Source organism: Cavia porcellus, unplaced genomic scaffold (genome assembly GCF_034190915.1).
Source record: "Cavia porcellus strain 051 isolate PalLab524CR breed Dunkin Hartley unplaced genomic scaffold, mCavPor4.1 scaffold_26, whole genome shotgun sequence".
NCBI classification, from domain to species: Eukaryota; Metazoa; Chordata; class Mammalia; order Rodentia; family Caviidae; genus Cavia; species Cavia porcellus.
In genome coordinates this window covers 25770182-25899542 of record NW_026947509.1, presented here as the reverse complement: position 1 = coordinate 25899542, position 129361 = coordinate 25770182, and the positions used below count along the sequence as shown (strand labels likewise).

At 67.3% G+C, this 129361-nt stretch overlaps 42 non-coding genes across 42 annotated transcripts; all 42 read right to left on the bottom strand.

Annotated features, from left to right (window-relative positions):
* Nucleotides 1-815: 815 nt before the first annotated feature.
* On the bottom strand, nt 816-909 carry Trnay-gua (transfer RNA tyrosine (anticodon GUA)). Its single transcript has 2 exons — nt 873-909; nt 816-851 (listed from the first exon to the last, which is right to left on the bottom strand). It is a non-coding gene; the product is annotated as a tRNA-Tyr (tRNA).
* Nucleotides 910-3907: 2998 nt separating this feature from the next.
* On the bottom strand, nt 3908-4001 carry Trnay-gua (transfer RNA tyrosine (anticodon GUA)). The gene is made up of 2 exons: nt 3965-4001; nt 3908-3943 (listed from the first exon to the last, which is right to left on the bottom strand). It is a non-coding gene; the product is annotated as a tRNA-Tyr (tRNA).
* Nucleotides 4002-7010: 3009 nt separating this feature from the next.
* On the bottom strand, nt 7011-7104 carry Trnay-gua (transfer RNA tyrosine (anticodon GUA)). Its single transcript has 2 exons — nt 7068-7104; nt 7011-7046 (listed from the first exon to the last, which is right to left on the bottom strand). It is a non-coding gene; the product is annotated as a tRNA-Tyr (tRNA).
* A 3012-nt stretch (nt 7105-10116) lies between these two features.
* Nucleotides 10117-10210, bottom strand: Trnay-gua (transfer RNA tyrosine (anticodon GUA)). The gene is made up of 2 exons: nt 10174-10210; nt 10117-10152 (listed from the first exon to the last, which is right to left on the bottom strand). It is a non-coding gene; the product is annotated as a tRNA-Tyr (tRNA).
* A 3020-nt stretch (nt 10211-13230) lies between these two features.
* Nucleotides 13231-13324, bottom strand: Trnay-gua (transfer RNA tyrosine (anticodon GUA)). The gene is made up of 2 exons: nt 13288-13324; nt 13231-13266 (listed from the first exon to the last, which is right to left on the bottom strand). It is a non-coding gene; the product is annotated as a tRNA-Tyr (tRNA).
* A 3010-nt stretch (nt 13325-16334) lies between these two features.
* On the bottom strand, nt 16335-16428 carry Trnay-gua (transfer RNA tyrosine (anticodon GUA)). The gene is made up of 2 exons: nt 16392-16428; nt 16335-16370 (listed from the first exon to the last, which is right to left on the bottom strand). It is a non-coding gene; the product is annotated as a tRNA-Tyr (tRNA).
* A 3048-nt stretch (nt 16429-19476) lies between these two features.
* On the bottom strand, nt 19477-19570 carry Trnay-gua (transfer RNA tyrosine (anticodon GUA)). The gene is made up of 2 exons: nt 19534-19570; nt 19477-19512 (listed from the first exon to the last, which is right to left on the bottom strand). It is a non-coding gene; the product is annotated as a tRNA-Tyr (tRNA).
* A 3054-nt stretch (nt 19571-22624) lies between these two features.
* Nucleotides 22625-22718, bottom strand: Trnay-gua (transfer RNA tyrosine (anticodon GUA)). The gene is made up of 2 exons: nt 22682-22718; nt 22625-22660 (listed from the first exon to the last, which is right to left on the bottom strand). It is a non-coding gene; the product is annotated as a tRNA-Tyr (tRNA).
* Nucleotides 22719-25777: 3059 nt separating this feature from the next.
* On the bottom strand, nt 25778-25871 carry Trnay-gua (transfer RNA tyrosine (anticodon GUA)). The gene is made up of 2 exons: nt 25835-25871; nt 25778-25813 (listed from the first exon to the last, which is right to left on the bottom strand). It is a non-coding gene; the product is annotated as a tRNA-Tyr (tRNA).
* Nucleotides 25872-28941: 3070 nt separating this feature from the next.
* Trnay-gua (transfer RNA tyrosine (anticodon GUA)) lies at nt 28942-29035 on the bottom strand. The gene is made up of 2 exons: nt 28999-29035; nt 28942-28977 (listed from the first exon to the last, which is right to left on the bottom strand). It is a non-coding gene; the product is annotated as a tRNA-Tyr (tRNA).
* Nucleotides 29036-32105: 3070 nt separating this feature from the next.
* On the bottom strand, nt 32106-32199 carry Trnay-gua (transfer RNA tyrosine (anticodon GUA)). The gene is made up of 2 exons: nt 32163-32199; nt 32106-32141 (listed from the first exon to the last, which is right to left on the bottom strand). It is a non-coding gene; the product is annotated as a tRNA-Tyr (tRNA).
* Nucleotides 32200-35269: 3070 nt separating this feature from the next.
* Nucleotides 35270-35363, bottom strand: Trnay-gua (transfer RNA tyrosine (anticodon GUA)). The gene is made up of 2 exons: nt 35327-35363; nt 35270-35305 (listed from the first exon to the last, which is right to left on the bottom strand). It is a non-coding gene; the product is annotated as a tRNA-Tyr (tRNA).
* Nucleotides 35364-38403: 3040 nt separating this feature from the next.
* On the bottom strand, nt 38404-38497 carry Trnay-gua (transfer RNA tyrosine (anticodon GUA)). The gene is made up of 2 exons: nt 38461-38497; nt 38404-38439 (listed from the first exon to the last, which is right to left on the bottom strand). It is a non-coding gene; the product is annotated as a tRNA-Tyr (tRNA).
* A 3056-nt stretch (nt 38498-41553) lies between these two features.
* On the bottom strand, nt 41554-41647 carry Trnay-gua (transfer RNA tyrosine (anticodon GUA)). The gene is made up of 2 exons: nt 41611-41647; nt 41554-41589 (listed from the first exon to the last, which is right to left on the bottom strand). It is a non-coding gene; the product is annotated as a tRNA-Tyr (tRNA).
* Nucleotides 41648-44677: 3030 nt separating this feature from the next.
* Nucleotides 44678-44771, bottom strand: Trnay-gua (transfer RNA tyrosine (anticodon GUA)). Its single transcript has 2 exons — nt 44735-44771; nt 44678-44713 (listed from the first exon to the last, which is right to left on the bottom strand). It is a non-coding gene; the product is annotated as a tRNA-Tyr (tRNA).
* A 3032-nt stretch (nt 44772-47803) lies between these two features.
* On the bottom strand, nt 47804-47897 carry Trnay-gua (transfer RNA tyrosine (anticodon GUA)). The gene is made up of 2 exons: nt 47861-47897; nt 47804-47839 (listed from the first exon to the last, which is right to left on the bottom strand). It is a non-coding gene; the product is annotated as a tRNA-Tyr (tRNA).
* Nucleotides 47898-50961: 3064 nt separating this feature from the next.
* Nucleotides 50962-51055, bottom strand: Trnay-gua (transfer RNA tyrosine (anticodon GUA)). Its single transcript has 2 exons — nt 51019-51055; nt 50962-50997 (listed from the first exon to the last, which is right to left on the bottom strand). It is a non-coding gene; the product is annotated as a tRNA-Tyr (tRNA).
* Nucleotides 51056-54109: 3054 nt separating this feature from the next.
* Trnay-gua (transfer RNA tyrosine (anticodon GUA)) lies at nt 54110-54203 on the bottom strand. The gene is made up of 2 exons: nt 54167-54203; nt 54110-54145 (listed from the first exon to the last, which is right to left on the bottom strand). It is a non-coding gene; the product is annotated as a tRNA-Tyr (tRNA).
* Nucleotides 54204-57234: 3031 nt separating this feature from the next.
* Nucleotides 57235-57328, bottom strand: Trnay-gua (transfer RNA tyrosine (anticodon GUA)). Its single transcript has 2 exons — nt 57292-57328; nt 57235-57270 (listed from the first exon to the last, which is right to left on the bottom strand). It is a non-coding gene; the product is annotated as a tRNA-Tyr (tRNA).
* A 3064-nt stretch (nt 57329-60392) lies between these two features.
* Trnay-gua (transfer RNA tyrosine (anticodon GUA)) lies at nt 60393-60486 on the bottom strand. Its single transcript has 2 exons — nt 60450-60486; nt 60393-60428 (listed from the first exon to the last, which is right to left on the bottom strand). It is a non-coding gene; the product is annotated as a tRNA-Tyr (tRNA).
* Nucleotides 60487-63546: 3060 nt separating this feature from the next.
* Trnay-gua (transfer RNA tyrosine (anticodon GUA)) lies at nt 63547-63640 on the bottom strand. The gene is made up of 2 exons: nt 63604-63640; nt 63547-63582 (listed from the first exon to the last, which is right to left on the bottom strand). It is a non-coding gene; the product is annotated as a tRNA-Tyr (tRNA).
* Nucleotides 63641-66680: 3040 nt separating this feature from the next.
* Nucleotides 66681-66774, bottom strand: Trnay-gua (transfer RNA tyrosine (anticodon GUA)). The gene is made up of 2 exons: nt 66738-66774; nt 66681-66716 (listed from the first exon to the last, which is right to left on the bottom strand). It is a non-coding gene; the product is annotated as a tRNA-Tyr (tRNA).
* Nucleotides 66775-69816: 3042 nt separating this feature from the next.
* On the bottom strand, nt 69817-69910 carry Trnay-gua (transfer RNA tyrosine (anticodon GUA)). Its single transcript has 2 exons — nt 69874-69910; nt 69817-69852 (listed from the first exon to the last, which is right to left on the bottom strand). It is a non-coding gene; the product is annotated as a tRNA-Tyr (tRNA).
* Nucleotides 69911-72967: 3057 nt separating this feature from the next.
* Nucleotides 72968-73061, bottom strand: Trnay-gua (transfer RNA tyrosine (anticodon GUA)). Its single transcript has 2 exons — nt 73025-73061; nt 72968-73003 (listed from the first exon to the last, which is right to left on the bottom strand). It is a non-coding gene; the product is annotated as a tRNA-Tyr (tRNA).
* Nucleotides 73062-76101: 3040 nt separating this feature from the next.
* On the bottom strand, nt 76102-76195 carry Trnay-gua (transfer RNA tyrosine (anticodon GUA)). Its single transcript has 2 exons — nt 76159-76195; nt 76102-76137 (listed from the first exon to the last, which is right to left on the bottom strand). It is a non-coding gene; the product is annotated as a tRNA-Tyr (tRNA).
* Nucleotides 76196-79258: 3063 nt separating this feature from the next.
* Trnay-gua (transfer RNA tyrosine (anticodon GUA)) lies at nt 79259-79352 on the bottom strand. The gene is made up of 2 exons: nt 79316-79352; nt 79259-79294 (listed from the first exon to the last, which is right to left on the bottom strand). It is a non-coding gene; the product is annotated as a tRNA-Tyr (tRNA).
* Nucleotides 79353-82382: 3030 nt separating this feature from the next.
* Trnay-gua (transfer RNA tyrosine (anticodon GUA)) lies at nt 82383-82476 on the bottom strand. The gene is made up of 2 exons: nt 82440-82476; nt 82383-82418 (listed from the first exon to the last, which is right to left on the bottom strand). It is a non-coding gene; the product is annotated as a tRNA-Tyr (tRNA).
* Nucleotides 82477-85541: 3065 nt separating this feature from the next.
* Nucleotides 85542-85635, bottom strand: Trnay-gua (transfer RNA tyrosine (anticodon GUA)). The gene is made up of 2 exons: nt 85599-85635; nt 85542-85577 (listed from the first exon to the last, which is right to left on the bottom strand). It is a non-coding gene; the product is annotated as a tRNA-Tyr (tRNA).
* Nucleotides 85636-88687: 3052 nt separating this feature from the next.
* Nucleotides 88688-88781, bottom strand: Trnay-gua (transfer RNA tyrosine (anticodon GUA)). The gene is made up of 2 exons: nt 88745-88781; nt 88688-88723 (listed from the first exon to the last, which is right to left on the bottom strand). It is a non-coding gene; the product is annotated as a tRNA-Tyr (tRNA).
* A 3063-nt stretch (nt 88782-91844) lies between these two features.
* Nucleotides 91845-91938, bottom strand: Trnay-gua (transfer RNA tyrosine (anticodon GUA)). Its single transcript has 2 exons — nt 91902-91938; nt 91845-91880 (listed from the first exon to the last, which is right to left on the bottom strand). It is a non-coding gene; the product is annotated as a tRNA-Tyr (tRNA).
* Nucleotides 91939-94994: 3056 nt separating this feature from the next.
* Nucleotides 94995-95088, bottom strand: Trnay-gua (transfer RNA tyrosine (anticodon GUA)). Its single transcript has 2 exons — nt 95052-95088; nt 94995-95030 (listed from the first exon to the last, which is right to left on the bottom strand). It is a non-coding gene; the product is annotated as a tRNA-Tyr (tRNA).
* A 3047-nt stretch (nt 95089-98135) lies between these two features.
* Nucleotides 98136-98229, bottom strand: Trnay-gua (transfer RNA tyrosine (anticodon GUA)). The gene is made up of 2 exons: nt 98193-98229; nt 98136-98171 (listed from the first exon to the last, which is right to left on the bottom strand). It is a non-coding gene; the product is annotated as a tRNA-Tyr (tRNA).
* Nucleotides 98230-101270: 3041 nt separating this feature from the next.
* Nucleotides 101271-101364, bottom strand: Trnay-gua (transfer RNA tyrosine (anticodon GUA)). The gene is made up of 2 exons: nt 101328-101364; nt 101271-101306 (listed from the first exon to the last, which is right to left on the bottom strand). It is a non-coding gene; the product is annotated as a tRNA-Tyr (tRNA).
* Nucleotides 101365-104388: 3024 nt separating this feature from the next.
* On the bottom strand, nt 104389-104482 carry Trnay-gua (transfer RNA tyrosine (anticodon GUA)). The gene is made up of 2 exons: nt 104446-104482; nt 104389-104424 (listed from the first exon to the last, which is right to left on the bottom strand). It is a non-coding gene; the product is annotated as a tRNA-Tyr (tRNA).
* Nucleotides 104483-107494: 3012 nt separating this feature from the next.
* Nucleotides 107495-107588, bottom strand: Trnay-gua (transfer RNA tyrosine (anticodon GUA)). The gene is made up of 2 exons: nt 107552-107588; nt 107495-107530 (listed from the first exon to the last, which is right to left on the bottom strand). It is a non-coding gene; the product is annotated as a tRNA-Tyr (tRNA).
* Nucleotides 107589-110600: 3012 nt separating this feature from the next.
* Nucleotides 110601-110694, bottom strand: Trnay-gua (transfer RNA tyrosine (anticodon GUA)). The gene is made up of 2 exons: nt 110658-110694; nt 110601-110636 (listed from the first exon to the last, which is right to left on the bottom strand). It is a non-coding gene; the product is annotated as a tRNA-Tyr (tRNA).
* Nucleotides 110695-113710: 3016 nt separating this feature from the next.
* Nucleotides 113711-113804, bottom strand: Trnay-gua (transfer RNA tyrosine (anticodon GUA)). Its single transcript has 2 exons — nt 113768-113804; nt 113711-113746 (listed from the first exon to the last, which is right to left on the bottom strand). It is a non-coding gene; the product is annotated as a tRNA-Tyr (tRNA).
* Nucleotides 113805-116704: 2900 nt separating this feature from the next.
* On the bottom strand, nt 116705-116798 carry Trnay-gua (transfer RNA tyrosine (anticodon GUA)). Its single transcript has 2 exons — nt 116762-116798; nt 116705-116740 (listed from the first exon to the last, which is right to left on the bottom strand). It is a non-coding gene; the product is annotated as a tRNA-Tyr (tRNA).
* A 3008-nt stretch (nt 116799-119806) lies between these two features.
* Nucleotides 119807-119900, bottom strand: Trnay-gua (transfer RNA tyrosine (anticodon GUA)). The gene is made up of 2 exons: nt 119864-119900; nt 119807-119842 (listed from the first exon to the last, which is right to left on the bottom strand). It is a non-coding gene; the product is annotated as a tRNA-Tyr (tRNA).
* Nucleotides 119901-122934: 3034 nt separating this feature from the next.
* On the bottom strand, nt 122935-123028 carry Trnay-gua (transfer RNA tyrosine (anticodon GUA)). The gene is made up of 2 exons: nt 122992-123028; nt 122935-122970 (listed from the first exon to the last, which is right to left on the bottom strand). It is a non-coding gene; the product is annotated as a tRNA-Tyr (tRNA).
* A 3034-nt stretch (nt 123029-126062) lies between these two features.
* On the bottom strand, nt 126063-126156 carry Trnay-gua (transfer RNA tyrosine (anticodon GUA)). Its single transcript has 2 exons — nt 126120-126156; nt 126063-126098 (listed from the first exon to the last, which is right to left on the bottom strand). It is a non-coding gene; the product is annotated as a tRNA-Tyr (tRNA).
* Nucleotides 126157-129186: 3030 nt separating this feature from the next.
* Trnay-gua (transfer RNA tyrosine (anticodon GUA)) lies at nt 129187-129280 on the bottom strand. Its single transcript has 2 exons — nt 129244-129280; nt 129187-129222 (listed from the first exon to the last, which is right to left on the bottom strand). It is a non-coding gene; the product is annotated as a tRNA-Tyr (tRNA).
* Between the last annotated feature and the right edge of the window lie 81 nt (nt 129281-129361).

Here is a 129361-nt window from a genome sequence, read left to right as displayed (position 1 = left end):
GAGAGAGACACACGCAGAGAGAGAAAGAGACAGAGAGAGAGAGAAAGAGACAGACAGACAGACAGACAGACAGACAGAGAGACCCAGAGACAGAGAGACAGGGAAACAGAGAATGAAAGAGAGTGAGAGTGAGAACGAAAACTAGCCCGAGAGCTGGACAGAGATCCACACAGGAAGGCAGCAAGACCCAAACCCAGGGTGAGGGCCAGAGGGAGACAGATAGGGTGTGTGGAGCAGCGCAGCCTGGGCAATTGGAAGCAGTGGGAGACAGAGGCAGCAAGAGATGGCTCCTTGGTGTGTGGAAGGAGGGAGGCGGGAGGCAGGGGTGTGGAGTGGAGCAGGCAGGGTGAGGGGCGTGCCAGGTGGGTCCACCCCTGGGCTGTGTGGCGCAGGTGGGCGCGCGGTGTGCAGGGCCAGTTGGCGTGTCCGGAGAGCTGGAGGGTCTGAGGTGGCAGAAGGCTGCAGCGTAGAGCAAAGTGGCGGAGCCGGAGGGCATGTGGAGGGTGCAAGGGGAGGCGGCCTCCCCTCGGGCTAAAATGAAAAGAGCGGGTCTGGAGCTTGTGTGTGTGTGTGTGTGTGTGTGTGTTTGCGCTCTGGTGGTGGCTGGCCTGGCCCAGCGAGTGTGCCTCCGGATGGGGCAAAGGCGCAGATGCCTCAGCAGGGGAGGAGGCGACAGGCGGCTTCCCCAGGGGTCCGTGGGTGCAGCTCGCGCCAGGAAGCCGGGGTGGCGGTGTCCGGAGCGCTGGGTGAGAGTGGGCAGGCAGGGCGCCGCGCCGCGCCGCGCCGCGGGTGTGCGCGCAAAAGCGTCAGGCACGTCCTTCGAGCCGGAATCGAACCAGCGACCTAAGGATGTCCACAGATGGCTGTTGGGGCTACAGTCCTCCGCTCTACCAGCTGAGCTATCGAAGGGTGCACGTCTCCGGGGCCTGGGCGCGCGGTTTTCCGGAGCCCAGGGAGGCCGAGGCCCCGGAAGGCCAGAGGTCCGCGGGCCTGGGACTGGGAGTGGGAGTGGGCAGCCAGCCGGGAGACTGGAGCCCGGGTGTGGCTCTGCTTTGCGGGCGGAGCCCAGCCCGGGGGCGAAGCGGTTGCGGCAGCCGGGGCGGGCACCGGGGCGGGCACCGGGGCGGGCGGGCAGTGCGTCTGTGATTGAGTGGGTGGCATCCGCGCCCACGGCCTCGGCCCTCTTGCCCGTCGTGGCCTCTCGCTGTGGCCCGGCGTGCGGGATGCCCGCGCCGCCCGGGTGGTCTGAAAGCTGCGGTGGAGCCCCGAGTGCACGGCTCGGGTCGGTGCACCGGGGTGTGCCGGGGTGGGCCGGGGTGGGCTGGAGGAGGGCGGCGACAGGGGAGGGCAGCGGGAGATCCGGCCTGGGCGGCCGGCAGGCGACCTCCAAGGGCAGAGGCGCAGCAGCCAGGCCACGCCACGGGGTCCGGCTGAGGTCCCTGTCGGGGCGCCAGCCGGAAGCACCTGGATTCCCCCACCCTCCGCGCCACGGCTGCGCCCCCGGTGGCGGGAGACGGTGGCCCTGGGGCTTGGCCCGGACTCTCAGAGGCCCCCGCAGACAGGACGGCGACAGGGGTCCACAGGCAGGCCAGCCCAGGAGGGGTGGGGTGCGGGCATGGCTGCAGCCTCTGCCACGCCCGCCCCGGCGGGACTCCCCTGGCAGAGGGGCGGGAGGGCGCAACTCCATGGCTTCCCGAGGGGCCCAGGCCGCAAGAGAACATGCCCACTGCGGGGTCCGGTTCGGATCCCCGCCCAGGCGCCCACCGAGGCCTTGCCACAGGTTTCTGTGTGCTGCGTGCCCAGCGCCCCCGAACGTTGGCTCTGCTGGCCGCCCAGACGGAGACCCACAGTCGGGGTCGGGAGTCGGGTGGGCAGCTGCCAGCGGCTCGCACCGAGGCCAGGCATCCTCCACTGGGGTGGCGGCCACCCTCAGGCACCGCTGGCCGCCTGCGTCCTCCACCCAGCTAGCTCATCCCCCAGTCCCCTTGCCCGCCCCAAAGGCCCGGGAGCCCGTCCAGCCAAGGCCCAGGCTTGCGCCTCGGGCCAGTGCTCACCGGGCTCCCGCGTGGCAGGCACGCAGAGCTGGCCGTGGCCTCTCCCCCACTGCTGAGCGGTGACATCCGCCTCAAGCAAAGGACGCTCCACAGCGCGTCCCCGGGCACCCCTGTCTACTCAAGGTGAACTGTCATGCCCTGTGCCTTGGTGAGCCTGAGGTGGGGGCGGTGGGGACAGCGGCCGGCCGGGGCCTCTGCAGACGAGGAGGCCAAGAGGCCTGCAGCCCCACGTGTCGCAGTCTCCTCTGCACAGAGCCCTTTGCACGAGCGGGACTGGGCACCGCCAGAGAGCAGTGAGGCCCCCACCTCCCTCCATTCCCCCAAGGAGCCCAAGCACGCCCAGACACGCCAGCACAAACTCGCACACAGACACACGGGCACACACACACACATACCCATAAGCGTGGGCACGCACACGTACGTACACACACACACACACACACACACACACACCCCGAGAAGAGAAACGTGGAGGGCCTTTCCGGGCTCCTCAGACATCTGGGCACCAAAGGCAGGAAGCCGCTCACACCCTCCAGGCAGGTTGTGCCACGCTTAAGGCTTACACTCTCTCCGGCTCAGCCCACGCTTTTTCCCCCTCTGCCACAGGCACACAGACACCTTCCTCATCTGGGGTCCCTGGAGCTCTTGCCAAATCTCTGCATTTGCTGTCTGCCCCCTCAGCTCATCTGCTTAGCCCTCAGCTCGGGGGCAGGCCGATGGGACTAGGGGATTGTATCCCCTTCCCACCGAGCTCTCAGGGAGCCTTGCTCTTCCAGAGACTTCCCCTAACAGTATGGTGGCGGCCTCCGGAAGTGGTGGGAAGACTGGAACGAGGTGAGGCACGAGAGGCTGGGGACCTTAGGCAGGGCAAGCCAACTGCCATCTCCAGCCAGGAGGCCACCGGAAACACATGTCAGCCCTCCGTCCATCTCTGCCACCATCATCCGGAATGAAGCAAGCATGGGCCTCCTGGCCCAGCACCCGGAGACTTCATACCAAATGCAGCTAGATCCATAGGCACACTTCAGAAGAATCACAAGGAGAGAGAGACACACGCAGAGAGAGAAAGAGACAGAGAGAGAGAGAAAGAGACAGACAGACAGACAGAGAGACCCAGAGACAGAGAGACAGGGAAACAGAGAATGAAAGAGAGTGAGAGTGAGAACAAAAACTAGCCCGAGAGCTGGACAGAGATCCACACAGGAAGGCAGCAAGACCCAAACCCAGGGTGAGGGCCAGAGGGAGACAGATAGGGTGTGTGGAGCAGCGCAGCCTGGGCAATTGGAAGCAGTGGGAGACAGAGGCAGCAAGAGATGGCTCCTTGGTGTGTGGAAGGAGGGAGGCGGGAGGCAGGGGTGTGGAGTGGAGCAGGCAGGGTGAGGGGCGTGCCAGGTGGGTCCACCCCTGGGCTGTGTGGCGCAGGTGGGCGCGCGGTGTGCAGGGCCAGTTGGCGTGTCCGGAGAGCTGGAGGGTCTGAGGTGGCAGAAGGCTGCAGCGTAGAGCAAAGTGGCGGAGCCGGAGGGCATGTGGAGGGTGCAAGGGGAGGCGGCCTCCCCTCGGGCTAAAATGAAAAGAGCGGGTCTGGAGCTTGTGTGTGTGTGTGTGTGTGTTTGCGTGTGTGTGTTTGCGCTCTGGTGGTGGCTGGCCTGGCCCAGCGAGTGTGCCTCCGGATGGGGCAAAGGCGCAGATGCCTCAGCAGGGGAGGAGGCGACAGGCGGCTTCCCCAGGGGTCCGTGGGTGCAGCTCGAGCCAGGAAGCCGGGGTGGCGGGGTCCGGAGCGCTGGGTGAGAGTGGGCAGGCAGGGCGCCGCGCCGCGCCGCGCCGCGGGTGTGCGCGCAAAAGCGTCAGGCACGTCCTTCGAGCCGGAATCGAACCAGCGACCTAAGGATGTCCACAGATGGCTGTTGGGGCTACAGTCCTCCGCTCTACCAGCTGAGCTATCGAAGGGTGCACGTCTCCGGGGCCTGGGCGCGCGGTTTTCCGGAGCCCAGGGAGGCCGAGGCCCCGGAAGGCCAGAGGTCCGCGGGCCTGGGACTGGGAGTGGGAGTGGGCAGCCAGCCGGGAGACTGGAGCCCGGGTGTGGCTCTGCTTTGCGGGCGGAGCCCAGCCCAGGGGCGAAGCGGTTGCGGCAGCCGGGGCGGGCACCGGGGCGGGCACCGGGGCGGGCACCGGGGCGGGCGGGCAGTGCGTCTGTGATTGAGTGGGTGGCATCCGCGCCCACGGCCTCGGCCCTCTTGCCCGTCGTGGCCTCTCGCTGTGGCCCGGCGTGCGGGATGCCCGCGCCGCCCGGGTGGTCTGAAAGCTGCGGGGGAGCCCCGAGTGCACGGCCCGGGTCGGTGCGCCGGGGTGGGCCGGGGTGGGCCGGGGTGGGCTGGAGGAGGGCGGCGACAGGGGAGGGCAGCGGGAGATCCGGCCTGGGCGGCCAGCAGGCGACCTCCAAGGGCAGAGGCGCAGCAGCCAGGCCACGCCACGGGGTCCGGCTGAGGTCCCTGTCGGGGCGCCAGCCGGAAGCACCTGGATTCCCCCACCCTCCGCGCCACGGCTGCGCCCCCGGTGGCGGGAGACGGTGGCCCTGGGGCTTGGCCCGGACTCTCAGAGGCCCCCGCAGACAGGACGGCGACAGGGGTCCACAGGCAGGCCAGCCCAGGAGGGGTGGGGTGCGGGCATGGCTGCAGCCTCTGCCACGCCCGCCCCGGCGGGACTCCCCTGGCAGAGGGGCGGGAGGGCGCAACTCCATGGCTTCCCGAGGGGCCCAGGCCGCAAGAGAACATGCCCACTGCGGGGTCCGGTTCGGATCCCCGCCCAGGCGCCCACCGAGGCCTTGCCACAGGTTTCTGTGTGCTGCGTGCCCAGCGCCCCCGAACGTTGGCTCTGCTGGCCGCCCAGACGGAGACCCACAGTCGGGGTCGGGGGTCGGGTGGGCAGCTGCCAGCGGCTCGCACCGAGGCCAGGCATCCTCCACTGGGGTGGCGGCCACCCTCAGGCACCGCTGGCCGCCTGCGTCCTCCACCCAGCTAGCTCATCCCCCAGTCCCCTTGCCCGCCCCAAAGGCACGGGAGCCCGTCCAGCCAAGGCCCAGGCTTGCGCCTCGGGCCAGTGCTCACCGGGCTCCCGCGTGGCAGGCACGCAGAGCTGGCCGTGGCCTCTCCCCCACTGCTGAGCGGTGACATCCGCCTCAAGCAAAGGACGCTCCACAGCGCGTCCCCGGGCACCCCTGTCTACTCAAGGTGAACTGTCATGCCCTGTGCCTTGGTGAGCCTGAGGTGGGGGCGGTGGGGACAGCGGCCGGCCGGGGCCTCTGCAGACGAGGAGGCCAAGAGGCCTGCAGCCCCACGTGTCGCAGTCTCCTCTGCACAGAGCCCTTTGCACGAGCGGGACTGGGCACCGCCAGAGAGCAGTGAGGCCCCCACCTCCCTCCATTCCCCCAAGGAGCCCAAGCACGCCCAGACACGCCAGCACAAACTCGCACACAGACACACGGGCACACACACACACATACCCATAAGCGTGGGCACGCACACGTACGTACACACACACACACACACCCCGAGAAGAGAAACGTGGAGGGCCTTTCCGGGCTCCTCAGACATCTGGGCACCAAAGGCAGGAAGCCGCTCACACCCTCCAGGCAGGTTGTGCCACGCTTAAGGCTTACACTCTCTCCGGCTCAGCCCACGCTTTTTCCCCCTCTGCCACAGGCACACAGACACCTTCCTCATCTGGGGTCCCTGGAGCTCTTGCCAAATCTCTGCATTTGCTCTCTGCCCCCTCAGCGCATCTGCTTAGCCCTCAGCTCGGGGGCAGGCCGATGGGACTAGGGGATTGTATCCCCTTCCCACCGAGCTCTCAGGGAGCCTTGCTCTTCCAGAGACTTCCCCTAACAGTATGGTGGCGGCCTCCGGAAGTGGTGGGAAGACTGGAACGAGGTGAGGCACGAGAGGCTGCGGACCTTAGGCAGGGCAAGCCAACTGCCATCTCCAGCCAGGAGGCCACCGGAAACACATGTCAGCCCTCCGTCCATCTCTGCCACCATCATCCGGAATGAAGCAAGCATGGGCCTCCTGGCCCAGCACCCGGAGACTTCATACCAAATGCAGCTAGATCCATAGGCACACTTCAGAAGAATCACAAGGAGAGAGAGACACACGCAGAGAGAGAAAGAGACAGAGAGAGAGAGAAAGAGACAGACAGACAGACAGACAGACAGACAGACAGAGAGACCCAGAGACAGAGAGACAGGGAAACAGAGAATGAAAGAGAGTGAGAGTGAGAACAAAAACTAGCCCGAGAGCTGGACAGAGATCCACACAGGAAGGCAGCAAGACCCAAACCCAGGGTGAGGGCCAGAGGGAGACAGATAGGGTGTGTGGAGCAGCGCAGCCTGGGCAATTGGAAGCAGTGGGAGACAGAGGCAGCAAGAGATGGCTCCTTGGTGTGTGGAAGGAGGGAGGCGGGAGGCAGGGGTGTGGAGTGGAGCAGGCAGGGTGAGGGGCGTGCCAGGTGGGTCCACCCCTGGGCTGTGTGGCGCAGGTGGGCGCGCGGTGTGCAGGGCCAGTTGGCGTGTCCGGAGAGCTGGAGGGTCTGAGGTGGCAGAAGGCTGCAGCGTAGAGCAAAGTGGCGGAGCCGGAGGGCATGTGGAGGGTGCAAGGGGAGGCGGCCTCCCCTCGGGCTAAAATGAAAAGAGCGGGTCTGGAGCTTGTGTGTGTGTGTGTGTGTGTTTGCGTGTGTGTGTTTGCGCTCTGGTGTTGGCTGGCCTGGCCCAGCGAGTGTGCCTCCGGATGGGGCAAAGGCGCAGATGCCTCAGCAGGGGAGGAGGCGACAGGCGGCTTCCCCAGGGGTCCGTGGGTGCAGCTCGAGCCAGGAAGACGGGGTGGCGGGGTCCGGAGCGCTGGGTGAGAGTGGGCAGGCAGGGCGCCGCGCCGCGCCGCGGGTGTGCGCGCAAAAGCGTCAGGCACGTCCTTCGAGCCGGAATCGAACCAGCGACCTAAGGATGTCCACAGATGGCTGTTGGGGCTACAGTCCTCCGCTCTACCAGCTGAGCTATCGAAGGGTGCACGTCTCCGGGGCCTGGGCGCGCGGTTTTCCGGAGCCCAGGGAGGCCGAGGCCCCGGAAGGCCAGAGGTCCGCGGGCCTGGGACTGGGAGTGGGAGTGGGCAGCCAGCCGGGAGACTGGAGCCCGGGTGTGGCTCTGCTTTGCGGGCGGAGCCCAGCCCAGGGGCGAAGCGGTTGCGGCAGCCGGGGCGGGCACCGGGGCGGGCACCGGGGCGGGCGGGCAGTGCGTCTGTGATTGAGTGGGTGGCATCCGCGCCCACGGCCTCGGCCCTCTTGCCCGTCGTGGCCTCTCGCTGTGGCCCGGCGTGCGGGATGCCCGCGCCGCCCGGGTGGTCTGAAAGCTGCGGGGGAGCCCCGAGTGCACGGCCCGGGTCGGTGCGCCGGGGTGGGCCGGGGTGGGCCGGGGTGGGCTGGAGGAGGGCGGCGACAGGGGAGGGCAGCGGGAGATCCGGCCTGGGCGGCCAGCAGGCGACCTCCAAGGGCAGAGGCGCAGCAGCCAGGCCACGCCACGGGGTCCGGCTGAGGTCCCTGTCGGGGCGCCAGCCGGAAGCACCTGGATTCCCCCACCCTCCGCGCCACGGCTGCGCCCCCGGTGGCGGGAGACGGTGGCCCTGGGGCTTGGCCCGGACTCTCAGAGGCCCCCGCAGACAGGACGGCGACAGGGGTCCACAGGCAGGCCAGCCCAGGAGGGGTGGGGTGCGGGCATGGCTGCAGCCTCTGCCACGCCCGCCCCGGCGGGACTCCCCTGGCAGAGGGGCGGGAGGGCGCAACTCCATGGCTTCCCGAGGGGCCCAGGCCGCAAGAGAACATGCCCACTGCGGGGTCCGGTTCGGATCCCCGCCCAGGCGCCCACCGAGGCCTTGCCACAGGTTTCTGTGTGCTGCGTGCCCAGCGCCCCAGAACGTTGGCTCTGCTGGCCGCCCAGACGGAGACCCACAGTCGGGGTCGGGGGTCGGGTGGGCAGCTGCCAGCGGCTCGCACCGAGGCCAGGCATCCTCCACTGGGGTGGCGGCCACCCTCAGGCACCGCTGGCCGCCTGCGTCCTCCACCCAGCTAGCTCATCCCCCAGTCCCCTTGCCCGCCCCAAAGGCACGGGAGCCCGTCCAGCCAAGGCCCAGGCTTGCGCCTCGGGCCAGTGCTCACCGGGCTCCCGCGTGGCAGGCACGCAGAGCTGGCCGTGGCCTCTCCCCCACTGCTGAGCGGTGACATCCGCCTCAAGCAAAGGACGCTCCACAGCGCGTCCCCGGGCACCCCTGTCTACTCAAGGTGAACTGTCATGCCCTGTGCCTTGGTGAGCCTGAGGTGGGGGCGGTGGGGACAGCGGCCGGCCGGGGCCTCTGCAGACGAGGAGGCCAAGAGGCCTGCAGCCCCACGTGTCGCAGTCTCCTCTGCACAGAGCCCTTTGCACGAGCGGGACTGGGCACCGCCAGAGAGCAGTGAGGCCCCCACCTCCCTCCATTCCCCCAAGGAGCCCAAGCACGCCCAGACACGCCAGCACAAACTCGCACACAGACACACGGGCACACACACACACATACCCATAAGCGTGGGCACGCACACGTACGTACACACACACACACACACACACACACACACACACCCCGAGAAGAGAAACGTGGAGGGCCTTTCCGGGCTCCTCAGACATCTGGGCACCAAAGGCAGGAAGCCGCTCACACCCTCCAGGCAGGTTGTGCCACGCTTAAGGCTTACACTCTCTCCGGCTCAGCCCACGCTTTTTCCCCCTCTGCCACAGGCACACAGACACCTTCCTCATCTGGGGTCCCTGGAGCTCTTGCCAAATCTCTGCATTTGCTGTCTGCCCCCTCAGCGCATCTGCTTAGCCCTCAGCTCGGGGGCAGGCCGATGGGACTAGGGGATTGTATCCCCTTCCCACCGAGCTCTCAGGGAGCCTTGCTCTTCCAGAGACTTCCCCTAACAGTATGGTGGCGGCCTCCGGAAGTGGTGGGAAGACTGGAACGAGGTGAGGCACGAGAGGCTGCGGACCTTAGGCAGGGCAAGCCAACTGCCATCTCCAGCCAGGAGGCCACCGGAAACACATGTCAGCCCTCCGTCCATCTCTGCCACCATCATCCGGAATGAAGCAAGCATGGGCCTCCTGGCCCAGCACCCGGAGACTTCATACCAAATGCAGCTAGATCCATAGGCACACTTCAGAAGAATCACAAGGAGAGAGAGACACACGCAGAGAGAGAAAGAGACAGAGAGAGAGAGAAAGAGACAGACAGACAGACAGACAGACAGACAGAGAGACCCAGAGACAGAGAGACAGGGAAACAGAGAATGAAAGAGAGTGAGAGTGAGAACGAAAACTAGCCCGAGAGCTGGACAGAGATCCACACAGGAAGGCAGCAAGACCCAAACCCAGGGTGAGGGCCAGAGGGAGACAGATAGGGTGTGTGGAGCAGCGCAGCCTGGGCAATTGGAAGCAGTGGGAGACAGAGGCAGCAAGAGATGGCTCCTTGGTGTGTGGAAGGAGGGAGGCGGGAGGCAGGGGTGTGGAGTGGAGCAGGCAGGGTGAGGGGCGTGCCAGGTGGGTCCACCCCTGGGCTGTGTGGCGCAGGTGGGCGCGCGGTGTGCAGGGCCAGTTGGCGTGTCCGGAGAGCTGGAGGGTCTGAGGTGGCAGAAGGCTGCAGCGTAGAGCAAAGTGGCGGAGCCGGAGGGCATGTGGAGGGTGCAAGGGGAGGCGGCCTCCCCTCGGGCTAAAATGAAAAGAGCGGGTCTGGAGCTTGTGTGTGTGTGTGTGTGTTTGCGTGTGTGTGTTTGCGCTCTGGTGGTGGCTGGCCTGGCCCAGCGAGTGTGCCTCCGGATGGGGCAAAGGCGCAGATGCCTCAGCAGGGGAGGAGGCGACAGGCGGCTTCCCCAGGGGTCCGTGGGTGCAGCTCGCGCCAGGAAGCCGGGGTGGCGGTGTCCGGAGCGCTGGGTGAGAGTGGGCAGGCAGGGCGCCGCGCCGCGCCGCGCCGCGGGTGTGCGCGCAAAAGCGTCAGGCACGTCCTTCGAGCCGGAATCGAACCAGCGACCTAAGGATGTCCACAGATGGCTGTTGGGGCTACAGTCCTCCGCTCTACCAGCTGAGCTATCGAAGGGTGCACGTCTCCGGGGCCTGGGCGCGCGGTTTTCCGGAGCCCAGGGAGGCCGAGGCCCCGGAAGGCCAGAGGTCCGCGGGCCTGGGACTGGGAGTGGGAGTGGGCAGCCAGCCGGGAGACTGGAGCCCGGGTGTGGCTCTGCTTTGCGGGCGGAGCCCAGCCCGGGGGCGAAGCGGTTGCGGCAGCCGGGGCGGGCACCGGGGCGGGCACCGGGGCGGGCGGGCAGTGCGTCTGTGATTGAGTGGGTGGCATCCGCGCCCACGGCCTCGGCCCTCTTGCCCGTCGTGGCCTCTCGCTGTGGCCCGGCGTGCGGGATGCCCGCGCCGCCCGGGTGGTCTGAAAGCTGCGGGGGAGCCCCGAGTGCACGGCCCGGGTCGGTGCGCCGGGGTGGGCCGGGGTGGGCCGGGGTGGGCTGGAGGAGGGCGGCGACAGGGGAGGGCAGCGGGAGATCCGGCCTGGGCGGCCAGCAGGCGACCTCCAAGGGCAGAGGCGCAGCAGCCAGGCCACGCCACGGGGTCCGGCTGAGGTCCCTGTCGGGGCGCCAGCCGGAAGCACCTGGATTCCCCCACCCTCCGCGCCACGGCTGCGCCCCCGGTGGCGGGAGACGGTGGCCCTGGGGCTTGGCCCGGACTCTCAGAGGCCCCCGCAGACAGGACGGCGACAGGGGTCCACAGGCAGGCCAGCCCAGGAGGGGTGGGGTGCGGGCATGGCTGCAGCCTCTGCCACGCCCGCCCCGGCGGGACTCCCCTGGCAGAGGGGCGGGAGGGCGCAACTCCATGGCTTCCCGAGGGGCCCAGGCCGCAAGAGAACATGCCCACTGCGGGGTCCGGTTCGGATCCCCGCCCAGGCGCCCACCGAGGCCTTGCCACAGGTTTCTGTGTGCTGCGTGCCCAGCGCCCCCGAACGTTGGCTCTGCTGGCCGCCCAGACGGAGACCCACAGTCGGGGTCGGGGGTCGGGTGGGCAGCTGCCAGCGGCTCGCACCGAGGCCAGGCATCCTCCACTGGGGTGGCGGCCACCCTCAGGCACCGCTGGCCGCCTGCGTCCTCCACCCAGCTAGCTCATCCCCCAGTCCCCTTGCCCGCCCCAAAGGCACGGGAGCCCGTCCAGCCAAGGCCCAGGCTTGCGCCTCGGGCCAGTGCTCACCGGGCTCCCGCGTGGCAGGCATGCAGAGCTGGCCGTGGCCTCTCCCCCACTGCTGAGCGGTGACATCCGCCTCAAGCAAAGGACGCTCCACAGCGCGTCCCCGGGCACCCCTGTCTACTCAAGGTGAACTGTCATGCCCTGTGCCTTGGTGAGCCTGAGGTGGGGGCGGTGGGGACAGCGGCCGGCCGGGGCCTCTGCAGACGAGGAGGCCAAGAGGCCTGCAGCCCCACGTGTCGCAGTCTCCTCTGCACAGAGCCCTTTGCACGAGCGGGACTGGGCACCGCCAGAGAGCAGTGAGGCCCCCACCTCCCTCCATTCCCCCAAGGAGCCCAAGCACGCCCAGACACGCCAGCACAAACTCGCACACAGACACACGGGCACACACACACACATACCCATAAGCGTGGGCACGCACACGTACGTACACACACACACACACACACACACACACACACCCCGAGAAGAGAAACGTGGAGGGCCTTTCCGGGCTCCTCAGACATCTGGGCACCAAAGGCAGGAAGCCGCTCACACCCTCCAGGCAGGTTGTGCCACGCTTAAGGCTTACACTCTCTCCGGCTCAGCCCACGCTTTTTCCCCCTCTGCCACAGGCACACAGACACCTTCCTCATCTGGGGTCCCTGGAGCTCTTGCCAAATCTCTGCATTTGCTCTCTGCCCCCTCAGCGCATCTGCTTAGCCCTCAGCTCGGGGGCAGGCCGATGGGACTAGGGGATTGTATCCCCTTCCCACCGAGCTCTCAGGGAGCCTTGCTCTTCCAGAGACTTCCCCTAACAGTATGGTGGCGGCCTCCGGAAGTGGTGGGAAGACTGGAACGAGGTGAGGCACGAGAGGCTGGGGACCTTAGGCAGGGCAAGCCAACTGCCATCTCCAGCCAGGAGGCCACCGGAAACACATGTCAGCCCTCCGTCCATCTCTGCCACCATCATCCGGAATGAAGCAAGCATGGGCCTCCTGGCCCAGCACCCGGAGACTTCATACCAAATGCAGCTAGATCCATAGGCACACTTCAGAAGAATCACAAGGAGAGAGAGACACACGCAGAGAGAGAAAGAGACAGAGAGAGAGAGAAAGAGACAGACAGACAGACAGACAGACAGACAGACAGACAGAGAGACCCAGAGACAGAGAGACAGGGAAACAGAGAATGAAAGAGAGTGAGAGTGAGAACGAAAACTAGCCCGAGAGCTGGACAGAGATCCACACAGGAAGGCAGCAAGACCCAAACCCAGGGTGAGGGCCAGAGGGAGACAGATAGGGTGTGTGGAGCAGCGCAGCCTGGGCAATTGGAAGCAGTGGGAGACAGAGGCAGCAAGAGATGGCTCCTTGGTGTGTGGAAGGAGGGAGGCGGGAGGCAGGGGTGTGGAGTGGAGCAGGCAGGGTGAGGGGCGTGCCAGGTGGGTCCACCCCTGGGCTGTGTGGCGCAGGTGGGCGCGCGGTGTGCAGGGCCAGTTGGCGTGTCCGGAGAGCTGGAGGGTCTGAGGTGGCAGAAGGCTGCAGCGTAGAGCAAAGTGGCGGAGCCGGAGGGCATGTGGAGGGTGCAAGGGGAGGCGGCCTCCCCTCGGGCTAAAATGAAAAGAGCGGGTCTGGAGCTTGTGTGTGTGTGTGTGTGTGTTTGCGTGTGTGTGTTTGCGCTCTGGTGGTGGCTGGCCTGGCCCAGCGAGTGTGCCTCCGGATGGGGCAAAGGCGCAGATGCCTCAGCAGGGGAGGAGGCGACAGGCGGCTTCCCCAGGGGTCCGTGGGTGCAGCTCGAGCCAGGAAGCCGGGGTGGCGGTGTCCGGAGCGCTGGGTGAGAGTGGGCAGGCAGGGCGCCGCGCCGCGCCGCGCCGCGGGTGTGCGCGCAAAAGCGTCAGGCACGTCCTTCGAGCCGGAATCGAACCAGCGACCTAAGGATGTCCACAGATGGCTGTTGGGGCTACAGTCCTCCGCTCTACCAGCTGAGCTATCGAAGGGTGCACGTCTCCGGGGCCTGGGCGCGCGGTTTTCCGGAGCCCAGGGAGGCCGAGGCCCCGGAAGGCCAGAGGTCCGCGGGCCTGGGACTGGGAGTGGGAGTGGGCAGCCAGCCGGGAGACTGGAGCCCGGGTGTGGCTCTGCTTTGCGGGCGGAGCCCAGCCCGGGGGCGAAGCGGTTGCGGCAGCCGGGGCGGGCACCGGGGCGGGCACCGGGGCGGGCGGGCAGTGCGTCTGTGATTGAGTGGGTGGCATCCGCGCCCACGGCCTCGGCCCTCTTGCCCGTCGTGGCCTCTCGCTGTGGCCCGGCGTGCGGGATGCCCGCGCCGCCCGGGTGGTCTGAAAGCTGCGGGGGAGCCCCGAGTGCACGGCCCGGGTCGGTGCGCCGGGGTGGGCCGGGGTGGGCCGGGGTGGGCTGGAGGAGGGCGGCGACAGGGGAGGGCAGCGGGAGATCCGGCCTGGGCGGCCAGCAGGCGACCTCCAAGGGCAGAGGCGCAGCAGCCAGGCCACGCCACGGGGTCCGGCTGAGGTCCCTGTCGGGGCGCCAGCCGGAAGCACCTGGATTCCCCCACCCTCCGCGCCACGGCTGCGCCCCCGGTGGCGGGAGACGGTGGCCCTGGGGCTTGGCCTGGACTCTCAGAGGCCCCCGCAGACAGGACGGCGACAGGGGTCCACAGGCAGGCCAGCCCAGGAGGGGTGGGGTGCGGGCATGGCTGCAGCCTCTGCCACGCCCGCCCCGGCGGGACTCCCCTGGCAGAGGGGCGGGAGGGCGCAACTCCATGGCTTCCCGAGGGGCCCAGGCCGCAAGAGAACATGCCCACTGCGGGGTCCGGTTCGGATCCCCGCCCAGGCGCCCACCGAGGCCTTGCCACAGGTTTCTGTGTGCTGCGTGCCCAGCGCCCCCGAACGTTGGCTCTGCTGGCCGCCCAGACGGAGACCCACAGTCGGGGTCGGGGGTCGGGTGGGCAGCTGCCAGCGGCTCGCACCGAGGCCAGGCATCCTCCACTGGGGTGGCGGCCACCCTCAGGCACCGCTGGCCGCCTGCGTCCTCCACCCAGCTAGCTCATCCCCCAGTCCCCTTGCCCGCCCCAAAGGCACGGGAGCCCGTCCAGCCAAGGCCCAGGCTTGCGCCTCGGGCCAGTGCTCACCGGGCTCCCGCGTGGCAGGCACGCAGAGCTGGCCGTGGCCTCTCCCCCACTGCTGAGCGGTGACATCCGCCTCAAGCAAAGGACGCTCCACAGCGCGTCCCCGGGCACCCCTGTCTACTCAAGGTGAACTGTCATGCCCTGTGCCTTGGTGAGCCTGAGGTGGGGGCGGTGGGGACAGCGGCCGGCCGGGGCCTCTGCAGACGAGGAGGCCAAGAGGCCTGCAGCCCCACGTGTCGCAGTCTCCTCTGCACAGAGCCCTTTGCACGAGCGGGACTGGGCACCGCCAGAGAGCAGTGAGGCCCCCACCTCCCTCCATTCCCCCAAGGAGCCCAAGCACGCCCAGACACGCCAGCACAAACTCGCACACAGACACACGGGCACACACACACACACCCATAAGCGTGGGCACGCACACGTACGTACACACACACACACACACACACACACACACACACTCACACCCCGAGAAGAGAAACGTGGAGGGCCTTTCCGGGCTCCTCAGACATCTGGGCACCAAAGGCAGGAAGCCGCTCACACCCTCCAGGCAGGTTGTGCCACGCTTAAGGCTTACACTCTCTCCGGCTCAGCCCACGCTTTTTCCCCCTCTGCCACAGGCACACAGACACCTTCCTCATCTGGGGTCCCTGGAGCTCTTGCCAAATCTCTGCATTTGCTCTCTGTCCCCTCAGCTCATCTGCTTAGCCCTCAGCTCGGGGGCAGGCCGATGGGACTAGGGGATTGTATCCCCTTCCCACCGAGCTCTCAGGGAGCCTTGCTCTTCCAGAGACTTCCCCTAACAGTATCGTGGTGGCCTCCGGAAGTGGTGGGAAGACTGGAACGAGGTGAGGCACGAGAGGCTGGGGACCTTAGGCAGGGCAAGCCAACTGCCATCTCCAGCCAGGAGGCCACCGGAAACACATGTCAGCCCTCCGTCCATCTCTGCCACCATCATCCGGAATGAAGCAAGCATGGGCCTCCTGGCCCAGCACCCGGAGACTTCATACCAAATGCAGCTAGATCCATAGGCACACTTCAGAAGAATCACAAGGAGAGAGAGACACACGCAGAGAGAGAAAGAGACAGAGAGAGAGAGAAAGAGACAGACAGACAGACAGAGAGACTCAGAGACAGAGAGACAGGGAAACAGAGAATGAAAGAGAGTGAGAGTGAGAACGAAAACTAGCCCGAGAGCTGGACAGAGATCCACACAGGAAGGCAGCAAGACCCAAACCCAGGGTGAGGGCCAGAGGGAGACAGATAGGGTGTGTGGAGCAGCGCAGCCTGGGCAATTGGAAGCAGTGGGAGACAGAGGCAGCAAGAGATGGCTCCTTGGTGTGTGGAAGGAGGGAGGCGGGAGGCAGGGGTGTGGAGTGGAGCAGGCAGGGTGAGGGGCGTGCCAGGTGGGTCCACCCCTGGGCTGTGTGGCGCAGGTGGGCGCGCGGTGTGCAGGGCCAGTTGGCGTGTGCGGAGAGCTGGAGGGTCTGAGGTGGCAGAAGGCTGCAGCGTAGAGCAAAGTGGCGGAGCCGGAGGGCATGTGGAGGGTGCAAGGGGAGGCGGCCTCCCCTCGGGCTAAAATGAAAAGAGCGGGTCTGGAGCTTGTGTGTGTGTGTGTGTGTGTGTGCTTGCGTGTGTGTGTTTGCGCTCTGGTGGTGGCTGGCCTGGCCCAGCGAGTGTGCCTCCGGATGGGGCAAAGGCGCAGATGCCTCAGCAGGGGAGGAGGCGACAGGCGGCTTCCCCAGGGGTCCGTGGGTGCAGCTCGAGCCAGCAAGCCGGGGTGGCGGGGTCCGGAGCGCTGGGTGAGAGTGGGCAGGCAGGGCGCCGCGCCGCGCCGCGCCGCGGGTGTGCGCGCAAAAGCGTCAGGCACGTCCTTCGAGCCGGAATCGAACCAGCGACCTAAGGATGTCCACAGATGGCTGTTGGGGCTACAGTCCTCCGCTCTACCAGCTGAGCTATCGAAGGGTGCACGTCTCCGGGGCCTGGGCGCGCGGTTTTCCGGAGCCCAGGGAGGCCGAGGCCCCGGAAGGCCAGAGGTCCGCGGGCCTGGGACTGGGAGTGGGAGTGGGCAGCCAGCCGGGAGACTGGAGCCCGGGTGTGGCTCTGCTTTGCGGGCGGAGCCCAGCCCAGGGGCGAAGCGGTTGCGGCAGCCGGGGCGGGCACCGGGGCGGGCACCGGGGCGGGCACCGGGGCGGGCGGGCAGTGCGTCTGTGATTGAGTGGGTGGCATCCGCGCCCACGGCCTCGGCCCTCTTGCCCGTCGTGGCCTCTCGCTGTGGCCCGGCGTGCGGGATGCCCGCGCCGCCCGGGTGGTCTGAAAGCTGCGGGGGAGCCCCGAGTGCACGGCCCGGGTCGGTGCGCCGGGGTGGGCCGGGGTGGGCCGGGGTGGGCTGGAGGAGGGCGGCGACAGGGGAGGGCAGCGGGAGATCCGGCCTGGGCGGCCAGCAGGCGACCTCCAAGGGCAGAGGCGCAGCAGCCAGGCCACGCCACGGGGTCCGGCTGAGGTCCCTGTCGGGGCGCCAGCCGGAAGCACCTGGATTCCCCCACCCTCCGCGCCACGGCTGCGCCCCCGGTGGCGGGAGACGGTGGCCCTGGGGCTTGGCCCGGACTCTCAGAGGCCCCCGCAGACAGGACGGCGACAGGGGTCCACAGGCAGGCCAGCCCAGGAGGGGTGGGGTGCGGGCATGGCTGCAGCCTCTGCCACGCCCGCCCCGGCGGGACTCCCCTGGCAGAGGGGCGGGAGGGCGCAACTCCATGGCTTCCCGAGGGGCCCAGGCCGCAAGAGAGCATGCCCACTGCGGGGTCCGGTTCGGATCCCCGCCCAGGCGCCCACCGAGGCCTTGCCACAGGTTTCTGTGTGCTGCGTGCCCAGCGCCCCCGAACGTTGGCTCTGCTGGCCGCCCAGACGGAGACCCACAGTCGGGGTCGGGGGTCGGGTGGGCAGCTGCCAGCGGCTCGCACCGAGGCCAGGCATCCTCCACTGGGGTGGCGGCCACCCTCAGGCACCGCTGGCCGCCTGCGTCCTCCACCCAGCTAGCTCATCCCCCAGTCCCCTTGCCCGCCCCAAAGGCACGGGAGCCCGTCCAGCCAAGGCCCAGGCTTGCGCCTCGGGCCAGTGCTCACCGGGCTCCCGCGTGGCAGGCACGCAGAGCTGGCCGTGGCCTCTCCCCCACTGCTGAGCGGTGACATCCGCCTCAAGCAAAGGACGCTCCACAGCGCGTCCCCGGGCACCCCTGTCTACTCAAGGTGAACTGTCATGCCCTGTGCCTTGGTGAGCCTGAGGTGGGGGCGGTGGGGACAGCGGCCGGCCGGGGCCTCTGCAGACGAGGAGGCCAAGAGGCCTGCAGCCCCACGTGTCGCAGTCTCCTCTGCACAGAGCCCTTTGCACGAGCGGGACTGGGCACCGCCAGAGAGCAGTGAGGCCCCCACCTCCCTCCATTCCCCCAAGGAGCCCAAGCACGCCCAGACACGCCAGCACAAACTCGCACACAGACACACGGGCACACACACACACATACCCATAAGCGTGGGCACGCACACGTACGTACACACACACACACACACACACACACACACACACACACACACACACTCACACCCCGAGAAGAGAAACGTGGAGGGCCTTTCCGGGCTCCTCAGACATCTGGGCACCAAAGGCAGGAAGCCGCTCACACCCTCCAGGCAGGTTGTGCCACGCTTAAGGCTTACACTCTCTCCGGCTCAGCCCACGCTTTTTCCCCCTCTGCCACAGGCACACAGACACCTTCCTCATCTGGGGTCCCTGGAGCTCTTGCCAAATCTCTGCGTTTGCTCTCTGCCACCTCAGCTCATCTGCTTAGCCCTCAGCTCGGGGGCAGGCCGATGGGACTAGGGGATTGTATCCCCTTCCCACCGAGCTCTCAGGGAGCCTTGCTCTTCCAGAGACTTCCCCTAACAGTATGGTGGCGGCCTCCGGAAGTGGTGGGAAGACTGGAACGAGGTGAGGCACGAGAGGCTGGGGACCTTAGGCAGGGCAAGCCAACTGCCATCTCCAGCCAGGAGGCCACCGGAAACACATGTCAGCCCTCCGTCCATCTCTGCCACCATCATCCGGAATGAAGCAAGCATGGGCCTCCTGGCCCAGCACCCGGAGACTTCATACCAAATGCAGCTAGATCCATAGGCACACTTCAGAAGAATCACAAGGAGAGAGAGACACACGCAGAGAGAGAAAGAGACAGAGAGAGAGAGAAAGAGACAGACAGACAGACAGACAGACAGACAGACAGAGAGACCCAGAGACAGAGAGACAGGGAAACAGAGAATGAAAGAGAGTGAGAGTGAGAACAAAAACTAGCCCGAGAGCTGGACAGAGATCCACACAGGAAGGCAGCAAGACCCAAACCCAGGGTGAGGGCCAGAGGGAGACAGATAGGGTGTGTGGAGCAGCGCAGCCTGGGCAATTGGAAGCAGTGGGAGACAGAGGCAGCAAGAGATGGCTCCTTGGTGTGTGGAAGGAGGGAGGCGGGAGGCAGGGGTGTGGAGTGGAGCAGGCAGGGTGAGGGGCGTGCCAGGTGGGTCCACCCCTGGGCTGTGTGGCGCAGGTGGGCGCGCGGTGTGCAGGGCCAGTTGGCGTGTGCGGAGAGCTGGAGGGTCTGAGGTGGCAGAAGGCTGCAGCGTAGAGCAAAGTGGCGGAGCCGGAGGGCATGTGGAGGGTGCAAGGGGAGGCGGCCTCCCCTCGGGCTAAAATGAAAAGAGCGGGTCTGGAGCTTGTGTGTGTGTGTGTGTGTGTTTGCGTGTGTGTGTTTGCGCTCTGGTGGTGGCTGGCCTGGCCCAGCGAGTGTGCCTCCGGATGGGGCAAAGGCGCAGATGCCTCAGCAGGGGAGGAGGCGACAGGCGGCTTCCCCAGGGGTCCGTGGGTGCAGCTCGAGCCAGGAAGCCGGGGTGGCGGGGTCCGGAGCGCTGGGTGAGAGTGGGCAGGCAGGGCGCCGCGCCGCGCCGCGCCGCGGGTGTGCGCGCAAAAGCGTCAGGCACGTCCTTCGAGCCGGAATCGAACCAGCGACCTAAGGATGTCCACAGATGGCTGTTGGGGCTACAGTCCTCCGCTCTACCAGCTGAGCTATCGAAGGGTGCACGTCTCCGGGGCCTGGGCGCGCGGTTTTCCGGAGCCCAGGGAGGCCGAGGCCCCGGAAGGCCAGAGGTCCGCGGGCCTGGGACTGGGAGTGGGAGTGGGCAGCCAGCCGGGAGACTGGAGCCCGGGTGTGGCTCTGCTTTGCGGGCGGAGCCCAGCCCAGGGGCGAAGCGGTTGCGGCAGCCGGGGCGGGCACCGGGGCGGGCACCGGGGCGGGCACCGGGGCGGGCGGGCAGTGCGTCTGTGATTGAGTGGGTGGCATCCGCGCCCACGGCCTCGGCCCTCTTGCCCGTCGTGGCCTCTCGCTGTGGCCCGGCGTGCGGGATGCCCGCGCCGCCCGGGTGGTCTGAAAGCTGCGGGGGAGCCCCGAGTGCACGGCCCGGGTCGGTGCGCCGGGGTGGGCCGGGGTGGGCCGGGGTGGGCTGGAGGAGGGCGGCGACAGGGGAGGGCAGCGGGAGATCCGGCCTGGGCGGCCAGCAGGCGACCTCCAAGGGCAGAGGCGCAGCAGCCAGGCCACGCCACGGGGTCCGGCTGAGGTCCCTGTCGGGGCGCCAGCCGGAAGCACCTGGATTCCCCCACCCTCCGCGCCACGGCTGCGCCCCCGGTGGCGGGAGACGGTGGCCCTGGGGCTTGGCCCGGACTCTCAGAGGCCCCCGCAGACAGGACGGCGACAGGGGTCCACAGGCAGGCCAGCCCAGGAGGGGTGGGGTGCGGGCATGGCTGCAGCCTCTGCCACGCCCGCCCCGGCGGGACTCCCCTGGCAGAGGGGCGGGAGGGCGCAACTCCATGGCTTCCCGAGGGGCCCAGGCCGCAAGAGAGCATGCCCACTGCGGGGTCCGGTTCGGATCCCCGCCCAGGCGCCCACCGAGGCCTTGCCACAGGTTTCTGTGTGCTGCGTGCCCAGCGCCCCCGAACGTTGGCTCTGCTGGCCGCCCAGACGGAGACCCACAGTCGGGGTCGGGGGTCGGGTGGGCAGCTGCCAGCGGCTCGCACCGAGGCCAGGCATCCTCCACTGGGGTGGCGGCCACCCTCAGGCACCGCTGGCCGCCTGCGTCCTCCACCCAGCTAGCTCATCCCCCAGTCCCCTTGCCCGCCCCAAAGGCACGGGAGCCCGTCCAGCCAAGGCCCAGGCTTGCGCCTCGGGCCAGTGCTCACCGGGCTCCCGCGTGGCAGGCACGCAGAGCTGGCCGTGGCCTCTCCCCCACTGCTGAGCGGTGACATCCGCCTCAAGCAAAGGACGCTCCACAGCGCGTCCCCGGGCACCCCTGTCTACTCAAGGTGAACTGTCATGCCCTGTGCCTTGGTGAGCCTGAGGTGGGGGCGGTGGGGACAGCGGCCGGCCGGGGCCTCTGCAGACGAGGAGGCCAAGAGGCCTGCAGCCCCACGTGTCGCAGTCTCCTCTGCACAGAGCCCTTTGCACGAGCGGGACTGGGCACCGCCAGAGAGCAGTGAGGCCCCCACCTCCCTCCATTCCCCCAAGGAGCCCAAGCACGCCCAGACACGCCAGCACAAACTCGCACACAGACACACGGGCACACACACACACATACCCATAAGCGTGGGCACGCACACGTACGTACACACACACACACACACACACACACACACACCCCGAGAAGAGAAACGTGGAGGGCCTTTCCGGGCTCCTCAGACATCTGGGCACCAAAGGCAGGAAGCCGCTCACACCCTCCAGGCAGGTTGTGCCACGCTTAAGGCTTACACTCTCTCCGGCTCAGCCCACGCTTTTTCCCCCTCTGCCACAGGCACACAGACACCTTCCTCATCTGGGGTCCCTGGAGCTCTTGCCAAATCTCTGCATTTGCTCTCTGCCCCCTCAGCGCATCTGCTTAGCCCTCAGCTCGGGGGCAGGCCGATGGGACTAGGGGATTGTATCCCCTTCCCACCGAGCTCTCAGGGAGCCTTGCTCTTCCAGAGACTTCCCCTAACAGTATGGTGGCGGCCTCCGGAAGTGGTGGGAAGACTGGAACGAGGTGAGGCACGAGAGGCTGGGGACCTTAGGCAGGGCAAGCCAACTGCCATCTCCAGCCAGGAGGCCACCGGAAACACATGTCAGCCCTCCGTCCATCTCTGCCACCATCATCCGGAATGAAGCAAGCATGGGCCTCCTGGCCCAGCACCCGGAGACTTCATACCAAATGCAGCTAGATCCATAGGCACACTTCAGAAGAATCACAAGGAGAGAGAGACACACGCAGAGAGAGAAAGAGACAGAGAGAGAGAGAAAGAGACAGACAGACAGACAGACAGACAGACAGACAGAGAGACCCAGAGACAGAGAGACAGGGAAACAGAGAATGAAAGAGAGTGAGAGTGAGAACGAAAACTAGCCCGAGAGCTGGACAGAGATCCACACAGGAAGGCAGCAAGACCCAAACCCAGGGTGAGGGCCAGAGGGAGACAGATAGGGTGTGTGGAGCAGCGCAGCCTGGGCAATTGGAAGCAGTGGGAGACAGAGGCAGCAAGAGATGGCTCCTTGGTGTGTGGAAGGAGGGAGGCGGGAGGCAGGGGTGTGGAGTGGAGCAGGCAGGGTGAGGGGCGTGCCAGGTGGGTCCACCCCTGGGCTGTGTGGCGCAGGTGGGCGCGCGGTGTGCAGGGCCAGTTGGCGTGTCCGGAGAGCTGGAGGGTCTGAGGTGGCAGAAGGCTGCAGCGTAGAGCAAAGTGGCGGAGCCGGAGGGCATGTGGAGGGTGCAAGGGGAGGCGGCCTCCCCTCGGGCTAAAATGAAAAGAGCGGGTCTGGAGCTTGTGTGTGTGTGTGTGTGTGTGTGTGTGTGTGTGTGTGTGTGTGTGTTTGCGTGTGTGTGTTTGCGCTCTGGTGGTGGCTGGCCTGGCCCAGCGAGTGTGCCTCCGGATGGGGCAAAGGCGCAGATGCCTCAGCAGGGGAGGAGGCGACAGGCGGCTTCCCCAGGGGTCCGTGGGTGCAGCTCGAGCCAGGAAGCCGGGGTGGCGGTGTCCGGAGCGCTGGGTGAGAGTGGGCAGGCAGGGCGCCGCGCCGCGCCGCGCCGCGGGTGTGCGCGCAAAAGCGTCAGGCACGTCCTTCGAGCCGGAATCGAACCAGCGACCTAAGGATGTCCACAGATGGCTGTTGGGGCTACAGTCCTCCGCTCTACCAGCTGAGCTATCGAAGGGTGCACGTCTCCGGGGCCTGGGCGCGCGGTTTTCCGGAGCCCAGGGAGGCCGAGGCCCCGGAAGGCCAGAGGTCCGCGGGCCTGGGACTGGGAGTGGGAGTGGGCAGCCAGCCGGGAGACTGGAGCCCGGGTGTGGCTCTGCTTTGCGGGCGGAGCCCAGCCCGGGGGCGAAGCGGTTGCGGCAGCCGGGGCGGGCACCGGGGCGGGCACCGGGGCGGGCGGGCAGTGCGTCTGTGATTGAGTGGGTGGCATCCGCGCCCACGGCCTCGGCCCTCTTGCCCGTCGTGGCCTCTCGCTGTGGCCCGGCGTGCGGGATGCCCGCGCCGCCCGGGTGGTCTGAAAGCTGCGGGGGAGCCCCGAGTGCACGGCCCGGGTCGGTGCGCCGGGGTGGGCCGGGGTGGGCCGGGGTGGGCTGGAGGAGGGCGGCGACAGGGGAGGGCAGCGGGAGATCCGGCCTGGGCGGCCAGCAGGCGACCTCCAAGGGCAGAGGCGCAGCAGCCAGGCCACGCCACGTGGTCCGGCTGAGGTCCCTGTCGGGGCGCCAGCCGGAAGCACCTGGATTCCCCCACCCTCCGCGCCACGGCTGCGCCCCCGGTGGCGGGAGACGGTGGCCCTGGGGCTTGGCCCGGACTCTCAGAGGCCCCCGCAGACAGGACGGCGACAGGGGTCCACAGGCAGGCCAGCCCAGGAGGGGTGGGGTGCGGGCATGGCTGCAGCCTCTGCCACGCCCGCCCCGGCGGGACTCCCCTGGCAGAGGGGCGGGAGGGCGCAACTCCATGGCTTCCCGAGGGGCCCAGGCCGCAAGAGAGCATGCCCACTGCGGGGTCCGGTTCGGATCCCCGCCCAGGCGCCCACCGAGGCCTTGCCACAGGTTTCTGTGTGCTGCGTGCCCAGCGCCCCCGAACGTTGGCTCTGCTGGCCGCCCAGACGGAGACCCACAGTCGGGGTCGGGGGTCGGGTGGGCAGCTGCCAGCGGCTCGCACCGAGGCCAGGCATCCTCCACTGGGGTGGCGGCCACCCTCAGGCACCGCTGGCCGCCTGCGTCCTCCACCCAGCTAGCTCATCCCCCAGTCCCCTTGCCCGCCCCAAAGGCACGGGAGCCCGTCCAGCCAAGGCCCAGGCTTGCGCCTCGGGCCAGTGCTCACCGGGCTCCCGCGTGGCAGGCACGCAGAGCTGGCCGTGGCCTCTCCCCCACTGCTGAGCGGTGACATCCGCCTCAAGCAAAGGACGCTCCACAGCGCGTCCCCGGGCACCCCTGTCTACTCAAGGTGAACTGTCATGCCCTGTGCCTTGGTGAGCCTGAGGTGGGGGCGGTGGGGACAGCGGCCGGCCGGGGCCTCTGCAGACGAGGAGGCCAAGAGGCCTGCAGCCCCACGTGTCGCAGTCTCCTCTGCACAGAGCCCTTTGCACGAGCGGGACTGGGCACCGCCAGAGAGCAGTGAGGCCCCCACCTCCCTCCATTCCCCCAAGGAGCCCAAGCACGCCCAGACACGCCAGCACAAACTCGCACACAGACACACGGGCACACACACACACATACCCATAAGCGTGGGCACGCACACGTACGTACACACACACACACACACACACACACACACACACACACACTCACACCCCGAGAAGAGAAACGTGGAGGGCCTTTCCGGGCTCCTCAGACATCTGGGCACCAAAGGCAGGAAGCCGCTCACACCCTCCAGGCAGGTTGTGCCACGCTTAAGGCTTACACTCTCTCCGGCTCAGCCCACGCTTTTTCCCCCTCTGCCACAGGCACACAGACACCTTCCTCATCTGGGGTCCCTGGAGCTCTTGCCAAATCTCTGCGTTTGCTCTCTGCCACCTCAGCTCATCTGCTTAGCCCTCAGCTCGGGGGCAGGCCGATGGGACTAGGGGATTGTATCCCCTTCCCACCGAGCTCTCAGGGAGCCTTGCTCTTCCAGAGACTTCCCCTAACAGTATGGTGGCGGCCTCCGGAAGTGGTGGGAAGACTGGAACGAGGTGAGGCACGAGAGGCTGGGGACCTTAGGCAGGGCAAGCCAACTGCCATCTCCAGCCAGGAGGCCACCGGAAACACATGTCAGCCCTCCGTCCATCTCTGCCACCATCATCCGGAATGAAGCAAGCATGGGCCTCCTGGCCCAGCACCCGGAGACTTCATACCAAATGCAGCTAGATCCATAGGCACACTTCAGAAGAATCACAAGGAGAGAGAGACACACGCAGAGAGAGAAAGAGACAGAGAGAGAGAGAAAGAGACAGACAGACAGACAGACAGACAGACAGACAGAGAGACCCAGAGACAGAGAGACAGGGAAACAGAGAATGAAAGAGAGTGAGAGTGAGAACAAAAACTAGCCCGAGAGCTGGACAGAGATCCACACAGGAAGGCAGCAAGACCCAAACCCAGGGTGAGGGCCAGAGGGAGACAGATAGGGTGTGTGGAGCAGCGCAGCCTGGGCAATTGGAAGCAGTGGGAGACAGAGGCAGCAAGAGATGGCTCCTTGGTGTGTGGAAGGAGGGAGGCGGGAGGCAGGGGTGTGGAGTGGAGCAGGCAGGGTGAGGGGCGTGCCAGGTGGGTCCACCCCTGGGCTGTGTGGCGCAGGTGGGCGCGCGGTGTGCAGGGCCAGTTGGCGTGTCCGGAGAGCTGGAGGGTCTGAGGTGGCAGAAGGCTGCAGCGTAGAGCAAAGTGGCGGAGCCGGAGGGCATGTGGAGGGTGCAAGGGGAGGCGGCCTCCCCTCGGGCTAAAATGAAAAGAGCGGGTCTGGAGCTTGTGTGTGTGTGTGTGTGTGTGTGTGTGTGTGTGTGTGTGTGTGTGTGTGTTGCGTGTGTGTGTTTGCGCTCTGGTGGTGGCTGGCCTGGCCCAGCGAGTGTGCCTCCGGATGGGGCAAAGGCGCAGATGCCTCAGCAGGGGAGGAGGCGACAGGCGGCTTCCCCAGGGGTCCGTGGGTGCAGCTCGAGCCAGGAAGCCGGGGTGGCGGGGTCCGGAGCGCTGGGTGAGAGTGGGCAGGCAGGGCGCCGCGCCGCGCCGCGCCGCGGGTGTGCGCGCAAAAGCGTCAGGCACGTCCTTCGAACCGGAATCGAACCAGCGACCTAAGGATGTCCACAGATGGCTGTTGGGGCTACAGTCCTCCGCTCTACCAGCTGAGCTATCGAAGGGTGCACGTCTCCGGGGCCTGGGCGCGCGGTTTTCCGGAGCCCAGGGAGGCCGAGGCCCCGGAAGGCCAGAGGTCCGCGGGCCTGGGACTGGGAGTGGGAGTGGGCAGCCAGCCGGGAGACTGGAGCCCGGGTGTGGCTCTGCTTTGCGGGCGGAGCCCAGCCCAGGGGCGAAGCGGTTGCGGCAGCCGGGGCGGGCACCGGGGCGGGCACCGGGGCGGGCACCGGGGCGGGCGGGCAGTGCGTCTGTGATTGAGTGGGTGGCATCCGCGCCCACGGCCTCGGCCCTCTTGCCCGTCGTGGCCTCTCGCTGTGGCCCGGCGTGCGGGATGCCCGCGCCGCCCGGGTGGTCTGAAAGCTGCGGGGGAGCCCCGAGTGCACGGCCCGGGTCGGTGCGCCGGGGTGGGCCGGGGTGGGCCGGGGTGGGCTGGAGGAGGGCGGCGACAGGGGAGGGCAGCGGGAGATCCGGCCTGGGCGGCCAGCAGGCGACCTCCAAGGGCAGAGGCGCAGCAGCCAGGCCACGCCACGGGGTCCGGCTGAGGTCCCTGTCGGGGCGCCAGCCGGAAGCACCTGGATTCCCCCACCCTCCGCGCCACGGCTGCGCCCCCGGTGGCGGGAGACGGTGGCCCTGGGGCTTGGCCCGGACTCTCAGAGGCCCCCGCAGACAGGACGGCGACAGGGGTCCACAGGCAGGCCAGCCCAGGAGGGGTGGGGTGCGGGCATGGCTGCAGCCTCTGCCACGCCCGCCCCGGCGGGACTCCCCTGGCAGAGGGGCGGGAGGGCGCAACTCCATGGCTTCCCGAGGGGCCCAGGCCGCAAGAGAGCATGCCCACTGCGGGGTCCGGTTCGGATCCCCGCCCAGGCGCCCACCGAGGCCTTGCCACAGGTTTCTGTGTGCTGCGTGCCCAGCGCCCCCGAACGTTGGCTCTGCTGGCCGCCCAGACGGAGACCCACAGTCGGGGTCGGGGGTCGGGTGGGCAGCTGCCAGCGGCTCGCACCGAGGCCAGGCATCCTCCACTGGGGTGGCGGCCACCCTCAGGCACCGCTGGCCGCCTGCGTCCTCCACCCAGCTAGCTCATCCCCCAGTCCCCTTGCCCGCCCCAAAGGCACGGGAGCCCGTCCAGCCAAGGCCCAGGCTTGCGCCTCGGGCCAGTGCTCACCGGGCTCCCGCGTGGCAGGCACGCAGAGCTGGCCGTGGCCTCTCCCCCACTGCTGAGCGGTGACATCCGCCTCAAGCAAAGGACGCTCCACAGCGCGTCCCCGGGCACCCCTGTCTACTCAAGGTGAACTGTCATGCCCTGTGCCTTGGTGAGCCTGAGGTGGGGGCGGTGGGGACAGCGGCCGGCCGGGGCCTCTGCAGACGAGGAGGCCAAGAGGCCTGCAGCCCCACGTGTCGCAGTCTCCTCTGCACAGAGCCCTTTGCACGAGCGGGACTGGGCACCGCCAGAGAGCAGTGAGGCCCCCACCTCCCTCCATTCCCCCAAGGAGCCCAAGCACGCCCAGACACGCCAGCACAAACTCGCACACAGACACACGGGCACACACACACACATACCCATAAGCGTGGGCACGCACACGTACGTACACACACACACACACACACACACACACACACACACACACTCACACCCCGAGAAGAGAAACGTGGAGGGCCTTTCCGGGCTCCTCAGACATCTGGGCACCAAAGGCAGGAAGCCGCTCACACCCTCCAGGCAGGTTGTGCCACGCTTAAGGCTTACACTCTCTCCGGCTCAGCCCACGCTTTTTCCCCCTCTGCCACAGGCACACAGACACCTTCCTCATCTGGGGTCCCTGGAGCTCTTGCCAAATCTCTGCGTTTGCTCTCTGCCACCTCAGCTCATCTGCTTAGCCCTCAGCTCGGGGGCAGGCCGATGGGACTAGGGGATTGTATCCCCTTCCCACCGAGCTCTCAGGGAGCCTTGCTCTTCCAGAGACTTCCCCTAACAGTATGGTGGCGGCCTCCGGAAGTGGTGGGAAGACTGGAACGAGGTGAGGCACGAGAGGCTGGGGACCTTAGGCAGGGCAAGCCAACTGCCATCTCCAGCCAGGAGGCCACCGGAAACACATGTCAGCCCTCCGTCCATCTCTGCCACCATCATCCGGAATGAAGCAAGCATGGGCCTCCTGGCCCAGCACCCGGAGACTTCATACCAAATGCAGCTAGATCCATAGGCACACTTCAGAAGAATCACAAGGAGAGAGAGACACACGCAGAGAGAGAAAGAGACAGAGAGAGAGAGAAAGAGACAGACAGACAGACAGACAGACAGACAGACAGAGAGACCCAGAGACAGAGAGACAGGGAAACAGAGAATGAAAGAGAGTGAGAGTGAGAACAAAAACTAGCCCGAGAGCTGGACAGAGATCCACACAGGAAGGCAGCAAGACCCAAACCCAGGGTGAGGGCCAGAGGGAGACAGATAGGGTGTGTGGAGCAGCGCAGCCTGGGCAATTGGAAGCAGTGGGAGACAGAGGCAGCAAGAGATGGCTCCTTGGTGTGTGGAAGGAGGGAGGCGGGAGGCAGGGGTGTGGAGTGGAGCAGGCAGGGTGAGGGGCGTGCCAGGTGGGTCCACCCCTGGGCTGTGTGGCGCAGGTGGGCGCGCGGTGTGCAGGGCCAGTTGGCGTGTCCGGAGAGCTGGAGGGTCTGAGGTGGCAGAAGGCTGCAGCGTAGAGCAAAGTGGCGGAGCCGGAGGGCATGTGGAGGGTGCAAGGGGAGGCGGCCTCCCCTCGGGCTAAAATGAAAAGAGCGGGTCTGGAGCTTGTGTGTGTGTGTGTGTGTGTGTGTGTGTGTGTGTGTGTGTGTGTGTGTTTGCGTGTGTGTGTTTGCGCTCTGGTGGTGGCTGGCCTGGCCCAGCGAGTGTGCCTCCGGATGGGGCAAAGGCGCAGATGCCTCAGCAGGGGAGGAGGCGACAGGCGGCTTCCCCAGGGGTCCGTGGGTGCAGCTCGAGCCAGGAAGCCGGGGTGGCGGGGTCCGGAGCGCTGGGTGAGAGTGGGCAGGCAGGGCGCCGCGCCGCGCCGCGCCGCGGGTGTGCGCGCAAAAGCGTCAGGCACGTCCTTCGAGCCGGAATCGAACCAGCGACCTAAGGATGTCCACAGATGGCTGTTGGGGCTACAGTCCTCCGCTCTACCAGCTGAGCTATCGAAGGGTGCACGTCTCCGGGGCCTGGGCGCGCGGTTTTCCGGAGCCCAGGGAGGCCGAGGCCCCGGAAGGCCAGAGGTCCGCGGGCCTGGGACTGGGAGTGGGAGTGGGCAGCCAGCCGGGAGACTGGAGCCCGGGTGTGGCTCTGCTTTGCGGGCGGAGCCCAGCCCAGGGGCGAAGCGGTTGCGGCAGCCGGGGCGGGCACCGGGGCGGGCACCGGGGCGGGCACCGGGGCGGGCGGGCAGTGCGTCTGTGATTGAGTGGGTGGCATCCGCGCCCACGGCCTCGGCCCTCTTGCCCGTCGTGGCCTCTCGCTGTGGCCCGGCGTGCGGGATGCCCGCGCCGCCCGGGTGGTCTGAAAGCTGCGGGGGAGCCCCGAGTGCACGGCCCGGGTCGGTGCGCCGGGGTGGGCCGGGGTGGGCCGGGGTGGGCTGGAGGAGGGCGGCGACAGGGGAGGGCAGCGGGAGATCCGGCCTGGGCGGCCAGCAGGCGACCTCCAAGGGCAGAGGCGCAGCAGCCAGGCCACGCCACGGGGTCCGGCTGAGGTCCCTGTCGGGGCGCCAGCCGGAAGCACCTGGATTCCCCCACCCTCCGCGCCACGGCTGCGCCCCCGGTGGCGGGAGACGGTGGCCCTGGGGCTTGGCCCGGACTCTCAGAGGCCCCCGCAGACAGGACGGCGACAGGGGTCCACAGGCAGGCCAGCCCAGGAGGGGTGGGGTGCGGGCATGGCTGCAGCCTCTGCCACGCCCGCCCCGGCGGGACTCCCCTGGCAGAGGGGCGGGAGGGCGCAACTCCATGGCTTCCCGAGGGGCCCAGGCCGCAAGAGAGCATGCCCACTGCGGGGTCCGGTTCGGATCCCCGCCCAGGCGCCCACCGAGGCCTTGCCACAGGTTTCTGTGTGCTGCGTGCCCAGCGCCCCCGAACGTTGGCTCTGCTGGCCGCCCAGACGGAGACCCACAGTCGGGGTCGGGGGTCGGGTGGGCAGCTGCCAGCGGCTCGCACCGAGGCCAGGCATCCTCCACTGGGGTGGCGGCCACCCTCAGGCACCGCTGGCCGCCTGCGTCCTCCACCCAGCTAGCTCATCCCCCAGTCCCCTTGCCCGCCCCAAAGGCACGGGAGCCCGTCCAGCCAAGGCCCAGGCTTGCGCCTCGGGCCAGTGCTCACCGGGCTCCCGCGTGGCAGGCACGCAGAGCTGGCCGTGGCCTCTCCCCCACTGCTGAGCGGTGACATCCGCCTCAAGCAAAGGACGCTCCACAGCGCGTCCCCGGGCACCCCTGTCTACTCAAGGTGAACTGTCATGCCCTGTGCCTTGGTGAGCCTGAGGTGGGGGCGGTGGGGACAGCGGCCGGCCGGGGCCTCTGCAGACGAGGAGGCCAAGAGGCCTGCAGCCCCACGTGTCGCAGTCTCCTCTGCACAGAGCCCTTTGCACGAGCGGGACTGGGCACCGCCAGAGAGCAGTGAGGCCCCCACCTCCCTCCATTCCCCCAAGGAGCCCAAGCACGCCCAGACACGCCAGCACAAACTCGCACACAGACACACGGGCACACACACACACATACCCATAAGCGTGGGCACGCACACGTACGTACACACACACACACACACACACACACACACACACACACACTCACACCCCGAGAAGAGAAACGTGGAGGGCCTTTCCGGGCTCCTCAGACATCTGGGCACCAAAGGCAGGAAGCCGCTCACACCCTCCAGGCAGGTTGTGCCACGCTTAAGGCTTACACTCTCTCCGGCTCAGCCCACGCTTTTTCCCCCTCTGCCACAGGCACACAGACACCTTCCTCATCTGGGGTCCCTGGAGCTCTTGCCAAATCTCTGCGTTTGCTCTCTGCCACCTCAGCTCATCTGCTTAGCCCTCAGCTCGGGGGCAGGCCGATGGGACTAGGGGATTGTATCCCCTTCCCACCGAGCTCTCAGGGAGCCTTGCTCTTCCAGAGACTTCCCCTAACAGTATGGTGGCGGCCTCCGGAAGTGGTGGGAAGACTGGAACGAGGTGAGGCACGAGAGGCTGGGGACCTTAGGCAGGGCAAGCCAACTGCCATCTCCAGCCAGGAGGCCACCGGAAACACATGTCAGCCCTCCGTCCATCTCTGCCACCATCATCCGGAATGAAGCAAGCATGGGCCTCCTGGCCCAGCACCCGGAGACTTCATACCAAATGCAGCTAGATCCATAGGCACACTTCAGAAGAATCACAAGGAGAGAGAGACACACGCAGAGAGAGAAAGAGACAGAGAGAGAGAGAAAGAGACAGACAGACAGACAGACAGACAGACAGACAGAGAGACCCAGAGACAGAGAGACAGGGAAACAGAGAATGAAAGAGAGTGAGAGTGAGAACAAAAACTAGCCCGAGAGCTGGACAGAGATCCACACAGGAAGGCAGCAAGACCCAAACCCAGGGTGAGGGCCAGAGGGAGACAGATAGGGTGTGTGGAGCAGCGCAGCCTGGGCAATTGGAAGCAGTGGGAGACAGAGGCAGCAAGAGATGGCTCCTTGGTGTGTGGAAGGAGGGAGGCGGGAGGCAGGGGTGTGGAGTGGAGCAGGCAGGGTGAGGGGCGTGCCAGGTGGGTCCACCCCTGGGCTGTGTGGCGCAGGTGGGCGCGCGGTGTGCAGGGCCAGTTGGCGTGTCCGGAGAGCTGGAGGGTCTGAGGTGGCAGAAGGCTGCAGCGTAGAGCAAAGTGGCGGAGCCGGAGGGCATGTGGAGGGTGCAAGGGGAGGCGGCCTCCCCTCGGGCTAAAATGAAAAGAGCGGGTCTGGAGCTTGTGTGTGTGTGTGTGTGTGTGTGTGTGTGTGTGTGTGTGTGTGTGTGTTTGCGTGTGTGTGTTTGCGCTCTGGTGGTGGCTGGCCTGGCCCAGCGAGTGTGCCTCCGGATGGGGCAAAGGCGCAGATGCCTCAGCAGGGGAGGAGGCGACAGGCGGCTTCCCCAGGGGTCCGTGGGTGCAGCTCGAGCCAGGAAGCCGGGGTGGCGGGGTCCGGAGCGCTGGGTGAGAGTGGGCAGGCAGGGCGCCGCGCCGCGCCGCGCCGCGGGTGTGCGCGCAAAAGCGTCAGGCACGTCCTTCGAGCCGGAATCGAACCAGCGACCTAAGGATGTCCACAGATGGCTGTTGGGGCTACAGTCCTCCGCTCTACCAGCTGAGCTATCGAAGGGTGCACGTCTCCGGGGCCTGGGCGCGCGGTTTTCCGGAGCCCAGGGAGGCCGAGGCCCCGGAAGGCCAGAGGTCCGCGGGCCTGGGACTGGGAGTGGGAGTGGGCAGCCAGCCGGGAGACTGGAGCCCGGGTGTGGCTCTGCTTTGCGGGCGGAGCCCAGCCCAGGGGCGAAGCGGTTGCGGCAGCCGGGGCGGGCACCGGGGCGGGCACCGGGGCGGGCACCGGGGCGGGCGGGCAGTGCGTCTGTGATTGAGTGGGTGGCATCCGCGCCCACGGCCTCGGCCCTCTTGCCCGTCGTGGCCTCTCGCTGTGGCCCGGCGTGCGGGATGCCCGCGCCGCCCGGGTGGTCTGAAAGCTGCGGGGGAGCCCCGAGTGCACGGCCCGGGTCGGTGCGCCGGGGTGGGCCGGGGTGGGCCGGGGTGGGCTGGAGGAGGGCGGCGACAGGGGAGGGCAGCGGGAGATCCGGCCTGGGCGGCCAGCAGGCGACCTCCAAGGGCAGAGGCGCAGCAGCCAGGCCACGCCACGGGGTCCGGCTGAGGTCCCTGTCGGGGCGCCAGCCGGAAGCACCTGGATTCCCCCACCCTCCGCGCCACGGCTGCGCCCCCGGTGGCGGGAGACGGTGGCCCTGGGGCTTGGCCCGGACTCTCAGAGGCCCCCGCAGACAGGACGGCGACAGGGGTCCACAGGCAGGCCAGCCCAGGAGGGGTGGGGTGCGGGCATGGCTGCAGCCTCTGCCACGCCCGCCCCGGCGGGACTCCCCTGGCAGAGGGGCGGGAGGGCGCAACTCCATGGCTTCCCGAGGGGCCCAGGCCGCAAGAGAGCATGCCCACTGCGGGGTCCGGTTCGGATCCCCGCCCAGGCGCCCACCGAGGCCTTGCCACAGGTTTCTGTGTGCTGCGTGCCCAGCGCCCCCGAACGTTGGCTCTGCTGGCCGCCCAGACGGAGACCCACAGTCGGGGTCGGGGGTCGGGTGGGCAGCTGCCAGCGGCTCGCACCGAGGCCAGGCATCCTCCACTGGGGTGGCGGCCACCCTCAGGCACCGCTGGCCGCCTGCGTCCTCCACCCAGCTAGCTCATCCCCCAGTCCCCTTGCCCGCCCCAAAGGCACGGGAGCCCGTCCAGCCAAGGCCCAGGCTTGCGCCTCGGGCCAGTGCTCACCGGGCTCCCGCGTGGCAGGCACGCAGAGCTGGCCGTGGCCTCTCCCCCACTGCTGAGCGGTGACATCCGCCTCAAGCAAAGGACGCTCCACAGCGCGTCCCCGGGCACCCCTGTCTACTCAAGGTGAACTGTCATGCCCTGTGCCTTGGTGAGCCTGAGGTGGGGGCGGTGGGGACAGCGGCCGGCCGGGGCCTCTGCAGACGAGGAGGCCAAGAGGCCTGCAGCCCCACGTGTCGCAGTCTCCTCTGCACAGAGCCCTTTGCACGAGCGGGACTGGGCACCGCCAGAGAGCAGTGAGGCCCCCACCTCCCTCCATTCCCCCAAGGAGCCCAAGCACGCCCAGACACGCCAGCACAAACTCGCACACAGACACACGGGCACACACACACACATACCCATAAGCGTGGGCACGCACACGTACGTACACACACACACACACACACACACACACACACACACACACTCACACCCCGAGAAGAGAAACGTGGAGGGCCTTTCCGGGCTCCTCAGACATCTGGGCACCAAAGGCAGGAAGCCGCTCACACCCTCCAGGCAGGTTGTGCCACGCTTAAGGCTTACACTCTCTCCGGCTCAGCCCACGCTTTTTCCCCCTCTGCCACAGGCACACAGACACCTTCCTCATCTGGGGTCCCTGGAGCTCTTGCCAAATCTCTGCGTTTGCTCTCTGCCACCTCAGCTCATCTGCTTAGCCCTCAGCTCGGGGGCAGGCCGATGGGACTAGGGGATTGTATCCCCTTCCCACCGAGCTCTCAGGGAGCCTTGCTCTTCCAGAGACTTCCCCTAACAGTATGGTGGCGGCCTCCGGAAGTGGTGGGAAGACTGGAACGAGGTGAGGCACGAGAGGCTGGGGACCTTAGGCAGGGCAAGCCAACTGCCATCTCCAGCCAGGAGGCCACCGGAAACACATGTCAGCCCTCCGTCCATCTCTGCCACCATCATCCGGAATGAAGCAAGCATGGGCCTCCTGGCCCAGCACCCGGAGACTTCATACCAAATGCAGCTAGATCCATAGGCACACTTCAGAAGAATCACAAGGAGAGAGAGACACACGCAGAGAGAGAAAGAGACAGAGAGAGAGAGAAAGAGACAGACAGACAGACAGACAGACAGACAGACAGAGAGACCCAGAGACAGAGAGACAGGGAAACAGAGAATGAAAGAGAGTGAGAGTGAGAACAAAAACTAGCCCGAGAGCTGGACAGAGATCCACACAGGAAGGCAGCAAGACCCAAACCCAGGGTGAGGGCCAGAGGGAGACAGATAGGGTGTGTGGAGCAGCGCAGCCTGGGCAATTGGAAGCAGTGGGAGACAGAGGCAGCAAGAGATGGCTCCTTGGTGTGTGGAAGGAGGGAGGCGGGAGGCAGGGGTGTGGAGTGGAGCAGGCAGGGTGAGGGGCGTGCCAGGTGGGTCCACCCCTGGGCTGTGTGGCGCAGGTGGGCGCGCGGTGTGCAGGGCCAGTTGGCGTGTCCGGAGAGCTGGAGGGTCTGAGGTGGCAGAAGGCTGCAGCGTAGAGCAAAGTGGCGGAGCCGGAGGGCATGTGGAGGGTGCAAGGGGAGGCGGCCTCCCCTCGGGCTAAAATGAAAAGAGCGGGTCTGGAGCTTGTGTGTGTGTGTGTGTGTGTGTGTGTGTGTGTGTGTGTGTGTGTGTGTTTGCGTGTGTGTGTTTGCGCTCTGGTGGTGGCTGGCCTGGCCCAGCGAGTGTGCCTCCGGATGGGGCAAAGGCGCAGATGCCTCAGCAGGGGAGGAGGCGACAGGCGGCTTCCCCAGGGGTCCGTGGGTGCAGCTCGAGCCAGGAAGCCGGGGTGGCGGGGTCCGGAGCGCTGGGTGAGAGTGGGCAGGCAGGGCGCCGCGCCGCGCCGCGCCGCGGGTGTGCGCGCAAAAGCGTCAGGCACGTCCTTCGAGCCGGAATCGAACCAGCGACCTAAGGATGTCCACAGATGGCTGTTGGGGCTACAGTCCTCCGCTCTACCAGCTGAGCTATCGAAGGGTGCACGTCTCCGGGGCCTGGGCGCGCGGTTTTCCGGAGCCCAGGGAGGCCGAGGCCCCGGAAGGCCAGAGGTCCGCGGGCCTGGGACTGGGAGTGGGAGTGGGCAGCCAGCCGGGAGACTGGAGCCCGGGTGTGGCTCTGCTTTGCGGGCGGAGCCCAGCCCAGGGGCGAAGCGGTTGCGGCAGCCGGGGCGGGCACCGGGGCGGGCACCGGGGCGGGCACCGGGGCGGGCGGGCAGTGCGTCTGTGATTGAGTGGGTGGCATCCGCGCCCACGGCCTCGGCCCTCTTGCCCGTCGTGGCCTCTCGCTGTGGCCCGGCGTGCGGGATGCCCGCGCCGCCCGGGTGGTCTGAAAGCTGCGGGGGAGCCCCGAGTGCACGGCCCGGGTCGGTGCGCCGGGGTGGGCCGGGGTGGGCCGGGGTGGGCTGGAGGAGGGCGGCGACAGGGGAGGGCAGCGGGAGATCCGGCCTGGGCGGCCAGCAGGCGACCTCCAAGGGCAGAGGCGCAGCAGCCAGGCCACGCCACGGGGTCCGGCTGAGGTCCCTGTCGGGGCGCCAGCCGGAAGCACCTGGATTCCCCCACCCTCCGCGCCACGGCTGCGCCCCCGGTGGCGGGAGACGGTGGCCCTGGGGCTTGGCCCGGACTCTCAGAGGCCCCCGCAGACAGGACGGCGACAGGGGTCCACAGGCAGGCCAGCCCAGGAGGGGTGGGGTGCGGGCATGGCTGCAGCCTCTGCCACGCCCGCCCCGGCGGGACTCCCCTGGCAGAGGGGCGGGAGGGCGCAACTCCATGGCTTCCCGAGGGGCCCAGGCCGCAAGAGAGCATGCCCACTGCGGGGTCCGGTTCGGATCCCCGCCCAGGCGCCCACCGAGGCCTTGCCACAGGTTTCTGTGTGCTGCGTGCCCAGCGCCCCCGAACGTTGGCTCTGCTGGCCGCCCAGACGGAGACCCACAGTCGGGGTCGGGGGTCGGGTGGGCAGCTGCCAGCGGCTCGCACCGAGGCCAGGCATCCTCCACTGGGGTGGCGGCCACCCTCAGGCACCGCTGGCCGCCTGCGTCCTCCACCCAGCTAGCTCATCCCCCAGTCCCCTTGCCCGCCCCAAAGGCACGGGAGCCCGTCCAGCCAAGGCCCAGGCTTGCGCCTCGGGCCAGTGCTCACCGGGCTCCCGCGTGGCAGGCACGCAGAGCTGGCCGTGGCCTCTCCCCCACTGCTGAGCGGTGACATCCGCCTCAAGCAAAGGACGCTCCACAGCGCGTCCCCGGGCACCCCTGTCTACTCAAGGTGAACTGTCATGCCCTGTGCCTTGGTGAGCCTGAGGTGGGGGCGGTGGGGACAGCGGCCGGCCGGGGCCTCTGCAGACGAGGAGGCCAAGAGGCCTGCAGCCCCACGTGTCGCAGTCTCCTCTGCACAGAGCCCTTTGCACGAGCGGGACTGGGCACCGCCAGAGAGCAGTGAGGCCCCCACCTCCCTCCATTCCCCCAAGGAGCCCAAGCACGCCCAGACACGCCAGCACAAACTCGCACACAGACACACGGGCACACACACACACATACCCATAAGCGTGGGCACGCACACGTACGTACACACACACACACACACACACACACACACACACACACTCACACCCCGAGAAGAGAAACGTGGAGGGCCTTTCCGGGCTCCTCAGACATCTGGGCACCAAAGGCAGGAAGCCGCTCACACCCTCCAGGCAGGTTGTGCCACGCTTAAGGCTTACACTCTCTCCGGCTCAGCCCACGCTTTTTCCCCCTCTGCCACAGGCACACAGACACCTTCCTCATCTGGGGTCCCTGGAGCTCTTGCCAAATCTCTGCGTTTGCTCTCTGCCACCTCAGCTCATCTGCTTAGCCCTCAGCTCGGGGGCAGGCCGATGGGACTAGGGGATTGTATCCCCTTCCCACCGAGCTCTCAGGGAGCCTTGCTCTTCCAGAGACTTCCCCTAACAGTATGGTGGCGGCCTCCGGAAGTGGTGGGAAGACTGGAACGAGGTGAGGCACGAGAGGCTGGGGACCTTAGGCAGGGCAAGCCAACTGCCATCTCCAGCCAGGAGGCCACCGGAAACACATGTCAGCCCTCCGTCCATCTCTGCCACCATCATCCGGAATGAAGCAAGCATGGGCCTCCTGGCCCAGCACCCGGAGACTTCATACCAAATGCAGCTAGATCCATAGGCACACTTCAGAAGAATCACAAGGAGAGAGAGACACACGCAGAGAGAGAAAGAGACAGAGAGAGAGAGAAAGAGACAGACAGACAGACAGACAGACAGACAGACAGAGAGACCCAGAGACAGAGAGACAGGGAAACAGAGAATGAAAGAGAGTGAGAGTGAGAACAAAAACTAGCCCGAGAGCTGGACAGAGATCCACACAGGAAGGCAGCAAGACCCAAACCCAGGGTGAGGGCCAGAGGGAGACAGATAGGGTGTGTGGAGCAGCGCAGCCTGGGCAATTGGAAGCAGTGGGAGACAGAGGCAGCAAGAGATGGCTCCTTGGTGTGTGGAAGGAGGGAGGCGGGAGGCAGGGGTGTGGAGTGGAGCAGGCAGGGTGAGGGGCGTGCCAGGTGGGTCCACCCCTGGGCTGTGTGGCGCAGGTGGGCGCGCGGTGTGCAGGGCCAGTTGGCGTGTCCGGAGAGCTGGAGGGTCTGAGGTGGCAGAAGGCTGCAGCGTAGAGCAAAGTGGCGGAGCCGGAGGGCATGTGGAGGGTGCAAGGGGAGGCGGCCTCCCCTCGGGCTAAAATGAAAAGAGCGGGTCTGGAGCTTGTGTGTGTGTGTGTGTGTGTTTGCGTGTGTGTGTTTGCGCTCTGGTGGTGGCTGGCCTGGCCCAGCGAGTGTGCCTCCGGATGGGGCAAAGGCGCAGATGCCTCAGCAGGGGAGGAGGCGACAGGCGGCTTCCCCAGGGGTCCGTGGGTGCAGCTCGAGCCAGGAAGCCGGGGTGGCGGGGTCCGGAGCGCTGGGTGAGAGTGGGCAGGCAGGGCGCCGCGCCGCGCCGCGCCGCGGGTGTGCGCGCAAAAGCGTCAGGCACGTCCTTCGAGCCGGAATCGAACCAGCGACCTAAGGATGTCCACAGATGGCTGTTGGGGCTACAGTCCTCCGCTCTACCAGCTGAGCTATCGAAGGGTGCACGTCTCCGGGGCCTGGGCGCGCGGTTTTCCGGAGCCCAGGGAGGCCGAGGCCCCGGAAGGCCAGAGGTCCGCGGGCCTGGGACTGGGAGTGGGAGTGGGCAGCCAGCCGGGAGACTGGAGCCCGGGTGTGGCTCTGCTTTGCGGGCGGAGCCCAGCCCAGGGGCGAAGCGGTTGCGGCAGCCGGGGCGGGCACCGGGGCGGGCACCGGGGCGGGCACCGGGGCGGGCGGGCAGTGCGTCTGTGATTGAGTGGGTGGCATCCGCGCCCACGGCCTCGGCCCTCTTGCCCGTCGTGGCCTCTCGCTGTGGCCCGGCGTGCGGGATGCCCGCGCCGCCCGGGTGGTCTGAAAGCTGCGGGGGAGCCCCGAGTGCACGGCCCGGGTCGGTGCGCCGGGGTGGGCCGGGGTGGGCCGGGGTGGGCTGGAGGAGGGCGGCGACAGGGGAGGGCAGCGGGAGATCCGGCCTGGGCGGCCAGCAGGCGACCTCCAAGGGCAGAGGCGCAGCAGCCAGGCCACGCCACGGGGTCCGGCTGAGGTCCCTGTCGGGGCGCCAGCCGGAAGCACCTGGATTCCCCCACCCTCCGCGCCACGGCTGCGCCCCCGGTGGCGGGAGACGGTGGCCCTGGGGCTTGGCCCGGACTCTCAGAGGCCCCCGCAGACAGGACGGCGACAGGGGTCCACAGGCAGGCCAGCCCAGGAGGGGTGGGGTGCGGGCATGGCTGCAGCCTCTGCCACGCCCGCCCCGGCGGGACTCCCCTGGCAGAGGGGCGGGAGGGCGCAACTCCATGGCTTCCCGAGGGGCCCAGGCCGCAAGAGAGCATGCCCACTGCGGGGTCCGGTTCGGATCCCCGCCCAGGCGCCCACCGAGGCCTTGCCACAGGTTTCTGTGTGCTGCGTGCCCAGCGCCCCCGAACGTTGGCTCTGCTGGCCGCCCAGACGGAGACCCACAGTCGGGGTCGGGGGTCGGGTGGGCAGCTGCCAGCGGCTCGCACCGAGGCCAGGCATCCTCCACTGGGGTGGCGGCCACCCTCAGGCACCGCTGGCCGCCTGCGTCCTCCACCCAGCTAGCTCATCCCCCAGTCCCCTTGCCCGCCCCAAAGGCACGGGAGCCCGTCCAGCCAAGGCCCAGGCTTGCGCCTCGGGCCAGTGCTCACCGGGCTCCCGCGTGGCAGGCACGCAGAGCTGGCCGTGGCCTCTCCCCCACTGCTGAGCGGTGACATCCGCCTCAAGCAAAGGACGCTCCACAGCGCGTCCCCGGGCACCCCTGTCTACTCAAGGTGAACTGTCATGCCCTGTGCCTTGGTGAGCCTGAGGTGGGGGCGGTGGGGACAGCGGCCGGCCGGGGCCTCTGCAGACGAGGAGGCCAAGAGGCCTGCAGCCCCACGTGTCGCAGTCTCCTCTGCACAGAGCCCTTTGCACGAGCGGGACTGGGCACCGCCAGAGAGCAGTGAGGCCCCCACCTCCCTCCATTCCCCCAAGGAGCCCAAGCACGCCCAGACACGCCAGCACAAACTCGCACACAGACACACGGGCACACACACACACATACCCATAAGCGTGGGCACGCACACGTACGTACACACACACACACACACACACACACACACACACACTCACACCCCGAGAAGAGAAACGTGGAGGGCCTTTCCGGGCTCCTCAGACATCTGGGCACCAAAGGCAGGAAGCCGCTCACACCCTCCAGGCAGGTTGTGCCACGCTTAAGGCTTACACTCTCTCCGGCTCAGCCCACGCTTTTTCCCCCTCTGCCACAGGCACACAGACACCTTCCTCATCTGGGGTCCCTGGAGCTCTTGCCAAATCTCTGCGTTTGCTCTCTGCCACCTCAGCTCATCTGCTTAGCCCTCAGCTCGGGGGCAGGCCGATGGGACTAGGGGATTGTATCCCCTTCCCACCGAGCTCTCAGGGAGCCTTGCTCTTCCAGAGACTTCCCCTAACAGTATGGTGGCGGCCTCCGGAAGTGGTGGGAAGACTGGAACGAGGTGAGGCACGAGAGGCTGGGGACCTTAGGCAGGGCAAGCCAACTGCCATCTCCAGCCAGGAGGCCACCGGAAACACATGTCAGCCCTCCGTCCATCTCTGCCACCATCATCCGGAATGAAGCAAGCATGGGCCTCCTGGCCCAGCACCCGGAGACTTCATACCAAATGCAGCTAGATCCATAGGCACACTTCAGAAGAATCACAAGGAGAGAGAGACACACGCAGAGAGAGAAAGAGACAGAGAGAGAGAGAAAGAGACAGACAGACAGACAGACAGACAGACAGAGAGACCCAGAGACAGAGAGACAGGGAAACAGAGAATGAAAGAGAGTGAGAGTGAGAACAAAAACTAGCCCGAGAGCTGGACAGAGATCCACACAGGAAGGCAGCAAGACCCAAACCCAGGGTGAGGGCCAGAGGGAGACAGATAGGGTGTGTGGAGCAGCGCAGCCTGGGCAATTGGAAGCAGTGGGAGACAGAGGCAGCAAGAGATGGCTCCTTGGTGTGTGGAAGGAGGGAGGCGGGAGGCAGGGGTGTGGAGTGGAGCAGGCAGGGTGAGGGGCGTGCCAGGTGGGTCCACCCCTGGGCTGTGTGGCGCAGGTGGGCGCGCGGTGTGCAGGGCCAGTTGGCGTGTCCGGAGAGCTGGAGGGTCTGAGGTGGCAGAAGGCTGCAGCGTAGAGCAAAGTGGCGGAGCCGGAGGGCATGTGGAGGGTGCAAGGGGAGGCGGCCTCCCCTCGGGCTAAAATGAAAAGAGCGGGTCTGGAGCTTGTGTGTGTGTGTGTGTGTGTGTGTGTGTGTGTGTGTGTGTGTTTGCGTGTGTGTGTTTGCGCTCTGGTGGTGGCTGGCCTGGCCCAGCGAGTGTGCCTCCGGATGGGGCAAAGGCGCAGATGCCTCAGCAGGGGAGGAGGCGACAGGCGGCTTCCCCAGGGGTCCGTGGGTGCAGCTCGAGCCAGGAAGCCGGGGTGGCGGGGTCCGGAGCGCTGGGTGAGAGTGGGCAGGCAGGGTGCCGCGCCGCGCCGCGCCGCGGGTGTGCGCGCAAAAGCGTCAGGCACGTCCTTCGAGCCGGAATCGAACCAGCGACCTAAGAATGTCCACAGATGGCTGTTGGGGCTACTGTCCTCCGCTCTACCAGCTGAGCTATCGAAGGGTGCACGTCTCCGGGGCCTGGGCGCGCGGTTTTCCAGAGCCCAGGGAGGCCGAGGCCCCGGAAGGCCAAAGGTCCGCGGGCCTGGGACTGGGAGTGGGAGTGGGCAGCCAGCCTGGAGACTGGAGCCCGGGTGTGGCTCTGCTTTGCGGGCGGAGCCCAGCCCGGGGGCGAAGCGGTTGCGGCAGCCGGGGCGGGCACCGGGGCGGGCGGGCAGTGCGTCTGTGATTGAGTGGGTGGCATCCGCGCCCACGGCCTCGGCCCTCTTGCCCGTCGTGGCCTCTCGCTGTGGCCCGGCGTGCGGGATGCCCGCGCCGCCCGGGTGGTCTGAAAGCTGCGGGGGAGCCCCGAGTGCACGGCCCGGGTCGGTGCGCCGGGGTGGGCCGGGGTGGGCTGGAGGAGGGCGGCGACAGGGGAGGGCAGCGGGAGATCCGGCCTGGGCGGCCAGCAGGCGACCTCCAAGGGCAGAGGCGCAGCAGCCAGGCCACGCCACGGGGTCCGGCTGAGGTCCCTGTCGGGGCGCCAGCCGGAAGCACCTGGATTCCCCCACCCTCCGCGCCACGGCTGCGCCCCCGGTGGCGGGAGACGGTGGCCCTGGGGCTTGGCCCGGACTCTCAGAGGCCCCCGCAGACAGGACGGCGACAGGGGTCCACAGGCAGGCCAGCCCAGGAGGGGTGGGGTGCGGGCATGGCTGCAGCCTCTGCCACGCCCGCCCCGGCGGGACTCCCCTGGCAGAGGGGCGGGAGGGCGCAACTCCATGGCTTCCCGAGGGGCCCAGGCCGCAAGAGAACATGCCCACTGCGGGGTCCGGTTCGGATCCCCGCCCAGGCGCCCACCGAGGCCTTGCCACAGGTTTCTGTGTGCTGCGTGCCCAGCGCCCCCGAACGTTGGCTCTGCTGGCCGCCCAGACGGAGACCCACAGTCGGGGTCGGGGGTCGGGTGGGCAGCTGCCAGCGGCTCGCACCGAGGCCAGGCATCCTCCACTGGGGTGGCGGCCACCCTCAGGCACCGCTGGCCGCCTGCGTCCTCCACCCAGCTAGCTCATCCCCCAGTCCCCTTGCCCGCCCCAAAGGCACGGGAGCCCGTCCAGCCAAGGCCCAGGCTTGCGCCTCGGGCCAGTGCTCACCGGGCTCCCGCGTGGCAGGCACGCAGAGCTGGCCGTGGCCTCTCCCCCACTGCTGAGCGGTGACATCCGCCTCAAGCAAAGGACGCTCCACAGCGCGTCCCCGGGCACCCCTGTCTACTCAAGGTGAACTGTCATGCCCTGTGCCTTGGTGAGCCTGAGGTGGGGGCGGTGGGGACAGCGGCCGGCCGGGGCCTCTGCAGACGAGGAGGCCAAGAGGCCTGCAGCCCCACGTGTCGCAGTCTCCTCTGCACAGAGCCCTTTGCACGAGCGGGACTGGGCACCGCCAGAGAGCAGTGAGGCCCCCACCTCCCTCCATTCCCCCAAGGAGCCCAAGCACGCCCAGACACGCCAGCACAAACTCGCACACAGACACACGGGCACACACACACACATACCCATAAGCGTGGGCACGCACACGTACGTACACACACACACACACACACACACACACACACACACTCACACCCCGAGAAGAGAAACGTGGAGGGCCTTTCCGGGCTCCTCAGACATCTGGGCACCAAAGGCAGGAAGCCGCTCACACCCTCCAGGCAGGTTGTGCCACGCTTAAGGCTTACACTCTCTCCGGCTCAGCCCACGCTTTTTCCCCCTCTGCCACAGGCACACAGACACCTTCCTCATCTGGGGTCCCTGGAGCTCTTGCCAAATCTCTGCGTTTGCTCTCTGCCCCCTCAGCGCATCTGCTTAGCCCTCAGCTCGGGGGCAGGCCGATGGGACTAGGGGATTGTATCCCCTTCCCACCGAGCTCTCAGGGAGCCTTGCTCTTCCAGAGACTTCCCCTAACAGTATGGTGGCGGCCTCCGGAAGTGGTGGGAAGACTGGAACGAGGTGAGGCACGAGAGGCTGGGGACCTTAGGCAGGGCAAGCCAACTGCCATCTCCAGCCAGGAGGCCACCGGAAACACATGTCAGCCCTCCGTCCATCTCTGCCACCATCATCCGGAATGAAGCAAGCATGGGCCTCCTGGCCCAGCACCCGGAGACTTCATACCAAATGCAGCTAGATCCATAGGCACACTTCAGAAGAATCACAAGGAGAGAGAGACACACGCAGAGAGAGAAAGAGACAGAGAGAGAGAGAAAGAGACAGACAGACAGACAGACAGACAGACAGAGAGACCCAGAGACAGAGAGACAGGGAAACAGAGAATGAAAGAGAGTGAGAGTGAGAACGAAAACTAGCCCGAGAGCTGGACAGAGATCCACACAGGAAGGCAGCAAGACCCAAACCCAGGGTGAGGGCCAGAGGGAGACAGATAGGGTGTGTGGAGCAGCGCAGCCTGGGCAATTGGAAGCAGTGGGAGACAGAGGCAGCAAGAGATGGCTCCTTGGTGTGTGGAAGGAGGGAGGCGGGAGGCAGGGGTGTGGAGTGGAGCAGGCAGGGTGAGGGGCGTGCCAGGTGGGTCCACCCCTGGGCTGTGTGGCGCAGGTGGGCGCGCGGTGTGCAGGGCCAGTTGGCGTGTGCGGAGAGCTGGAGGGTCTGAGGTGGCAGAAGGCTGCAGCGTAGAGCAAAGTGGCGGAGCCGGAGGGCATGTGGAGGGTGCAAGGGGAGGCGGCCTCCCCTCGGGCTAAAATGAAAAGAGCGGGTCTGGAGCTTGTGTGTGTGTGTGTGTGTGTGTGTGTGTGTGTGTGTGTGTGTGTGTGTGTTTGCGTGTGTGTGTTTGCGCTCTGGTGGTGGCTGGCCTGGCCCAGCGAGTGTGCCTCCGGATGGGGCAAAGGCGCAGATGCCTCAGCAGGGGAGGAGGCGACAGGCGGCTTCCCCAGGGGTCCGTGGGTGCAGCTCGCGCCAGGAAGCCGGGGTGGCGGGGTCCGGAGCGCTGGGTGAGAGTGGGCAGGCAGGGTGCCGCGCCGCGCCGCGCCGCGGGTGTGCGCGCAAAAGCGTCAGGCACGTCCTTCGAGCCGGAATCGAACCAGCGACCTAAGGATGTCCACAGATGGCTGTTGGGGCTACAGTCCTCCGCTCTACCAGCTGAGCTATCGAAGGGTGCACGTCTCGGGGGCCTGGGCGCGCGGTTTTCCGGAGCCCAGGGAGGCCGAGGCCCCGGAAGGCCAGAGGTCCGCGGGCCTGGGACTGGGAGTGGGAGTGGGCAGCCAGCCGGGAGACTGGAGCCCGGGTGTGGCTCTGCTTTGCGGGCGGAGCCCAGCCTGGGGGCGAAGCGGTTGCGGCAGCCGGGGGGGGGGGGCACCGGGGCGGGCACCGGGGCGGGCGGGCAGTGCGTCTGTGATTGAGTGGGTGGCATCCGCGCCCACGGCCTCGGCCCTCTTGCCCGTCGTGGCCTCTCGCTGTGGCCCGGCGTGCGGGATGCCCGCGCCGCCCGGGTGGTCTGAAAGCTGCGGGGGAGCCCCGAGTGCACGGCCCGGGTCGGTGCGCCGGGGTGGGCCGGGGTGGGCCGGGGTGGGCTGGAGGAGGGCGGCGACAGGGGAGGGCAGCGGGAGATCCGGCCTGGGCGGCCAGCAGGCGACCTCCAAGGGCAGAGGCGCAGCAGCCAGGCCACGCCACGGGGTCCGGCTGAGGTCCCTGTCGGGGCGCCAGCCGGAAGCACCTGGATTCCCCCACCCTCCGCGCCACGGCTGCGCCCCCGGTGGCGGGAGACGGTGGCCCTGGGGCTTGGCCCGGACTCTCAGAGGCCCCCGCAGACAGGACGGCGACAGGGGTCCACAGGCAGGCCAGCCCAGGAGGGGTGGGGTGCGGGCATGGCTGCAGCCTCTGCCACGCCCGCCCCGGCGGGACTCCCCTGGCAGAGGGGCGGGAGGGCGCAACTCCATGGCTTCCCGAGGGGCCCAGGCCGCAAGAGAACATGCCCACTGCGGGGTCCGGTTCGGATCCCCGCCCAGGCGCCCACCGAGGCCTTGCCACAGGTTTCTGTGTGCTGCGTGCCCAGCGCCCCCGAACGTTGGCTCTGCTGGCCGCCCAGACGGAGACCCACAGTCGGGGTCGGGGGTCGGGTGGGCAGCTGCCAGCGGCTCGCACCGAGGCCAGGCATCCTCCACTGGGGTGGCGGCCACCCTCAGGCACCGCTGGCCGCCTGCGTCCTCCACCCAGCTAGCTCATCCCCCAGTCCCCTTGCCCGCCCCAAAGGCACGGGAGCCCGTCCAGCCAAGGCCCAGGCTTGCGCCTCGGGCCAGTGCTCACCGGGCTCCCGCGTGGCAGGCACGCAGAGCTGGCCGTGGCCTCTCCCCCACTGCTGAGCGGTGACATCCGCCTCAAGCAAAGGACGCTCCACAGCGCGTCCCCGGGCACCCCTGTCTACTCAAGGTGAACTGTCATGCCCTGTGCCTTGGTGAGCCTGAGGTGGGGGCGGTGGGGACAGCGGCCGGCCGGGGCCTCTGCAGACGAGGAGGCCAAGAGGCCTGCAGCCCCACGTGTCGCAGTCTCCTCTGCACAGAGCCCTTTGCACGAGCGGGACTGGGCACCGCCAGAGAGCAGTGAGGCCCCCACCTCCCTCCATTCCCCCAAGGAGCCCAAGCACGCCCAGACACGCCAGCACAAACTCGCACACAGACACACGGGCACACACACACACATACCCATAAGCGTGGGCACGCACACGTACGTACACACACACACACACACACACACACACACACACACACTCACACCCCGAGAAGAGAAACGTGGAGGGCCTTTCCGGGCTCCTCAGACATCTGGGCACCAAAGGCAGGAAGCCGCTCACACCCTCCAGGCAGGTTGTGCCACGCTTAAGGCTTACACTCTCTCCGGCTCAGCCCACGCTTTTTCCCCCTCTGCCACAGGCACACAGACACCTTCCTCATCTGGGGTCCCTGGAGCTCTTGCCAAATCTCTGCGTTTGCTCTCTGCCACCTCAGCTCATCTGCTTAGCCCTCAGCTCGGGGGCAGGCCGATGGGACTAGGGGATTGTATCCCCTTCCCACCGAGCTCTCAGGGAGCCTTGCTCTTCCAGAGACTTCCCCTAACAGTATGGTGGCGGCCTCCGGAAGTGGTGGGAAGACTGGAACGAGGTGAGGCATGAGAGGCTGGGGACCTTAGGCAGGGCAAGCCAACTGCCATCTCCAGCCAGGAGGCCACCGGAAACACATGTCAGCCCTCCGTCCATCTCTGCCACCATCATCCGGAATGAAGCAAGCATGGGCCTCCTGGCCCAGCACCCGGAGACTTCATACCAAATGCAGCTAGATCCATAGGCACACTTCAGAAGAATCACAAGGAGAGAGAGACACACGCAGAGAGAGAAAGAGACAGAGAGAGAGAGAAAGAGACAGACAGACAGACAGACAGACAGACAGACAGAGAGACCCAGAGACAGAGAGACAGGGAAACAGAGAATGAAAGAGAGTGAGAGTGAGAACAAAAACTAGCCCGAGAGCTGGACAGAGATCCACACAGGAAGGCAGCAAGACCCAAACCCAGGGTGAGGGCCAGAGGGAGACAGATAGGGTGTGTGGAGCAGCGCAGCCTGGGCAATTGGAAGCAGTGGGAGACAGAGGCAGCAAGAGATGGCTCCTTGGTGTGTGGAAGGAGGGAGGCGGGAGGCAGGGGTGTGGAGTGGAGCAGGCAGGGTGAGGGGCGTGCCAGGTGGGTCCACCCCTGGGCTGTGTGGCGCAGGTGGGCGCGCGGTGTGCAGGGCCAGTTGGCGTGTCCGGAGAGCTGGAGGGTCTGAGGTGGCAGAAGGCTGCAGCGTAGAGCAAAGTGGCGGAGCCGGAGGGCATGTGGAGGGTGCAAGGGGAGGCGGCCTCCCCTCGGGCTAAAATGAAAAGAGCGGCTCTGGAGCTTGTGTGTGTGTGTGTGTGTGTTTGCGTGTGTGTGTTTGCGCTCTGGTGGTGGCTGGCCTGGCCCAGCGAGTGTGCCTCCGGATGGGGCAAAGGCGCAGATGCCTCAGCAGGGGAGGAGGCGACAGGCGGCTTCCCCAGGGGTCCGTGGGTGCAGCTCGAGCCAGGAAGCCGGGGTGGCGGGGTCCGGAGCGCTGGGTGAGAGTGGGCAGGCAGGGCGCCGCGCCGCGCCGCGCCGCGGGTGTGCGCGCAAAAGCGTCAGGCACGTCCTTCGAGCCGGAATCGAACCAGCGACCTAAGGATGTCCACAGATGGCTGTTGGGGCTACAGTCCTCCGCTCTACCAGCTGAGCTATCGAAGGGTGCACGTCTCCGGGGCCTGGGCGCGCGGTTTTCCGGAGCCCAGGGAGGCCGAGGCCCCGGAAGGCCAGAGGTCCGCGGGCCTGGGACTGGGAGTGGGAGTGGGCAGCCAGCCGGGAGACTGGAGCCCGGGTGTGGCTCTGCTTTGCGGGCGGAGCCCAGCCCAGGGGCGAAGCGGTTGCGGCAGCCGGGGCGGGCACCGGGGCGGGCACCGGGGCGGGCACCGGGGCGGGCGGGCAGTGCGTCTGTGATTGAGTGGGTGGCATCCGCGCCCACGGCCTCGGCCCTCTTGCCCGTCGTGGCCTCTCGCTGTGGCCCGGCGTGCGGGATGCCCGCGCCGCCCGGGTGGTCTGAAAGCTGCGGGGGAGCCCCGAGTGCACGGCCCGGGTCGGTGCGCCGGGGTGGGCCGGGGTGGGCCGGGGTGGGCTGGAGGAGGGCGGCGACAGGGGAGGGCAGCGGGAGATCCGGCCTGGGCGGCCAGCAGGCGACCTCCAAGGGCAGAGGCGCAGCAGCCAGGCCACGCCACGGGGTCCGGCTGAGGTCCCTGTCGGGGCGCCAGCCGGAAGCACCTGGATTCCCCCACCCTCCGCGCCACGGCTGCGCCCCCGGTGGCGGGAGACGGTGGCCCTGGGGCTTGGCCCGGACTCTCAGAGGCCCCCGCAGACAGGACGGCGACAGGGGTCCACAGGCAGGCCAGCCCAGGAGGGGTGGGGTGCGGGCATGGCTGCAGCCTCTGCCACGCCCGCCCCGGCGGGACTCCCCTGGCAGAGGGGCGGGAGGGCGCAACTCCATGGCTTCCCGAGGGGCCCAGGCCGCAAGAGAGCATGCCCACTGCGGGGTCCGGTTCGGATCCCCGCCCAGGCGCCCACCGAGGCCTTGCCACAGGTTTCTGTGTGCTGCGTGCCCAGCGCCCCCGAACGTTGGCTCTGCTGGCCGCCCAGACGGAGACCCACAGTCGGGGTCGGGGGTCGGGTGGGCAGCTGCCAGCGGCTCGCACCGAGGCCAGGCATCCTCCACTGGGGTGGCGGCCACCCTCAGGCACCGCTGGCCGCCTGCGTCCTCCACCCAGCTAGCTCATCCCCCAGTCCCCTTGCCCGCCCCAAAGGCACGGGAGCCCGTCCAGCCAAGGCCCAGGCTTGCGCCTCGGGCCAGTGCTCACCGGGCTCCCGCGTGGCAGGCACGCAGAGCTGGCCGTGGCCTCTCCCCCACTGCTGAGCGGTGACATCCGCCTCAAGCAAAGGACGCTCCACAGCGCGTCCCCGGGCACCCCTGTCTACTCAAGGTGAACTGTCATGCCCTGTGCCTTGGTGAGCCTGAGGTGGGGGCGGTGGGGACAGCGGCCGGCCGGGGCCTCTGCAGACGAGGAGGCCAAGAGGCCTGCAGCCCCACGTGTCGCAGTCTCCTCTGCACAGAGCCCTTTGCACGAGCGGGACTGGGCACCGCCAGAGAGCAGTGAGGCCCCCACCTCCCTCCATTCCCCCAAGGAGCCCAAGCACGCCCAGACACGCCAGCACAAACTCGCACACAGACACACGGGCACACACACACACATACCCATAAGCGTGGGCACGCACACGTACGTACACACACACACACACACACACACACACACACACACACTCACACCCCGAGAAGAGAAACGTGGAGGGCCTTTCCGGGCTCCTCAGACATCTGGGCACCAAAGGCAGGAAGCCGCTCACACCCTCCAGGCAGGTTGTGCCACGCTTAAGGCTTACACTCTCTCCGGCTCAGCCCACGCTTTTTCCCCCTCTGCCACAGGCACACAGACACCTTCCTCATCTGGGGTCCCTGGAGCTCTTGCCAAATCTCTGCGTTTGCTCTCTGCCACCTCAGCTCATCTGCTTAGCCCTCAGCTCGGGGGCAGGCCGATGGGACTAGGGGATTGTATCCCCTTCCCACCGAGCTCTCAGGGAGCCTTGCTCTTCCAGAGACTTCCCCTAACAGTATGGTGGCGGCCTCCGGAAGTGGTGGGAAGACTGGAACGAGGTGAGGCACGAGAGGCTGGGGACCTTAGGCAGGGCAAGCCAACTGCCATCTCCAGCCAGGAGGCCACCGGAAACACATGTCAGCCCTCCGTCCATCTCTGCCACCATCATCCGGAATGAAGCAAGCATGGGCCTCCTGGCCCAGCACCCGGAGACTTCATACCAAATGCAGCTAGATCCATAGGCACACTTCAGAAGAATCACAAGGAGAGAGAGACACACGCAGAGAGAGAAAGAGACAGAGAGAGAGAGAAAGAGACAGACAGACAGACAGACAGACAGACAGACAGAGAGACCCAGAGACAGAGAGACAGGGAAACAGAGAATGAAAGAGAGTGAGAGTGAGAACAAAAACTAGCCCGAGAGCTGGACAGAGATCCACACAGGAAGGCAGCAAGACCCAAACCCAGGGTGAGGGCCAGAGGGAGACAGATAGGGTGTGTGGAGCAGCGCAGCCTGGGCAATTGGAAGCAGTGGGAGACACAGAGGCAGCAAGAGATGGCTCCTTGGTGTGTGGAAGGAGGGAGGCGGGAGGCAGGGGTGTGGAGTGGAGCAGGCAGGGTGAGGGGCGTGCCAGGTGGGTCCACCCCTGGGCTGTGTGGCGCAGGTGGGCGCGCGGTGTGCAGGGCCAGTTGGCGTGTCCGGAGAGCTGGAGGGTCTGAGGTGGCAGAAGGCTGCAGCGTAGAGCAAAGTGGCGGAGCCGGAGGGCATGTGGAGGGTGCAAGGGGAGGCGGCCTCCCCTCGGGCTAAAATGAAAAGAGCGGGTCTGGAGCTTGTGTGTGTGTGTGTGTGTGTGTGTGTGTGTGTGTGTGTGTGTTTGCGTGTGTGTGTTTGCGCTCTGGTGGTGGCTGGCCTGGCCCAGCGAGTGTGCCTCCGGATGGGGCAAAGGCGCAGATGCCTCAGCAGGGGAGGAGGCGACAGGCGGCTTCCCCAGGGGTCCGTGGGTGCAGCTCGCGCCAGGAAGCCGGGGTGGCGGGGTCCGGAGCGCTGGGTGAGAGTGGGCAGGCAGGGTGCCGCGCCGCGCCGCGCCGCGGGTGTGCGCGCAAAAGCGTCAGGCACGTCCTTCGAGCCGGAATCGAACCAGCGACCTAAGAATGTCCACAGATGGCTGTTGGGGCTACGGTCCTCCGCTCTACCAGCTGAGCTATCGAAGGGTGCACGTCTCGGGGGCCTGGGCGCACGGTTTTCCGGAGCCCAGGGAGGCCGAGGCCCCGGAAGGCCAGAGGTCCGCGGGCCTGGGACTGGGAGTGGGAGTGGGCAGCCAGCCGGGAGACTGGAGCCCGGGTGTGGCTCTGCTTTGCGGGCGGAGCCCAGCCTGGGGGCGAAGCGGTTGCGGCAGCCGGGGGGGGGGGGCACCGGGGCGGGCACCGGGGCGGGCGGGCAGTGCGTCTGTGATTGAGTGGGTGCCATCCGCGCCCACGGCCTCGGCCCTCTTGCCCGTCGTGGCCTCTCGCTGTGGCCCGGCGTGCGGGATGCCCGCGCCGCCCGGGTGGTCTGAAAGCTGCGGGGGAGCCCCGAGTGCACGGCCCGGGTCGGTGCGCCGGGGTGGGCCGGGGTGGGCCGGGGTGGGCTGGAGGAGGGCGGCGACAGGGGAGGGCAGCGGGAGATCCGGCCTGGGCGGCCAGCAGGCGACCTCCAAGGGCAGAGGCGCAGTAGCCAGGCCACGCCACGGGGTCCGGCTGAGGTCCCTGTCGGGGCGCCAGCCGGAAGCACCTGGATTCCCCCACCCTCCGCGCCACGGCTGCGCCCCCGGTGGCGGGAGACGGTGGCCCTGGGGCTTGGCCCGGACTCTCAGAGGCCCCCGCAGACAGGACGGCGACAGGGGTCCACAGGCAGGCCAGCCCAGGAGGGGTGGGGTGCGGGCATGGCTGCAGCCTCTGCCACGCCCGCCCCGGCGGGACTCCCCTGGCAGAGGGGCGGGAGGGCGCAACTCCATGGCTTCCCGAGGGGCCCAGGCCGCAAGAGAGCATGCCCACTGCGGGGTCCGGTTCGGATCCCCGCCCAGGCGCCCACCGAGGCCTTGCCACAGGTTTCTGTGTGCTGCGTGCCCAGCGCCCCCGAACGTTGGCTCTGCTGGCCGCCCAGACGGAGACCCACAGTCGGGGTCGGGGGTCGGGTGGGCAGCTGCCAGCGGCTCGCACCGAGGCCAGGCATCCTCCACTGGGGTGGCGGCCACCCTCAGGCACCGCTGGCCGCCTGCGTCCTCCACCCAGCTAGCTCATCCCCCAGTCCCCTTGCCCGCCCCAAAGGCACGGGAGCCCGTCCAGCCAAGGCCCAGGCTTGCGCCTCGGGCCAGTGCTCACCGGGCTCCCGCGTGGCAGGCACGCAGAGCTGGCCGTGGCCTCTCCCCCACTGCTGAGCGGTGACATCCGCCTCAAGCAAAGGACGCTCCACAGCGCGTCCCCGGGCACCCCTGTCTACTCAAGGTGAACTGTCATGCCCTGTGCCTTGGTGAGCCTGAGGTGGGGGCGGTGGGGACAGCGGCCGGCCGGGGCCTCTGCAGACGAGGAGGCCAAGAGGCCTGCAGCCCCACGTGTCGCAGTCTCCTCTGCACAGAGCCCTTTGCACGAGCGGGACTGGGCACCGCCAGAGAGCAGTGAGGCCCCCACCTCCCTCCATTCCCCCAAGGAGCCCAAGCACGCCCAGACACGCCAGCACAAACTCGCACACAGACACACGGGCACACACACACACATACCCATAAGCGTGGGCACGCACACGTACGTACACACACACACACACACACACACACACACACACACACACTCACACCCCGAGAAGAGAAACGTGGAGGGCCTTTCCGGGCTCCTCAGACATCTGGGCACCAAAGGCAGGAAGCCGCTCACACCCTCCAGGCAGGTTGTGCCACGCTTAAGGCTTACACTCTCTCCGGCTCAGCCCACGCTTTTTCCCCCTCTGCCACAGGCACACAGACACCTTCCTCATCTGGGGTCCCTGGAGCTCTTGCCAAATCTCTGCGTTTGCTCTCTGCCACCTCAGCTCATCTGCTTAGCCCTCAGCTCGGGGGCAGGCCGATGGGACTAGGGGATTGTATCCCCTTCCCACCGAGCTCTCAGGGAGCCTTGCTCTTCCAGAGACTTCCCCTAACAGTATGGTGGCGGCCTCCGGAAGTGGTGGGAAGACTGGAACGAGGTGAGGCACGAGAGGCTGGGGACCTTAGGCAGGGCAAGCCAACTGCCATCTCCAGCCAGGAGGCCACCGGAAACACATGTCAGCCCTCCGTCCATCTCTGCCACCATCATCCGGAATGAAGCAAGCATGGGCCTCCTGGCCCAGCACCCGGAGACTTCATACCAAATGCAGCTAGATCCATAGGCACACTTCAGAAGAATCACAAGGAGAGAGAGACACACGCAGAGAGAGAAAGAGACAGAGAGAGAGAGAAAGAGACAGACAGACAGACAGACAGACAGACAGACAGAGAGACCCAGAGACAGAGAGACAGGGAAACAGAGAATGAAAGAGAGTGAGAGTGAGAACAAAAACTAGCCCGAGAGCTGGACAGAGATCCACACAGGAAGGCAGCAAGACCCAAACCCAGGGTGAGGGCCAGAGGGAGACAGATAGGGTGTGTGGAGCAGCGCAGCCTGGGCAATTGGAAGCAGTGGGAGACAGAGGCAGCAAGAGATGGCTCCTTGGTGTGTGGAAGGAGGGAGGCGGGAGGCAGGGGTGTGGAGTGGAGCAGGCAGGGTGAGGGGCGTGCCAGGTGGGTCCACCCCTGGGCTGTGTGGCGCAGGTGGGCGCGCGGTGTGCAGGGCCAGTTGGCGTGTCCGGAGAGCTGGAGGGTCTGAGGTGGCAGAAGGCTGCAGCGTAGAGCAAAGTGGCGGAGCCGGAGGGCATGTGGAGGGTGCAAGGGGAGGCGGCCTCCCCTCGGGCTAAAATGAAAAGAGCGGGTCTGGAGCTTGTGTGTGTGTGTGTGTGTGTGTGTGTGTGTGTGTGTGTGTTTGCGTGTGTGTGTTTGCGCTCTGGTGGTGGCTGGCCTGGCCCAGCGAGTGTGCCTCCGGATGGGGCAAAGGCGCAGATGCCTCAGCAGGGGAGGAGGCGACAGGCGGCTTCCCCAGGGGTCCGTGGGTGCAGCTCGCGCCAGGAAGCCGGGGTGGCGGGGTCCGGAGCGCTGGGTGAGAGTGGGCAGGCAGGGTGCCGCGCCGCGCCGCGCCGCGGGTGTGCGCGCAAAAGCGTCAGGCACGTCCTTCGAGCCGGAATCGAACCAGCGACCTAAGAATGTCCACAGATGGCTGTTGGGGCTACGGTCCTCCGCTCTACCAGCTGAGCTATCGAAGGGTGCACGTCTCGGGGGCCTGGGCGCGCGGTTTTCCGGAGCCCAGGGAGGCCGAGGCCCCGGAAGGCCAGAGGTCCGCGGGCCTGGGACTGGGAGTGGGAGTGGGCAGCCAGCCGGGAGACTGGAGCCCGGGTGTGGCTCTGCTTTGCGGGCGGAGCCCAGCCTGGGGGCGAAGCGGTTGCGGCAGCCGGGGGGGGGGGCACCGGGGCGGGCACCGGGGCGGGCGGGCAGTGCGTCTGTGATTGAGTGGGTGCCATCCGCGCCCACGGCCTCGGCCCTCTTGCCCGTCGTGGCCTCTCGCTGTGGCCCGGCGTGCGGGATGCCCGCGCCGCCCGGGTGGTCTGAAAGCTGCGGGGGAGCCCCGAGTGCACGGCCCGGGTCGGTGCGCCGGGGTGGGCCGGGGTGGGCCGGGGTGGGCTGGAGGAGGGCGGCGACAGGGGAGGGCAGCGGGAGATCCGGCCTGGGCGGCCAGCAGGCGACCTCCAAGGGCAGAGGCGCAGTAGCCAGGCCACGCCACGGGGTCCGGCTGAGGTCCCTGTCGGGGCGCCAGCCGGAAGCACCTGGATTCCCCCACCCTCCGCGCCACGGCTGCGCCCCCGGTGGCGGGAGACGGTGGCCCTGGGGCTTGGCCCGGACTCTCAGAGGCCCCCGCAGACAGGACGGCGACAGGGGTCCACAGGCAGGCCAGCCCAGGAGGGGTGGGGTGCGGGCATGGCTGCAGCCTCTGCCACGCCCGCCCCGGCGGGACTCCCCTGGCAGAGGGGCGGGAGGGCGCAACTCCATGGCTTCCCGAGGGGCCCAGGCCGCAAGAGAGCATGCCCACTGCGGGGTCCGGTTCGGATCCCCGCCCAGGCGCCCACCGAGGCCTTGCCACAGGTTTCTGTGTGCTGCGTGCCCAGCGCCCCCGAACGTTGGCTCTGCTGGCCGCCCAGACGGAGACCCACAGTCGGGGTCGGGGGTCGGGTGGGCAGCTGCCAGCGGCTCGCACCGAGGCCAGGCATCCTCCACTGGGGTGGCGGCCACCCTCAGGCACCGCTGGCCGCCTGCGTCCTCCACCCAGCTAGCTCATCCCCCAGTCCCCTTGCCCGCCCCAAAGGCACGGGAGCCCGTCCAGCCAAGGCCCAGGCTTGCGCCTCGGGCCAGTGCTCACCGGGCTCCCGCGTGGCAGGCACGCAGAGCTGGCCGTGGCCTCTCCCCCACTGCTGAGCGGTGACATCCGCCTCAAGCAAAGGACGCTCCACAGCGCGTCCCCGGGCACCCCTGTCTACTCAAGGTGAACTGTCATGCCCTGTGCCTTGGTGAGCCTGAGGTGGGGGCGGTGGGGACAGCGGCCGGCCGGGGCCTCTGCAGACGAGGAGGCCAAGAGGCCTGCAGCCCCACGTGTCGCAGTCTCCTCTGCACAGAGCCCTTTGCACGAGCGGGACTGGGCACCGCCAGAGAGCAGTGAGGCCCCCACCTCCCTCCATTCCCCCAAGGAGCCCAAGCACGCCCAGACACGCCAGCACAAACTCGCACACAGACACACGGGCACACACACACACATACCCATAAGCGTGGGCACGCACACGTACGTACACACACACACACACACACACACACACACACACACACTCACACCCCGAGAAGAGAAACGTGGAGGGCCTTTCCGGGCTCCTCAGACATCTGGGCACCAAAGGCAGGAAGCCGCTCACACCCTCCAGGCAGGTTGTGCCACGCTTAAGGCTTACACTCTCTCCGGCTCAGCCCACGCTTTTTCCCCCTCTGCCACAGGCACACAGACACCTTCCTCATCTGGGGTCCCTGGAGCTCTTGCCAAATCTCTGCGTTTGCTCTCTGCCACCTCAGCTCATCTGCTTAGCCCTCAGCTCGGGGGCAGGCCGATGGGACTAGGGGATTGTATCCCCTTCCCACCGAGCTCTCAGGGAGCCTTGCTCTTCCAGAGACTTCCCCTAACAGTATGGTGGCGGCCTCCGGAAGTGGTGGGAAGACTGGAACGAGGTGAGGCATGAGAGGCTGGGGACCTTAGGCAGGGCAAGCCAACTGCCATCTCCAGCCAGGAGGCCACCGGAAACACATGTCAGCCCTCCGTCCATCTCTGCCACCATCATCCGGAATGAAGCAAGCATGGGCCTCCTGGCCCAGCACCCGGAGACTTCATACCAAATGCAGCTAGATCCATAGGCACACTTCAGAAGAATCACAAGGAGAGAGAGACACACGCAGAGAGAGAAAGAGACAGAGAGAGAGAGAAAGAGACAGACAGACAGACAGACAGACAGACAGACAGAGAGACCCAGAGACAGAGAGACAGGGAAACAGAGAATGAAAGAGAGTGAGAGTGAGAACAAAAACTAGCCCGAGAGCTGGACAGAGATCCACACAGGAAGGCAGCAAGACCCAAACCCAGGGTGAGGGCCAGAGGGAGACAGATAGGGTGTGTGGAGCAGCGCAGCCTGGGCAATTGGAAGCAGTGGGAGACAGAGGCAGCAAGAGATGGCTCCTTGGTGTGTGGAAGGAGGGAGGCGGGAGGCAGGGGTGTGGAGTGGAGCAGGCAGGGTGAGGGGCGTGCCAGGTGGGTCCACCCCTGGGCTGTGTGGCGCAGGTGGGCGCGCGGTGTGCAGGGCCAGTTGGCGTGTGCGGAGAGCTGGAGGGTCTGAGGTGGCAGAAGGCTGCAGCGTAGAGCAAAGTGGCGGAGCCGGAGGGCATGTGGAGGGTGCAAGGGGAGGCGGCCTCCCCTCGGGCTAAAATGAAAAGAGCGGGTCTGGAGCTTGTGTGTGTGTGTGTGTGTGTTTGCGTGTGTGTGTTTGCGCTCTGGTGGTGGCTGGCCTGGCCCAGCGAGTGTGCCTCCGGATGGGGCAAAGGCGCAGATGCCTCAGCAGGGGAGGAGGCGACAGGCGGCTTCCCCAGGGGTCCGTGGGTGCAGCTCGAGCCAGGAAGCCGGGGTGGCGGGGTCCGGAGCGCTGGGTGAGAGTGGGCAGGCAGGGCGCCGCGCCGCGCCGCGCCGCGGGTGTGCGCGCAAAAGCGTCAGGCACGTCCTTCGAGCCGGAATCGAACCAGCGACCTAAGGATGTCCACAGATGGCTGTTGGGGCTACAGTCCTCCGCTCTACCAGCTGAGCTATCGAAGGGTGCACGTCTCCGGGGCCTGGGCGCGCGGTTTTCCGGAGCCCAGGGAGGCCGAGGCCCCGGAAGGCCAGAGGTCCGCGGGCCTGGGACTGGGAGTGGGAGTGGGCAGCCAGCCGGGAGACTGGAGCCCGGGTGTGGCTCTGCTTTGCGGGCGGAGCCCAGCCCAGGGGCGAAGCGGTTGCGGCAGCCGGGGCGGGCACCGGGGCGGGCACCGGGGCGGGCACCGGGGCGGGCGGGCAGTGCGTCTGTGATTGAGTGGGTGGCATCCGCGCCCACGGCCTCGGCCCTCTTGCCCGTCGTGGCCTCTCGCTGTGGCCCGGCGTGCGGGATGCCCGCGCCGCCCGGGTGGTCTGAAAGCTGCGGGGGAGCCCCGAGTGCACGGCCCGGGTCGGTGCGCCGGGGTGGGCCGGGGTGGGCCGGGGTGGGCTGGAGGAGGGCGGCGACAGGGGAGGGCAGCGGGAGATCCGGCCTGGGCGGCCAGCAGGCGACCTCCAAGGGCAGAGGCGCAGCAGCCAGGCCACGCCACGGGGTCCGGCTGAGGTCCCTGTCGGGGCGCCAGCCGGAAGCACCTGGATTCCCCCACCCTCCGCGCCACGGCTGCGCCCCCGGTGGCGGGAGACGGTGGCCCTGGGGCTTGGCCCGGACTCTCAGAGGCCCCCGCAGACAGGACGGCGACAGGGGTCCACAGGCAGGCCAGCCCAGGAGGGGTGGGGTGCGGGCATGGCTGCAGCCTCTGCCACGCCCGCCCCGGCGGGACTCCCCTGGCAGAGGGGCGGGAGGGCGCAACTCCATGGCTTCCCGAGGGGCCCAGGCCGCAAGAGAGCATGCCCACTGCGGGGTCCGGTTCGGATCCCCGCCCAGGCGCCCACCGAGGCCTTGCCACAGGTTTCTGTGTGCTGCGTGCCCAGCGCCCCCGAACGTTGGCTCTGCTGGCCGCCCAGACGGAGACCCACAGTCGGGGTCGGGGGTCGGGTGGGCAGCTGCCAGCGGCTCGCACCGAGGCCAGGCATCCTCCACTGGGGTGGCGGCCACCCTCAGGCACCGCTGGCCGCCTGCGTCCTCCACCCAGCTAGCTCATCCCCCAGTCCCCTTGCCCGCCCCAAAGGCACGGGAGCCCGTCCAGCCAAGGCCCAGGCTTGCGCCTCGGGCCAGTGCTCACCGGGCTCCCGCGTGGCAGGCACGCAGAGCTGGCCGTGGCCTCTCCCCCACTGCTGAGCGGTGACATCCGCCTCAAGCAAAGGACGCTCCACAGCGCGTCCCCGGGCACCCCTGTCTACTCAAGGTGAACTGTCATGCCCTGTGCCTTGGTGAGCCTGAGGTGGGGGCGGTGGGGACAGCGGCCGGCCGGGGCCTCTGCAGACGAGGAGGCCAAGAGGCCTGCAGCCCCACGTGTCGCAGTCTCCTCTGCACAGAGCCCTTTGCACGAGCGGGACTGGGCACCGCCAGAGAGCAGTGAGGCCCCCACCTCCCTCCATTCCCCCAAGGAGCCCAAGCACGCCCAGACACGCCAGCACAAACTCGCACACAGACACACGGGCACACACACACACATACCCATAAGCGTGGGCACGCACACGTACGTACACACACACACACACACACACACACACACACACACACTCACACCCCGAGAAGAGAAACGTGGAGGGCCTTTCCGGGCTCCTCAGACATCTGGGCACCAAAGGCAGGAAGCCGCTCACACCCTCCAGGCAGGTTGTGCCACGCTTAAGGCTTACACTCTCTCCGGCTCAGCCCACGCTTTTTCCCCCTCTGCCACAGGCACACAGACACCTTCCTCATCTGGGGTCCCTGGAGCTCTTGCCAAATCTCTGCGTTTGCTCTCTGCCACCTCAGCTCATCTGCTTAGCCCTCAGCTCGGGGGCAGGCCGATGGGACTAGGGGATTGTATCCCCTTCCCACCGAGCTCTCAGGGAGCCTTGCTCTTCCAGAGACTTCCCCTAACAGTATGGTGGCGGCCTCCGGAAGTGGTGGGAAGACTGGAACGAGGTGAGGCACGAGAGGCTGGGGACCTTAGGCAGGGCAAGCCAACTGCCATCTCCAGCCAGGAGGCCACCGGAAACACATGTCAGCCCTCCGTCCATCTCTGCCACCATCATCCGGAATGAAGCAAGCATGGGCCTCCTGGCCCAGCACCCGGAGACTTCATACCAAATGCAGCTAGATCCATAGGCACACTTCAGAAGAATCACAAGGAGAGAGAGACACACGCAGAGAGAGAAAGAGACAGAGAGAGAGAGAAAGAGACAGACAGACAGACAGACAGACAGACAGACAGAGAGACCCAGAGACAGAGAGACAGGGAAACAGAGAATGAAAGAGAGTGAGAGTGAGAACAAAAACTAGCCCGAGAGCTGGACAGAGATCCACACAGGAAGGCAGCAAGACCCAAACCCAGGGTGAGGGCCAGAGGGAGACAGATAGGGTGTGTGGAGCAGCGCAGCCTGGGCAATTGGAAGCAGTGGGAGACAGAGGCAGCAAGAGATGGCTCCTTGGTGTGTGGAAGGAGGGAGGCGGGAGGCAGGGGTGTGGAGTGGAGCAGGCAGGGTGAGGGGCGTGCCAGGTGGGTCCACCCCTGGGCTGTGTGGCGCAGGTGGGCGCGCGGTGTGCAGGGCCAGTTGGCGTGTCCGGAGAGCTGGAGGGTCTGAGGTGGCAGAAGGCTGCAGCGTAGAGCAAAGTGGCGGAGCCGGAGGGCATGTGGAGGGTGCAAGGGGAGGCGGCCTCCCCTCGGGCTAAAATGAAAAGAGCGGGTCTGGAGCTTGTGTGTGTGTGTGTGTGTGTGTGTGTGTGTGTGTGTGTGTGTGTTTGCGTGTGTGTGTTTGCGCTCTGGTGGTGGCTGGCCTGGCCCAGCGAGTGTGCCTCCGGATGGGGCAAAGGCGCAGATGCCTCAGCAGGGGAGGAGGCGACAGGCGGCTTCCCCAGGGGTCCGTGGGTGCAGCTCGCGCCAGGAAGCCGGGGTGGCGGGGTCCGGAGCGCTGGGTGAGAGTGGGCAGGCAGGGTGCCGCGCCGCGCCGCGCCGCGGGTGTGCGCGCAAAAGCGTCAGGCACGTCCTTCGAGCCGGAATCGAACCAGCGACCTAAGAATGTCCACAGATGGCTGTTGGGGCTACGGTCCTCCGCTCTACCAGCTGAGCTATCGAAGGGTGCACGTCTCGGGGGCCTGGGCGCACGGTTTTCCGGAGCCCAGGGAGGCCGAGGCCCCGGAAGGCCAGAGGTCCGCGGGCCTGGGACTGGGAGTGGGAGTGGGCAGCCAGCCGGGAGACTGGAGCCCGGGTGTGGCTCTGCTTTGCGGGCGGAGCCCAGCCTGGGGGCGAAGCGGTTGCGGCAGCCGGGGGGGGGGGGCACCGGGGCGGGCACCGGGGCGGGCGGGCAGTGCGTCTGTGATTGAGTGGGTGCCATCCGCGCCCACGGCCTCGGCCCTCTTGCCCGTCGTGGCCTCTCGCTGTGGCCCGGCGTGCGGGATGCCCGCGCCGCCCGGGTGGTCTGAAAGCTGCGGGGGAGCCCCGAGTGCACGGCCCGGGTCGGTGCGCCGGGGTGGGCCGGGGTGGGCCGGGGTGGGCTGGAGGAGGGCGGCGACAGGGGAGGGCAGCGGGAGATCCGGCCTGGGCGGCCAGCAGGCGACCTCCAAGGGCAGAGGCGCAGTAGCCAGGCCACGCCACGGGGTCCGGCTGAGGTCCCTGTCGGGGCGCCAGCCGGAAGCACCTGGATTCCCCCACCCTCCGCGCCACGGCTGCGCCCCCGGTGGCGGGAGACGGTGGCCCTGGGGCTTGGCCCGGACTCTCAGAGGCCCCCGCAGACAGGACGGCGACAGGGGTCCACAGGCAGGCCAGCCCAGGAGGGGTGGGGTGCGGGCATGGCTGCAGCCTCTGCCACGCCCGCCCCGGCGGGACTCCCCTGGCAGAGGGGCGGGAGGGCGCAACTCCATGGCTTCCCGAGGGGCCCAGGCCGCAAGAGAGCATGCCCACTGCGGGGTCCGGTTCGGATCCCCGCCCAGGCGCCCACCGAGGCCTTGCCACAGGTTTCTGTGTGCTGCGTGCCCAGCGCCCCCGAACGTTGGCTCTGCTGGCCGCCCAGACGGAGACCCACAGTCGGGGTCGGGGGTCGGGTGGGCAGCTGCCAGCGGCTCGCACCGAGGCCAGGCATCCTCCACTGGGGTGGCGGCCACCCTCAGGCACCGCTGGCCGCCTGCGTCCTCCACCCAGCTAGCTCATCCCCCAGTCCCCTTGCCCGCCCCAAAGGCACGGGAGCCCGTCCAGCCAAGGCCCAGGCTTGCGCCTCGGGCCAGTGCTCACCGGGCTCCCGCGTGGCAGGCACGCAGAGCTGGCCGTGGCCTCTCCCCCACTGCTGAGCGGTGACATCCGCCTCAAGCAAAGGACGCTCCACAGCGCGTCCCCGGGCACCCCTGTCTACTCAAGGTGAACTGTCATGCCCTGTGCCTTGGTGAGCCTGAGGTGGGGGCGGTGGGGACAGCGGCCGGCCGGGGCCTCTGCAGACGAGGAGGCCAAGAGGCCTGCAGCCCCACGTGTCGCAGTCTCCTCTGCACAGAGCCCTTTGCACGAGCGGGACTGGGCACCGCCAGAGAGCAGTGAGGCCCCCACCTCCCTCCATTCCCCCAAGGAGCCCAAGCACGCCCAGACACGCCAGCACAAACTCGCACACAGACACACGGGCACACACACACACATACCCATAAGCGTGGGCACGCACACGTACGTACACACACACACACACACACACACACACACACACACACTCACACCCCGAGAAGAGAAACGTGGAGGGCCTTTCCGGGCTCCTCAGACATCTGGGCACCAAAGGCAGGAAGCCGCTCACACCCTCCAGGCAGGTTGTGCCACGCTTAAGGCTTACACTCTCTCCGGCTCAGCCCACGCTTTTTCCCCCTCTGCCACAGGCACACAGACACCTTCCTCATCTGGGGTCCCTGGAGCTCTTGCCAAATCTCTGCGTTTGCTCTCTGCCACCTCAGCTCATCTGCTTAGCCCTCAGCTCGGGGGCAGGCCGATGGGACTAGGGGATTGTATCCCCTTCCCACCGAGCTCTCAGGGAGCCTTGCTCTTCCAGAGACTTCCCCTAACAGTATGGTGGCGGCCTCCGGAAGTGGTGGGAAGACTGGAACGAGGTGAGGCACGAGAGGCTGGGGACCTTAGGCAGGGCAAGCCAACTGCCATCTCCAGCCAGGAGGCCACCGGAAACACATGTCAGCCCTCCGTCCATCTCTGCCACCATCATCCGGAATGAAGCAAGCATGGGCCTCCTGGCCCAGCACCCGGAGACTTCATACCAAATGCAGCTAGATCCATAGGCACACTTCAGAAGAATCACAAGGAGAGAGAGACACACGCAGAGAGAGAAAGAGACAGAGAGAGAGAGAAAGAGACAGACAGACAGACAGACAGACAGACAGACAGAGAGACCCAGAGACAGAGAGACAGGGAAACAGAGAATGAAAGAGAGTGAGAGTGAGAACAAAAACTAGCCCGAGAGCTGGACAGAGATCCACACAGGAAGGCAGCAAGACCCAAACCCAGGGTGAGGGCCAGAGGGAGACAGATAGGGTGTGTGGAGCAGCGCAGCCTGGGCAATTGGAAGCAGTGGGAGACAGAGGCAGCAAGAGATGGCTCCTTGGTGTGTGGAAGGAGGGAGGCGGGAGGCAGGGGTGTGGAGTGGAGCAGGCAGGGTGAGGGGCGTGCCAGGTGGGTCCACCCCTGGGCTGTGTGGCGCAGGTGGGCGCGCGGTGTGCAGGGCCAGTTGGCGTGTCCGGAGAGCTGGAGGGTCTGAGGTGGCAGAAGGCTGCAGCGTAGAGCAAAGTGGCGGAGCCGGAGGGCATGTGGAGGGTGCAAGGGGAGGCGGCCTCCCCTCGGGCTAAAATGAAAAGAGCGGGTCTGGAGCTTGTGTGTGTGTGTGTGTGTGTGTGTGTGTGTGTGTGTGTGTGTGTGTGTTTGCGTGTGTGTGTTTGCGCTCTGGTGGTGGCTGGCCTGGCCCAGCGAGTGTGCCTCCGGATGGGGCAAAGGCGCAGATGCCTCAGCAGGGGAGGAGGCGACAGGCGGCTTCCCCAGGGGTCCGTGGGTGCAGCTCGCGCCAGGAAGCCGGGGTGGCGGGGTCCGGAGCGCTGGGTGAGAGTGGGCAGGCAGGGTGCCGCGCCGCGCCGCGCCGCGGGTGTGCGCGCAAAAGCGTCAGGCACGTCCTTCGAGCCGGAATCGAACCAGCGACCTAAGAATGTCCACAGATGGCTGTTGGGGCTACGGTCCTCCGCTCTACCAGCTGAGCTATCGAAGGGTGCACGTCTCGGGGGCCTGGGCGCGCGGTTTTCCGGAGCCCAGGGAGGCCGAGGCCCCGGAAGGCCAGAGGTCCGCGGGCCTGGGACTGGGAGTGGGAGTGGGCAGCCAGCCGGGAGACTGGAGCCCGGGTGTGGCTCTGCTTTGCGGGCGGAGCCCAGCCTGGGGGCGAAGCGGTTGCGGCAGCCGGGGGGGGGGCACCGGGGCGGGCACCGGGGCGGGCGGGCAGTGCGTCTGTGATTGAGTGGGTGCCATCCGCGCCCACGGCCTCGGCCCTCTTGCCCGTCGTGGCCTCTCGCTGTGGCCCGGCGTGCGGGATGCCCGCGCCGCCCGGGTGGTCTGAAAGCTGCGGGGGAGCCCCGAGTGCACGGCCCGGGTCGGTGCGCCGGGGTGGGCCGGGGTGGGCCGGGGTGGGCTGGAGGAGGGCGGCGACAGGGGAGGGCAGCGGGAGATCCGGCCTGGGCGGCCAGCAGGCGACCTCCAAGGGCAGAGGCGCAGTAGCCAGGCCACGCCACGGGGTCCGGCTGAGGTCCCTGTCGGGGCGCCAGCCGGAAGCACCTGGATTCCCCCACCCTCCGCGCCACGGCTGCGCCCCCGGTGGCGGGAGACGGTGGCCCTGGGGCTTGGCCCGGACTCTCAGAGGCCCCCGCAGACAGGACGGCGACAGGGGTCCACAGGCAGGCCAGCCCAGGAGGGGTGGGGTGCGGGCATGGCTGCAGCCTCTGCCACGCCCGCCCCGGCGGGACTCCCCTGGCAGAGGGGCGGGAGGGCGCAACTCCATGGCTTCCCGAGGGGCCCAGGCCGCAAGAGAGCATGCCCACTGCGGGGTCCGGTTCGGATCCCCGCCCAGGCGCCCACCGAGGCCTTGCCACAGGTTTCTGTGTGCTGCGTGCCCAGCGCCCCCGAACGTTGGCTCTGCTGGCCGCCCAGACGGAGACCCACAGTCGGGGTCGGGGGTCGGGTGGGCAGCTGCCAGCGGCTCGCACCGAGGCCAGGCATCCTCCACTGGGGTGGCGGCCACCCTCAGGCACCGCTGGCCGCCTGCGTCCTCCACCCAGCTAGCTCATCCCCCAGTCCCCTTGCCCGCCCCAAAGGCACGGGAGCCCGTCCAGCCAAGGCCCAGGCTTGCGCCTCGGGCCAGTGCTCACCGGGCTCCCGCGTGGCAGGCACGCAGAGCTGGCCGTGGCCTCTCCCCCACTGCTGAGCGGTGACATCCGCCTCAAGCAAAGGACGCTCCACAGCGCGTCCCCGGGCACCCCTGTCTACTCAAGGTGAACTGTCATGCCCTGTGCCTTGGTGAGCCTGAGGTGGGGGCGGTGGGGACAGCGGCCGGCCGGGGCCTCTGCAGACGAGGAGGCCAAGAGGCCTGCAGCCCCACGTGTCGCAGTCTCCTCTGCACAGAGCCCTTTGCACGAGCGGGACTGGGCACCGCCAGAGAGCAGTGAGGCCCCCACCTCCCTCCATTCCCCCAAGGAGCCCAAGCACGCCCAGACACGCCAGCACAAACTCGCACACAGACACACGGGCACACACACACACATACCCATAAGCGTGGGCACGCACACGTACGTACACACACACACACACACACACACACACACACACACACTCACACCCCGAGAAGAGAAACGTGGAGGGCCTTTCCGGGCTCCTCAGACATCTGGGCACCAAAGGCAGGAAGCCGCTCACACCCTCCAGGCAGGTTGTGCCACGCTTAAGGCTTACACTCTCTCCGGCTCAGCCCACGCTTTTTCCCCCTCTGCCACAGGCACACAGACACCTTCCTCATCTGGGGTCCCTGGAGCTCTTGCCAAATCTCTGCGTTTGCTCTCTGCCCCCTCAGCGCATCTGCTTAGCCCTCAGCTCGGGGGCAGGCCGATGGGACTAGGGGATTGTATCCCCTTCCCACCGAGCTCTCAGGGAGCCTTGCTCTTCCAGAGACTTCCCCTAACAGTATGGTGGCGGCCTCCGGAAGTGGTGGGAAGACTGGAACGAGGTGAGGCACGAGAGGCTGGGGACCTTAGGCAGGGCAAGCCAACTGCCATCTCCAGCCAGGAGGCCACCGGAAACACATGTCAGCCCTCCGTCCATCTCTGCCACCATCATCCGGAATGAAGCAAGCATGGGCCTCCTGGCCCAGCACCCGGAGACTTCATACCAAATGCAGCTAGATCCATAGGCACACTTCAGAAGAATCACAAGGAGAGAGAGACACACGCAGAGAGAGAAAGAGACAGAGAGAGAGAGAAAGAGACAGACAGACAGACAGACAGACAGACAGACAGAGAGACCCAGAGACAGAGAGACAGGGAAACAGAGAATGAAAGAGAGTGAGAGTGAGAACAAAAACTAGCCCGAGAGCTGGACAGAGATCCACACAGGAAGGCAGCAAGACCCAAACCCAGGGTGAGGGCCAGAGGGAGACAGATAGGGTGTGTGGAGCAGCGCAGCCTGGGCAATTGGAAGCAGTGGGAGACAGAGGCAGCAAGAGATGGCTCCTTGGTGTGTGGAAGGAGGGAGGCGGGAGGCAGGGGTGTGGAGTGGAGCAGGCAGGGTGAGGGGCGTGCCAGGTGGGTCCACCCCTGGGCTGTGTGGCGCAGGTGGGCGCGCGGTGTGCAGGGCCAGTTGGCGTGTCCGGAGAGCTGGAGGGTCTGAGGTGGCAGAAGGCTGCAGCGTAGAGCAAAGTGGCGGAGCCGGAGGGCATGTGGAGGGTGCAAGGGGAGGCGGCCTCCCCTCGGGCTAAAATGAAAAGAGCGGGTCTGGAGCTTGTGTGTGTGTGTGTGTGTGTGTGTGTGTGTTTGCGTGTGTGTGTTTGCGCTCTGGTGGTGGCTGGCCTGGCCCAGCGAGTGTGCCTCCGGATGGGGCAAAGGCGCAGATGCCTCAGCAGGGGAGGAGGCGACAGGCGGCTTCCCCAGGGGTCCGTGGGTGCAGCTCGCGCCAGGAAGCCGGGGTGGCGGGGTCCGGAGCGCTGGGTGAGAGTGGGCAGGCAGGGTGCCGCACCGCGCCGCGCCGCGGGTGTGCGCGCAAAAGCGTCAGGCACGTCCTTCGAGCCGGAATCGAACCAGCGACCTAAGGATGTCCACAGATGGCTGTTGGGGCTACGGTCCTCCGCTCTACCAGCTGAGCTATCGAAGGGTGCACGTCTCCGGGGCCTGGGCGCGCGGTTTTCCAGAGCCCAGGGAGGCCGAGGCCCCGGAAGGCCAAAGGTCCGCGGGCCTGGGACTGGGAGTGGGAGTGGGCAGCCAGCCGGGAGACTGGAGCCCGGGTGTGGCTCTGCTTTGCGGGCGGAGCCCAGCCCGGGGGCGAAGCGGTTGCGGCAGCCGGGGCGGGCACCGGGGCGGGCGGGCAGTGCGTCTGTGATTGAGTGGGTGGCATCCGCGCCCACGGCCTCGGCCCTCTTGCCTGTCGTGGCCTCTCGCTGTGGCCCGGCGTGCGGGATGCCCGCGCCGCCCGGGTGGTCTGAAAGCTGCGGGGGAGCCCCGAGTGCACGGCCCGGGTCGGTGTGCCGGGGTGGGCCGGGGTGGGCCGGGGTGGGCTGGAGGAGGGCGGCGACAGGGGAGGGCAGCGGGAGATCCGGCCTGGGCGGCCAGCAGGCGACCTCCAAGGGCAGTGGCGCAGCAGCCAGGCCACGCCACGGGGTCCGGCTGAGGTCCCTGTCGGGGCGCCAGCCGGAAGCACCTGGATTCCCCCACCCTCCGCGCCACGGCTGCGCCCCCGGTGGCGGGAGACGGTGGCCCTGGGGCTTGGCCCGGACTCTCAGAGGCCCCCGCAGACAGGACGGCGACAGGGGTCCACAGGCAGGCCAGCCCAGGAGGGGTGGGGTGCGGGCATGGCTGCAGCCTCTGCCACGCCCGCCCCGGCGGGACTCCCCTGGCAGAGGGGCGGGAGGGCGCAACTCCATGGCTTCCCGAGGGGCCCAGGCCGCAAGAGAGCATGCCCACTGCGGGGTCCGGTTCGGATCCCCGCCCAGGCGCCCACCGAGGCCTTGCCACAGGTTTCTGTGTGCTGCGTGCCCAGCGCCCCCGAACGTTGGCTCTGCTGGCCGCCCAGACGGAGACCCACAGTCGGGGTCGGGGGTCGGGTGGGCAGCTGCCAGCGGCTCGCACCGAGGCCAGGCATCCTCCACTGGGGTGGCGGCCACCCTCAGGCACCGCTGGCCGCCTGCGTCCTCCACCCAGCTAGCTCATCCCCCAGTCCCCTTGCCCGCCCCAAAGGCACGGGAGCCCGTCCAGCCAAGGCCCAGGCTTGCGCCTCGGGCCAGTGCTCACCGGGCTCCCGCGTGGCAGGCACGCAGAGCTGGCCGTGGCCTCTCCCCCACTGCTGAGCGGTGACATCCGCCTCAAGCAAAGGACGCTCCACAGCGCGTCCCCGGGCACCCCTGTCTACTCAAGGTGAACTGTCATGCCCTGTGCCTTGGTGAGCCTGAGGTGGGGGCGGTGGGGACAGCGGCCGGCCGGGGCCTCTGCAGACGAGGAGGCCAAGAGGCCTGCAGCCCCACGTGTCGCAGTCTCCTCTGCACAGAGCCCTTTGCACGAGCGGGACTGGGCACCGCCAGAGAGCAGTGAGGCCCCCACCTCCCTCCATTCCCCCAAGGAGCCCAAGCACGCCCAGACACGCCAGCACAAACTCGCACACAGACACACGGGCACACACACACACATACCCATAAGCGTGGGCACGCACACGTACGTACACACACACACACACACACACACACACACACACACTCACACCCCGAGAAGAGAAACGTGGAGGGCCTTTCCGGGCTCCTCAGACATCTGGGCACCAAAGGCAGGAAGCCGCTCACACCCTCCAGGCAGGTTGTGCCACGCTTAAGGCTTACACTCTCTCCGGCTCAGCCCACGCTTTTTCCCCCTCTGCCACAGGCACACAGACACCTTCCTCATCTGGGGTCCCTGGAGCTCTTGCCAAATCTCTGCGTTTGCTCTCTGCCACCTCAGCTCATCTGCTTAGCCCTCAGCTCGGGGGCAGGCCGATGGGACTAGGGGATTGTATCCCCTTCCCACCGAGCTCTCAGGGAGCCTTGCTCTTCCAGAGACTTCCCCTAACAGTATGGTGGCGGCCTCCGGAAGTGGTGGGAAGACTGGAACGAGGTGAGGCACGAGAGGCTGGGGACCTTAGGCAGGGCAAGCCAACTGCCATCTCCAGCCAGGAGGCCACCGGAAACACATGTCAGCCCTCCGTCCATCTCTGCCACCATCATCCGGAATGAAGCAAGCATGGGCCTCCTGGCCCAGCACCCGGAGACTTCATACCAAATGCAGCTAGATCCATAGGCACACTTCAGAAGAATCACAAGGAGAGAGAGACACACGCAGAGAGAGAAAGAGACAGAGAGAGAGAGAAAGAGACAGACAGACAGACAGACAGACAGACAGACAGAGAGACCCAGAGACAGAGAGACAGGGAAACAGAGAATGAAAGAGAGTGAGAGTGAGAACAAAAACTAGCCCGAGAGCTGGACAGAGATCCACACAGGAAGGCAGCAAGACCCAAACCCAGGGTGAGGGCCAGAGGGAGACAGATAGGGTGTGTGGAGCAGCGCAGCCTGGGCAATTGGAAGCAGTGGGAGACAGAGGCAGCAAGAGATGGCTCCTTGGTGTGTGGAAGGAGGGAGGCGGGAGGCAGGGGTGTGGAGTGGAGCAGGCAGGGTGAGGGGCGTGCCAGGTGGGTCCACCCCTGGGCTGTGTGGCGCAGGTGGGCGCGCGGTGTGCAGGGCCAGTTGGCGTGTCCGGAGAGCTGGAGGGTCTGAGGTGGCAGAAGGCTGCAGCGTAGAGCAAAGTGGCGGAGCCGGAGGGCATGTGGAGGGTGCAAGGGGAGGCGGCCTCCCCTCGGGCTAAAATGAAAAGAGCGGGTCTGGAGCTTGTGTGTGTGTGTGTGTGTGTGTGTGTGTGTGTGTGTGTGTGTGTGTGTTTGCGTGTGTGTGTTTGCGCTCTGGTGGTGGCTGGCCTGGCCCAGCGAGTGTGCCTCCGGATGGGGCAAAGGCGCAGATGCCTCAGCAGGGGAGGAGGCGACAGGCGGCTTCCCCAGGGGTCCGTGGGTGCAGCTCGCGCCAGGAAGCCGGGGTGGCGGGGTCCGGAGCGCTGGGTGAGAGTGGGCAGGCAGGGTGCCGCGCCGCGCCGCGCCGCGGGTGTGCGCGCAAAAGCGTCAGGCACGTCCTTCGAGCCGGAATCGAACCAGCGACCTAAGAATGTCCACAGATGGCTGTTGGGGCTACGGTCCTCCGCTCTACCAGCTGAGCTATCGAAGGGTGCACGTCTCGGGGGCCTGGGCGCGCGGTTTTCCGGAGCCCAGGGAGGCCGAGGCCCCGGAAGGCCAGAGGTCCGCGGGCCTGGGACTGGGAGTGGGAGTGGGCAGCCAGCCGGGAGACTGGAGCCCGGGTGTGGCTCTGCTTTGCGGGCGGAGCCCAGCCTGGGGGCGAAGCGGTTGCGGCAGCCGGGGGGGGGGGCACCGGGGCGGGCACCGGGGCGGGCGGGCAGTGCGTCTGTGATTGAGTGGGTGGCATCCGCGCCCACGGCCTCGGCCCTCTTGCCCGTCGTGGCCTCTCGCTGTGGCCCGGCGTGCGGGATGCCCGCGCCGCCCGGGTGGTCTGAAAGCTGCGGGGGAGCCCCGAGTGCACGGCCCGGGTCGGTGCGCCGGGGTGGGCCGGGGTGGGCCGGGGTGGGCTGGAGGAGGGCGGCGACAGGGGAGGGCAGCGGGAGATCCGGCCTGGGCGGCCAGCAGGCGACCTCCAAGGGCAGAGGCGCAGCAGCCAGGCCACGCCACGGGGTCCGGCTGAGGTCCCTGTCGGGGCGCCAGCCGGAAGCACCTGGATTCCCCCACCCTCCGCGCCACGGCTGCGCCCCCGGTGGCGGGAGACGGTGGCCCTGGGGCTTGGCCCGGACTCTCAGAGGCCCCCGCAGACAGGACGGCGACAGGGGTCCACAGGCAGGCCAGCCCAGGAGGGGTGGGGTGCGGGCATGGCTGCAGCCTCTGCCACGCCCGCCCCGGCGGGACTCCCCTGGCAGAGGGGCGGGAGGGCGCAACTCCATGGCTTCCCGAGGGGCCCAGGCCGCAAGAGAGCATGCCCACTGCGGGGTCCGGTTCGGATCCCCGCCCAGGCGCCCACCGAGGCCTTGCCACAGGTTTCTGTGTGCTGCGTGCCCAGCGCCCCCGAACGTTGGCTCTGCTGGCCGCCCAGACGGAGACCCACAGTCGGGGTCGGGGGTCGGGTGGGCAGCTGCCAGCGGCTCGCACCGAGGCCAGGCATCCTCCACTGGGGTGGCGGCCACCCTCAGGCACCGCTGGCCGCCTGCGTCCTCCACCCAGCTAGCTCATCCCCCAGTCCCCTTGCCCGCCCCAAAGGCACGGGAGCCCGTCCAGCCAAGGCCCAGGCTTGCGCCTCGGGCCAGTGCTCACCGGGCTCCCGCGTGGCAGGCACGCAGAGCTGGCCGTGGCCTCTCCCCCACTGCTGAGCGGTGACATCCGCCTCAAGCAAAGGACGCTCCACAGCGCGTCCCCGGGCACCCCTGTCTACTCAAGGTGAACTGTCATGCCCTGTGCCTTGGTGAGCCTGAGGTGGGGGCGGTGGGGACAGCGGCCGGCCGGGGCCTCTGCAGACGAGGAGGCCAAGAGGCCTGCAGCCCCACGTGTCGCAGTCTCCTCTGCACAGAGCCCTTTGCACGAGCGGGACTGGGCACCGCCAGAGAGCAGTGAGGCCCCCACCTCCCTCCATTCCCCCAAGGAGCCCAAGCACGCCCAGACACGCCAGCACAAACTCGCACACAGACACACGGGCACACACACACACATACCCATAAGCGTGGGCACGCACACGTACGTACACACACACACACACACACACACACACACACACACACACTCACACCCCGAGAAGAGAAACGTGGAGGGCCTTTCCGGGCTCCTCAGACATCTGGGCACCAAAGGCAGGAAGCCGCTCACACCCTCCAGGCAGGTTGTGCCACGCTTAAGGCTTACACTCTCTCCGGCTCAGCCCACGCTTTTTCCCCCTCTGCCACAGGCACACAGACACCTTCCTCATCTGGGGTCCCTGGAGCTCTTGCCAAATCTCTGCGTTTGCTCTCTGCCACCTCAGCTCATCTGCTTAGCCCTCAGCTCGGGGGCAGGCCGATGGGACTAGGGGATTGTATCCCCTTCCCACCGAGCTCTCAGGGAGCCTTGCTCTTCCAGAGACTTCCCCTAACAGTATGGTGGCGGCCTCCGGAAGTGGTGGGAAGACTGGAACGAGGTGAGGCACGAGAGGCTGGGGACCTTAGGCAGGGCAAGCCAACTGCCATCTCCAGCCAGGAGGCCACCGGAAACACATGTCAGCCCTCCGTCCATCTCTGCCACCATCATCCGGAATGAAGCAAGCATGGGCCTCCTGGCCCAGCACCCGGAGACTTCATACCAAATGCAGCTAGATCCATAGGCACACTTCAGAAGAATCACAAGGAGAGAGAGACACACGCAGAGAGAGAAAGAGACAGAGAGAGAGAGAAAGAGACAGACAGACAGACAGACAGACAGACAGACAGAGAGACCCAGAGACAGAGAGACAGGGAAACAGAGAATGAAAGAGAGTGAGAGTGAGAACAAAAACTAGCCCGAGAGCTGGACAGAGATCCACACAGGAAGGCAGCAAGACCCAAACCCAGGGTGAGGGCCAGAGGGAGACAGATAGGGTGTGTGGAGCAGCGCAGCCTGGGCAATTGGAAGCAGTGGGAGACAGAGGCAGCAAGAGATGGCTCCTTGGTGTGTGGAAGGAGGGAGGCGGGAGGCAGGGGTGTGGAGTGGAGCAGGCAGGGTGAGGGGCGTGCCAGGTGGGTCCACCCCTGGGCTGTGTGGCGCAGGTGGGCGCGCGGTGTGCAGGGCCAGTTGGCGTGTCCGGAGAGCTGGAGGGTCTGAGGTGGCAGAAGGCTGCAGCGTAGAGCAAAGTGGCGGAGCCGGAGGGCATGTGGAGGGTGCAAGGGGAGGCGGCCTCCCCTCGGGCTAAAATGAAAAGAGCGGGTCTGGAGCTTGTGTGTGTGTGTGTGTGTGTGTGTGTGTGTGTGTGTGTGTGTGTTTGCGTGTGTGTGTTTGCGCTCTGGTGGTGGCTGGCCTGGCCCAGCGAGTGTGCCTCCGGATGGGGCAAAGGCGCAGATGCCTCAGCAGGGGAGGAGGCGACAGGCGGCTTCCCCAGGGGTCCGTGGGTGCAGCTCGAGCCAGGAAGCCGGGGTGGCGGGGTCCGGAGCGCTGGGTGAGAGTGGGCAGGCAGGGTGCCGCGCCGCGCCGCGCCGCGGGTGTGCGCGCAAAAGCGTCAGGCACGTCCTTCGAGCCGGAATCGAACCAGCGACCTAAGAATGTCCACAGATGGCTGTTGGGGCTACCGTCCTCCGCTCTACCAGCTGAGCTATCGAAGGGTGCACGTCTCCGGGGCCTGGGCGCGCGGTTTTCCAGAGCCCAGGGAGGCCGAGGCCCCGGAAGGCCAAAGGTCCGCGGGCCTGGGACTGGGAGTGGGAGTGGGCAGCCAGCCGGGAGACTGGAGCCCGGGTGTGGCTCTGCTTTGCGGGCGGAGCCCAGCCCGGGGGCGAAGCAGTTGCGGCAGCCGGGGCGGGCACCGGGGCGGGCGGGCAGTGCGTCTGTGATTGAGTGGGTGGCATCCGCGCCCACGGCCTCGGCCCTCTTGCCCGTCGTGGCCTCTCGCTGTGGCCCGGCGTGCGGGATGCCCGCGCCGCCCGGGTGGTCTGAAAGCTGCGGGGGAGCCCCGAGTGCACGGCCCGGGTCGGTGCGCCGGGGTGGGCCGGGGTGGGCCGGGGTGGGCTGGAGGAGGGCGGCGACAGGGGAGGGCAGCGGGAGATCCGGCCTGGGCGGCCAGCAGGCGACCTCCAAGGGCAGAGGCGCAGCAGCCAGGCCACGCCACGGGGTCCGGCTGAGGTCCCTGTCGGGGCGCCAGCCGGAAGCACCTGGATTCCCCCACCCTCCGCGCCACGGCTGCGCCCCCGGTGGCGGGAGACGGTGGCCCTGGGGCTTGGCCCGGACTCTCAGAGGCCCCCGCAGACAGGACGGCGACAGGGGTCCACAGGCAGGCCAGCCCAGGAGGGGTGGGGTGCGGGCATGGCTGCAGCCTCTGCCACGCCCGCCCCGGCGGGACTCCCCTGGCAGAGGGGCGGGAGGGCGCAACTCCATGGCTTCCCGAGGGGCCCAGGCCGCAAGAGAGCATGCCCACTGCGGGGTCCGGTTCGGATCCCCGCCCAGGCGCCCACCGAGGCCTTGCCACAGGTTTCTGTGTGCTGCGTGCCCAGCGCCCCCGAACGTTGGCTCTGCTGGCCGCCCAGACGGAGACCCACAGTCGGGGTCGGGGGTCGGGTGGGCAGCTGCCAGCGGCTCGCACCGAGGCCAGGCATCCTCCACTGGGGTGGCGGCCACCCTCAGGCACCGCTGGCCGCCTGCGTCCTCCACCCAGCTAGCTCATCCCCCAGTCCCCTTGCCCGCCCCAAAGGCACGGGAGCCCGTCCAGCCAAGGCCCAGGCTTGCGCCTCGGGCCAGTGCTCACCGGGCTCCCGCGTGGCAGGCACGCAGAGCTGGCCGTGGCCTCTCCCCCACTGCTGAGCGGTGACATCCGCCTCAAGCAAAGGACGCTCCACAGCGCGTCCCCGGGCACCCCTGTCTACTCAAGGTGAACTGTCATGCCCTGTGCCTTGGTGAGCCTGAGGTGGGGGCGGTGGGGACAGCGGCCGGCCGGGGCCTCTGCAGACGAGGAGGCCAAGAGGCCTGCAGCCCCACGTGTCGCAGTCTCCTCTGCACAGAGCCCTTTGCACGAGCGGGACTGGGCACCGCCAGAGAGCAGTGAGGCCCCCACCTCCCTCCATTCCCCCAAGGAGCCCAAGCACGCCCAGACACGCCAGCACAAACTCGCACACAGACACACGGGCACACACACACACATACCCATAAGCGTGGGCACGCACACGTACGTACACACACACACACACACACACACACACACACACACTCACACCCCGAGAAGAGAAACGTGGAGGGCCTTTCCGGGCTCCTCAGACATCTGGGCACCAAAGGCAGGAAGCCGCTCACACCCTCCAGGCAGGTTGTGCCACGCTTAAGGCTTACACTCTCTCCGGCTCAGCCCACGCTTTTTCCCCCTCTGCCACAGGCACACAGACACCTTCCTCATCTGGGGTCCCTGGAGCTCTTGCCAAATCTCTGCGTTTGCTCTCTGCCACCTCAGCTCATCTGCTTAGCCCTCAGCTCGGGGGCAGGCCGATGGGACTAGGGGATTGTATCCCCTTCCCACCGAGCTCTCAGGGAGCCTTGCTCTTCCAGAGACTTCCCCTAACAGTATGGTGGCGGCCTCCGGAAGTGGTGGGAAGACTGGAACGAGGTGAGGCACGAGAGGCTGGGGACCTTAGGCAGGGCAAGCCAACTGCCATCTCCAGCCAGGAGGCCACCGGAAACACATGTCAGCCCTCCGTCCATCTCTGCCACCATCATCCGGAATGAAGCAAGCATGGGCCTCCTGGCCCAGCACCCGGAGACTTCATACCAAATGCAGCTAGATCCATAGGCACACTTCAGAAGAATCACAAGGAGAGAGAGACACACGCAGAGAGAGAAAGAGACAGAGAGAGAGAGAAAGAGACAGACAGACAGACAGACAGACAGACAGACAGAGAGACCCAGAGACAGAGAGACAGGGAAACAGAGAATGAAAGAGAGTGAGAGTGAGAACAAAAACTAGCCCGAGAGCTGGACAGAGATCCACACAGGAAGGCAGCAAGACCCAAACCCAGGGTGAGGGCCAGAGGGAGACAGATAGGGTGTGTGGAGCAGCGCAGCCTGGGCAATTGGAAGCAGTGGGAGACAGAGGCAGCAAGAGATGGCTCCTTGGTGTGTGGAAGGAGGGAGGCGGGAGGCAGGGGTGTGGAGTGGAGCAGGCAGGGTGAGGGGCGTGCCAGGTGGGTCCACCCCTGGGCTGTGTGGCGCAGGTGGGCGCGCGGTGTGCAGGGCCAGTTGGCGTGTCCGGAGAGCTGGAGGGTCTGAGGTGGCAGAAGGCTGCAGCGTAGAGCAAAGTGGCGGAGCCGGAGGGCATGTGGAGGGTGCAAGGGGAGGCGGCCTCCCCTCGGGCTAAAATGAAAAGAGCGGGTCTGGAGCTTGTGTGTGTGTGTGTGTGTGTGTGTGTGTGTGTGTGTGTGTGTGTGTTTGCGTGTGTGTGTTTGCGCTCTGGTGGTGGCTGGCCTGGCCCAGCGAGTGTGCCTCCGGATGGGGCAAAGGCGCAGATGCCTCAGCAGGGGAGGAGGCGACAGGCGGCTTCCCCAGGGGTCCGTGGGTGCAGCTCGCGCCAGGAAGCCGGGGTGGCGGGGTCCGGAGCGCTGGGTGAGAGTGGGCAGGCAGGGTGCCGCGCCGCGCCGCGCCGCGGGTGTGCGCGCAAAAGCGTCAGGCACGTCCTTCGAGCCGGAATCGAACCAGCGACCTAAGAATGTCCACAGATGGCTGTTGGGGCTACGGTCCTCCGCTCTACCAGCTGAGCTATCGAAGGGTGCACGTCTCGGGGGCCTGGGCGCGCGGTTTTCCGGAGCCCAGGGAGGCCGAGGCCCCGGAAGGCCAGAGGTCCGCGGGCCTGGGACTGGGAGTGGGAGTGGGCAGCCAGCCGGGAGACTGGAGCCCGGGTGTGGCTCTGCTTTGCGGGCGGAGCCCAGCCTGGGGGCGAAGCGGTTGCGGCAGCCGGGGGGGGGGGGGCACCGGGGCGGGCACCGGGGCGGGCGGGCAGTGCGTCTGTGATTGAGTGGGTGGCATCCGCGCCCACGGCCTCGGCCCTCTTGCCCGTCGTGGCCTCTCGCTGTGGCCCGGCGTGCGGGATGCCCGCGCCGCCCGGGTGGTCTGAAAGCTGCGGGGGAGCCCCGAGTGCACGGCCCGGGTCGGTGCGCCGGGGTGGGCCGGGGTGGGCCGGGGTGGGCTGGAGGAGGGCGGCGACAGGGGAGGGCAGCGGGAGATCCGGCCTGGGCGGCCAGCAGGCGACCTCCAAGGGCAGAGGCGCAGCAGCCAGGCCACGCCACGGGGTCCGGCTGAGGTCCCTGTCGGGGCGCCAGCCGGAAGCACCTGGATTCCCCCACCCTCCGCGCCACGGCTGCGCCCCCGGTGGCGGGAGACGGTGGCCCTGGGGCTTGGCCCGGACTCTCAGAGGCCCCCGCAGACAGGACGGCGACAGGGGTCCACAGGCAGGCCAGCCCAGGAGGGGTGGGGTGCGGGCATGGCTGCAGCCTCTGCCACGCCCGCCCCGGCGGGACTCCCCTGGCAGAGGGGCGGGAGGGCGCAACTCCATGGCTTCCCGAGGGGCCCAGGCCGCAAGAGAGCATGCCCACTGCGGGGTCCGGTTCGGATCCCCGCCCAGGCGCCCACCGAGGCCTTGCCACAGGTTTCTGTGTGCTGCGTGCCCAGCGCCCCCGAACGTTGGCTCTGCTGGCCGCCCAGACGGAGACCCACAGTCGGGGTCGGGGGTCGGGTGGGCAGCTGCCAGCGGCTCGCACCGAGGCCAGGCATCCTCCACTGGGGTGGCGGCCACCCTCAGGCACCGCTGGCCGCCTGCGTCCTCCACCCAGCTAGCTCATCCCCCAGTCCCCTTGCCCGCCCCAAAGGCACGGGAGCCCGTCCAGCCAAGGCCCAGGCTTGCGCCTCGGGCCAGTGCTCACCGGGCTCCCGCGTGGCAGGCACGCAGAGCTGGCCGTGGCCTCTCCCCCACTGCTGAGCGGTGACATCCGCCTCAAGCAAAGGACGCTCCACAGCGCGTCCCCGGGCACCCCTGTCTACTCAAGGTGAACTGTCATGCCCTGTGCCTTGGTGAGCCTGAGGTGGGGGCGGTGGGGACAGCGGCCGGCCGGGGCCTCTGCAGACGAGGAGGCCAAGAGGCCTGCAGCCCCACGTGTCGCAGTCTCCTCTGCACAGAGCCCTTTGCACGAGCGGGACTGGGCACCGCCAGAGAGCAGTGAGGCCCCCACCTCCCTCCATTCCCCCAAGGAGCCCAAGCACGCCCAGACACGCCAGCACAAACTCGCACACAGACACACGGGCACACACACACACATACCCATAAGCGTGGGCACGCACACGTACGTACACACACACACACACACACACACACACACACACACACACTCACACCCCGAGAAGAGAAACGTGGAGGGCCTTTCCGGGCTCCTCAGACATCTGGGCACCAAAGGCAGGAAGCCGCTCACACCCTCCAGGCAGGTTGTGCCACGCTTAAGGCTTACACTCTCTCCGGCTCAGCCCACGCTTTTTCCCCCTCTGCCACAGGCACACAGACACCTTCCTCATCTGGGGTCCCTGGAGCTCTTGCCAAATCTCTGCGTTTGCTCTCTGCCACCTCAGCTCATCTGCTTAGCCCTCAGCTCGGGGGCAGGCCGATGGGACTAGGGGATTGTATCCCCTTCCCACCGAGCTCTCAGGGAGCCTTGCTCTTCCAGAGACTTCCCCTAACAGTATGGTGGCGGCCTCCGGAAGTGGTGGGAAGACTGGAACGAGGTGAGGCACGAGAGGCTGGGGACCTTAGGCAGGGCAAGCCAACTGCCATCTCCAGCCAGGAGGCCACCGGAAACACATGTCAGCCCTCCGTCCATCTCTGCCACCATCATCCGGAATGAAGCAAGCATGGGCCTCCTGGCCCAGCACCCGGAGACTTCATACCAAATGCAGCTAGATCCATAGGCACACTTCAGAAGAATCACAAGGAGAGAGAGACACACGCAGAGAGAGAAAGAGACAGAGAGAGAGAGAAAGAGACAGACAGACAGACAGACAGACAGACAGACAGAGAGACCCAGAGACAGAGAGACAGGGAAACAGAGAATGAAAGAGAGTGAGAGTGAGAACAAAAACTAGCCCGAGAGCTGGACAGAGATCCACACAGGAAGGCAGCAAGACCCAAACCCAGGGTGAGGGCCAGAGGGAGACAGATAGGGTGTGTGGAGCAGCGCAGCCTGGGCAATTGGAAGCAGTGGGAGACAGAGGCAGCAAGAGATGGCTCCTTGGTGTGTGGAAGGAGGGAGGCGGGAGGCAGGGGTGTGGAGTGGAGCAGGCAGGGTGAGGGGCGTGCCAGGTGGGTCCACCCCTGGGCTGTGTGGCGCAGGTGGGCGCGCGGTGTGCAGGGCCAGTTGGCGTGTCCGGAGAGCTGGAGGGTCTGAGGTGGCAGAAGGCTGCAGCGTAGAGCAAAGTGGCGGAGCCGGAGGGCATGTGGAGGGTGCAAGGGGAGGCGGCCTCCCCTCGGGCTAAAATGAAAAGAGCGGGTCTGGAGCTTGTGTGTGTGTGTGTGTGTGTGTGTGTGTGTGTGTGTGTGTGTGTGTGTTTGCGTGTGTGTGTTTGCGCTCTGGTGGTGGCTGGCCTGGCCCAGCGAGTGTGCCTCCGGATGGGGCAAAGGCGCAGATGCCTCAGCAGGGGAGGAGGCGACAGGCGGCTTCCCCAGGGGTCCGTGGGTGCAGCTCGAGCCAGGAAGCCGGGGTGGCGGGGTCCGGAGCGCTGGGTGAGAGTGGGCAGGCAGGGTGCCGCGCCGCGCCGCGCCGCGGGTGTGCGCGCAAAAGCGTCAGGCACGTCCTTCGAGCCGGAATCGAACCAGCGACCTAAGAATGTCCACAGATGGCTGTTGGGGCTACCGTCCTCCGCTCTACCAGCTGAGCTATCGAAGGGTGCACGTCTCCGGGGCCTGGGCGCGCGGTTTTCCAGAGCCCAGGGAGGCCGAGGCCCCGGAAGGCCAAAGGTCCGCGGGCCTGGGACTGGGAGTGGGAGTGGGCAGCCAGCCGGGAGACTGGAGCCCGGGTGTGGCTCTGCTTTGCGGGCGGAGCCCAGCCCGGGGGCGAAGCGGTTGCGGCAGCCGGGGCGGGCACCGGGGCGGGCGGGCAGTGCGTCTGTGATTGAGTGGGTGGCATCCGCGCCCACGGCCTCGGCCCTCTTGCCTGTCGTGGCCTCTCGCTGTGGCCCGGCGTGCGGGATGCCCGCGCCGCCCGGGTGGTCTGAAAGCTGCGGGGGAGCCCCGAGTGCACGGCCCGGGTCGGTGCGCCGGGGTGGGCCGGGGTGGGCTGGAGGAGGGCGGCGACAGGGGAGGGCAGCGGGAGATCCGGCCTGGGCGGCCAGCAGGCGACCTCCAAGGGCAGAGGCGCAGCAGCCAGGCCACGCCACGGGGTCCGGCTGAGGTCCCTGTCGGGGCGCCAGCCGGAAGCACCTGGATTCCCCCACCCTCCGCGCCACGGCTGCGCCCCCGGTGGCGGGAGACGGTGGCCCTGGGGCTTGGCCCGGACTCTCAGAGGCCCCCGCAGACAGGACGGCGACAGGGGTCCACAGGCAGGCCAGCCCAGGAGGGGTGGGGTGCGGGCATGGCTGCAGCCTCTGCCACGCCCGCCCCGGCGGGACTCCCCTGGCAGAGGGGCGGGAGGGCGCAACTCCATGGCTTCCCGAGGGGCCCAGGCCGCAAGAGAGCATGCCCACTGCGGGGTCCGGTTCGGATCCCCGCCCAGGCGCCCACCGAGGCCTTGCCACAGGTTTCTGTGTGCTGCGTGCCCAGCGCCCCCGAACGTTGGCTCTGCTGGCCGCCCAGACGGAGACCCACAGTCGGGGTCGGGGGTCGGGTGGGCAGCTGCCAGCGGCTCGCACCGAGGCCAGGCATCCTCCACTGGGGTGGCGGCCACCCTCAGGCACCGCTGGCCGCCTGCGTCCTCCACCCAGCTAGCTCATCCCCCAGTCCCCTTGCCCGCCCCAAAGGCACGGGAGCCCGTCCAGCCAAGGCCCAGGCTTGCGCCTCGGGCCAGTGCTCACCGGGCTCCCGCGTGGCAGGCACGCAGAGCTGGCCGTGGCCTCTCCCCCACTGCTGAGCGGTGACATCCGCCTCAAGCAAAGGACGCTCCACAGCGCGTCCCCGGGCACCCCTGTCTACTCAAGGTGAACTGTCATGCCCTGTGCCTTGGTGAGCCTGAGGTGGGGGCGGTGGGGACAGCGGCCGGCCGGGGCCTCTGCAGACGAGGAGGCCAAGAGGCCTGCAGCCCCACGTGTCGCAGTCTCCTCTGCACAGAGCCCTTTGCACGAGCGGGACTGGGCACCGCCAGAGAGCAGTGAGGCCCCCACCTCCCTCCATTCCCCCAAGGAGCCCAAGCACGCCCAGACACGCCAGCACAAACTCGCACACAGACACACGGGCACACACACACACATACCCATAAGCGTGGGCACGCACACGTACGTACACACACACACACACACACACACACACACACACACACTCACACCCCGAGAAGAGAAACGTGGAGGGCCTTTCCGGGCTCCTCAGACATCTGGGCACCAAAGGCAGGAAGCCGCTCACACCCTCCAGGCAGGTTGTGCCACGCTTAAGGCTTACACTCTCTCCGGCTCAGCCCACGCTTTTTCCCCCTCTGCCACAGGCACACAGACACCTTCCTCATCTGGGGTCCCTGGAGCTCTTGCCAAATCTCTGCGTTTGCTCTCTGCCACCTCAGCTCATCTGCTTAGCCCTCAGCTCGGGGGCAGGCCGATGGGACTAGGGGATTGTATCCCCTTCCCACCGAGCTCTCAGGGAGCCTTGCTCTTCCAGAGACTTCCCCTAACAGTATGGTGGCGGCCTCCGGAAGTGGTGGGAAGACTGGAACGAGGTGAGGCACGAGAGGCTGGGGACCTTAGGCAGGGCAAGCCAACTGCCATCTCCAGCCAGGAGGCCACCGGAAACACATGTCAGCCCTCCGTCCATCTCTGCCACCATCATCCGGAATGAAGCAAGCATGGGCCTCCTGGCCCAGCACCCGGAGACTTCATACCAAATGCAGCTAGATCCATAGGCACACTTCAGAAGAATCACAAGGAGAGAGAGACACACGCAGAGAGAGAAAGAGACAGAGAGAGAGAGAAAGAGACAGACAGACAGACAGACAGACAGACAGACAGAGAGACCCAGAGACAGAGAGACAGGGAAACAGAGAATGAAAGAGAGTGAGAGTGAGAACAAAAACTAGCCCGAGAGCTGGACAGAGATCCACACAGGAAGGCAGCAAGACCCAAACCCAGGGTGAGGGCCAGAGGGAGACAGATAGGGTGTGTGGAGCAGCGCAGCCTGGGCAATTGGAAGCAGTGGGAGACAGAGGCAGCAAGAGATGGCTCCTTGGTGTGTGGAAGGAGGGAGGCGGGAGGCAGGGGTGTGGAGTGGAGCAGGCAGGGTGAGGGGCGTGCCAGGTGGGTCCACCCCTGGGCTGTGTGGCGCAGGTGGGCGCGCGGTGTGCAGGGCCAGTTGGCGTGTCCGGAGAGCTGGAGGGTCTGAGGTGGCAGAAGGCTGCAGCGTAGAGCAAAGTGGCGGAGCCGGAGGGCATGTGGAGGGTGCAAGGGGAGGCGGCCTCCCCTCGGGCTAAAATGAAAAGAGCGGGTCTGGAGCTTGTGTGTGTGTGTGTGTGTGTGTGTGTGTGTGTGTGTGTGTGTGTTTGCGTGTGTGTGTTTGCGCTCTGGTGGTGGCTGGCCTGGCCCAGCGAGTGTGCCTCCGGATGGGGCAAAGGCGCAGATGCCTCAGCAGGGGAGGAGGCGACAGGCGGCTTCCCCAGGGGTCCGTGGGTGCAGCTCGCGCCAGGAAGCCGGGGTGGCGGGGTCCGGAGCGCTGGGTGAGAGTGGGCAGGCAGGGTGCCGCGCCGCGCCGCGCCGCGGGTGTGCGCGCAAAAGCGTCAGGCACGTCCTTCGAGCCGGAATCGAACCAGCGACCTAAGAATGTCCACAGATGGCTGTTGGGGCTACGGTCCTCCGCTCTACCAGCTGAGCTATCGAAGGGTGCACGTCTCGGGGGCCTGGGCGCGCGGTTTTCCGGAGCCCAGGGAGGCCGAGGCCCCGGAAGGCCAGAGGTCCGCGGGCCTGGGACTGGGAGTGGGAGTGGGCAGCCAGCCGGGAGACTGGAGCCCGGGTGTGGCTCTGCTTTGCGGGCGGAGCCCAGCCTGGGGGCGAAGCGGTTGCGGCAGCCGGGGGGGGGGGGGCACCGGGGCGGGCACCGGGGCGGGCGGGCAGTGCGTCTGTGATTGAGTGGGTGGCATCCACGCCCACGGCCTCGGCCCTCTTGCCCGTCGTGGCCTCTCGCTGTGGCCCGGCGTGCGGGATGCCCGCGCCGCCCGGGTGGTCTGAAAGCTGCGGGGGAGCCCCGAGTGCACGGCCCGGGTCGGTGCGCCGGGGTGGGCCGGGGTGGGCCGGGGTGGGCTGGAGGAGGGCGGCGACAGGGGAGGGCAGCGGGAGATCCGGCCTGGGCGGCCAGCAGGCGACCTCCAAGGGCAGAGGCGCAGCAGCCAGGCCACGCCACGGGGTCCGGCTGAGGTCCCTGTCGGGGCGCCAGCCGGAAGCACCTGGATTCCCCCACCCTCCGCGCCACGGCTGCGCCCCCGGTGGCGGGAGACGGTGGCCCTGGGGCTTGGCCCGGACTCTCAGAGGCCCCCGCAGACAGGACGGCGACAGGGGTCCACAGGCAGGCCAGCCCAGGAGGGGTGGGGTGCGGGCATGGCTGCAGCCTCTGCCACGCCCGCCCCGGCGGGACTCCCCTGGCAGAGGGGCGGGAGGGCGCAACTCCATGGCTTCCCGAGGGGCCCAGGCCGCAAGAGAGCATGCCCACTGCGGGGTCCGGTTCGGATCCCCGCCCAGGCGCCCACCGAGGCCTTGCCACAGGTTTCTGTGTGCTGCGTGCCCAGCGCCCCCGAACGTTGGCTCTGCTGGCCGCCCAGACGGAGACCCACAGTCGGGGTCGGGGGTCGGGTGGGCAGCTGCCAGCGGCTCGCACCGAGGCCAGGCATCCTCCACTGGGGTGGCGGCCACCCTCAGGCACCGCTGGCCACCTGCGTCCTCCACCCAGCTAGCTCATCCCCCAGTCCCCTTGCCCGCCCCAAAGGCACGGGAGCCCGTCCAGCCAAGGCCCAGGCTTGCGCCTCGGGCCAGTGCTCACCGGGCTCCCGCGTGGCAGGCACGCAGAGCTGGCCGTGGCCTCTCCCCCACTGCTGAGCGGTGACATCCGCCTCAAGCAAAGGACGCTCCACAGCGCGTCCCCGGGCACCCCTGTCTACTCAAGGTGAACTGTCATGCCCTGTGCCTTGGTGAGCCTGAGGTGGGGGCGGTGGGGACAGCGGCCGGCCGGGGCCTCTGCAGACGAGGAGGCCAAGAGGCCTGCAGCCCCACGTGTCGCAGTCTCCTCTGCACAGAGCCCTTTGCACGAGCGGGACTGGGCACCGCCAGAGAGCAGTGAGGCCCCCACCTCCCTCCATTCCCCCAAGGAGCCCAAGCACGCCCAGACACGCCAGCACAAACTCGCACACAGACACACGGGCACACACACACACATACCCATAAGCGTGGGCACGCACACGTACGTACACACACACACACACACACACACACACACACACACACACTCACACCCCGAGAAGAGAAACGTGGAGGGCCTTTCCGGGCTCCTCAGACATCTGGGCACCAAAGGCAGGAAGCCGCTCACACCCTCCAGGCAGGTTGTGCCACGCTTAAGGCTTACACTCTCTCCGGCTCAGCCCACGCTTTTTCCCCCTCTGCCACAGGCACACAGACACCTTCCTCATCTGGGGTCCCTGGAGCTCTTGCCAAATCTCTGCGTTTGCTCTCTGCCACCTCAGCTCATCTGCTTAGCCCTCAGCTCGGGGGCAGGCCGATGGGACTAGGGGATTGTATCCCCTTCCCACCGAGCTCTCAGGGAGCCTTGCTCTTCCAGAGACTTCCCCTAACAGTATGGTGGCGGCCTCCGGAAGTGGTGGGAAGACTGGAACGAGGTGAGGCACGAGAGGCTGGGGACCTTAGGCAGGGCAAGCCAACTGCCATCTCCAGCCAGGAGGCCACCGGAAACACATGTCAGCCCTCCGTCCATCTCTGCCACCATCATCCGGAATGAAGCAAGCATGGGCCTCCTGGCCCAGCACCCGGAGACTTCATACCAAATGCAGCTAGATCCATAGGCACACTTCAGAAGAATCACAAGGAGAGAGAGACACACGCAGAGAGAGAAAGAGACAGAGAGAGAGAGAAAGAGACAGACAGACAGACAGACAGACAGACAGACAGACAGAGAGACCCAGAGACAGAGAGACAGGGAAACAGAGAATGAAAGAGAGTGAGAGTGAGAACAAAAACTAGCCCGAGAGCTGGACAGAGATCCACACAGGAAGGCAGCAAGACCCAAACCCAGGGTGAGGGCCAGAGGGAGACAGATAGGGTGTGTGGAGCAGCGCAGCCTGGGCAATTGGAAGCAGTGGGAGACAGAGGCAGCAAGAGATGGCTCCTTGGTGTGTGGAAGGAGGGAGGCGGGAGGCAGGGGTGTGGAGTGGAGCAGGCAGGGTGAGGGGCGTGCCAGGTGGGTCCACCCCTGGGCTGTGTGGCGCAGGTGGGCGCGCGGTGTGCAGGGCCAGTTGGCGTGTCCGGAGAGCTGGAGGGTCTGAGGTGGCAGAAGGCTGCAGCGTAGAGCAAAGTGGCGGAGCCGGAGGGCATGTGGAGGGTGCAAGGGGAGGCGGCCTCCCCTCGGGCTAAAATGAAAAGAGCGGGTCTGGAGCTTGTGTGTGTGTGTGTGTGTGTGTGTGTGTGTGTGTGTGTGTGTGTGTTTGCGTGTGTGTGTTTGCGCTCTGGTGGTGGCTGGCCTGGCCCAGCGAGTGTGCCTCCGGATGGGGCAAAGGCGCAGATGCCTCAGCAGGGGAGGAGGCGACAGGCGGCTTCCCCAGGGGTCCGTGGGTGCAGCTCGCGCCAGGAAGCCGGGGTGGCGGGGTCCGGAGCGCTGGGTGAGAGTGGGCAGGCAGGGTGCCGCGCCGCGCCGCGCCGCGGGTGTGCGCGCAAAAGCGTCAGGCACGTCCTTCGAGCCGGAATCGAACCAGCGACCTAAGAATGTCCACAGATGGCTGTTGGGGCTACTGTCCTCCGCTCTACCAGCTGAGCTATCGAAGGGTGCACGTCTCGGGGGCCTGGGCGCGCGGTTTTCCGGAGCCCAGGGAGGCCGAGGCCCCGGAAGGCCAGAGGTCCGCGGGCCTGGGACTGGGAGTGGGAGTGGGCAGCCAGCCGGGAGACTGGAGCCCGGGTGTGGCTCTGCTTTGCGGGCGGAGCCCAGCCTGGGGGCGAAGCGGTTGCGGCAGCCGGGGGGGGGGGGCACCGGGGCGGGCACCGGGGCGGGCGGGCAGTGCGTCTGTGATTGAGTGGGTGGCATCCGCGCCCACGGCCTCGGCCCTCTTGCCCGTCGTGGCCTCTCGCTGTGGCCCGGCGTGCGGGATGCCCGCGCCGCCCGGGTGGTCTGAAAGCTGCGGGGGAGCCCCGAGTGCACGGCCCGGGTCGGTGCGCCGGGGTGGGCCGGGGTGGGCCGGGGTGGGCTGGAGGAGGGCGGCGACAGGGGAGGGCAGCGGGAGATCCGGCCTGGGCGGCCAGCAGGCGACCTCCAAGGGCAGAGGCGCAGCAGCCAGGCCACGCCACGGGGTCCGGCTGAGGTCCCTGTCGGGGCGCCAGCCGGAAGCACCTGGATTCCCCCACCCTCCGCGCCACGGCTGCGCCCCCGGTGGCGGGAGACGGTGGCCCTGGGGCTTGGCCCGGACTCTCAGAGGCCCCCGCAGACAGGACGGCGACAGGGGTCCACAGGCAGGCCAGCCCAGGAGGGGTGGGGTGCGGGCATGGCTGCAGCCTCTGCCACGCCCGCCCCGGCGGGACTCCCCTGGCAGAGGGGCGGGAGGGCGCAACTCCATGGCTTCCCGAGGGGCCCAGGCCGCAAGAGAGCATGCCCACTGCGGGGTCCGGTTCGGATCCCCGCCCAGGCGCCCACCGAGGCCTTGCCACAGGTTTCTGTGTGCTGCGTGCCCAGCGCCCCCGAACGTTGGCTCTGCTGGCCGCCCAGACGGAGACCCACAGTCGGGGTCGGGGGTCGGGTGGGCAGCTGCCAGCGGCTCGCACCGAGGCCAGGCATCCTCCACTGGGGTGGCGGCCACCCTCAGGCACCGCTGGCCGCCTGCGTCCTCCACCCAGCTAGCTCATCCCCCAGTCCCCTTGCCCGCCCCAAAGGCACGGGAGCCCGTCCAGCCAAGGCCCAGGCTTGCGCCTCGGGCCAGTGCTCACCGGGCTCCCGCGTGGCAGGCACGCAGAGCTGGCCGTGGCCTCTCCCCCACTGCTGAGCGGTGACATCCGCCTCAAGCAAAGGACGCTCCACAGCGCGTCCCCGGGCACCCCTGTCTACTCAAGGTGAACTGTCATGCCCTGTGCCTTGGTGAGCCTGAGGTGGGGGCGGTGGGGACAGCGGCCGGCCGGGGCCTCTGCAGACGAGGAGGCCAAGAGGCCTGCAGCCCCACGTGTCGCAGTCTCCTCTGCACAGAGCCCTTTGCACGAGCGGGACTGGGCACCGCCAGAGAGCAGTGAGGCCCCCACCTCCCTCCATTCCCCCAAGGAGCCCAAGCACGCCCAGACACGCCAGCACAAACTCGCACACAGACACACGGGCACACACACACACATACCCATAAGCGTGGGCACGCACACGTACGTACACACACACACACACACACACACACACACACACACACACTCACACCCCGAGAAGAGAAACGTGGAGGGCCTTTCCGGGCTCCTCAGACATCTGGGCACCAAAGGCAGGAAGCCGCTCACACCCTCCAGGCAGGTTGTGCCACGCTTAAGGCTTACACTCTCTCCGGCTCAGCCCACGCTTTTTCCCCCTCTGCCACAGGCACACAGACACCTTCCTCATCTGGGGTCCCTGGAGCTCTTGCCAAATCTCTGCGTTTGCTCTCTGCCACCTCAGCTCATCTGCTTAGCCCTCAGCTCGGGGGCAGGCCGATGGGACTAGGGGATTGTATCCCCTTCCCACCGAGCTCTCAGGGAGCCTTGCTCTTCCAGAGACTTCCCCTAACAGTATGGTGGCGGCCTCCGGAAGTGGTGGGAAGACTGGAACGAGGTGAGGCACGAGAGGCTGGGGACCTTAGGCAGGGCAAGCCAACTGCCATCTCCAGCCAGGAGGCCACCGGAAACACATGTCAGCCCTCCGTCCATCTCTGCCACCATCATCCGGAATGAAGCAAGCATGGGCCTCCTGGCCCAGCACCCGGAGACTTCATACCAAATGCAGCTAGATCCATAGGCACACTTCAGAAGAATCACAAGGAGAGAGAGACACACGCAGAGAGAGAAAGAGACAGAGAGAGAGAGAAAGAGACAGACAGACAGACAGACAGACAGACAGAGAGACCCAGAGACAGAGAGACAGGGAAACAGAGAATGAAAGAGAGTGAGAGTGAGAACAAAAACTAGCCCGAGAGCTGGACAGAGATCCACACAGGAAGGCAGCAAGACCCAAACCCAGGGTGAGGGCCAGAGGGAGACAGATAGGGTGTGTGGAGCAGCGCAGCCTGGGCAATTGGAAGCAGTGGGAGACAGAGGCAGCAAGAGATGGCTCCTTGGTGTGTGGAAGGAGGGAGGCGGGAGGCAGGGGTGTGGAGTGGAGCAGGCAGGGTGAGGGGCGTGCCAGGTGGGTCCACCCCTGGGCTGTGTGGCGCAGGTGGGCGCGCGGTGTGCAGGGCCAGTTGGCGTGTCCGGAGAGCTGGAGGGTCTGAGGTGGCAGAAGGCTGCAGCGTAGAGCAAAGTGGCGGAGCCGGAGGGCATGTGGAGGGTGCAAGGGGAGGCGGCCTCCCCTCGGGCTAAAATGAAAAGAGCGGGTCTGGAGCTTGTGTGTGTGTGTGTGTGTGTGTGTGTGTGTGTGTGTGTGTGTTTGCGTGTGTGTGTTTGCGCTCTGGTGGTGGCTGGCCTGGCCCAGCGAGTGTGCCTCCGGATGGGGCAAAGGCGCAGATGCCTCAGCAGGGGAGGAGGCGACAGGCGGCTTCCCCAGGGGTCCGTGGGTGCAGCTCGCGCCAGGAAGCCGGGGTGGCGGGGTCCGGAGCGCTGGGTGAGAGTGGGCAGGCAGGGTGCCGCGCCGCGCCGCGCCGCGGGTGTGCGCGCAAAAGCGTCAGGCACGTCCTTCGAGCCGGAATCGAACCAGCGACCTAAGAATGTCCACAGATGGCTGTTGGGGCTACGGTCCTCCGCTCTACCAGCTGAGCTATCGAAGGGTGCACGTCTCGGGGGCCTGGGCGCGCGGTTTTCCGGAGCCCAGGGAGGCCGAGGCCCCGGAAGGCCAGAGGTCCGCGGGCCTGGGACTGGGAGTGGGAGTGGGCAGCCAGCCGGGAGACTGGAGCCCGGGTGTGGCTCTGCTTTGCGGGCGGAGCCCAGCCTGGGGGCGAAGCGGTTGCGGCAGCCGGGGGGGGGGGGGCACCGGGGCGGGCACCGGGGCGGGCGGGCAGTGCGTCTGTGATTGAGTGGGTGGCATCCGCGCCCACGGCCTCGGCCCTCTTGCCCGTCGTGGCCTCTCGCTGTGGCCCGGCGTGCGGGATGCCCGCGCCGCCCGGGTGGTCTGAAAGCTGCGGGGGAGCCCCGAGTGCACGGCCCGGGTCGGTGCGCCGGGGTGGGCCGGGGTGGGCCGGGGTGGGCTGGAGGAGGGCGGCGACAGGGGAGGGCAGCGGGAGATCCGGCCTGGGCGGCCAGCAGGCGACCTCCAAGGGCAGAGGCGCAGCAGCCAGGCCACGCCACGGGGTCCGGCTGAGGTCCCTGTCGGGGCGCCAGCCGGAAGCACCTGGATTCCCCCACCCTCCGCGCCACGGCTGCGCCCCCGGTGGCGGGAGACGGTGGCCCTGGGGCTTGGCCCGGACTCTCAGAGGCCCCCGCAGACAGGACGGCGACAGGGGTCCACAGGCAGGCCAGCCCAGGAGGGGTGGGGTGCGGGCATGGCTGCAGCCTCTGCCACGCCCGCCCCGGCGGGACTCCCCTGGCAGAGGGGCGGGAGGGCGCAACTCCATGGCTTCCCGAGGGGCCCAGGCCGCAAGAGAGCATGCCCACTGCGGGGTCCGGTTCGGATCCCCGCCCAGGCGCCCACCGAGGCCTTGCCACAGGTTTCTGTGTGCTGCGTGCCCAGCGCCCCCGAACGTTGGCTCTGCTGGCCGCCCAGACGGAGACCCACAGTCGGGGTCGGGGGTCGGGTGGGCAGCTGCCAGCGGCTCGCACCGAGGCCAGGCATCCTCCACTGGGGTGGCGGCCACCCTCAGGCACCGCTGGCCGCCTGCGTCCTCCACCCAGCTAGCTCATCCCCCAGTCCCCTTGCCCGCCCCAAAGGCACGGGAGCCCGTCCAGCCAAGGCCCAGGCTTGCGCCTCGGGCCAGTGCTCACCGGGCTCCCGCGTGGCAGGCACGCAGAGCTGGCCGTGGCCTCTCCCCCACTGCTGAGCGGTGACATCCGCCTCAAGCAAAGGACGCTCCACAGCGCGTCCCCGGGCACCCCTGTCTACTCAAGGTGAACTGTCATGCCCTGTGCCTTGGTGAGCCTGAGGTGGGGGCGGTGGGGACAGCGGCCGGCCGGGGCCTCTGCAGACGAGGAGGCCAAGAGGCCTGCAGCCCCACGTGTCGCAGTCTCCTCTGCACAGAGCCCTTTGCACGAGCGGGACTGGGCACCGCCAGAGAGCAGTGAGGCCCCCACCTCCCTCCATTCCCCCAAGGAGCCCAAGCACGCCCAGACACGCCAGCACAAACTCGCACACAGACACACGGGCACACACACACACATACCCATAAGCGTGGGCACGCACACGTACACACACACACACACACACACACACACACACACACACACTCACACCCCGAGAAGAGAAACGTGGAGGGCCTTTCCGGGCTCCTCAGACATCTGGGCACCAAAGGCAGGAAGCCGCTCACACCCTCCAGGCAGGTTGTGCCACGCTTAAGGCTTACACTCTCTCCGGCTCAGCCCACGCTTTTTCCCCCTCTGCCACAGGCACACAGACACCTTCCTCATCTGGGGTCCCTGGAGCTCTTGCCAAATCTCTGCGTTTGCTCTCTGCCACCTCAGCTCATCTGCTTAGCCCTCAGCTCGGGGGCAGGCCGATGGGACTAGGGGATTGTATCCCCTTCCCACCGAGCTCTCAGGGAGCCTTGCTCTTCCAGAGACTTCCCCTAACAGTATGGTGGCGGCCTCCGGAAGTGGTGGGAAGACTGGAACGAGGTGAGGCACGAGAGGCTGGGGACCTTAGGCAGGGCAAGCCAACTGCCATCTCCAGCCAGGAGGCCACCGGAAACACATGTCAGCCCTCCGTCCATCTCTGCCACCATCATCCGGAATGAAGCAAGCATGGGCCTCCTGGCCCAGCACCCGGAGACTTCATACCAAATGCAGCTAGATCCATAGGCACACTTCAGAAGAATCACAAGGAGAGAGAGACACACGCAGAGAGAGAAAGAGACAGAGAGAGAGAGAAAGAGACAGACAGACAGACAGACAGACAGACAGACAGAGAGACCCAGAGACAGAGAGACAGGGAAACAGAGAATGAAAGAGAGTGAGAGTGAGAACAAAAACTAGCCCGAGAGCTGGACAGAGATCCACACAGGAAGGCAGCAAGACCCAAACCCAGGGTGAGGGCCAGAGGGAGACAGATAGGGTGTGTGGAGCAGCGCAGCCTGGGCAATTGGAAGCAGTGGGAGACAGAGGCAGCAAGAGATGGCTCCTTGGTGTGTGGAAGGAGGGAGGCGGGAGGCAGGGGTGTGGAGTGGAGCAGGCAGGGTGAGGGGCGTGCCAGGTGGGTCCACCCCTGGGCTGTGTGGCGCAGGTGGGCGCGCGGTGTGCAGGGCCAGTTGGCGTGTGCGGAGAGCTGGAGGGTCTGAGGTGGCAGAAGGCTGCAGCGTAGAGCAAAGTGGCGGAGCCGGAGGGCATGTGGAGGGTGCAAGGGGAGGCGGCCTCCCCTCGGGCTAAAATGAAAAGAGCGGGTCTGGAGCTTGTGTGTGTGTGTGTGTGTGTGTGTGTGTGTGTGTGTGTGTGTGTGTGTGTGTTTGCGTGTGTGTGTTTGCGCTCTGGTGGTGGCTGGCCTGGCCCAGCGAGTGTGCCTCCGGATGGGGCAAAGGCGCAGATGCCTCAGCAGGGGAGGAGGCGACAGGCGGCTTCCCCAGGGGTCCGTGGGTGCAGCTCGCGCCAGGAAGCCGGGGTGGCGGGGTCCGGAGCGCTGGGTGAGAGTGGGCAGGCAGGGTGCCGCGCCGCGCCGCGCCGCGGGTGTGCGCGCAAAAGCGTCAGGCACGTCCTTCGAGCCGGAATCGAACCAGCGACCTAAGAATGTCCACAGATGGCTGTTGGGGCTACGGTCCTCCGCTCTACCAGCTGAGCTATCGAAGGGTGCACGTCTCGGGGGCCTGGGCGCGCGGTTTTCCGGAGCCCAGGGAGGCCGAGGCCCCGGAAGGCCAGAGGTCCGCGGGCCTGGGACTGGGAGTGGGAGTGGGCAGCCAGCCGGGAGACTGGAGCCCGGGTGTGGCTCTGCTTTGCGGGCGGAGCCCAGCCTGGGGGCGAAGCGGTTGCGGCAGCCGGGGGGGGGGGGGGCACCAGGGCGGGCACCGGGGCGGGCGGGCAGTGCGTCTGTGATTGAGTGGGTGGCATCCGCGCCCACGGCCTCGGCCCTCTTGCCCGTCGTGGCCTCTCGCTGTGGCCCGGCGTGCGGGATGCCCGCGCCGCCCGGGTGGTCTGAAAGCTGCGGGGGAGCCCCGAGTGCACGGCCCGGGTCGGTGCGCCGGGGTGGGCCGGGGTGGGCCGGGGTGGGCTGGAGGAGGGCGGCGACAGGGGAGGGCAGCGGGAGATCCGGCCTGGGCGGCCAGCAGGCGACCTCCAAGGGCAGAGGCGCAGCAGCCAGGCCACGCCACGGGGTCCGGCTGAGGTCCCTGTCGGGGCGCCAGCCGGAAGCACCTGGATTCCCCCACCCTCCGCGCCACGGCTGCGCCCCCGGTGGCGGGAGACGGTGGCCCTGGGGCTTGGCCCGGACTCTCAGAGGCCCCCGCAGACAGGACGGCGACAGGGGTCCACAGGCAGGCCAGCCCAGGAGGGGTGGGGTGCGGGCATGGCTGCAGCCTCTGCCACGCCCGCCCCGGCGGGACTCCCCTGGCAGAGGGGCGGGAGGGCGCAACTCCATGGCTTCCCGAGGGGCCCAGGCCGCAAGAGAGCATGCCCACTGCGGGGTCCGGTTCGGATCCCCGCCCAGGCGCCCACCGAGGCCTTGCCACAGGTTTCTGTGTGCTGCGTGCCCAGCGCCCCCGAACGTTGGCTCTGCTGGCCGCCCAGACGGAGACCCACAGTCGGGGTCGGGGGTCGGGTGGGCAGCTGCCAGCGGCTCGCACCGAGGCCAGGCATCCTCCACTGGGGTGGCGGCCACCCTCAGGCACCGCTGGCCGCCTGCGTCCTCCACCCAGCTAGCTCATCCCCCAGTCCCCTTGCCCGCCCCAAAGGCACGGGAGCCCGTCCAGCCAAGGCCCAGGCTTGCGCCTCGGGCCAGTGCTCACCGGGCTCCCGCGTGGCAGGCACGCAGAGCTGGCCGTGGCCTCTCCCCCACTGCTGAGCGGTGACATCCGCCTCAAGCAAAGGACGCTCCACAGCGCGTCCCCGGGCACCCCTGTCTACTCAAGGTGAACTGTCATGCCCTGTGCCTTGGTGAGCCTGAGGTGGGGGCGGTGGGGACAGCGGCCGGCCGGGGCCTCTGCAGACGAGGAGGCCAAGAGGCCTGCAGCCCCACGTGTCGCAGTCTCCTCTGCACAGAGCCCTTTGCACGAGCGGGACTGGGCACCGCCAGAGAGCAGTGAGGCCCCCACCTCCCTCCATTCCCCCAAGGAGCCCAAGCACGCCCAGACACGCCAGCACAAACTCGCACACAGACACACGGGCACACACACACACATACCCATAAGCGTGGGCACGCACACGTACGTACACACACACACACACACACACACACACACACACACACTCACACCCCGAGAAGAGAAACGTGGAGGGCCTTTCCGGGCTCCTCAGACATCTGGGCACCAAAGGCAGGAAGCCGCTCACACCCTCCAGGCAGGTTGTGCCACGCTTAAGGCTTACACTCTCTCCGGCTCAGCCCACGCTTTTTCCCCCTCTGCCACAGGCACACAGACACCTTCCTCATCTGGGGTCCCTGGAGCTCTTGCCAAATCTCTGCGTTTGCTCTCTGCCACCTCAGCTCATCTGCTTAGCCCTCAGCTCGGGGGCAGGCCGATGGGACTAGGGGATTGTATCCCCTTCCCACCGAGCTCTCAGGGAGCCTTGCTCTTCCAGAGACTTCCCCTAACAGTATGGTGGCGGCCTCCGGAAGTGGTGGGAAGACTGGAACGAGGTGAGGCACGAGAGGCTGGGGACCTTAGGCAGGGCAAGCCAACTGCCATCTCCAGCCAGGAGGCCACCGGAAACACATGTCAGCCCTCCGTCCATCTCTGCCACCATCATCCGGAATGAAGCAAGCATGGGCCTCCTGGCCCAGCACCCGGAGACTTCATACCAAATGCAGCTAGATCCATAGGCACACTTCAGAAGAATCACAAGGAGAGAGAGACACACGCAGAGAGAGAAAGAGACAGAGAGAGAGAGAAAGAGACAGACAGACAGACAGACAGACAGACAGACAGAGAGACCCAGAGACAGAGAGACAGGGAAACAGAGAATGAAAGAGAGTGAGAGTGAGAACAAAAACTAGCCCGAGAGCTGGACAGAGATCCACACAGGAAGGCAGCAAGACCCAAACCCAGGGTGAGGGCCAGAGGGAGACAGATAGGGTGTGTGGAGCAGCGCAGCCTGGGCAATTGGAAGCAGTGGGAGACAGAGGCAGCAAGAGATGGCTCCTTGGTGTGTGGAAGGAGGGAGGCGGGAGGCAGGGGTGTGGAGTGGAGCAGGCAGGGTGAGGGGCGTGCCAGGTGGGTCCACCCCTGGGCTGTGTGGCGCAGGTGGGCGCGCGGTGTGCAGGGCCAGTTGGCGTGTCCGGAGAGCTGGAGGGTCTGAGGTGGCAGAAGGCTGCAGCGTAGAGCAAAGTGGCGGAGCCGGAGGGCATGTGGAGGGTGCAAGGGGAGGCGGCCTCCCCTCGGGCTAAAATGAAAAGAGCGGGTCTGGAGCTTGTGTGTGTGTGTGTGTGTGTGTGTGTGTGTGTGTGTGTGTGTTTGCGTGTGTGTGTTTGCGCTCTGGTGGTGGCTGGCCTGGCCCAGCGAGTGTGCCTCCGGATGGGGCAAAGGCGCAGATGCCTCAGCAGGGGAGGAGGCGACAGGCGGCTTCCCCAGGGGTCCGTGGGTGCAGCTCGCGCCAGGAAGCCGGGGTGGCGGGGTCCGGAGCGCTGGGTGAGAGTGGGCAGGCAGGGTGCCGCGCCGCGCCGCGCCGCGGGTGTGCGCGCAAAAGCGTCAGGCACGTCCTTCGAGCCGGAATCGAACCAGCGACCTAAGAATGTCCACAGATGGCTGTTGGGGCTACGGTCCTCCGCTCTACCAGCTGAGCTATCGAAGGGTGCACGTCTCGGGGGCCTGGGCGCGCGGTTTTCCGGAGCCCAGGGAGGCCGAGGCCCCGGAAGGCCAGAGGTCCGCGGGCCTGGGACTGGGAGTGGGAGTGGGCAGCCAGCCGGGAGACTGGAGCCCGGGTGTGGCTCTGCTTTGCGGGCGGAGCCCAGCCTGGGGGCGAAGCGGTTGCGGCAGCCGGGGGGGGGGGGGCACCGGGGCGGGCACCGGGGCGGGCGGGCAGTGCGTCTGTGATTGAGTGGGTGGCATCCGCGCCCACGGCCTCGGCCCTCTTGCCCGTCGTGGCCTCTCGCTGTGGCCCGGCGTGCGGGATGCCCGCGCCGCCCGGGTGGTCTGAAAGCTGCGGGGGAGCCCCGAGTGCACGGCCCGGGTCGGTGCGCCGGGGTGGGCCGGGGTGGGCCGGGGTGGGCTGGAGGAGGGCGGCGACAGGGGAGGGCAGCGGGAGATCCGGCCTGGGCGGCCAGCAGGCGACCTCCAAGGGCAGAGGCGCAGCAGCCAGGCCACGCCACGGGGTCCGGCTGAGGTCCCTGTCGGGGCGCCAGCCGGAAGCACCTGGATTCCCCCACCCTCCGCGCCACGGCTGCGCCCCCGGTGGCGGGAGACGGTGGCCCTGGGGCTTGGCCCGGACTCTCAGAGGCCCCCGCAGACAGGACGGCGACAGGGGTCCACAGGCAGGCCAGCCCAGGAGGGGTGGGGTGCGGGCATGGCTGCAGCCTCTGCCACGCCCGCCCCGGCGGGACTCCCCTGGCAGAGGGGCGGGAGGGCGCAACTCCATGGCTTCCCGAGGGGCCCAGGCCGCAAGAGAGCATGCCCACTGCGGGGTCCGGTTCGGATCCCCGCCCAGGCGCCCACCGAGGCCTTGCCACAGGTTTCTGTGTGCTGCGTGCCCAGCGCCCCCGAACGTTGGCTCTGCTGGCCGCCCAGACGGAGACCCACAGTCGGGGTCGGGGGTCGGGTGGGCAGCTGCCAGCGGCTCGCACCGAGGCCAGGCATCCTCCACTGGGGTGGCGGCCACCCTCAGGCACCGCTGGCCGCCTGCGTCCTCCACCCAGCTAGCTCATCCCCCAGTCCCCTTGCCCGCCCCAAAGGCACGGGAGCCCGTCCAGCCAAGGCCCAGGCTTGCGCCTCGGGCCAGTGCTCACCGGGCTCCCGCGTGGCAGGCACGCAGAGCTGGCCGTGGCCTCTCCCCCACTGCTGAGCGGTGACATCCGCCTCAAGCAAAGGACGCTCCACAGCGCGTCCCCGGGCACCCCTGTCTACTCAAGGTGAACTGTCATGCCCTGTGCCTTGGTGAGCCTGAGGTGGGGGCGGTGGGGACAGCGGCCGGCCGGGGCCTCTGCAGACGAGGAGGCCAAGAGGCCTGCAGCCCCACGTGTCGCAGTCTCCTCTGCACAGAGCCCTTTGCACGAGCGGGACTGGGCACCGCCAGAGAGCAGTGAGGCCCCCACCTCCCTCCATTCCCCCAAGGAGCCCAAGCACGCCCAGACACGCCAGCACAAACTCGCACACAGACACACGGGCACACACACACACATACCCATAAGCGTGGGCACGCACACGTACGTACACACACACACACACACACACACACACACACACACACACACTCACACCCCGAGAAGAGAAACGTGGAGGGCCTTTCCGGGCTCCTCAGACATCTGGGCACCAAAGGCAGGAAGCCGCTCACACCCTCCAGGCAGGTTGTGCCACGCTTAAGGCTTACACTCTCTCCGGCTCAGCCCACGCTTTTTCCCCCTCTGCCACAGGCACACAGACACCTTCCTCATCTGGGGTCCCTGGAGCTCTTGCCAAATCTCTGCGTTTGCTCTCTGCCACCTCAGCTCATCTGCTTAGCCCTCAGCTCGGGGGCAGGCCGATGGGACTAGGGGATTGTATCCCCTTCCCACCGAGCTCTCAGGGAGCCTTGCTCTTCCAGAGACTTCCCCTAACAGTATGGTGGCGGCCTCCGGAAGTGGTGGGAAGACTGGAACGAGGTGAGGCACGAGAGGCTGGGGACCTTAGGCAGGGCAAGCCAACTGCCATCTCCAGCCAGGAGGCCACCGGAAACACATGTCAGCCCTCCGTCCATCTCTGCCACCATCATCCGGAATGAAGCAAGCATGGGCCTCCTGGCCCAGCACCCGGAGACTTCATACCAAATGCAGCTAGATCCATAGGCACACTTCAGAAGAATCACAAGGAGAGAGAGACACACGCAGAGAGAGAAAGAGACAGAGAGAGAGAGAAAGAGACAGACAGACAGACAGACAGACAGACAGACAGAGAGACCCAGAGACAGAGAGACAGGGAAACAGAGAATGAAAGAGAGTGAGAGTGAGAACAAAAACTAGCCCGAGAGCTGGACAGAGATCCACACAGGAAGGCAGCAAGACCCAAACCCAGGGTGAGGGCCAGAGGGAGACAGATAGGGTGTGTGGAGCAGCGCAGCCTGGGCAATTGGAAGCAGTGGGAGACAGAGGCAGCAAGAGATGGCTCCTTGGTGTGTGGAAGGAGGGAGGCGGGAGGCAGGGGTGTGGAGTGGAGCAGGCAGGGTGAGGGGCGTGCCAGGTGGGTCCACCCCTGGGCTGTGTGGCGCAGGTGGGCGCGCGGTGTGCAGGGCCAGTTGGCGTGTGCGGAGAGCTGGAGGGTCTGAGGTGGCAGAAGGCTGCAGCGTAGAGCAAAGTGGCGGAGCCGGAGGGCATGTGGAGGGTGCAAGGGGAGGCGGCCTCCCCTCGGGCTAAAATGAAAAGAGCGGGTCTGGAGCTTGTGTGTGTGTGTGTGTGTGTGTGTGTGTGTTTGCGTGTGTGTGTTTGCGCTCTGGTGGTGGCTGGCCTGGCCCAGCGAGTGTGCCTCCGGATGGGGCAAAGGCGCAGATGCCTCAGCAGGGGAGGAGGCGACAGGCGGCTTCCCCAGGGGTCCGTGGGTGCAGCTCGAGCCAGGAAGCCGGGGTGGCGGGGTCCGGAGCGCTGGGTGAGAGTGGGCAGGCAGGGTGCCGCGCCGCGCCGCGCCGCGGGTGTGCGCGCAAAAGCGTCAGGCACGTCCTTCGAGCCGGAATCGAACCAGCGACCTAAGAATGTCCACAGATGGCTGTTGGGGCTACCGTCCTCCGCTCTACCAGCTGAGCTATCGAAGGGTGCACGTCTCCGGGGCCTGGGCGCGCGGTTTTCCAGAGCCCAGGGAGGCCGAGGCCCCGGAAGGCCAAAGGTCCGCGGGCCTGGGACTGGGAGTGGGAGTGGGCAGCCAGCCGGGAGACTGGAGCCCGGGTGTGGCTCTGCTTTGCGGGCGGAGCCCAGCCCGGGGGCGAAGCGGTTGCGGCAGCCGGGGCGGGCACCGGGGCGGGCGGGCAGTGCGTCTGTGATTGAGTGGGTGGCATCCGCGCCCACGGCCTCGGCCCTCTTGCCTGTCGTGGCCTCTCGCTGTGGCCCGGCGTGCGGGATGCCCGCGCCGCCCGGGTGGTCTGAAAGCTGCGGGGGAGCCCCGAGTGCACGGCCCGGGTCGGTGCGCCGGGGTGGGCCGGGGTGGGCCGGGGTGGGCTGGAGGAGGGCGGCGACAGGGGAGGGCAGCGGGAGATCCGGCCTGGGCGGCCAGCAGGCGACCTCCAAGGGCAGAGGCGCAGCAGCCAGGCCACGCCACGGGGTCCGGCTGAGGTCCCTGTCGGGGCGCCAGCCGGAAGCACCTGGATTCCCCCACCCTCCGCGCCACGGCTGCGCCCCCGGTGGCGGGAGACGGTGGCCCTGGGGCTTGGCCCGGACTCTCAGAGGCCCCCGCAGACAGGACGGCGACAGGGGTCCACAGGCAGGCCAGCCCAGGAGGGGTGGGGTGCGGGCATGGCTGCAGCCTCTGCCACGCCCGCCCCGGCGGGACTCCCCTGGCAGAGGGGCGGGAGGGCGCAACTCCATGGCTTCCCGAAGGGCCCAGGCCGCAAGAGAGCATGCCCACTGCGGGGTCCGGTTCGGATCCCCGCCCAGGCGCCCACCGAGGCCTTGCCACAGGTTTCTGTGTGCTGCGTGCCCAGCGCCCCCGAACGTTGGCTCTGCTGGCCGCCCAGACGGAGACCCACAGTCGGGGTCGGGGGTCGGGTGGGCAGCTGCCAGCGGCTCGCACCGAGGCCAGGCATCCTCCACTGGGGTGGCGGCCACCCTCAGGCACCGCTGGCCGCCTGCGTCCTCCACCCAGCTAGCTCATCCCCCAGTCCCCTTGCCCGCCCCAAAGGCACGGGAGCCCGTCCAGCCAAGGCCCAGGCTTGCGCCTCGGGCCAGTGCTCACCGGGCTCCCGCGTGGCAGGCACGCAGAGCTGGCCGTGGCCTCTCCCCCACTGCTGAGCGGTGACATCCGCCTCAAGCAAAGGACGCTCCACAGCGCGTCCCCGGGCACCCCTGTCTACTCAAGGTGAACTGTCATGCCCTGTGCCTTGGTGAGCCTGAGGTGGGGGCGGTGGGGACAGCGGCCGGCCGGGGCCTCTGCAGACGAGGAGGCCAAGAGGCCTGCAGCCCCACGTGTCGCAGTCTCCTCTGCACAGAGCCCTTTGCACGAGCGGGACTGGGCACCGCCAGAGAGCAGTGAGGCCCCCACCTCCCTCCATTCCCCCAAGGAGCCCAAGCACGCCCAGACACGCCAGCACAAACTCGCACACAGACACACGGGCACACACACACACATACCCATAAGCGTGGGCACGCACACGTACGTACACACACACACACACACACACACACACACACACACACTCACACCCCGAGAAGAGAAACGTGGAGGGCCTTTCCGGGCTCCTCAGACATCTGGGCACCAAAGGCAGGAAGCCGCTCACACCCTCCAGGCAGGTTGTGCCACGCTTAAGGCTTACACTCTCTCCGGCTCAGCCCACGCTTTTTCCCCCTCTGCCACAGGCACACAGACACCTTCCTCATCTGGGGTCCCTGGAGCTCTTGCCAAATCTCTGCGTTTGCTCTCTGCCACCTCAGCTCATCTGCTTAGCCCTCAGCTCGGGGGCAGGCCGATGGGACTAGGGGATTGTATCCCCTTCCCACCGAGCTCTCAGGGAGCCTTGCTCTTCCAGAGACTTCCCCTAACAGTATGGTGGCGGCCTCCGGAAGTGTGGGAAGACTGGAACGAGGTGAGGCACGAGAGGCTGGGGACCTTAGGCAGGGCAAGCCAACTGCCATCTCCAGCCAGGAGGCCACCGGAAACACATGTCAGCCCTCCGTCCATCTCTGCCACCATCATCCGGAATGAAGCAAGCATGGGCCTCCTGGCCCAGCACCCGGAGACTTCATACCAAATGCAGCTAGATCCATAGGCACACTTCAGAAGAATCACAAGGAGAGAGAGACACACGCAGAGAGAGAAAGAGACAGAGAGAGAGAGAAAGAGACAGACAGACAGACAGACAGACAGACAGACAGAGAGACCCAGAGACAGAGAGACAGGGAAACAGAGAATGAAAGAGAGTGAGAGTGAGAACAAAAACTAGCCCGAGAGCTGGACAGAGATCCACACAGGAAGGCAGCAAGACCCAAACCCAGGGTGAGGGCCAGAGGGAGACAGATAGGGTGTGTGGAGCAGCGCAGCCTGGGCAATTGGAAGCAGTGGGAGACAGAGGCAGCAAGAGATGGCTCCTTGGTGTGTGGAAGGAGGGAGGCGGGAGGCAGGGGTGTGGAGTGGAGCAGGCAGGGTGAGGGGCGTGCCAGGTGGGTCCACCCCTGGGCTGTGTGGCGCAGGTGGGCGCGCGGTGTGCAGGGCCAGTTGGCGTGTCCGGAGAGCTGGAGGGTCTGAGGTGGCAGAAGGCTGCAGCGTAGAGCAAAGTGGCGGAGCCGGAGGGCATGTGGAGGGTGCAAGGGGAGGCGGCCTCCCCTCGGGCTAAAATGAAAAGAGCGGGTCTGGAGCTTGTGTGTGTGTGTGTGTGTGTGTGTGTGTGTGTGTGTGTGTGTGTGTTTGCGTGTGTGTGTTTGCGCTCTGGTGGTGGCTGGCCTGGCCCAGCGAGTGTGCCTCCGGATGGGGCAAAGGCGCAGATGCCTCAGCAGGGGAGGAGGCGACAGGCGGCTTCCCCAGGGGTCCGTGGGTGCAGCTCGAGCCAGGAAGCCGGGGTGGCGGGGTCCGGAGCGCTGGGTGAGAGTGGGCAGGCAGGGTGCCGCGCCGCGCCGCGCCGCGGGTGTGCGCGCAAAAGCGTCAGGCACGTCCTTCGAGCCGGAATCGAACCAGCGACCTAAGAATGTCCACAGATGGCTGTTGGGGCTACCGTCCTCCGCTCTACCAGCTGAGCTATCGAAGGGTGCACGTCTCCGGGGCCTGGGCGCGCGGTTTTCCAGAGCCCAGGGAGGCCGAGGCCCCGGAAGGCCAAAGGTCCGCGGGCCTGGGACTGGGAGTGGGAGTGGGCAGCCAGCCGGGAGACTGGAGCCCGGGTGTGGCTCTGCTTTGCGGGCGGAGCCCAGCCCGGGGGCGAAGCGGTTGCGGCAGCCGGGGCGGGCACCGGGGCGGGCGGGCAGTGCGTCTGTGATTGAGTGGGTGGCATCCGCGCCCACGGCCTCGGCCCTCTTGCCTGTCGTGGCCTCTCGCTGTGGCCCGGCGTGCGGGATGCCCGCGCCGCCCGGGTGGTCTGAAAGCTGCGGGGGAGCCCCGAGTGCACGGCCCGGGTCGGTGCGCCGGGGTGGGCCGGGGTGGGCCGGGGTGGGCTGGAGGAGGGCGGCGACAGGGGAGGGCAGCGGGAGATCCGGCCTGGGCGGCCAGCAGGCGACCTCCAAGGGCAGAGGCGCAGCAGCCAGGCCACGCCACGGGGTCCGGCTGAGGTCCCTGTCGGGGCGCCAGCCGGAAGCACCTGGATTCCCCCACCCTCCGCGCCACGGCTGCGCCCCCGGTGGCGGGAGACGGTGGCCCTGGGGCTTGGCCCGGACTCTCAGAGGCCCCCGCAGACAGGACGGCGACAGGGGTCCACAGGCAGGCCAGCCCAGGAGGGGTGGGGTGCGGGCATGGCTGCAGCCTCTGCCACGCCCGCCCCGGCGGGACTCCCCTGGCAGAGGGGCGGGAGGGCGCAACTCCATGGCTTCCCGAGGGGCCCAGGCCGCAAGAGAGCATGCCCACTGCGGGGTCCGGTTCGGATCCCCGCCCAGGCGCCCACCGAGGCCTTGCCACAGGTTTCTGTGTGCTGCGTGCCCAGCGCCCCCGAACGTTGGCTCTGCTGGCCGCCCAGACGGAGACCCACAGTCGGGGTCGGGGGTCGGGTGGGCAGCTGCCAGCGGCTCGCACCGAGGCCAGGCATCCTCCACTGGGGTGGCGGCCACCCTCAGGCACCGCTGGCCGCCTGCGTCCTCCACCCAGCTAGCTCATCCCCCAGTCCCCTTGCCCGCCCCAAAGGCACGGGAGCCCGTCCAGCCAAGGCCCAGGCTTGCGCCTCGGGCCAGTGCTCACCGGGCTCCCGCGTGGCAGGCACGCAGAGCTGGCCGTGGCCTCTCCCCCACTGCTGAGCGGTGACATCCGCCTCAAGCAAAGGACGCTCCACAGCGCGTCCCCGGGCACCCCTGTCTACTCAAGGTGAACTGTCATGCCCTGTGCCTTGGTGAGCCTGAGGTGGGGGCGGTGGGGACAGCGGCCGGCCGGGGCCTCTGCAGACGAGGAGGCCAAGAGGCCTGCAGCCCCACGTGTCGCAGTCTCCTCTGCACAGAGCCCTTTGCACGAGCGGGACTGGGCACCGCCAGAGAGCAGTGAGGCCCCCACCTCCCTCCATTCCCCCAAGGAGCCCAAGCACGCCCAGACACGCCAGCACAAACTCGCACACAGACACACGGGCACACACACACACATACCCATAAGCGTGGGCACGCACACGTACGTACACACACACACACACACACACACACACACACACACTCACACCCCGAGAAGAGAAACGTGGAGGGCCTTTCCGGGCTCCTCAGACATCTGGGCACCAAAGGCAGGAAGCCGCTCACACCCTCCAGGCAGGTTGTGCCACGCTTAAGGCTTACACTCTCTCCGGCTCAGCCCACGCTTTTTCCCCCTCTGCCACAGGCACACAGACACCTTCCTCATCTGGGGTCCCTGGAGCTCTTGCCAAATCTCTGCGTTTGCTCTCTGCCACCTCAGCTCATCTGCTTAGCCCTCAGCTCGGGGGCAGGCCGATGGGACTAGGGGATTGTATCCCCTTCCCACCGAGCTCTCAGGGAGCCTTGCTCTTCCAGAGACTTCCCCTAACAGTATGGTGGCGGCCTCCGGAAGTGGTGGGAAGACTGGAACGAGGTGAGGCACGAGAGGCTGGGGACCTTAGGCAGGGCAAGCCAACTGCCATCTCCAGCCAGGAGGCCACCGGAAACACATGTCAGCCCTCCGTCCATCTCTGCCACCATCATCCGGAATGAAGCAAGCATGGGCCTCCTGGCCCAGCACCCGGAGACTTCATACCAAATGCAGCTAGATCCATAGGCACACTTCAGAAGAATCACAAGGAGAGAGAGACACACGCAGAGAGAGAAAGAGACAGAGAGAGAGAGAAAGAGACAGACAGACAGACAGACAGACAGACAGACAGAGAGACCCAGAGACAGAGAGACAGGGAAACAGAGAATGAAAGAGAGTGAGAGTGAGAACAAAAACTAGCCCGAGAGCTGGACAGAGATCCACACAGGAAGGCAGCAAGACCCAAACCCAGGGTGAGGGCCAGAGGGAGACAGATAGGGTGTGTGGAGCAGCGCAGCCTGGGCAATTGGAAGCAGTGGGAGACAGAGGCAGCAAGAGATGGCTCCTTGGTGTGTGGAAGGAGGGAGGCGGGAGGCAGGGGTGTGGAGTGGAGCAGGCAGGGTGAGGGGCGTGCCAGGTGGGTCCACCCCTGGGCTGTGTGGCGCAGGTGGGCGCGCGGTGTGCAGGGCCAGTTGGCGTGTGCGGAGAGCTGGAGGGTCTGAGGTGGCAGAAGGCTGCAGCGTAGAGCAAAGTGGCGGAGCCGGAGGGCATGTGGAGGGTGCAAGGGGAGGCGGCCTCCCCTCGGGCTAAAATGAAAAGAGCGGGTCTGGAGCTTGTGTGTGTGTGTGTGTGTGTGTGTGTGTGTTTGCGTGTGTGTGTTTGCGCTCTGGTGGTGGCTGGCCTGGCCCAGCGAGTGTGCCTCCGGATGGGGCAAAGGCGCAGATGCCTCAGCAGGGGAGGAGGCGACAGGCGGCTTCCCCAGGGGTCCGTGGGTGCAGCTCGAGCCAGGAAGCCGGGGTGGCGGGGTCCGGAGCGCTGGGTGAGAGTGGGCAGGCAGGGTGCCGCGCCGCGCCGCGCCGCGGGTGTGCGCGCAAAAGCGTCAGGCACGTCCTTCGAGCCGGAATCGAACCAGCGACCTAAGAATGTCCACAGATGGCTGTTGGGGCTACGGTCCTCCGCTCTACCAGCTGAGCTATCGAAGGGTGCACGTCTCCGGGGCCTGGGCGCGCGGTTTTCCAGAGCCCAGGGAGGCCGAGGCCCCGGAAGGCCAAAGGTCCGCGGGCCTGGGACTGGGAGTGGGAGTGGGCAGCCAGCCGGGAGACTGGAGCCCGGGTGTGGCTCTGCTTTGCGGGCGGAGCCCAGCCCGGGGGCGAAGCGGTTGCGGCAGCCGGGGCGGGCACCGGGGCGGGCGGGCAGTGCGTCTGTGATTGAGTGGGTGGCATCCGCGCCCACGGCCTCGGCCCTCTTGCCCGTCGTGGCCTCTCGCTGTGGCCCGGCGTGCGGGATGCCCGCGCCGCCCGGGTGGTCTGAAAGCTGCGGGGGAGCCCCGAGTGCACGGCCCGGGTCGGTGCGCCGGGGTGGGCCGGGGTGGGCTGGAGGAGGGCGGCGACAGGGGAGGGCAGCGGGAGATCCGGCCTGGGCGGCCAGCAGGCGACCTCCAAGGGCAGAGGCGCAGCAGCCAGGCCACGCCACGGGGTCCGGCTGAGGTCCCTGTCGGGGCGCCAGCCGGAAGCACCTGGATTCCCCCACCCTCCGCGCCACGGCTGCGCCCCCGGTGGCGGGAGACGGTGGCCCTGGGGCTTGGCCCGGACTCTCAGAGGCCCCCGCAGACAGGACGGCGACAGGGGTCCACAGGCAGGCCAGCCCAGGAGGGGTGGGGTGCGGGCATGGCTGCAGCCTCTGCCACGCCCGCCCCGGCGGGACTCCCCTGGCAGAGGGGCGGGAGGGCGCAACTCCATGGCTTCCCGAGGGGCCCAGGCCGCAAGAGAGCATGCCCACTGCGGGGTCCGGTTCGGATCCCCGCCCAGGCGCCCACCGAGGCCTTGCCACAGGTTTCTGTGTGCTGCGTGCCCAGCGCCCCCGAACGTTGGCTCTGCTGGCCGCCCAGACGGAGACCCACAGTCGGGGTCGGGGGTCGGGTGGGCAGCTGCCAGCGGCTCGCACCGAGGCCAGGCATCCTCCACTGGGGTGGCGGCCACCCTCAGGCACCGCTGGCCGCCTGCGTCCTCCACCCAGCTAGCTCATCCCCCAGTCCCCTTGCCCGCCCCAAAGGCACGGGAGCCCGTCCAGCCAAGGCCCAGGCTTGCGCCTCGGGCCAGTGCTCACCGGGCTCCCGCGTGGCAGGCACGCAGAGCTGGCCGTGGCCTCTCCCCCACTGCTGAGCGGTGACATCCGCCTCAAGCAAAGGACGCTCCACAGCGCGTCCCCGGGCACCCCTGTCTACTCAAGGTGAACTGTCATGCCCTGTGCCTTGGTGAGCCTGAGGTGGGGGCGGTGGGGACAGCGGCCGGCCGGGGCCTCTGCAGACGAGGAGGCCAAGAGGCCTGCAGCCCCACGTGTCGCAGTCTCCTCTGCACAGAGCCCTTTGCACGAGCGGGACTGGGCACCGCCAGAGAGCAGTGAGGCCCCCACCTCCCTCCATTCCCCCAAGGAGCCCAAGCACGCCCAGACACGCCAGCACAAACTCGCACACAGACACACGGGCACACACACACACATACCCATAAGCGTGGGCACGCACACGTACGTACACACACACACACACACACACACACACACACACTCACACCCCGAGAAGAGAAACGTGGAGGGCCTTTCCGGGCTCCTCAGACATCTGGGCACCAAAGGCAGGAAGCCGCTCACACCCTCCAGGCAGGTTGTGCCACGCTTAAGGCTTACACTCTCTCCGGCTCAGCCCACGCTTTTTCCCCCTCTGCCACAGGCACACAGACACCTTCCTCATCTGGGGTCCCTGGAGCTCTTGCCAAATCTCTGCGTTTGCTCTCTGCCACCTCAGCTCATCTGCTTAGCCCTCAGCTCGGGGGCAGGCCGATGGGACTAGGGGATTGTATCCCCTTCCCACCGAGCTCTCAGGGAGCCTTGCTCTTCCAGAGACTTCCCCTAACAGTATGGTGGCGGCCTCCGGAAGTGGTGGGAAGACTGGAACGAGGTGAGGCACGAGAGGCTGGGGACCTTAGGCAGGGCAAGCCAACTGCCATCTCCAGCCAGGAGGCCACCGGAAACACATGTCAGCCCTCCGTCCATCTCTGCCACCATCATCCGGAATGAAGCAAGCATGGGCCTCCTGGCCCAGCACCCGGAGACTTCATACCAAATGCAGCTAGATCCATAGGCACACTTCAGAAGAATCACAAGGAGAGAGAGACACACGCAGAGAGAGAAAGAGACAGAGAGAGAGAGAAAGAGACAGACAGACAGACAGACAGACAGACAGACAGAGAGACCCAGAGACAGAGAGACAGGGAAACAGAGAATGAAAGAGAGTGAGAGTGAGAACAAAAACTAGCCCGAGAGCTGGACAGAGATCCACACAGGAAGGCAGCAAGACCCAAACCCAGGGTGAGGGCCAGAGGGAGACAGATAGGGTGTGTGGAGCAGCGCAGCCTGGGCAATTGGAAGCAGTGGGAGACAGAGGCAGCAAGAGATGGCTCCTTGGTGTGTGGAAGGAGGGAGGCGGGAGGCAGGGGTGTGGAGTGGAGCAGGCAGGGTGAGGGGCGTGCCAGGTGGGTCCACCCCTGGGCTGTGTGGCGCAGGTGGGCGCGCGGTGTGCAGGGCCAGTTGGCGTGTGCGGAGAGCTGGAGGGTCTGAGGTGGCAGAAGGCTGCAGCGTAGAGCAAAGTGGCGGAGCCGGAGGGCATGTGGAGGGTGCAAGGGGAGGCGGCCTCCCCTCGGGCTAAAATGAAAAGAGCGGGTCTGGAGCTTGTGTGTGTGTGTGTGTGTGTGTGTGTGTGTTTGCGTGTGTGTGTTTGCGCTCTGGTGGTGGCTGGCCTGGCCCAGCGAGTGTGCCTCCGGATGGGGCAAAGGCGCAGATGCCTCAGCAGGGGAGGAGGCGACAGGCGGCTTCCCCAGGGGTCCGTGGGTGCAGCTCGAGCCAGGAAGCCGGGGTGGCGGGGTCCGGAGCGCTGGGTGAGAGTGGGCAGGCAGGGTGCCGCGCCGCGCCGCGCCGCGGGTGTGCGCGCAAAAGCGTCAGGCACGTCCTTCGAGCCGGAATCGAACCAGCGACCTAAGAATGTCCACAGATGGCTGTTGGGGCTACGGTCCTCCGCTCTACCAGCTGAGCTATCGAAGGGTGCACGTCTCCGGGGCCTGGGCGCGCGGTTTTCCAGAGCCCAGGGAGGCCGAGGCCCCGGAAGGCCAAAGGTCCGCGGGCCTGGGACTGGGAGTGGGAGTGGGCAGCCAGCCGGGAGACTGGAGCCCGGGTGTGGCTCTGCTTTGCGGGCGGAGCCCAGCCCGGGGGCGAAGCGGTTGCGGCAGCCGGGGCGGGCACCGGGGCGGGCGGGCAGTGCGTCTGTGATTGAGTGGGTGGCATCCGCGCCCACGGCCTCGGCCCTCTTGCCCGTCGTGGCCTCTCGCTGTGGCCCGGCGTGCGGGATGCCCGCGCCGCCCGGGTGGTCTGAAAGCTGCGGGGGAGCCCCGAGTGCACGGCCCGGGTCGGTGCGCCGGGGTGGGCCGGGGTGGGCTGGAGGAGGGCGGCGACAGGGGAGGGCAGCGGGAGATCCGGCCTGGGCGGCCAGCAGGCGACCTCCAAGGGCAGAGGCGCAGCAGCCAGGCCACGCCACGGGGTCCGGCTGAGGTCCCTGTCGGGGCGCCAGCCGGAAGCACCTGGATTCCCCCACCCTCCGCGCCACGGCTGCGCCCCCGGTGGCGGGAGACGGTGGCCCTGGGGCTTGGCCCGGACTCTCAGAGGCCCCCGCAGACAGGACGGCGACAGGGGTCCACAGGCAGGCCAGCCCAGGAGGGGTGGGGTGCGGGCATGGCTGCAGCCTCTGCCACGCCCGCCCCGGCGGGACTCCCCTGGCAGAGGGGCGGGAGGGCGCAACTCCATGGCTTCCCGAGGGGCCCAGGCCGCAAGAGAGCATGCCCACTGCGGGGTCCGGTTCGGATCCCCGCCCAGGCGCCCACCGAGGCCTTGCCACAGGTTTCTGTGTGCTGCGTGCCCAGCGCCCCCGAACGTTGGCTCTGCTGGCCGCCCAGACGGAGACCCACAGTCGGGGTCGGGGGTCGGGTGGGCAGCTGCCAGCGGCTCGCACCGAGGCCAGGCATCCTCCACTGGGGTGGCGGCCACCCTCAGGCACCGCTGGCCGCCTGCGTCCTCCACCCAGCTAGCTCATCCCCCAGTCCCCTTGCCCGCCCCAAAGGCACGGGAGCCCGTCCAGCCAAGGCCCAGGCTTGCGCCTCGGGCCAGTGCTCACCGGGCTCCCGCGTGGCAGGCACGCAGAGCTGGCCGTGGCCTCTCCCCCACTGCTGAGCGGTGACATCCGCCTCAAGCAAAGGACGCTCCACAGCGCGTCCCCGGGCACCCCTGTCTACTCAAGGTGAACTGTCATGCCCTGTGCCTTGGTGAGCCTGAGGTGGGGGCGGTGGGGACAGCGGCCGGCCGGGGCCTCTGCAGACGAGGAGGCCAAGAGGCCTGCAGCCCCACGTGTCGCAGTCTCCTCTGCACAGAGCCCTTTGCACGAGCGGGACTGGGCACCGCCAGAGAGCAGTGAGGCCCCCACCTCCCTCCATTCCCCCAAGGAGCCCAAGCACGCCCAGACACGCCAGCACAAACTCGCACACAGACACACGGGCACACACACACACATACCCATAAGCGTGGGCACGCACACGTACGTACACACACACACACACACACACACACACACACACTCACACCCCGAGAAGAGAAACGTGGAGGGCCTTTCCGGGCTCCTCAGACATCTGGGCACCAAAGGCAGGAAGCCGCTCACACCCTCCAGGCAGGTTGTGCCACGCTTAAGGCTTACACTCTCTCCGGCTCAGCCCACGCTTTTTCCCCCTCTGCCACAGGCACACAGACACCTTCCTCATCTGGGGTCCCTGGAGCTCTTGCCAAATCTCTGCGTTTGCTCTCTGCCACCTCAGCTCATCTGCTTAGCCCTCAGCTCGGGGGCAGGCCGATGGGACTAGGGGATTGTATCCCCTTCCCACCGAGCTCTCAGGGAGCCTTGCTCTTCCAGAGACTTCCCCTAACAGTATGGTGGCGGCCTCCGGAAGTGGTGGGAAGACTGGAACGAGGTGAGGCACGAGAGGCTGGGGACCTTAGGCAGGGCAAGCCAACTGCCATCTCCAGCCAGGAGGCCACCGGAAACACATGTCAGCCCTCCGTCCATCTCTGCCACCATCATCCGGAATGAAGCAAGCATGGGCCTCCTGGCCCAGCACCCGGAGACTTCATACCAAATGCAGCTAGATCCATAGGCACACTTCAGAAGAATCACAAGGAGAGAGAGACACACGCAGAGAGAGAAAGAGACAGAGAGAGAGAGAAAGAGACAGACAGACAGACAGACAGACAGACAGACAGAGAGACCCAGAGACAGAGAGACAGGGAAACAGAGAATGAAAGAGAGTGAGAGTGAGAACAAAAACTAGCCCGAGAGCTGGACAGAGATCCACACAGGAAGGCAGCAAGACCCAAACCCAGGGTGAGGGCCAGAGGGAGACAGATAGGGTGTGTGGAGCAGCGCAGCCTGGGCAATTGGAAGCAGTGGGAGACAGAGGCAGCAAGAGATGGCTCCTTGGTGTGTGGAAGGAGGGAGGCGGGAGGCAGGGGTGTGGAGTGGAGCAGGCAGGGTGAGGGGCGTGCCAGGTGGGTCCACCCCTGGGCTGTGTGGCGCAGGTGGGCGCGCGGTGTGCAGGGCCAGTTGGCGTGTGCGGAGAGCTGGAGGGTCTGAGGTGGCAGAAGGCTGCAGCGTAGAGCAAAGTGGCGGAGCCGGAGGGCATGTGGAGGGTGCAAGGGGAGGCGGCCTCCCCTCGGGCTAAAATGAAAAGAGCGGGTCTGGAGCTTGTGTGTGTGTGTGTGTGTGTGTGTGTGTGTTTGCGTGTGTGTGTTTGCGCTCTGGTGGTGGCTGGCCTGGCCCAGCGAGTGTGCCTCCGGATGGGGCAAAGGCGCAGATGCCTCAGCAGGGGAGGAGGCGACAGGCGGCTTCCCCAGGGGTCCGTGGGTGCAGCTCGAGCCAGGAAGCCGGGGTGGCGGGGTCCGGAGCGCTGGGTGAGAGTGGGCAGGCAGGGTGCCGCGCCGCGCCGCGCCGCGGGTGTGCGCGCAAAAGCGTCAGGCACGTCCTTCGAGCCGGAATCGAACCAGCGACCTAAGAATGTCCACAGATGGCTGTTGGGGCTACGGTCCTCCGCTCTACCAGCTGAGCTATCGAAGGGTGCACGTCTCCGGGGCCTGGGCGCGCGGTTTTCCAGAGCCCAGGGAGGCCGAGGCCCCGGAAGGCCAAAGGTCCGCGGGCCTGGGACTGGGAGTGGGAGTGGGCAGCCAGCCGGGAGACTGGAGCCCGGGTGTGGCTCTGCTTTGCGGGCGGAGCCCAGCCCGGGGGCGAAGCGGTTGCGGCAGCCGGGGCGGGCACCGGGGCGGGCGGGCAGTGCGTCTGTGATTGAGTGGGTGGCATCCGCGCCCACGGCCTCGGCCCTCTTGCCCGTCGTGGCCTCTCGCTGTGGCCCGGCGTGCGGGATGCCCGCGCCGCCCGGGTGGTCTGAAAGCTGCGGGGGAGCCCCGAGTGCACGGCCCGGGTCGGTGCGCCGGGGTGGGCCGGGGTGGGCTGGAGGAGGGCGGCGACAGGGGAGGGCAGCGGGAGATCCGGCCTGGGCGGCCAGCAGGCGACCTCCAAGGGCAGAGGCGCAGCAGCCAGGCCACGCCACGGGGTCCGGCTGAGGTCCCTGTCGGGGCGCCAGCCGGAAGCACCTGGATTCCCCCACCCTCCGCGCCACGGCTGCGCCCCCGGTGGCGGGAGACGGTGGCCCTGGGGCTTGGCCCGGACTCTCAGAGGCCCCCGCAGACAGGACGGCGACAGGGGTCCACAGGCAGGCCAGCCCAGGAGGGGTGGGGTGCGGGCATGGCTGCAGCCTCTGCCACGCCCGCCCCGGCGGGACTCCCCTGGCAGAGGGGCGGGAGGGCGCAACTCCATGGCTTCCCGAGGGGCCCAGGCCGCAAGAGAGCATGCCCACTGCGGGGTCCGGTTCGGATCCCCGCCCAGGCGCCCACCGAGGCCTTGCCACAGGTTTCTGTGTGCTGCGTGCCCAGCGCCCCCGAACGTTGGCTCTGCTGGCCGCCCAGACGGAGACCCACAGTCGGGGTCGGGGGTCGGGTGGGCAGCTGCCAGCGGCTCGCACCGAGGCCAGGCATCCTCCACTGGGGTGGCGGCCACCCTCAGGCACCGCTGGCCGCCTGCGTCCTCCACCCAGCTAGCTCATCCCCCAGTCCCCTTGCCCGCCCCAAAGGCACGGGAGCCCGTCCAGCCAAGGCCCAGGCTTGCGCCTCGGGCCAGTGCTCACCGGGCTCCCGCGTGGCAGGCACGCAGAGCTGGCCGTGGCCTCTCCCCCACTGCTGAGCGGTGACATCCGCCTCAAGCAAAGGACGCTCCACAGCGCGTCCCCGGGCACCCCTGTCTACTCAAGGTGAACTGTCATGCCCTGTGCCTTGGTGAGCCTGAGGTGGGGGCGGTGGGGACAGCGGCCGGCCGGGGCCTCTGCAGACGAGGAGGCCAAGAGGCCTGCAGCCCCACGTGTCGCAGTCTCCTCTGCACAGAGCCCTTTGCACGAGCGGGACTGGGCACCGCCAGAGAGCAGTGAGGCCCCCACCTCCCTCCATTCCCCCAAGGAGCCCAAGCACGCCCAGACACGCCAGCACAAACTCGCACACAGACACACGGGCACACACACACACATACCCATAAGCGTGGGCACGCACACGTACACACACACACACACACACACACACACACACACACACACACTCACACCCCGAGAAGAGAAACGTGGAGGGCCTTTCCGGGCTCCTCAGACATCTGGGCACCAAAGGCAGGAAGCCGCTCACACCCTCCAGGCAGGTTGTGCCACGCTTAAGGCTTACACTCTCTCCGGCTCAGCCCACGCTTTTTCCCCCTCTGCCACAGGCACACAGACACCTTCCTCATCTGGGGTCCCTGGAGCTCTTGCCAAATCTCTGCGTTTGCTCTCTGCCACCTCAGCTCATCTGCTTAGCCCTCAGCTCGGGGGCAGGCCGATGGGACTAGGGGATTGTATCCCCTTCCCACCGAGCTCTCAGGGAGCCTTGCTCTTCCAGAGACTTCCCCTAACAGTATGGTGGCGGCCTCCGGAAGTGGTGGGAAGACTGGAACGAGGTGAGGCACGAGAGGCTGCGGACCTTAGGCAGGGCAAGCCAACTGCCATCTCCAGCCAGGAGGCCACCGGAAACACATGTCAGCCCTCCGTCCATCTCTGCCACCATCATCCGGAATGAAGCAAGCATGGGCCTCCTGGCCCAGCACCCGGAGACTTCATACCAAATGCAGCTAGATCCATAGGCACACTTCAGAAGAATCACAAGGAGAGAGAGACACACGCAGAGAGAGAAAGAGACAGAGAGAGAGAGAAAGAGACAGACAGACAGACAGACAGACAGACAGACAGAGAGACCCAGAGACAGAGAGACAGGGAAACAGAGAATGAAAGAGAGTGAGAGTGAGAACAAAAACTAGCCCGAGAGCTGGACAGAGATCCACACAGGAAGGCAGCAAGACCCAAACCCAGGGTGAGGGCCAGAGGGAGACAGATAGGGTGTGTGGAGCAGCGCAGCCTGGGCAATTGGAAGCAGTGGGAGACAGAGGCAGCAAGAGATGGCTCCTTGGTGTGTGGAAGGAGGGAGGCGGGAGGCAGGGGTGTGGAGTGGAGCAGGCAGGGTGAGGGGCGTGCCAGGTGGGTCCACCCCTGGGCTGTGTGGCGCAGGTGGGCGCGCGGTGTGCAGGGCCAGTTGGCGTGTGCGGAGAGCTGGAGGGTCTGAGGTGGCAGAAGGCTGCAGCGTAGAGCAAAGTGGCGGAGCCGGAGGGCATGTGGAGGGTGCAAGGGGAGGCGGCCTCCCCTCGGGCTAAAATGAAAAGAGCGGGTCTGGAGCTTGTGTGTGTGTGTGTGTGTGTGTGTGTGTGTTTGCGTGTGTGTGTTTGCGCTCTGGTGGTGGCTGGCCTGGCCCAGCGAGTGTGCCTCCGGATGGGGCAAAGGCGCAGATGCCTCAGCAGGGGAGGAGGCGACAGGCGGCTTCCCCAGGGGTCCGTGGGTGCAGCTCGAGCCAGGAAGCCGGGGTGGCGGGGTCCGGAGCGCTGGGTGAGAGTGGGCAGGCAGGGTGCCGCGCCGCGCCGCGCCGCGGGTGTGCGCGCAAAAGCGTCAGGCACGTCCTTCGAGCCGGAATCGAACCAGCGACCTAAGAATGTCCACAGATGGCTGTTGGGGCTACGGTCCTCCGCTCTACCAGCTGAGCTATCGAAGGGTGCACGTCTCCGGGGCCTGGGCGCGCGGTTTTCCAGAGCCCAGGGAGGCCGAGGCCCCGGAAGGCCAAAGGTCCGCGGGCCTGGGACTGGGAGTGGGAGTGGGCAGCCAGCCGGGAGACTGGAGCCCGGGTGTGGCTCTGCTTTGCGGGCGGAGCCCAGCCCGGGGGCGAAGCGGTTGCGGCAGCCGGGGCGGGCACCGGGGCGGGCGGGCAGTGCGTCTGTGATTGAGTGGGTGGCATCCGCGCCCACGGCCTCGGCCCTCTTGCCCGTCGTGGCCTCTCGCTGTGGCCCGGCGTGCGGGATGCCCGCGCCGCCCGGGTGGTCTGAAAGCTGCGGGGGAGCCCCGAGTGCACGGCCCGGGTCGGTGCGCCGGGGTGGGCCGGGGTGGGCTGGAGGAGGGCGGCGACAGGGGAGGGCAGCGGGAGATCCGGCCTGGGCGGCCAGCAGGCGACCTCCAAGGGCAGAGGCGCAGCAGCCAGGCCACGCCACGGGGTCCGGCTGAGGTCCCTGTCGGGGCGCCAGCCGGAAGCACCTGGATTCCCCCACCCTCCGCGCCACGGCTGCGCCCCCGGTGGCGGGAGACGGTGGCCCTGGGGCTTGGCCCGGACTCTCAGAGGCCCCCGCAGACAGGACGGCGACAGGGGTCCACAGGCAGGCCAGCCCAGGAGGGGTGGGGTGCGGGCATGGCTGCAGCCTCTGCCACGCCCGCCCCGGCGGGACTCCCCTGGCAGAGGGGCGGGAGGGCGCAACTCCATGGCTTCCCGAGGGGCCCAGGCCGCAAGAGAGCATGCCCACTGCGGGGTCCGGTTCGGATCCCCGCCCAGGCGCCCACCGAGGCCTTGCCACAGGTTTCTGTGTGCTGCGTGCCCAGCGCCCCCGAACGTTGGCTCTGCTGGCCGCCCAGACGGAGACCCACAGTCGGGGTCGGGGGTCGGGTGGGCAGCTGCCAGCGGCTCGCACCGAGGCCAGGCATCCTCCACTGGGGTGGCGGCCACCCTCAGGCACCGCTGGCCGCCTGCGTCCTCCACCCAGCTAGCTCATCCCCCAGTCCCCTTGCCCGCCCCAAAGGCACGGGAGCCCGTCCAGCCAAGGCCCAGGCTTGCGCCTCGGGCCAGTGCTCACCGGGCTCCCGCGTGGCAGGCACGCAGAGCTGGCCGTGGCCTCTCCCCCACTGCTGAGCGGTGACATCCGCCTCAAGCAAAGGACGCTCCACAGCGCGTCCCCGGGCACCCCTGTCTACTCAAGGTGAACTGTCATGCCCTGTGCCTTGGTGAGCCTGAGGTGGGGGCGGTGGGGACAGCGGCCGGCCGGGGCCTCTGCAGACGAGGAGGCCAAGAGGCCTGCAGCCCCACGTGTCGCAGTCTCCTCTGCACAGAGCCCTTTGCACGAGCGGGACTGGGCACCGCCAGAGAGCAGTGAGGCCCCCACCTCCCTCCATTCCCCCAAGGAGCCCAAGCACGCCCAGACACGCCAGCACAAACTCGCACACAGACACACGGGCACACACACACACATACCCATAAGCGTGGGCACGCACACGTACACACACACACACACACACACACACACACACACACACACACTCACACCCCGAGAAGAGAAACGTGGAGGGCCTTTCCGGGCTCCTCAGACATCTGGGCACCAAAGGCAGGAAGCCGCTCACACCCTCCAGGCAGGTTGTGCCACGCTTAAGGCTTACACTCTCTCCGGCTCAGCCCACGCTTTTTCCCCCTCTGCCACAGGCACACAGACACCTTCCTCATCTGGGGTCCCTGGAGCTCTTGCCAAATCTCTGCGTTTGCTCTCTGCCACCTCAGCTCATCTGCTTAGCCCTCAGCTCGGGGGCAGGCCGATGGGACTAGGGGATTGTATCCCCTTCCCACCGAGCTCTCAGGGAGCCTTGCTCTTCCAGAGACTTCCCCTAACAGTATGGTGGCGGCCTCCGGAAGTGGTGGGAAGACTGGAACGAGGTGAGGCACGAGAGGCTGGGGACCTTAGGCAGGGCAAGCCAACTGCCATCTCCAGCCAGGAGGCCACCGGAAACACATGTCAGCCCTCCGTCCATCTCTGCCACCATCATCCGGAATGAAGCAAGCATGGGCCTCCTGGCCCAGCACCCGGAGACTTCATACCAAATGCAGCTAGATCCATAGGCACACTTCAGAAGAATCACAAGGAGAGAGAGACACACGCAGAGAGAGAAAGAGACAGAGAGAGAGAGAAAGAGACAGACAGACAGACAGACAGACAGACAGACAGAGAGACCCAGAGACAGAGAGACAGGGAAACAGAGAATGAAAGAGAGTGAGAGTGAGAACAAAAACTAGCCCGAGAGCTGGACAGAGATCCACACAGGAAGGCAGCAAGACCCAAACCCAGGGTGAGGGCCAGAGGGAGACAGATAGGGTGTGTGGAGCAGCGCAGCCTGGGCAATTGGAAGCAGTGGGAGACAGAGGCAGCAAGAGATGGCTCCTTGGTGTGTGGAAGGAGGGAGGCGGGAGGCAGGGGTGTGGAGTGGAGCAGGCAGGGTGAGGGGCGTGCCAGGTGGGTCCACCCCTGGGCTGTGTGGCGCAGGTGGGCGCGCGGTGTGCAGGGCCAGTTGGCGTGTGCGGAGAGCTGGAGGGTCTGAGGTGGCAGAAGGCTGCAGCGTAGAGCAAAGTGGCGGAGCCGGAGGGCATGTGGAGGGTGCAAGGGGAGGCGGCCTCCCCTCGGGCTAAAATGAAAAGAGCGGGTCTGGAGCTTGTGTGTGTGTGTGTGTGTGTGTGTGTGTGTGTGTGTGTGTGTGTGTTTGCGTGTGTGTGTTTGCGCTCTGGTGGTGGCTGGCCTGGCCCAGCGAGTGTGCCTCCGGATGGGGCAAAGGCGCAGATGCCTCAGTGTGCGCGCAAAAGCGTCAGGCACGTCCTTCGAGCCGGAATCGAACCAGCGACCTAAGAATGTCCACAGATGGCTGTTGGGGCTACGGTCCCCCGCTCTACCAGCTGAGCTATCGAAGGGTGCACGTCTCGGGGGCCTGGGCGCGCGGTTTTCCGGAGCCCAGGGAGGCCGAGGCCCCGGAAGGCCAGAGGTCCGCGGGCCTGGGACTGGGAGTGGGAGTGGGCAGCCAGCCGGGAGACTGGAGCCCGGGTGTGGCTCTGCTTTGCGGGCGGAGCCCAGCCTGGGGGCGAAGCGGTTGCGGCAGCCAGGGGGGGGGGGCACCGGGGCGGGCACCGGGGCGGGCGGGCAGTGCGTCTGTGATTGAGTGGGTGCCATCCGCGCCCACGGCCTCGGCCCTCTTGCCCGTCGTGGCCTCTCGCTGTGGCCCGGCGTGCGGGATGCCCGCGCCGCCCGGGTGGTCTGAAAGCTGCGGGGGAGCCCCGAGTGCACGGCCCGGGTCGGTGCGCCGGGGTGGGCCGGGGTGGGCCGGGGTGGGCTGGAGGAGGGCGGCGACAGGGGAGGGCAGCGGGAGATCCGGCCTGGGCGGCCAGCAGGCGACCTCCAAGGGCAGAGGCGCAGCAGCCAGGCCACGCCACGGGGTCCGGCTGAGGTCCCTGTCGGGGCGCCAGCCGGAAGCACCTGGATTCCCCCACCCTCCGCGCCACGGCTGCGCCCCCGGTGGCGGGAGACGGTGGCCCTGGGGCTTGGCCCGGACTCTCAGAGGCCCCCGCAGACAGGACGGCGACAGGGGTCCACAGGCAGGCCAGCCCAGGAGGGGTGGGGTGCGGGCATGGCTGCAGCCTCTGCCACGCCCGCCCCGGCGGGACTCCCCTGGCAGAGGGGCGGGAGGGCGCAACTCCATGGCTTCCCGAGGGGCCCAGGCCGCAAGAGAGCATGCCCACTGCGGGGTCCGGTTCGGATCCCCGCCCAGGCGCCCACCGAGGCCTTGCCACAGGTTTCTGTGTGCTGCGTGCCCAGCGCCCCCGAACGTTGGCTCTGCTGGCCGCCCAGACGGAGACCCACAGTCGGGGTCGGGGGTCGGGTGGGCAGCTGCCAGCGGCTCGCACCGAGGCCAGGCATCCTCCACTGGGGTGGCGGCCACCCTCAGGCACCGCTGGCCGCCTGCGTCCTCCACCCAGCTAGCTCATCCCCCAGTCCCCTTGCCCGCCCCAAAGGCACGGGAGCCCGTCCAGCCAAGGCCCAGGCTTGCGCCTCGGGCCAGTGCTCACCGGGCTCCCGCGTGGCAGGCACGCAGAGCTGGCCGTGGCCTCTCCCCCACTGCTGAGCGGTGACATCCGCCTCAAGCAAAGGACGCTCCACAGCGCGTCCCCGGGCACCCCTGTCTACTCAAGGTGAACTGTCATGCCCTGTGCCTTGGTGAGCCTGAGGTGGGGGCGGTGGGGACAGCGGCCGGCCGGGGCCTCTGCAGACGAGGAGGCCAAGAGGCCTGCAGCCCCACGTGTCGCAGTCTCCTCTGCACAGAGCCCTTTGCACGAGCGGGACTGGGCACCGCCAGAGAGCAGTGAGGCCCCCACCTCCCTCCATTCCCCCAAGGAGCCCAAGCACGCCCAGACACGCCAGCACAAACTCGCACACAGACACACGGGCACACACACACACATACCCATAAGCGTGGGCACGCACACGTACGTACACACACACTCACACCCCGAGAAGAGAAACGTGGAGGGCCTTTCCGGGCTCCTCAGACATCTGGGCACCAAAGGCAGGAAGCCGCTCACACCCTCCAGGCAGGTTGTGCCACGCTTAAGGCTTACACTCTCTCCGGCTCAGCCCACGCTTTTTCCCCCTCTGCCACAGGCACACAGACACCTTCCTCATCTGGGGTCCCTGGAGCTCTTGCCAAATCTCTGCATTTGCTCTCTGCCCCCTCAGCGCATCTGCTTAGCCCTCAGCTCGGGGGCAGGCCGATGGGACTAGGGGATTGTATCCCCTTCCCACCGAGCTCTCAGGGAGCCTTGCTCTTCCAGAGACTTCCCCTAACAGTATGGTGGTGGCCTCCGGAAGTGGTGGGAAGACTGGAACGAGGTGAGGCACGAGAGGCTGGGGACCTTAGGCAGGGCAGGCCAACTGCCATCTCCAGCCAGGAGGCCACCGGAAACACATGTCAGCCCTCCGTCCATCTCTGCCACCATCATCCGGAATGAAGCAAGCATGGGCCTCCTGGCCCAGCACCCGGAGACTTCATACCAAATGCAGCTAGATCCATAGGCACACTTCAGAAGAATCACAAGGAGAGAGAGACACACGCAGAGAGAGAAAGAGACAGAGAGAGAGAGAAAGAGACAGACAGACAGACAGACAGACAGACAGACAGAGAGACCCAGAGACAGAGAGACAGGGAAACAGAGAATGAAAGAGAGTGAGAGTGAGAACGAAAACTAGCCCGAGAGCTGGACAGAGATCCACACAGGAAGGCAGCAAGACCCAAACCCAGGGTGAGGGCCAGAGGGAGACAGATAGGGTGTGTGGAGCAGCGCAGCCTGGGCAATTGGAAGCAGTGGGAGACAGAGGCAGCAAGAGATGGCTCCTTGGTGTGTGGAAGGAGGGAGGCGGGAGGCAGGGGTGTGGAGTGGAGCAGGCAGGGTGAGGGGCGTGCCAGGTGGGTCCACCCCTGGGCTGTGTGGCGCAGGTGGGCGCGCGGTGTGCAGGGCCAGTTGGCGTGTCCGGAGAGCTGGAGGGTCTGAGGTGGCAGAAGGCTGCAGCGTAGAGCAAAGTGGCGGAGCCGGAGGGCATGTGGAGGGTGCAAGGGGAGGCGGCCTCCCCTCGGGCTAAAATGAAAAGAGCGGGTCTGGAGCTTGTGTGTGTGTGTGTGTGTGTGTGTGTGTGTGTGTGTGTTTGCGCTCTGGTGGTGGCTGGCCTGTCCCAGCGAGTGTGCCTCCGGATGGGGCAAAGGCGCAGATGCCTCAGCAGGGGAGGAGGCGACAGGCGGCTTCCCCAGGGGTCCGTGGGTGCAGCTCGCGCCAGGAAGCCGGGGTGGCGGTGTCCGGAGCGCTGGGTGAGAGTGGGCAGGCAGGGCGCCGCGCCGCGCCGCGCCGCGGGTGTGCGCGCAAAAGCGTCAGGCACGTCCTTCGAGCCGGAATCGAACCAGCGACCTAAGGATGTCCACAGATGGCTGTTGGGGCTACAGTCCTCCGCTCTACCAGCTGAGCTATCGAAGGGTGCACGTCTCCGGGGCCTGGGCGCGCGGTTTTCCGGAGCCCAGGGAGGCCGAGGCCCCGGAAGGCCAGAGGTCCGCGGGCCTGGGACTGGGAGTGGGAGTGGGCAGCCAGCCGGGAGACTGGAGCCCGGGTGTGGCTCTGCTTTGCGGGCGGAGCCCAGCCTGGGGGCGAAGCGGTTGCGGCAGCCGGGGGGGGGGGGCACCGGGGCGGGCACCGGGGCGGGCGGGCAGTGCGTCTGTGATTGAGTGGGTGCCATCCGCGCCCACGGCCTCGGCCCTCTTGCCCGTCGTGGCCTCTCGCTGTGGCCCGGCGTGCGGGATGCCCGCGCCGCCCGGGTGGTCTGAAAGCTGCGGGGGAGCCCCGAGTGCACGGCCCGGGTCGGTGCGCCGGGGTGGGCCGGGGTGGGCCGGGGTGGGCTGGAGGAGGGCGGCGACAGGGGAGGGCAGCGGGAGATCCGGCCTGGGCGGCCAGCAGGCGACCTCCAAGGGCAGAGGCGCAGCAGCCAGGCCACGCCACGGGGTCCGGCTGAGGTCCCTGTCGGGGCGCCAGCCGGAAGCACCTGGATTCCCCCACCCTCCGCGCCACGGCTGCGCCCCCGGTGGCGGGAGACGGTGGCCCTGGGGCTTGGCCCGGACTCTCAGAGGCCCCCGCAGACAGGACGGCGACAGGGGTCCACAGGCAGGCCAGCCCAGGAGGGGTGGGGTGCGGGCATGGCTGCAGCCTCTGCCACGCCCGCCCCGGCGGGACTCCCCTGGCAGAGGGGCGGGAGGGCGCAACTCCATGGCTTCCCGAGGGGCCCAGGCCGTAAGAGAACATGCCCACTGCGGGGTCCGGTTCGGATCCCCGCCCAGGCGCCCACCGAGGCCTTGCCACAGGTTTCTGTGTGCTGCGTGCCCAGCGCCCCCGAACGTTGGCTCTGCTGGCCGCCCAGACGGAGACCCACAGTCGGGGTCGGGGGTCGGGTGGGCAGCTGCCAGCGGCTCGCACCGAGGCCAGGCATCCTCCACTGGGGTGGCGGCCACCCTCAGGCACCGCTGGCCGCCTGCGTCCTCCACCCAGCTAGCTCATCCCCCAGTCCCCTTGCCCGCCCCAAAGGCACGGGAGCCCGTCCAGCCAAGGCCCAGGCTTGCGCCTCGGGCCAGTGCTCACCGGGCTCCCGCGTGGCAGGCACGCAGAGCTGGCCGTGGCCTCTCCCCCACTGCTGAGCGGTGACATCCGCCTCAAGCAAAGGACGCTCCACAGCGCGTCCCCGGGCACCCCTGTCTACTCAAGGTGAACTGTCATGCCCTGTGCCTTGGTGAGCCTGAGGTGGGGGCGGTGGGGACAGCGGCCGGCCGGGGCCTCTGCAGACGAGGAGGCCAAGAGGCCTGCAGCCCCACGTGTCGCAGTCTCCTCTGCACAGAGCCCTTTGCACGAGCGGGACTGGGCACCGCCAGAGAGCAGTGAGGCCCCCACCTCCCTCCATTCCCCCAAGGAGCCCAAGCACGCCCAGACACGCCAGCACAAACTCGCACACAGACACACGGGCACACACACACACATACCCATAAGCGTGGGCACGCACACGTACGTACACACACACACACACACACACACACACACACACACTCACACCCCGAGAAGAGAAACGTGGAGGGCCTTTCCGGGCTCCTCAGACATCTGGGCACCAAAGGCAGGAAGCCGCTCACACCCTCCAGGCAGGTTGTGCCACGCTTAAGGCTTACACTCTCTCCGGCTCAGCCCACGCTTTTTCCCCCTCTGCCACAGGCACACAGACACCTTCCTCATCTGGGGTCCCTGGAGCTCTTGCCAAATCTCTGCGTTTGCTCTCTGCCACCTCAGCTCATCTGCTTAGCCCTCAGCTCGGGGGCAGGCCGATGGGACTAGGGGATTGTATCCCCTTCCCACCGAGCTCTCAGGGAGCCTTGCTCTTCCAGAGACTTCCCCTAACAGTATGGTGGCGGCCTCCGGAAGTGGTGGGAAGACTGGAACGAGGTGAGGCACGAGAGGCTGGGGACCTTAGGCAGGGCAAGCCAACTGCCATCTCCAGCCAGGAGGCCACCGGAAACACATGTCAGCCCTCCGTCCATCTCTGCCACCATCATCCGGAATGAAGCAAGCATGGGCCTCCTGGCCCAGCACCCGGAGACTTCATACCAAATGCAGCTAGATCCATAGGCACACTTCAGAAGAATCACAAGGAGAGAGAGACACACGCAGAGAGAGAAAGAGACAGAGAGAGAGAGAAAGAGACAGACAGACAGACAGACAGACAGACAGACAGAGAGACCCAGAGACAGAGAGACAGGGAAACAGAGAATGAAAGAGAGTGAGAGTGAGAACGAAAACTAGCCCGAGAGCTGGACAGAGATCCACACAGGAAGGCAGCAAGACCCAAACCCAGGGTGAGGGCCAGAGGGAGACAGATAGGGTGTGTGGAGCAGCGCAGCCTGGGCAATTGGAAGCAGTGGGAGACAGAGGCAGCAAGAGATGGCTCCTTGGTGTGTGGAAGGAGGGAGGCGGGAGGCAGGGGTGTGGAGTGGAGCAGGCAGGGTGAGGGGCGTGCCAGGTGGGTCCACCCCTGGGCTGTGTGGCGCAGGTGGGCGCGCGGTGTGCAGGGCCAGTTGGCGTGTCCGGAGAGCTGGAGGGTCTGAGGTGGCAGAAGGCTGCAGCGTAGAGCAAAGTGGCGGAGCCGGAGGGCATGTGGAGGGTGCAAGGGGAGGCGGCCTCCCCTCGGGCTAAAATGAAAAGAGCGGGTCTGGAGCTTGTGTGTGTGTGTGTGTGTGTGTGTGTGTGTGTGTGTGTTTGCGCTCTGGTGGTGGCTGGCCTGTCCCAGCGAGTGTGCCTCCGGATGGGGCAAAGGCGCAGATGCCTCAGCAGGGGAGGAGGCGACAGGCGGCTTCCCCAGGGGTCCGTGGGTGCAGCTCGCGCCAGGAAGCCGGGGTGGCGGTGTCCGGAGCGCTGGGTGAGAGTGGGCAGGCAGGGCGCCGCGCCGCGCCGCGCCGCGGGTGTGCGCGCAAAAGCGTCAGGCACGTCCTTCGAGCCGGAATCGAACCAGCGACCTAAGGATGTCCACAGATGGCTGTTGGGGCTACAGTCCTCCGCTCTACCAGCTGAGCTATCGAAGGGTGCACGTCTCCGGGGCCTGGGCGCGCGGTTTTCCGGAGCCCAGGGAGGCCGAGGCCCCGGAAGGCCAGAGGTCCGCGGGCCTGGGACTGGGAGTGGGAGTGGGCAGCCAGCCGGGAGACTGGAGCCCGGGTGTGGCTCTGCTTTGCGGGCGGAGCCCAGCCTGGGGGCGAAGCGGTTGCGGCAGCCGGGGGGGGGGGGCACCGGGGCGGGCACCGGGGCGGGCGGGCAGTGCGTCTGTGATTGAGTGGGTGCCATCCGCGCCCACGGCCTCGGCCCTCTTGCCCGTCGTGGCCTCTCGCTGTGGCCCGGCGTGCGGGATGCCCGCGCCGCCCGGGTGGTCTGAAAGCTGCGGGGGAGCCCCGAGTGCACGGCCCGGGTCGGTGCGCCGGGGTGGGCCGGGGTGGGCCGGGGTGGGCTGGAGGAGGGCGGCGACAGGGGAGGGCAGCGGGAGATCCGGCCTGGGCGGCCAGCAGGCGACCTCCAAGGGCAGAGGCGCAGCAGCCAGGCCACGCCACGGGGTCCGGCTGAGGTCCCTGTCGGGGCGCCAGCCGGAAGCACCTGGATTCCCCCACCCTCCGCGCCACGGCTGCGCCCCCGGTGGCGGGAGACGGTGGCCCTGGGGCTTGGCCCGGACTCTCAGAGGCCCCCGCAGACAGGACGGCGACAGGGGTCCACAGGCAGGCCAGCCCAGGAGGGGTGGGGTGCGGGCATGGCTGCAGCCTCTGCCACGCCCGCCCCGGCGGGACTCCCCTGGCAGAGGGGCGGGAGGGCGCAACTCCATGGCTTCCCGAGGGGCCCAGGCCGTAAGAGAACATGCCCACTGCGGGGTCCGGTTCGGATCCCCGCCCAGGCGCCCACCGAGGCCTTGCCACAGGTTTCTGTGTGCTGCGTGCCCAGCGCCCCCGAACGTTGGCTCTGCTGGCCGCCCAGACGGAGACCCACAGTCGGGGTCGGGGGTCGGGTGGGCAGCTGCCAGCGGCTCGCACCGAGGCCAGGCATCCTCCACTGGGGTGGCGGCCACCCTCAGGCACCGCTGGCCGCCTGCGTCCTCCACCCAGCTAGCTCATCCCCCAGTCCCCTTGCCCGCCCCAAAGGCACGGGAGCCCGTCCAGCCAAGGCCCAGGCTTGCGCCTCGGGCCAGTGCTCACCGGGCTCCCGCGTGGCAGGCACGCAGAGCTGGCCGTGGCCTCTCCCCCACTGCTGAGCGGTGACATCCGCCTCAAGCAAAGGACGCTCCACAGCGCGTCCCCGGGCACCCCTGTCTACTCAAGGTGAACTGTCATGCCCTGTGCCTTGGTGAGCCTGAGGTGGGGGCGGTGGGGACAGCGGCCGGCCGGGGCCTCTGCAGACGAGGAGGCCAAGAGGCCTGCAGCCCCACGTGTCGCAGTCTCCTCTGCACAGAGCCCTTTGCACGAGCGGGACTGGGCACCGCCAGAGAGCAGTGAGGCCCCCACCTCCCTCCATTCCCCCAAGGAGCCCAAGCACGCCCAGACACGCCAGCACAAACTCGCACACAGACACACGGGCACACACACACACATACCCATAAGCGTGGGCACGCACACGTACGTACACACACACACACACACACACACACACACACACACTCACACCCCGAGAAGAGAAACGTGGAGGGCCTTTCCGGGCTCCTCAGACATCTGGGCACCAAAGGCAGGAAGCCGCTCACACCCTCCAGGCAGGTTGTGCCACGCTTAAGGCTTACACTCTCTCCGGCTCAGCCCACGCTTTTTCCCCCTCTGCCACAGGCACACAGACACCTTCCTCATCTGGGGTCCCTGGAGCTCTTGCCAAATCTCTGCGTTTGCTCTCTGCCACCTCAGCTCATCTGCTTAGCCCTCAGCTCGGGGGCAGGCCGATGGGACTAGGGGATTGTATCCCCTTCCCACCGAGCTCTCAGGGAGCCTTGCTCTTCCAGAGACTTCCCCTAACAGTATGGTGGCGGCCTCCGGAAGTGGTGGGAAGACTGGAACGAGGTGAGGCACGAGAGGCTGGGGACCTTAGGCAGGGCAAGCCAACTGCCATCTCCAGCCAGGAGGCCACCGGAAACACATGTCAGCCCTCCGTCCATCTCTGCCACCATCATCCGGAATGAAGCAAGCATGGGCCTCCTGGCCCAGCACCCGGAGACTTCATACCAAATGCAGCTAGATCCATAGGCACACTTCAGAAGAATCACAAGGAGAGAGAGACACACGCAGAGAGAGAAAGAGACAGAGAGAGAGAGAAAGAGACAGACAGACAGACAGACAGACAGACAGACAGAGAGACCCAGAGACAGAGAGACAGGGAAACAGAGAATGAAAGAGAGTGAGAGTGAGAACGAAAACTAGCCCGAGAGCTGGACAGAGATCCACACAGGAAGGCAGCAAGACCCAAACCCAGGGTGAGGGCCAGAGGGAGACAGATAGGGTGTGTGGAGCAGCGCAGCCTGGGCAATTGGAAGCAGTGGGAGACAGAGGCAGCAAGAGATGGCTCCTTGGTGTGTGGAAGGAGGGAGGCGGGAGGCAGGGGTGTGGAGTGGAGCAGGCAGGGTGAGGGGCGTGCCAGGTGGGTCCACCCCTGGGCTGTGTGGCGCAGGTGGGCGCGCGGTGTGCAGGGCCAGTTGGCGTGTCCGGAGAGCTGGAGGGTCTGAGGTGGCAGAAGGCTGCAGCGTAGAGCAAAGTGGCGGAGCCGGAGGGCATGTGGAGGGTGCAAGGGGAGGCGGCCTCCCCTCGGGCTAAAATGAAAAGAGCGGGTCTGGAGCTTGTGTGTGTGTGTGTGTGTGTGTGTGTGTGTGTGTGTGTTTGCGCTCTGGTGGTGGCTGGCCTGTCCCAGCGAGTGTGCCTCCGGATGGGGCAAAGGCGCAGATGCCTCAGCAGGGGAGGAGGCGACAGGCGGCTTCCCCAGGGGTCCGTGGGTGCAGCTCGCGCCAGGAAGCCGGGGTGGCGGTGTCCGGAGCGCTGGGTGAGAGTGGGCAGGCAGGGCGCCGCGCCGCGCCGCGCCGCGGGTGTGCGCGCAAAAGCGTCAGGCACGTCCTTCGAGCCGGAATCGAACCAGCGACCTAAGGATGTCCACAGATGGCTGTTGGGGCTACAGTCCTCCGCTCTACCAGCTGAGCTATCGAAGGGTGCACGTCTCCGGGGCCTGGGCGCGCGGTTTTCCGGAGCCCAGGGAGGCCGAGGCCCCGGAAGGCCAGAGGTCCGCGGGCCTGGGACTGGGAGTGGGAGTGGGCAGCCAGCCGGGAGACTGGAGCCCGGGTGTGGCTCTGCTTTGCGGGCGGAGCCCAGCCTGGGGGCGAAGCGGTTGCGGCAGCCGGGGGGGGGGGGCACCGGGGCGGGCACCGGGGCGGGCGGGCAGTGCGTCTGTGATTGAGTGGGTGCCATCCGCGCCCACGGCCTCGGCCCTCTTGCCCGTCGTGGCCTCTCGCTGTGGCCCGGCGTGCGGGATGCCCGCGCCGCCCGGGTGGTCTGAAAGCTGCGGGGGAGCCCCGAGTGCACGGCCCGGGTCGGTGCGCCGGGGTGGGCCGGGGTGGGCCGGGGTGGGCTGGAGGAGGGCGGCGACAGGGGAGGGCAGCGGGAGATCCGGCCTGGGCGGCCAGCAGGCGACCTCCAAGGGCAGAGGCGCAGCAGCCAGGCCACGCCACGGGGTCCGGCTGAGGTCCCTGTCGGGGCGCCAGCCGGAAGCACCTGGATTCCCCCACCCTCCGCGCCACGGCTGCGCCCCCGGTGGCGGGAGACGGTGGCCCTGGGGCTTGGCCCGGACTCTCAGAGGCCCCCGCAGACAGGACGGCGACAGGGGTCCACAGGCAGGCCAGCCCAGGAGGGGTGGGGTGCGGGCATGGCTGCAGCCTCTGCCACGCCCGCCCCGGCGGGACTCCCCTGGCAGAGGGGCGGGAGGGCGCAACTCCATGGCTTCCCGAGGGGCCCAGGCCGTAAGAGAACATGCCCACTGCGGGGTCCGGTTCGGATCCCCGCCCAGGCGCCCACCGAGGCCTTGCCACAGGTTTCTGTGTGCTGCGTGCCCAGCGCCCCCGAACGTTGGCTCTGCTGGCCGCCCAGACGGAGACCCACAGTCGGGGTCGGGGGTCGGGTGGGCAGCTGCCAGCGGCTCGCACCGAGGCCAGGCATCCTCCACTGGGGTGGCGGCCACCCTCAGGCACCGCTGGCCGCCTGCGTCCTCCACCCAGCTAGCTCATCCCCCAGTCCCCTTGCCCGCCCCAAAGGCACGGGAGCCCGTCCAGCCAAGGCCCAGGCTTGCGCCTCGGGCCAGTGCTCACCGGGCTCCCGCGTGGCAGGCACGCAGAGCTGGCCGTGGCCTCTCCCCCACTGCTGAGCGGTGACATCCGCCTCAAGCAAAGGACGCTCCACAGCGCGTCCCCGGGCACCCCTGTCTACTCAAGGTGAACTGTCATGCCCTGTGCCTTGGTGAGCCTGAGGTGGGGGCGGTGGGGACAGCGGCCGGCCGGGGCCTCTGCAGACGAGGAGGCCAAGAGGCCTGCAGCCCCACGTGTCGCAGTCTCCTCTGCACAGAGCCCTTTGCACGAGCGGGACTGGGCACCGCCAGAGAGCAGTGAGGCCCCCACCTCCCTCCATTCCCCCAAGGAGCCCAAGCACGCCCAGACACGCCAGCACAAACTCGCACACAGACACACGGGCACACACACACACATACCCATAAGCGTGGGCACGCACACGTACGTACACACACACACACACACACACACACACACACACACTCACACCCCGAGAAGAGAAACGTGGAGGGCCTTTCCGGGCTCCTCAGACATCTGGGCACCAAAGGCAGGAAGCCGCTCACACCCTCCAGGCAGGTTGTGCCACGCTTAAGGCTTACACTCTCTCCGGCTCAGCCCACGCTTTTTCCCCCTCTGCCACAGGCACACAGACACCTTCCTCATCTGGGGTCCCTGGAGCTCTTGCCAAATCTCTGCGTTTGCTCTCTGCCACCTCAGCTCATCTGCTTAGCCCTCAGCTCGGGGGCAGGCCGATGGGACTAGGGGATTGTATCCCCTTCCCACCGAGCTCTCAGGGAGCCTTGCTCTTCCAGAGACTTCCCCTAACAGTATGGTGGCGGCCTCCGGAAGTGGTGGGAAGACTGGAACGAGGTGAGGCACGAGAGGCTGGGGACCTTAGGCAGGGCAAGCCAACTGCCATCTCCAGCCAGGAGGCCACCGGAAACACATGTCAGCCCTCCGTCCATCTCTGCCACCATCATCCGGAATGAAGCAAGCATGGGCCTCCTGGCCCAGCACCCGGAGACTTCATACCAAATGCAGCTAGATCCATAGGCACACTTCAGAAGAATCACAAGGAGAGAGAGACACACGCAGAGAGAGAAAGAGACAGAGAGAGAGAGAAAGAGACAGACAGACAGACAGACAGACAGACAGACAGAGAGACCCAGAGACAGAGAGACAGGGAAACAGAGAATGAAAGAGAGTGAGAGTGAGAACAAAAACTAGCCCGAGAGCTGGACAGAGATCCACACAGGAAGGCAGCAAGACCCAAACCCAGGGTGAGGGCCAGAGGGAGACAGATAGGGTGTGTGGAGCAGCGCAGCCTGGGCAATTGGAAGCAGTGGGAGACAGAGGCAGCAAGAGATGGCTCCTTGGTGTGTGGAAGGAGGGAGGCGGGAGGCAGGGGTGTGGAGTGGAGCAGGCAGGGTGAGGGGCGTGCCAGGTGGGTCCACCCCTGGGCTGTGTGGCGCAGGTGGGCGCGCGGTGTGCAGGGCCAGTTGGCGTGTCCGGAGAGCTGGAGGGTCTGAGGTGGCAGAAGGCTGCAGCGTAGAGCAAAGTGGCGGAGCCGGAGGGCATGTGGAGGGTGCAAGGGGAGGCGGCCTCCCCTCGGGCTAAAATGAAAAGAGCGGGTCTGGAGCTTGTGTGTGTGTGTGTGTGTGTTTGCGTGTGTGTGTTTGCGCTCTGGTGGTGGCTGGCCTGGCCCAGCGAGTGTGCCTCCGGATGGGGCAAAGGCGCAGATGCCTCAGCAGGGGAGGAGGCGACAGGCGGCTTCCCCAGGGGTCCGTGGGTGCAGCTCGAGCCAGGAAGCCGGGGTGGCGGGGTCCGGAGCGCTGGGTGAGAGTGGGCAGGCAGGGTGCCGCGCCGCGCCGCGCCGCGGGTGTGCGCGCAAAAGCGTCAGGCACGTCCTTCGAGCCGGAATCGAACCAGCGACCTAAGAATGTCCACAGATGGCTGTTGGGGCTACCGTCCTCCGCTCTACCAGCTGAGCTATCGAAGGGTGCACGTCTCCGGGGCCTGGGCGCGCGGTTTTCCAGAGCCCAGGGAGGCCGAGGCCCCGGAAGGCCAAAGGTCCGCGGGC